Source organism: Pleuronectes platessa, chromosome 3, assembly GCF_947347685.1.
Source record: "Pleuronectes platessa chromosome 3, fPlePla1.1, whole genome shotgun sequence".
Lineage (NCBI taxonomy): Eukaryota > Metazoa > Chordata > Actinopteri > Pleuronectiformes > Pleuronectidae > Pleuronectes > Pleuronectes platessa.
The window spans coordinates 22,159,729-22,281,624 of NC_070628.1; the positions used below are offsets into that span (position 1 = coordinate 22,159,729).

General features: G+C 41.7%; 7 protein-coding genes across 11 annotated transcripts; 6 read left to right on the forward strand and 1 right to left on the reverse strand.

Moving 5' to 3' along the window:
* Positions 1–4,650: 4,650 nt before the first annotated feature.
* slc2a15b (solute carrier family 2 member 15b) lies at positions 4,651–19,054 on the forward strand. Its single transcript, XM_053418204.1, has 12 exons — positions 4,651–4,773; positions 6,719–6,817; positions 10,827–10,987; positions 11,252–11,376; positions 12,083–12,228; positions 12,830–12,962; positions 13,170–13,357; positions 15,107–15,217; positions 15,733–15,834; positions 16,439–16,514; positions 17,703–17,830; positions 18,767–19,054. The coding sequence occupies exons 1-12, from the start codon at positions 4,729–4,731 to the stop codon at positions 19,052–19,054; spliced, it is 1,602 nt and encodes a 533-aa protein (XP_053274179.1). The 5' UTR covers positions 4,651–4,728.
* A 25,573-nt stretch (positions 19,055–44,627) lies between these two features.
* fgf8b (fibroblast growth factor 8b) lies at positions 44,628–48,472 on the forward strand. The gene is made up of 5 exons (XM_053419194.1): positions 44,628–44,686; positions 44,788–44,824; positions 45,431–45,611; positions 47,923–48,029; positions 48,176–48,472. Exons 1-5 carry the CDS (start codon positions 44,628–44,630, stop codon positions 48,470–48,472), a joined length of 681 nt encoding a protein of 226 aa, XP_053275169.1.
* Positions 48,473–49,904: 1,432 nt separating this feature from the next.
* Positions 49,905–53,142, reverse strand: dpcd (deleted in primary ciliary dyskinesia homolog (mouse)). Its single transcript, XM_053419193.1, has 6 exons — positions 53,017–53,142; positions 52,413–52,493; positions 52,187–52,308; positions 51,927–52,060; positions 51,655–51,757; positions 49,905–51,149 (listed from the first exon to the last, which is right to left on the reverse strand). The coding sequence occupies exons 1-6, from the start codon at positions 53,078–53,080 to the stop codon at positions 51,045–51,047; spliced, it is 609 nt and encodes a 202-aa protein (XP_053275168.1). The 5' UTR covers positions 53,081–53,142; the 3' UTR covers positions 49,905–51,044.
* Positions 53,143–53,322: 180 nt separating this feature from the next.
* Positions 53,323–59,391, forward strand: poll (polymerase (DNA directed), lambda). The gene is made up of 9 exons (XM_053419192.1): positions 53,323–53,370; positions 54,361–54,504; positions 54,668–54,965; positions 55,140–55,251; positions 55,707–56,045; positions 56,219–56,392; positions 57,537–57,665; positions 58,304–58,472; positions 58,561–59,391. The coding sequence occupies exons 2-9, from the start codon at positions 54,390–54,392 to the stop codon at positions 58,920–58,922; spliced, it is 1,698 nt and encodes a 565-aa protein (XP_053275167.1). The 5' UTR covers positions 53,323–53,370; positions 54,361–54,389; the 3' UTR covers positions 58,923–59,391.
* A 750-nt stretch (positions 59,392–60,141) lies between these two features.
* On the forward strand, positions 60,142–76,590 carry wbp1lb (WW domain binding protein 1-like b). Of its 2 annotated transcripts, none has more exons than XM_053418233.1 (4): positions 60,142–60,516; positions 68,681–68,783; positions 71,213–71,374; positions 72,876–76,590. In XM_053418233.1, the coding sequence occupies exons 1-4, from the start codon at positions 60,430–60,432 to the stop codon at positions 73,712–73,714; spliced, it is 1,191 nt and encodes a 396-aa protein (XP_053274208.1). In that variant the 5' UTR covers positions 60,142–60,429; the 3' UTR covers positions 73,715–76,590. The 2 variants fall into 2 exon arrangements, with proteins under 2 accessions (XP_053274208.1, XP_053274209.1); XM_053418234.1 differs by lacking the exon at positions 60,142–60,516 and adding an exon at positions 67,015–67,153.
* A 1,214-nt stretch (positions 76,591–77,804) lies between these two features.
* Positions 77,805–84,037, forward strand: as3mt (arsenite methyltransferase). The gene is made up of 11 exons (XM_053419287.1): positions 77,805–77,915; positions 78,162–78,210; positions 79,734–79,861; positions 79,970–80,120; positions 80,669–80,805; positions 80,903–80,972; positions 81,087–81,168; positions 81,248–81,379; positions 82,381–82,520; positions 82,608–82,730; positions 83,696–84,037. Exons 1-11 carry the CDS (start codon positions 77,899–77,901, stop codon positions 83,801–83,803), a joined length of 1,137 nt encoding a protein of 378 aa, XP_053275262.1. The 5' UTR covers positions 77,805–77,898; the 3' UTR covers positions 83,804–84,037.
* A 923-nt stretch (positions 84,038–84,960) lies between these two features.
* cnnm2b (cyclin and CBS domain divalent metal cation transport mediator 2b) lies at positions 84,961–119,656 on the forward strand. Of its 4 annotated transcripts, none has more exons than XM_053419380.1 (9): positions 84,961–86,558; positions 108,412–108,555; positions 109,781–109,929; positions 110,844–111,005; positions 115,298–115,391; positions 116,383–116,445; positions 118,410–118,588; positions 119,375–119,489; positions 119,559–119,656. In XM_053419380.1, the coding sequence occupies exons 1-9, from the start codon at positions 85,082–85,084 to the stop codon at positions 119,654–119,656; spliced, it is 2,481 nt and encodes an 826-aa protein (XP_053275355.1). In that variant the 5' UTR covers positions 84,961–85,081. The 4 variants fall into 4 exon arrangements, with proteins under 4 accessions (XP_053275355.1, XP_053275354.1, XP_053275353.1 ...); XM_053419379.1 differs by having other exon boundaries at positions 109,781–109,918; positions 110,836–111,005; XM_053419378.1 differs by having other exon boundaries at positions 109,781–109,918; positions 110,836–111,005; positions 119,375–119,656.
* Positions 119,657–121,896: the final 2,240 nt, after the last annotated feature.

Here is a 121,896-nt window from a genome sequence, read left to right on the forward strand (position 1 = left end):
CACATACACAAACCAGCCATTATTTTTTATGGCTGTATTAACGGGTAAGTGAGTTCTACCCAAAGAAACATGTTATTAAAAACAAAACTCAAGGGGCAGGATTTTGTTTGCATAGTCAATTTCTAGTCCCACAAACTATTTTGCTGTGAAACAAAGAAAAGGACTTTGGGCACATTATGCAAAAGCTTTTATTACATTTCTATGAGGTAAGACTGAAGGAAAAGGCTAGAAATGAATAACAGGGAAAATAGACTATAATCTGAAAAACAGTATCATACTTTAAAATTAAAAAATGTATTGTTTAAAAAATGATAAGCATTATTTCTTTAAGAGCTCAATGTTCATTTCCTGTTGCTACAGTTTGCGAGGTTATTCAAACTCTGCTCATTTCTGAGGTCATGTGGTGTTGAGTGTCCATGTGTATTACAAACATGTAATTGTACCAGTGTGCATGTAAGCTGACAGACATTTTATAATTTATTTCACTCTTTGTCTTCAGGGTGTCTTGTGTTATTGTGTAACCGTGATAGTCCTCTTCTCTTCTTTTATGGTTGCAGCCCTGTGTGTTGTGTCCCTCTTTGCAGTCTAATTGATTTTTTCCACAAAAGCCGCATGATGCCAGAGACATTTCACAGTGATAGAAGTCATATGACCCAAGCCATTTGACTTGCATGATCGTCTCAACTTGCCGTGCTTCGTTAAAGTGACACGGGGACAAGACCGAGGCCTCATTGGTTTTGTATTGAGGGTGCTGTGTAAATATACAAAAAGTAGGGAGCACATCACTATTTTAATTTCATTAATTCAGTTTTCTTTCCGTTTATGATATACTACATCTCAGTTTAATTACACTTTATATATAAATCATCGACTTGAGATACATCCTCAGCCTTTTTGAAGATGGATTACAGGTCTGACATGACTCTTCATCCCACTATTCAGAAATGAAGCCCACATATCCTGGATACGAACACTACCATCTGGCGCATTTGGACCCAGAGTCTGCGCCGTAACGATCAGGTGGTAGAGCCGCGGTCACGAGGTTCCTTTGATACACACACTTTACCAAACGTGATCCAGTCTCCAGCTGTTCATTCATGATGTTTCACCCTGTTTGAATTCCCTCAAATAACGAAATATAACCACAGTTAACAGAAACATGAACAGTTGAACATGAATCACTGTGATGAGAACTACTGAAGAGGACAGACACCATCGTTGAGAAAGAATTGTTCACACGACCTGTGACTTTTAATTTGGTCTAAGTCCTATCCACTCAAATTCAGAAGGTGGGATTTATACCCTAGCCAGACACCAGGCGGCCATTGAGACTTTTTGGCTTCACTTTTGAACAGCAGTCATGTCATCCGTCTTAATGTACATTAGCAGATTGAGGTATCTGTCTATAAGAAACAGCTGTACATGTACACAGAGTACAGCGGTGTGACTTCAAAACTTCTGTCATTTCAAAACAAATGACAATATTATGTTAAATGAACTGTAATAATATGATACGATAATGATACAATTTATAATTATATTATGTACGTCAATGTTATAAGGGTTTTCTTTCTTCAACAGGATGGAGGAAATGAAAACTGAGATACTTTACAATCAATCAATCAAATTTTATTTGTATAGCCCATATTCACAAATTACAATTCGTCTCATAGGGCTTTAACATGGTGAGACATCCTCTGTCCTTAACCCTCAGCAAGAGTAAGGAAAAACTACTAAAGAACCCTGTTAACAGGGTAAAAATACGTAGAAACCTCAGTGAGATGGAGTTTATGCAAAAGTGAAGCAGGGGACACTACGACCAAAGCTCATTAAGAGGTGACCAAACATCCATGCATGCAAGACAGTCATGTGTGAACAAGTGATGCTTGAATTAGTTCACCTTATGCTTCCGTGGTTTCCATTAGTTACATTTGGGCTCTTTCCTTCTCGTATCCACATGTTTAAAACCCATTAGTTCAATTGGTCATAAAGAATATTTGAAAGCAAAGCCACAAAAGAAACTCTAGTAATGATAGAAAGTGCTGGAATAGGCAGCACGATAAATGTTTATACAAATAGAATCCAAGAGGAACTTAAACCTTGTAAAAGGCCTTTCTCGTCAACACAATAGCAAACAGCACAGAGAGAGAGAGAGAGAGAGAGAGAGAGAGAGAGAGAGAGAGAGAGAGAGAGAGAGAGAGAGAGAGAGAGAGAGAGAGAGAGAGAGAGAGAGAGAGAGCAATGGAAACTACACTACGACTCATATTTATTAGGTCAAGGGCATAATTTAATTGTAACCTATGTATTTCTGCTATGATTATAACAGCACCTATTCATGAAATAGCGTGTAAATTATTATGAATGAATTGTTAAATAGTAACAATAACTAAATTATTTAGAAATATTGTTTTCATTTTTGTTGGTCAATCCAAAATGTTACAAAAAATGTTGTAATCCTCCTCCCACTGAATTTATAACCAAAAGTTAACTTAAAAAGTTCCCGGCCTCAGGCTTTGTGTGAGGGTGGCATGGGTTATAGTTTAGTTATAGTTTCAGTCTGCTCCTGATGTCATCGCAGTGAGGTCGTTTTGTAATGCAATCAGTAATGATAGAAAATGGCAAAGTTCAGCTACATATTAAGGGAAAGAAATATTTTACTGTCAAAAAAACCTTTACGTGTAGACGCATAACAAAAAGACTGAATAAAGATCACAATCGATGATCAATCTCAAAGACCCTCAACTTTTCTTTTCAGCATGTAAAAGTAAACTGTGTCAAATGTCCCAATGTCTTGTGTCTTCTCGTAACCTTTATTTGTACAGATCAAGAAGATGATGAAAAATATGCGTGTTATTTTATAACCACATTGAGACACCGTGCTTACACGTGAGTCCTTCAAACAAATATTCTCGTGACCCTTGTCATATGTCTCTTACTAAAGCAGGTCAGTCCAAAGATCTATACAATATATACATACTATATGTTTATATCAAGCTTGAAAGAATAAACAGTAAACTATACTTTTAAGTTTCAAAATTCTGTTTAACTCTGATCTCATAGGCTATTATATCACTTTGACACGTCTTTTGGAACTTACAAGTACATAATCTTTTCGTTTCAGCTGGGTTAGCTAAGTGTTACACAAAAGGTGTTTTTTATCATTTGGAAGATGAAGTCAAATGAAACGCTCCTTTATATTGAGAAACAACACTATTAATAGAGCAACTAACAGTTATGTCATCCTCTTCATCTTGATTATTATTTTTTACTTGAATCTTATCTCAAACAGTTCAATCATTATACCCTCTTGGCGTTCCCCTCAGGCAACAAACTACTAAATTACACAATTTTAGATTGAAAGACATACAACAGACATGTCACTGTCCAATTAAATTAGGGTGTGAAGTGGGTTTGGCCTTTTGACTGGGAGTTGACCAGTCCTTTCAGTCTGGACACAGAGCCAGCAATCAGATAACATATGTGCATATTTTACTTTCTCTCAGTCAAGACAATAACACAAGACCTGTCTTGATGATATTGTGAAGTAGTGTGGGATCTAGGGAGTTGTATTCACCAATATCCCTTGTGCTGTAATCTTCTTGGTTAGCGTTTTTCCTGCACAGCAAACAGCAACGAATAATCATATCCATTAAAGTGAAGTGGAAGGAAATAACAGCCGAGTGGCTAACTGGCTAGCAGTTTGTTTTTGAACTTCTTTTGAGACATATGATGCAATCAAAAGTTGACTAGAGTGAAAACCTCCCTGACTTTAAATAAAATTGGGGATTTCTCTGGGTATGAACATATAATGTTGATAATGATAATGTAAGTACACCAGTCAACAAAATAGTGCCTGTAACGTAGGTAATATTACATCTTTGAGACCAATTTTTTCAGGCAATGTGCTAATGGGGTGTTGAGATTTGCTTGGATGCACAATAATGGTCATATTCAGTGTTTTAACTTCACCATCTCTATAACTAATGAGAGTCACTGCACGAATGAGAGCTCCAAGCCAGTCCAGCATACTTTTGTTTTTTTACTTTTCTACCTGACTTTAACTATTGCCCTGCTGAGCTGGCTGGCTTCCTCTTTCCAACACCTTTCATTGTATGTTGACTCTGTGCTAACTTACATATGAAAAATAAAAGTTGACACTTGTAACCTGAAACATGAATCATATCTATTGAAACGTACAGGAAATGGAATTAAGAAGATTGTTTAAGAAAAAGGAGAGAGCAGAAGACTCATTTTAGAATAGATATGATATCAGGGATACTCAATCTCTCGAAAAGTGGGTAGAAGGGTTTTCACAGAGGATTCGTTTTGATCGTAAAGTTAATTTTCAAAGTTTTAAGACCCCCACCCACCTCTGTGTGAAGGTGCCCCTGGGTCTGAGCCCCTGACGTATGCACATCCTACGAACAGCCCTGCACTCAGTCAGTCAAACTGACGTCGAGGGCACGAGACTGACCAGTTGTCTCATGTGACCACTGATGGCGGGGACGTCGACGCACGCGCTGGGACGGTCCCACTCCGGTGATTGGAGAGTGGCTGGTCTGATTCCTCCCATCAACACCGACACGCCTCCTCCTTGAGACCAGGAGCGTGTCTGACGGCTACATATGCGGGATTCTGGCTGGAGGAGTTGTGAAAAGTTTTGCAGACGCGCTGCTTCTCATCACCAACGAGCAGATCACACACGAGAGGGAATTATTGGTGATTCAAATGGCGGAGGAACTGTTACCGGAAAGCGATGCGAAAATGCACGGGGTGAGTGATCAGTGCGCGTGTTGGAAACGACAAGAGAGTTACTGAGGAGGCAGGAGGGACTGGTGTGGGATTCACTGATTTGATGATCAACCAACGGTTTTCATTAACATTTGAATCATATTAGAAAAAACCCTGATCAAAAACTGAAATATCAATACACACATTTTATTTGAACCATAATCCAAAAAGTATGGTTTAGGTTCAATGTTGCCTAGCAACCTTTGGCCTGGGAAGGTTTACCAGGATGTTCAAATTTCCAGCTTTCTTAGATTTAATGTATTTTTTTTTAAACAAACAAACAAACAGACAAAAATGACCAAAGACTTTAGTCAAAGTTTACAACATGGCTGCCCAGAGCCTTGACCCAAGTGATCTGGTCTCGCATGTGAAGAGCAGCGCATCTTACAGATAATCAGCCTAATGGGATGGTCACTGGGCAGCATTGTCTGCCATGAGCTATTTTCACGTGTAGCCGTATCACTCTCTCCATTAGGCTAAATTAAGTTTCTTTAAGGCCTCTGTGCTGTCCTTGTTTGGCCAGATCAGAACAGGAACTCTCTGCTCTGACCATTAACACACCAGCATCCTACATATTCACATAAACACACTCATTCGACCCGAATTATGCACAACGCTAATAAGGATCTGTGGGTTTTTCGTAAACCTTCATTCCATCACAGTGCGAGGGGCTCTTGCAGGTGGGGTTAGTTTGTGGCCATTTGTGCTTGCATGCCAGTTTCCTTCATGCACCGTTCAAACGTAAGAACATTCAAAAACACAATGTAATCCTGCTTTTCTTCCACCTTGGAGGTCAGTTTAGCACGGGGGTGTTGGAATCTAGGACGGCAGCCAAGAGGGTAGCTCCAGGCCAACGCTGATGAAACTACTGCAGACTGACCCCATTACACAGGGTGGGGGGCTCATGTGACTTTGGATAGTTACCCAAAGGTTGTTCACTGGTATGCAGCGGATGGATAACATTTGTGAGCCCCCCCCCTGCCATGTAGAAAACTTAAGTCATCTTTAGTCGTCAGTCGGGTTATTTTCTTGAAGTGCGACGAAAGCTCCAGTTGGGCCTCAGCAGTAAATCGGTATTTGGATTTAACTGACCATGAGCAGAGAACTGTTCAGCTCTTTCAATGCGCTATAAATGTGTTGTGATCAAACAGAGCAGGCTGATGGGATCTGTGTCCAGTTCTGGGTTTGTTTCTCTTTTTCTGATTCAGACACCTATTGCACAGTGCTCATACAGATCTGCTGCAAGGTCCAAATATCACAGACTCATATGCAGCTTATACCCTTAGTATGACACCGTTATATGCACATACAGTCAATAGAAAACAGTAGAAATGGACACAGGATTAAAGTTTAAATCATTAAACTCATCTTTTCAATTCGATTCAGAGTATTGAATTGAACTGAATCCTATTCAATTGACCAACTGGTCTGGTCAGGTAAAGCCAGACCAGGTAAAATATACTTAAAAACTTTTAGTTTACAGAATAAACAATACAGAAAATATTTGCATATATGTTTCGAACTTATGTAAAAAAATATTCAGGTTGTATGTATTTGGTTTCATTTTTTTCAATTTAAGTTATTTACCATATATCTGTTATAGGGGTTTTTCTAATGATGAGTTTGGATTTATTGTCAATGTTTCTTTTGAATCATTTTCTATATTTGTATGTTTTTCATGTTAATCATATTATATCGTCATTAGTCCCTACCCAAAAATCCGTAGCCATCAAGCTCTAGTATTTTGAATTAAGCAATCCAATGACAACATTTTATAAACTCACAATTTAACTTAATACTCAAGTCATCTAGTTTGATCTCATTTTACAATAGATCTCATCAGATTATTCTTGCTTTGCTTTAATAAATTGGCCTCAGGACAGTTTTGTCTCTTTCTCACTGGTCTCTCTCCTCCTCTTTTCCCCAGTCTCTCACCAAGTCACTGCTGGCAGTGGCTCTCCTGTCCTCGCTCGGCAGCTCCTTGCTCTATGGCTACAACCTAGCTGTGGTCAACTCTCCTGCACAGGTTTGTGTAATTACAACATCAACAGAGCTTCATCTCTTTAAGTAGGCCTATGAACACTGGGGGTAGTAGTGGATGGTGTTTGATCCCACAAAGCTTAAAATGAATTTTTCGAAGGTAATGGACACAGAGCTTCCTAAGCGCTGATTGCTGGCCAAACAGTCGACTACTGGATTACGCACTTCAGTTCAGTTGACTACTTTCTTAATTTGACCTACTGTCTATTGATCTGGAATATGTCCGTACAGAGGAGAAGGAAAAGAAAAGATACGGCTCAAGAGGAAGCTAGAATGAAACATATAAGATTGAATTATTCTTAATTACAAAAATTCTGATTGGCAGACATGAGCTAGAATGCACGAGAAGCCTAATTCACTACATCTTTCCAAAGAGGTCAGTATATATGATAGTCGTGATGTTAGACTCCAGGCCGGTAATGTTTTACTGGGGACGGGTCTCTGGACCCCCCCTAGCCGGCTACGTTTTCCAACTGCTACTCCGTATCTCCTCTGTGGCTATCCCCAGAGGACCGACTACAAATCAGATATTTTTTATATCATTGTCATGTGGAGGCATGTGGCCTTGTGTATCAAATTTAGAAGCCACTGTACACCGAACTGTGTCATCGATGTTCTGTCGTTTCTATGATGCACTCTGTTCTGATCCTTCTATGTTGGATTTGTTGCGGTGCGGTGACTAAGCTGTGAACCATTCCTGTTTGGCTATGGACGCCCTCACATTGAAGCATGGGAGGATGAGTGCCACATGTTATGTTCTGAGGAGGCACTAATATGAAAAGAGCTGCATCTGCTGCTTCGCTCGTGATTCCTCACTTTCAAGCTTTCCTCCTCCCGCACCCTTTTTCTTCACTTTCACTAGAGGAGAAAAACGTGTCCAGTTGAGAGATAGACTTCCACCGACAAAACTGGGATGACAATGAAAATGATTATTTGATAATAAAGTAGAAGTAAATCAAATTAGTTTTTATGTCATTTTGAGAATAAAGTTGCTGTTCAATGTTGCACACAAACTAGAACTGTGCTAGAACTATGCCCCATGACACAGCTATAGCTCTTTCCACCTGCCTCTAATTCAAGCTAACCTCTCCCACTGTGTATTTAACACACAGATGTACAGTAAGAGGGGTTTCAAGCTTCTCAGAAAACTCTCTGTAAGAAAGCAAAGCAGCGTATTTCCCAGGGGGTCAAACCATTCCTAAAGCTAGAAGCTAAGCACATAGGACAAGCAGCAGCTTTCATGTGGTTCTACCTCTTCCCCCTCTCACGTGCACCATGCAGATTTCTACAACCTGAGAAATGTGTTCCTTTCCGAATAAAAAGCTGCGACTGAGAAGAGCTTTTCTTCATTCATTCCAAAGCTACTGCTGGTACAGTGAGGTGAAACCTTTAACCATGGTCCATGTGACTTCAGTCCCTTTGCTGGAGTCACCACTGTGTGTCATCTGATAGTAGTTACGCTGGTGGCCTCCAAATTTACATTAGGTTTGGCTCACGGTTTTTGATCACGGGAGAGGTGAGACTTTAAAAAACGTGATTGTCTGACTTTGTGCGTCGGGGTAATCGATTGCATCTTTCGGTAACATTTGACAAAAAGCCAATGGAAAATCAGCCTCTGTGACAAAAAGGTTCAGGATACTTACACAGTTTGTTCAGGGGGATAATATTCGCAAATGAACAGCAGCAAAAAACTAATGTGAGGCGATAAACAAACCACGCCGCCGTCACATGACTCCAACATCGCCCCTGCTCAACTTCTAACTTGTAATTTGATTTGACGGTTGCCTCTTCGCCAAAAGCCTGTCCTCTTAGGAGGTTACTCTGAGTTTGGAAGCGACAGTCGGTTCTAACCTGAATTCTTTCTTACTGCACTCTTTTGTTCCAACAGTTCAATTGATAATTCAAGGGTTAAACCGGAGGAGCTTGTTGATAGCATTCAGGGGGAGTCAGATGATCGAATGTGAATTTCCCCTCGTGTTGGTTATGAACCCTTCCCCTGCTTTAAATATCACATGAGTTAGGTCGCTACTGCAGGAACAGTTAGTTACATCAGAGACGAGCCACTTTTAATGAGTTTTTCCCCGACTGGTGCATCATTTCCACTTCCTCAATGACTTATCATGTGCCTTGAGGACAGGGAATCCAAAATGTAACTGAACTGTACCTATGAGATACTATTTCTACACCGACATCAAGTGACACCACAGTGAGTGAACAGAGCAGAACAGGAAAATGATGTGCCTCCTGCTGTGAGACATCGTGTTAGTATGAGGAAACGGCAACTGTTGATGAATGATTTGTCTTTTTCAGCAGGTATAGGTGGGCAATCCACTCCTTTCCCATTGCCAGTAGAGGAGATTGCATTTCACTTTTCTTTCCCCGATGAGTCATGTTCGACATCATGAATGTGTTATAAACGCTGTTATACGTAGTTTCCAAGATGCTCAAACGTTCATGACACAAAGTTTATATTTTACATTTTTCCGTTTCTATCCCTGAGTATGAATTAATTGCGTCTCTCGAGATGAATTAGATTCTTACCGTAGAGGATTCTCCAGGACAGTCTGATCTCAGCGGACACCTCACTGTCAGATGAACCTGAATGAAATTTTATGGATATTGCTGCTGTAAGGCCTCACACCACGAGGATAACAACATGCAGTGTATGAACTATTTTACAGTGAACGGGAGAAATCGCTGAACTTCCTGTCCGCTGAAAAATTAAAAAATAGGTTCATATAGCACATGAAGATTCCTTCATAATCCCAGAGTGCACACACAAAGCTGTGGGCATGCTCAGCCTGATGTTTTTGCAGGCTGCAGGTTTTTTGATTAAGGTGTTGAATATTATTACCTGTATGCTGATTGTTTTTTTGTACAGGTAAAAAAATTTGGTTTTCTTTTTGAAAAACAAATAGATGCTAGGCAGAGAGCATGACATCTTGCAGTTACATATGGGCTCTGTATATTTACAGTACCTACCAATTCCACATCTGTCTGTCTGTCTGTCTGTCTGTCTGTCTGTCTTTGCATATCTCTCAAACCGTTCATCTATTTGGCTTCACATCTGGCATGTCTATTGTAAATTGCCAGACAAAGTACAGTGCTGATTATGGTTTGCTCTGGACATGTGACACGATCTATATTAATAACAATTTAATAAACAAGCAACCAGCGGTCTGTAGTAATTAGCTGGGGCGGGGCAGTGTGCCCTCAGTCTGTGGACTGAGTTGAACATGTCTTCCTCTGGGTCCTCAGATGGACTGCAGCAGTGGTCCATAACTGGGTCAAACCACATGCAGCATTGTTTTGATCATTTGATCATTTTTTTACCACCACATCAGACAAAGACGGACTAAACCCAGATGGGTGCTAACCTCCGTCATGGCAACAACATTCACAGGATGACTTGCAATTTGTCTTCAAAGTAAAAGAACAACAGAGGTTTTGTTGCTGCAATGTTTTATAATGAGTGAGATTACAGATCTATTATTTTCAAAAAGTTGTGAATTTGGGTCTGAAGATTGTGTCGGTTGCCTAACAGACCTCAGAAATAGCCGACATGTAAGGCATTAAAAACTACAGCAGTAAAGTAAATCATTTAAAACTTACAAATAATCCACACCCCTGAACAGTAATTAAGCAAATTTAGTTTCTTTTAATGAAATACATTGACTATGAAATCTTCACCGTAGATAAACCTGGTAGGATGAACACAAAGTTTTCTTACTTCACTCTGCACCATAGACTTTTAATACAAATCACTGTACACAATGTCCAGCAAACAAACCATAACAAGTGACAGTATGTTGTAGAACTGTTTGAGGAAGACTCACTAACAAATAATTCTGAAGTATTTACACAGGTCAAGAGAACTGAACATTTCAGGCAGGTTGAGAACGGACTCTGCACTCGTTGTAATGAATACATGTATCTATTCTCCCGATGGGAAATGTTAAGATGAACTTAATGAATTTTTCTGTTTTTTCCACCAGTACATCAAAGCCTTCTACAATGAGTCAATCATCGATACCTACGACTGGATTCCAGATGAACAGTTCCTCACTGTACTATACTCCATCACTGTGTCCATCTTCGCTATTGGAGGGATGACGGGGGCCCTGCTTGTGGGCAAACTAGTCACAAAATATGGAAGGTTAGTGTGTGTGTGTGTGTGTGTGTGTGTGTGTGTGTGTGTGTGTGTGTGTGTGTGTGTGTGTGTGTGTGTGTGTGTGTGTGTGTGTGTGTGTGTGTGTGTGTGTGTGTGTATGTGTGTGTGGGGATGATTTTTGGTACTATTGCTAGTTCTCAATGTGTGTCTTTATTTCTGAAATGCCATCATCCTCGTGCATCTGGCAGTTACAAACATCTGATTCATTAAGTTCATTGAGTAAAGAGGGATGACTGTGTGCCCAAACAGGAAAGGGACGCTGGTGAAATCCAGTGTGCTGGTGTTTATAGCAGGAGCTATGATGGGCTTCAGCAGATGGTGCCGGATGCCAGCGATGGTCATCTTTGGACGCTTCATCATGGGAATACACTCAGGTAGGCCCGTCGGTCATCCTCACAATAAAACAAACTAGAAGCGGTTTAAGCAAATAAAAAAAAGTTACTTTTTCTTATGTGAGTAGACGCAAAGCCACAATAAGCACATTACTAAAGCTGCTTTAGGAGATGCACTGAATATATTGACATTCTCTGGAGGGGCTGAATGAAGGAATCGCAAATGTCCTGGAGAGAACCTCCGGACCCCCAACAAGACCCCTTACTAAAAATCCGATCAAATAGAATGAGCCGATGTGAGAACACAGCAATGAACCCATATATTCTATCCCTTTGTCAGAGCAGAGTTGATAACATCCTGGACTTATTTGCATATATTTTTCATTGTGTTTTAGCAGGGATAGGGTTAGACAGGAATTACAACAAAAAACTATAATCAATATATCTTCTTATTCATAATGCACAAACACAGTATACATCCTCATTTGATTGTCTTGTGTCACTACACATCACTGAAGTACTATTCACTTCAAATACTATTTTCTTCTATAGTGAAAGGTGTATATATTGTACAAAATCTTTGAATTTTTTTAATTAGTTAGACTTGTATTCTATTTTATTCTATTTCATACTTACTTATTCATACACAAGTTCTCATCTTATCAATTATCGTAAGTTAAAAGTGTTACAGTCGCTCAAAGAAGAAATCACAGCATGAGCTTGTGTGTAATCACACATTTGTCAACAGGAATCTCTCTCAGTGTGGTGCCGATGTACCTCGGTGAGATCGCCCCCAAGAACCTGCGAGGCTTCCTGGGCCTCGTTCCCAGCATCCACATCTGTCTCGGCGTCTTCATCGCTCAGGTGCTGGGGCTCCACGAACTGCTGGGAGAGGTAGGAAAGTCCTCCGAGGCCTTTGACCTCTGCTGGTGTTTTCAGGCAGTGACATTAGCTCAGGCAGCTCGTCCCACTGTGTCTTCAGTGTAGACTTGGTACTTCTGCAACCTATGAGATTGTGTTCCAGAAGCACATGGGACTTTAAAACCCAGAGAAACATCTGATGTGCATTTCTGATGCTTGAATCTTCTCACAGAAGTGAGGCTGAAACTATTGACATTAATGCAACCTTCTCTTATCACATACTAGCTCAACAATGTTGTATTATACAATATAACAAGAAGTTGTTCTGTAGTTAAATACAAAAATTGTTTGTGTAACAAGTCAAGCTATGTTACAGGCTTTCCTCACCTGTCATTTAGTTTTTTCTGATTTATGCTGTAGAACATCTGCTTCATCTGCCCATCTATAGTATGTCTGATTAACAGCAGTGCCAATGTGTGGAACAGCTCAAATATGACGAGGACTTAAAAAAATGCTGCCTCTGAATAACTTTCCTGACTTTGTGAAGTTTTTTTTAATATGATGATTATAAGTGGCATAGTCTGAGCTGCTGAATGTTACTTGCAGTAATGTGTCGTGCTTTCTCTCCCTACAGGAACAGCACTGGCCTCTGCTCCTGTCCCTGGTGGTGCTTCCCACCCTAGTCCAGGTGATGCTGTTGCCATGGTTTCCAGAGAGTCCACGGTACCTGTTGATAGAGAAGGGAAATGTGCACGCCACCATTGCAGGTCAGAAGGCGGATTGTCTTCTTTCTTTTTTTTTATGTTTGATCACATGAAGAAAAGGCTTTCAGAATTTGTCTTAACAATGTACGTTTCTTTCTCATTGTTCTTTATTATTAAAGAATTTAATCTAATTTATTCAAAGATCAGAAAGTTACATCTTGTTGTTATTTTTATTGTCACATCTTAAAAGCTTTCTTTTCCTTTCTCCAGCACTAAAGTGGTTCCGTACTAAAGGAAACATCCAGGCCGAGGTTGAGGAGATGCAGGAGGAGCAACGCTCTCTATCGTCCATCCGGACCATCTCTGTCTGGGGCCTGCTCAGGGACCGCTGTGTCCGCTGGCAGGTCATCACCATTATGGTGGTCAACGTCGGCATGCAGCTGTCAGGCATCGACGCGGTGCGTGGAAGAAGCATTGTTGTCTTTTCTGTCTTGGTGTGTCTGCATGTGTGTGTGTGTGCTGTGGATGTGCAGAGACTGTGGAGTTATTATAAGAAAGTGAGGGCTCCTGGAGTCCCCAGCTGTGCTCCTCCCATTTGCATCTCTTCCTGTTCACACATTACAGTCCCACATGCAGCCACTGAGTGACTGAGCAGGGGGGCACAGGACCACGGCTCATTATCTCCTGGTCCTCTCTCTCCAGTGTTACCCCACATAAGAAGGTCCAGCCGCACTCACTCACACACAAAGTCAAACACATCTTTGTACTCATTGCTCCATGTGGATGGAAGCTGTAGGCATGCTGCTCACATGCTAGCATCATTTCCCAGCAGGGCTACACCCTGCCGAGCCCCGCGGTTCCACATGTTACGCTCAGGAACACGGTACGGCTCCATTCATTAGGTAGGGGCCCATGAGTCCAGGCGCTTTGTACAATAGATCTTTTATGATATTTCAACAAAACCTAAAAGTCTGCATGTTTTTTGCTCAAAACTTTTGGGTATCTATAACTGAACATAATCCAAACCAGCTATCCTGCCAAGGGAGATAAGACAACTCTGTCACAAGATAGTGTTGGGGGAAAAACATGTGGAACAGGGCTTATGGCAGAAAATAGGTGAACATGCAAAGGCCAAAATCAGGAATTGTAATTATCATAAGTGATGCTGTGAGTCTTCATTCTGACGCTTACTTACAAGATCAAACAAAGAATTCACAGCTCAGCCTTGGATGGATGGATGGATGGATGGATGGGTGGATGGATGGATGGATGGATGGATGGATGCATGGATGGATGGATGGATGGATAAGTTGGTTCAGACGACAGGCGCATGGTGCCTCAAGGTGCCTCCCTCTTGATGTGTAATTGGGAGCCACATGTTGATGTAGACCCACAAGGGGACTAGTCAGTCAGCTGGTCTACAAACAGATTATGTTTGGCCCGGGAGAGAATGAATATTATCAGAGAAACCTGGAAGGATGCTTGAAGAGGCTAACTCCCAATCTCGCCATGTTAGAATAAGAGAACCTCCTTGGCAGAGGTAAAAAAGATTCATATTTTATTTTATAGAGGTTTACGTTTTCAAACAGCAATCGTGTGAGTTCCTGTTTTGAGCAGCATCTAATGCCTTTGTGATAGAACTGCTCAAAAGTGTGTACAAATGCAAAATTTCCAGTTGGACAGAAACTCAGGATTTCAATTTAGTAATTATTAACTATTAACATATGCTTATACTCTTGACCACTCGTGTGTTAAAACTGATACCAACTCATAACTTTTTCTAATTGTCTGTGTATGCATACTCCAGTGCTGCAATGGTGATGAAAAGCTCCATGTGTGGTTACTAAATCAACGAGACAGCGTTTAACCACACCGATCACGATCTTGTCCACACCTCATCAATGATGGATGTTGCATCAGCAAAGTGTGATTAATGAGCGTACACAAATTAATTTCTACGGGAGCACTTGTCAGGAGTCCATACTGATGAAGCGCCCGTACCTCAAACGCAAAAGTGATGGTCGGCCTGATGATCGTGATCACTCACGATAAGAGACACTTTTTGGTTCTTTAAGAAAAGACCAAAAAAGACAAAGCGTTGATCTCACTGTGTGTGTGTGTGTGTGTGTGTGTGTGTGTGTGTGTGTGTGTGTGTGAGAGAGTATGTGTGTCCGTCATTTTAATAAACGTATCTTTTTCAATTTCAGATCTGGTTCTACACAAATGAAATATTCAGTAATGCTGGGATCCCAGAGCCTCATATTCAGTACACAACAGTGGGAACTGGAGCCATTGAGGTCATCTCTGGGGTGCTGGGGGTGAGTGGATACTATGACACTGTAAAAACATTAAGATGACATTAACATCATCCATAGATATATTTCATATTCTGCTTAAAAAGCCATTAGTCAATTTACAGAAAATGTCCAACTATTTTAATAGTTTAAAGTGATTAGCAGTTTTCTCAAATGTGATTCTTTTCATTGTTATTTTTTCTCTTCTCAGTTTTTATTACATTGCGAATTGAATATTTACCTTTAGGTTTTATGGTTGTAGAGTTTTTAAAGTCAAAACAAACAAGTAGACTATGTTGAAAATGTTGAAATAGTTTACAAGATGAATTTGTCGTGCAGTCGTGAATGATCATATACTTTGGATTTAGTTTTTATTTGGTTATCTATCATTGTTTGTCTTATGAAATTAATGTTTTACATCCCTGTATTATCCCGGTAAACATGAAACTTCAACTTTCCCACTGCGTCTAGATTTTTTGATGATGTGTAACGTCGCCAGCCAATCACAGCAGCTCCTGCCCCTCTGTCCTTTCTTTCAGTGTTTCACCATCGATCGTGTGGGCAGGAGACCTCTGATGATTGGCGGCTTCCTCTTCATGGGAGTGTGCTGTGCAGGAATCACTGTGTCTGTCCTCCTCCAGGTACAATGTCCCCTCATGTCCTGCTACTGTGGGAATATATTATATTAGTCTGCACATTGTCACACAGGGTTAACAGTTCAGTGTTGATTTATGCGGCTAAGGACATTATCGAATTAACAAAATTTACATAAACTAAAACATCTTCTTCTTCATCTTCTTTTTTTCTTCTTCTTCTTCTTCTTCTTCTTCTTCTTCTTCTTCTTCTTCTTCTTCTTCTTCTTCTTCTTCTTCTTCTTCTTCTTCTTCTTCTTACTAAAATTAATAATATATACTATCATTATTCACATACATTTTTTGTTTACTTATTAATTAATTAATGTATATTTAATAAAAACAACTTTAGGAATAGCCTAATGGCTTAAAAGAAAAATGCATTCACATATATTCAGTTCAGGAAACAACATGAAACCAAACAACACAGTAATTACTATACTTGTGTAATTATGTGTAATTATGAAGTAAATGTCAGGAGCCTCACATGCTACTAATCACGTCTCTCATGCTATGTGTAATCAGAATGATTAAATATAGTAAAATTAATAACTATGAAAAACTCAGTTGAACACATGACTTCAACTCGTGACCTCTGTTTGACCAATCACAGACGCAGCTGCCCTTCATGCGCTACATCAGTGTGGGCTGCGTTGTTGGGATAATCGCAGGCTTCTGCATAGGTCCAGGTAAACACTCCCTCTCTCTTCCCACTTGAAAAAAGTTTCAAACACTCACATTCAACTTTTCCAGCTCCTCACACGAGATCTATGCTGTCCTCTGTGCGAGGTAGCACTGCTCTCTGCTGGATGCTCGCACAACAGCAGGCGCCCTCCCTCCCTCCCCCCCTCCCTTCTCCTCCTCCATTGACTGTGAAGAGATATTGTATTTCATTAGTCTTGTAAATGAGGAAATTAGACCTGCCACACCACATCCATTCCCACCACCATTTGTACTCCGGATAAGTTGAGTGAAGTGAATTAACAGGCAGTAGTTTACAATGTTGGTGCCACGTTGAGCGGACCTGTGAGGATGATGAATTGGGACGAATGCGGTTTACATAGCATCATCCGTCACGTCGGCAAAATCCATACTTTCGGCACGCGTACAAGTTTCTCGCGCTGCAATTAGACCTTTAATGGCTCATTGTTCATAAGTTAGCTATGATGAATATGATTGGCTTTGCACAAAGTCCTCCCCCCCCCCATACATACCACAGATGTTGACAAATTACGGCCTAGTTATTGGTTTGCTGATATTAAACCTTCCTCCATGCAATTATCATGCACAGATAATGAGGACGTCATTGGAAAGGCTCATCATTAGAGCTTTTACTAATGTATATTTCTCCGTCGTAGCTTTCACTCCTAACCATGAGGGATTGTGTGTTTAAAGACAAAACTCCAACATATTACACAAGTCCGGATGAAGCTTTTCTTTTCCTGGTGGCTCAGAGATGGAGTTTGGCCAACTTGAAAAAAAATCTTCCTCTCTTGTCAATCTTTGGTCGCTGAGGAATAATGATCACATAATCAAGTACATGCAGAATAAAGGGAGAGTAATATAATAGCACAGTGGCGCTTGAGGAATGTCTATCATTTCCGTTCATGTTTGGTTTGGTTTGAATGACTGCCAAAGAACAGTCCTGAGTGGGAATATTGATAAACTAATTGATGAAGGAAGACGTTGAAGTTAATTTCACAACACCCAATAGATTCACACAAGTGCACTGAGTGATTAAATGTGATTTGTATTGTGACGGCTTGATGGGATGCCTTGTTAGATCTAACCAACCGACTGTGGAGTGAACCATGATTAGCTCAGATTGTTGCTGTTGTCAAAATGTGAAATGAAATGACTTTGTCTCCCCTGCGAAGCTGGCGTGCCGTTCCTGATCACGGCGGAGCTGTTTAAGCAGTCGCACAGACCCGCTGCCTACACTGTCGCTGGTTGCCTCAACTGGCTTTCCAACTTCACCATCGGCTTCGTCTTCCCCTTCCTAGAGGTCAGAGCAAACTTCTTTCTTTTTGCGTCAAAGCGTATGAGTGTTGACGTATGATTCGGAAATCCAAGGTTTTATTTGTTTGGCATCGTGAGGCGGTGAGTTCAGTGTCAGACACACGGCATACGGGCTGTCTGGTTCAGTCGAATAGAGGTGACTCCCAAAACACCAATAAAATTACCAATTAAAATCCCAGCTTTGCTCTCCCTCATTATCCTCAGCATTATGGGCAAACAGATCCGGAGAACAAGAGCCTGAGCTGTGGGAATAGACAATACAAACCCACATACATTCTGGACACAGAGCTTAAAGATATGAGTTTGCTATGAGGCCATGTGGTCTTTAATCTTTCTGTTTTAATTTCACAGACAAAATGTAAAAAAAAGCTTCAGAGCAGTCAGTTGGAGCTATGCTTGCAGTTCTCCTTGTGCTAAGCTAGGATAAACATCCTGTCCAGAACCATCTCTGCACTGAAAATGATCAACATTTTCTCATCAGACAGTGCTGACTGGTGAACATAGCAGAGCATTCAGGAGCTAAAGAGACAGATATTTTCTCAAGAGGTGTACGAGACCAAAACAAAGCAAAAAGAAACGTCAATACTGACTCAAATCTTTTTTTTACTTTAATTTTTTTCTGCATTCCTTTGAAGATCATCCATTAATATAATCTGAAGTTGTTTGTAGAAATCCAAGAGTATAGCCTGCTTTTCAAGATCTGTTGTCATATTTGGATCAGCTTTTATTCACTGTAATGTCACTGTCGATGGATTCTTTCTTTGCCCACATTTCATGTCTCCTTGCAGTAAGCAGGAGGTGTTTTGAGGTGGAAAGTGTCAGTTTACTATGACAGAATTGTTCATATTTGTCTCATTTTAATTCCCTTGGACATTTCCCACTTTTTTTTAAAGTTGTTGTTCTTCGTGTCCTCCCTCTTCAGGAGGCTACAGGTCCTTACTGTTACCTGATCTTCTGCGTGATCTGCGTGGGCGTGGCCCTCTACACCATCTTCATCATTCCTGAGACCAAGAACAAAACCTTTATGGAGATCAGTCAGATGTTCGCTGCAAGGAACAAGATAGATGAAGAGGAGCTGACAGCCAACGGTCATTTGAAAATGGCTATGATGAATGGCTACGGAACCCTCGGCCACCGGGACGAAAAAAAAGAGCCCATGGAGAAGGAACGTGGAGGTGGACCTTTCAACAAAGGTTTCTTTGATCAGTAAGGTCCAGACAAACATGGAACTGTGGCCACAAGGGGATCTGCTGCTAAATGTGAAACAACAACCAGTTCACACAAATGGAAGCATCATACACAACATCACAACAGCGCTTTGATTAGTGTGATGAGGAAGCATTCCTCGTTTCCCGCAGTGGTTAAAAGGTCACACATTTGCTTTTTGTTGCATTTTTACACTGTTAAGTTCAAAGTGAATGCCTTACCAAAAACTTGAGCTCATGTTTGTTTTGTATTTCTTTTCGTCCCTCTGTGATTTTGTCTCTTTTTTACATAAGAGAGCTGAAAATTGTGACTACTGTAGTAGTCATCTCATATTTCCTGTCCAGACATCGGCATAATGTTGTAAGGCTTTTTAACGAGTTATAATGAATCAATATATCACAACAAATCAGCTTTACAAGTTTGAGCCATGTACTGTTGTTTTTTTCTTTATCTGTTGCATGTTTCACAAGACCTCTTTGTATAAAATATGGTGGATTGACAATGAGATATATAATTTTAAATTAAGACTATTAAAAATGTACGGATGTTTGAACATGAAAATCTCTATCGTCTTTATTATTCTGCAGAGTTTGGCTGCAAACTGTTTTTCTGACTAACACACAAAATACCAGCGCACAGCTTTTCTGAGCTACCACAACAATTTAGTTTCTTCTGGGGCCAATGTTTACTCCACATTCAATTGGCTGTGGTGATGCCAATAACTGGATGTTGCCTCCACACACACAGAAGCTAAAAATCACAGTCTGGCTTTATTGCCTCTCACCAAAAACAACCATAAACATAACAAAATTGCACACTTGCAATTACAGCACACATACCCATACATCATGAAGCAAATACCCAAGTAAAACATTTCCCAGCACTGACATTACCGAAGAAAAATAGAGAGGAAACACTGAGCGCCTGAATAAACCCTCCATTCAAGCTGAAGCAAAAAAACAAATAAACGGTTTAATAAAGCACGCTTTACTCTATAAAGGGTTTTAACATGATCACTAACAGCTATCTTATTTGTTAACAAATAATATACTTGTAAAGTGCAAAGTTTATTTTACCAGGAAACAGCAGGTTAGGAAACAGGTCTCACCACAAGGTCCATTTAGTTGCTTTTATGAGTCCTATTCCATGACCTTCATCAGTAGATGGAGTTAACGCATTTCTTGATTGTCGACAACAACAAAAAGAGACACATTAAGCCCCCTCAGGTGAAAATCAAATTTGGAATATTTTAGCTTTTATATGACAAAAGATATATTTTGAAAAGAGGAGTCAGAACCATGGCTAACTATCCCAACTTTAACACTGCAGTAGAAAAATGCGAGAGCTAAAAACAACGGATTTAGACATCCAGGGTTGTGATGTCACAAACCTAAGAAACCAATCCTGTCAACTTGTGGGTGAGGTTCAGTAGCTGGAAAACGTCTCCTCAGCTGCAGGTGGCGCTGTGAGGGTGGGTTGACTTTGAACATAGTAGCATATGCATAGATACAATAAGAGGAAGGAATGTTGAATAGCTACTAAGTGCACCTTTAGGTAGAGAGGGTTTGCTCAAGATTTACATGTGTTTTATGGAGCTGGTGTAATAATGTAAAAAAAACAGTATGTTTATATCAAGTATTTATCTATTTTATCCATTTAGTGATGGGCTTATCACTTTTTAATAAGTCAGCAGTGGTCCAGAGATCTGTGGCACTTGATTTGACTCTAGGTCAGTGATTAAATTGTCTTCTTAAGACTTCTCCAGCCTTCATGCAGACTGTTTCATTCTGGGAGTGACTGATTGCAAACAGACAACATGTGACCTTTTGAAAGAGAAGAAAACAACTTTAAATGGCTTGCACCTCACTTGTAAGAGACAGGAAACCAATCAACATGCTTGCCGCTCTTCAATGTATCGATCTGTTTTTAATTAAACATAATCTTGTTTTTTGTCTAGGGTTGTAAATGCTTACGGAAGAGCTGCATTTCAGTGAAGTGAAGCTTTCTTTGGCCTCGAAGTCTTCCTCAGAGGGTGTTTTTCAACCGTGTGATCACAATGTGAAGGGTATCACATGAAGCACTGTTCTCTTAGTTGCTGACGATGCCACCGTCTCATGGCTGCACTTCTCTGCCAAGGTTGCATATTTGCCACACCATGTGATGTTTTCTGGCAAATTTGGGAGTCATACAGTATGTTGAAGGATGGGTGGTGAGCGGCGCCCCGCTCTCTCTCATGCCTTCCCACTGCCTTTGGGCTGGCTGATGCATCTGTCAGCCCCTGCAGAGGGGCCCCGGCAAACCCCCGGCTGAGGCAGAATGGATAAATGTTGTCACATCCCAGCTTGTCCTGACACCACAGAGACGAGAGGAGAGGAGGGTCGACTGGGCCTGTGTTAGAAACATCAGCATATCACTTGTGAATTGTATTCGGGGTGTGCCGCAGTAAATCTGGGAGTCGCTGCACTTTCGGGCGAAGGTGGTCGATGGAAGGTCAACCTCTGGTGCTGGTGATTTGCTGCTGAATGACAAATGGACATAGGAGAGTGTGAGTCCTGCAAGGGGGGGGGGGGGGGGGGGTGCACAAACAGGGACTGTGTGGCTGTTCATATGTAACATCACTCCCAAACAAAGGGCTCCTTGTCACCGAGACTACAGTATATTTCGGTGGATAATGCCACAGTATTGTGCACATGTGAAAACACACATACACACACAGGCAGGCTCACCCCGCCTCAGGCAGGCAGAAGCTATAAATCAAACAAATAGCATCACAGTCTGGAGAAGGAAGCATTCCAACAGATAAAATGCTCTCCCACATAACAAAGCCACACTCACCGCGTAATTAATTGCAACAAATTACCTCCTCCTCTCCCTGTCGGCCCCCACCTCGACAAGCGCACTACACGCTCCTGGAGTGTGCGTGAGTCTTTGCAAGGATGCGTATGGGCACGCACGCGGCGCACAGTGCCAAGCGCGCACCGGTGCACGCACGCAGATGCACACACACACAGACGCGCGCACTTGCGTGCCCGCACCCTTCATAAGTGCTTTAATGTGGCTTATTGCAGTGTGCGGTCCCCTTAGCCGTGGAAATATTCGCTTGACGGATGTGCTTTGTCGCCGGCGCTCCCCGGCGGAGGGCGGCTGTCAGGGAGGAGATGATAACATTAACAGGGAGGCAAGGCGATGACAAATGCCTGTTATCAGCGAACGAGGCCGGTGACAAATCGAACGGCAGCGCCCAGGCAGCCCCGGCGCGGCGTAATAAAAAAGAAGATGGATGGCACACCCAGGCAGGGCCCGCGTTAATGCGATTTCCACTGCTCTCCCTGACTCCCAATTAAGGCTGGGAGAGGGAGGGCGGGAGGGAGGGAGGGAGGGCTGCGGAGTGCAGGAGGGAGAGACAGAGGAAGAGACAGAGAGAGAGAGAGAGGGGGGGGTGAGAGGAGCAGAGATGGAGATGAGGAGAAGATAGAATTTGTGGGAGCCGCGAGGAAAATGAGGTAGATGCATATAAGAGGAGGATGGATGTCACCGGGATGAGGCCGACTGACAGGAACAAAGTAGAGGAGCCAGGATAGACACATGCAGCTTTAATTGTCTGCAAAGACTCATCTGCCCCCCCCCCCTCTCCTGCTCTCTCTTACTCACATCTCAATCAGGGCCACGTCTCAGAGGTATAGGGTTGTTATGTGTCTCTGCGGCCAGGTGGAACATCATTAGACTCTTTATAACAGAGACGGTGGTGGATTAAAACACACACACACACATCCCCCCCCCCCCCCCCCCCCCCTCCACACACACACACACACACACACTTTGGAGCTCCTTGTTTAGCCGTATCAGGTGCGTCAGTGCTGGATCAGACCTGCATGCTCCTGTAGTTTTCTATTGGAGCAGGATTCAAGGGCTGCTCCCTAAATCAGCTCTTATAAAAACAGAGCTGACAGACAGCCTATGGCTCATGGGCAGACAGAGCTATAGAGATGAGCTACGACTCTGTCTAGGATGACTGTTCCAACTCCTCCTGTCCAAGGACCCAGATGTTATCTCTTTGCTAAAAGGATCAGCGCAGGATATTGAGAAATTGCCTTGGGATGAGGGGGCATCTGTGCCCGAATACCCAAGGGCTGCTGTTTTGTCACTCTGACAGTGTTTTATAAAAGGCTGAGGAAGCTCAGAGGGCCGCAGAAGCAGGGGCCCATATATCTTTCGCTATTACATCCAGGCTAGGAAGAGAGGGTTGAAATGACAATGAAATATAGCTGTGGCTCAAAGGGAGAAAAAGAACAGGGTCTAAAGAGGGACGCCTGAGACTCCTCAGGAGCCTGCAGGGGCTGTGCTCCAAATCGGAGACAGATGCACAGCAGTCCCAGACACTAACCCTGTGCTATACTGCAAACACGCAGAGGTGAAAAGGAGAGGATGTGTGGTTCAAAGTGGGAAGGCCTTAGAGAGAACAGCCTCTCTGTGCCTGTGCTGATATTAGTCTGGGAGAACAAGGTGAAATTAGAGCCCTGCAGGGGAAGGAGCAGTAGGAAAAGAGAGGGGGAGGAGGTGGAGGGGGTGGTAAAAGTCCAAACTCGGCAAGGACCCCTGCATCATTAAGTTGTCAAGCGGACGGGAGGCCCCGAAATATGACTTGGAGTTATTGCCGGGGCCGGGGCTGATGATATAAGAATTACAGTACATGGATCATAGCCGGATCGATAGGTAGACAAAGTCATTATGGAGGGGCTAGAGTTCAATGCCTCCCTGGGGCTGCGAGCGGGGACAGGGGGCTTATATTTATCACCATGGCAATGTGTAACACACACAACACACAGGTGGGTAGCTATATTTTGCTTGTTGCTCTTACTTCCAAAGCCATCTGTTCCGGCTGTATTGATTGTTGAAGTCATCTGTGGCAGCGGACAAAAAGGATCTCGGCCTATGCTTCTTAACCCGGCCTTTTCCTCTATCTGTCACCATCTTTGTGGCCTGTGAAGGATGTCCGCACACGTGTGTTTACAGGTAAGCTAAATGTCTCGGTGCGTGCACATCAGTCAGCAGCGAGCATTTGTCCTTCTTTGCTCTCTGTCTTTGCAGCAGAGGGAAGCAGAGGGATCGGGAGCACAAGCAGGGCAGCATCGATCCTCTCTGTGCCGAGAGAAATTAGGCATGAAATTAAAGCCCCCATCAAAGGCCAGGGCTGGCACTGTCACCTGATCCAGCACTATTTATACTCCCAGGAGGCGATGATGATGTCTCCATCACACTGATGATAACAGGACAGAGAGGAGAGAGGGAGAGAGAGGCGGAGGTGGGGGAACAGAGTCTCTCCCCTCCATCCACAGTGGCACTGACCTGCCATCATTTATACTGCCAGGGCCCAAGTGCAAGGTTAGCGCCAGCCTGAGCTCCCATAAATCACAGCTCTGCTGGACGGAGAGAGACCAGGGTCGACGCCTCTCGCAGCCAACCACTGCTGATGAGAGAGTATTTATAGATCAGGATGGAGAGAAGGAGAAAAGTGGGAGGACGCCGGTGGCAGGATGTGTGTCCCAGTGGCGTGTGAAGAATTCTGTGCGTGTGCACAGAAATACAGATGTGATAGAACATATTTATCTATATGTCTTCATATCGTCTTGTAAATTGTAAATGTATCTTTAACACGTGAGCTGAGCTGATCCTCTGCAGGCACATGAAGCCATTTAATGCAGAGCCGTCACAGAGTGGCGAGGAGCTCAGGAGACAGCAGGGGGAGCCAATTAACCACACATCCGACCCCTTACTCTCAGTCTACACTCACATCTTGGCTGGCTTGAAAGGGCTGTGCTGCCTTTCACACAACCAAGAGGTGGAGACAGACGTCTTTCAATGAGCAGTTCATCAGGATGATCAGACGCTTAGAACTTCCATACAAAAGCCACAATTTGAAACCGTCCACTCACACTCGGTTACACGCAGTCCCTGTGTTTTGACAGTGGTGCAGCATGGTGCTGTGATGACCAGTGGCCCAACATTGTCCAGGGTAAACACTGGTTATGGTCAACCGCAAGATGACTGGGTGTCCCTGTGTCTCACTTTTCTTCTTTCTGTCTCTCTCTTCAGCTCTTTGCATGCTGCCGGTTTCACCAGCGTCCACCTCTCCAGCCAAAATAAACTGTGGCACTGCACCAGATCTGAAGAAAGTAGGGTTAATAAAAAAAAATCAGGATCACCTACAGTGCTCATAGTGTATAGTGTGTGTGTGTGTGTGCGGAGGTGGAGGTCAGAGAAGCAGCCTTGGGATTGGTCAAAAGGACTAGGTTTGAAGAAATAGATGAAGAGTAATTTAGCACATTTGCTAAGATACTGAATATTTACAATATTGAAATATTTTACAGATGTATTTACATAGTTTGCAGAGGGAGCTGTTTATTGACTCCACTAAATTTATTCAACAGCTGTAGTGACTTTTCAGAGTAAGTTATAGGCTTAACAAATAAAATGTACCATAAGCTCATATATGATTCATTGCTAGGGTTAAACATGTCAGAAAAATAGGAATGTGCTGGCTCAATTATTTAACAAGCACAAACCATTTTCTCACAAAGTTGGTAATCAGTGATCTCTTTGTTGGGATTGAAGCTGAAACTTAAAATTAATTTAAAACGCTTGGTGTTTTTAGCTTCTCAGTGGGAAGATTTGCATTTATCTTTCATATTGTAATTTTTTTTAAAGTTTTAGATTGAAGAAAAACTATTTGAACACGCGGGGCACAGATAAATTGATTATCTGATTAACTGTAGGAAAAAAAAAGATTGGGAGAAATTAATCAATAATTGTTGAGTAGTTGGGACCATTTTATTATAGATTGTTAATGTAATTTAAAGTTACAGTAGTAAGTATAGTAATAAGTGGTAATATCTTAGATTGTTTGTGTTTAATTAAAGCAGATATACTGTAGCATTAGAGCTTTAAACCTTACAGCCTATAAAGCTGCAACAGTATATGTAATAATTTGAATTGTCAAAAGAAACGTAATATATAAATTAAGTTTTCTGTACTTCAGTACACTTTACCATAAATCTTACTTGTGCGCAGACCTTTTAACATTTAATTGAAGTCTTAATACATTATACTTTAATAATACATAAGTGAGGAAATTCGTTTTGTTTTTATATATATATTTACTTAACTAAAAAAGTAATAAGTTGCTTAATAAGATGTCAATATGCGTTTTTTTTCCGGATATATAAGTTTAAAAGAGCACATACAGTAATTTCGAAATGTTTGAGTAGCAACACATTCACACAAACACATTAACAAATGATTGTGCACATAAGCTCTGATGTTGTAATGAATATACTTTCACAATCACAAGACGACACCCAACCGTGTCAACCATTAAAGCCTCCCAACCCAAACAGCCCTCCTCAGGACGCGAAGGTCACCAAGCAGATAGGAGGGGTGTTTGATCGATAAGCACCACCCACCCCTCGGCTTACTGACAGCTTCTGTCAAGTATTCAGCAGGACTCGTATCAGATGGATCAACCATTTACCCCCGACATCAGCACCACCGCCACTGCCCCCACTTTAAAGGGGAACTGTCACTAACTGCCACTGTCACATCCCAGACAGGTGCTTTCAACGCACTGATAATGTGCCAAGGAATCTCACCAGGACTGTTATCCCAACTGTACGGGGGAGGATGTGTGTGTGTGTGTGTGTGTTGGTGTGTGTGTTGGTGTGTGTTCCAGTTGCGACACAATTTTCTGCTCATCATTCCAGATCAAGCTACAGAAATAAATATCAGCTGCATACTTGGATTGATTTTGCAATATTTAGTATCGTCTCTAAGGATTAAAGCGCCAGAAGGTTAAGTGTCTGGAACCAAACCCACATGAAATCATCATGCGTGGAAAAAACCACATTGACAAGTTATGGGGCTGGAAACCTATAGTTTCAGTTTTCTCTCTCAGAGACTCTTTGTTAAAAGCGACCTGCTACTCTGCTGCGTATGTCACCAGAGGAGAGGTGCTCCTCAGTGACCCACATCACAGATGTTGGAGGTGGAAGAGTCCTTTGTGTGAAGTCTGAGAAAACTATGTTTGTGTGTCCTACACCCGCCATAAGGCCTGCATTCTTAGGTTCTTAACACATCGATGACTGCGTCCTCAAACCGAGACGCAGCAAAGCGGGCTGCAGGCTCAAAGAGTCGGTGTTTGTGTGTCTTAGGGCGGGGGGGTTTTAAAGGGGTGACAAGGAGATAGCGTCGCTGATTGACACGTGAAGAGCAACTAAAAAACGCTCCCCTTTGGAATGCGACAATCTCCCAGAGTCCCGTGTTGCTCCGCGTCCGACAGTGAATTGTTAAAAGCATTCCTGACAGTTGGGGTGAGGGTGAAAAGAGGGTGAAAGGAGACGGTCTGGTGCTAAAAGAGGAGTTTGTTTACTGCTGAAGAGGATGAACCATATCCTAACTTGCCCCGCAACCTCTGGTAGCCTAGAAAAGATAAGGATGGAGCGAGTTGATGAAAAGTTTACAGCCTATTACACAGTATCTCATGTTACTGACGGTTCAAAAATCAACCCTGGCCTCAACGAGCTGTCATCTTTTCTCTTTTAAAACAAGTCAAGCCCTGGACAGTGGATCAAGAGAGGCCTGGTGGTCCCTGAGCGCCTACGGTCACATAGCTACACCCCCCTCCCCCAACCCCACTGTCCCAAACCCACCCACTGAGGCAGGCAAGGTGGTGGTGGTCGCGCTACCATGCGAGGTCCTTTTGGAGCACCAGGTTAAACCGACCACACGACAGGGGCAAAAGGCCCCTGCTTACAAGCTCTAATTGGTTCCACAGGCTGCAGAGTAGAGAGGAAAGAAGGGAACAGGGGAGGGGGAGAATAACAGCAGGGAGCGAGAGACAGATAAATGGTCGGAGAAGAAAGAGAAAGGGAGAGAGGAGGGTACAGGAAGGAGGGATCGAGCAGTGGGGGGGGGGGGGGGGGGGGACATAGGAGACAGCGATAGAAAATGAGATCAGAGATGGAAAAGACAGGAGAGAGGAAGAGAGGGAAAGATGGAGTGAAATCGGAAGAGAAGGAGAGGAGTGGAGGGGTCCTGTTTCCACGATACAACCACTTGTCAGTGACTTTTACTGCAGTTTTGAGACAGATTTTGTCAAAAAGAGCTGGTGGGATTAGACAGCAGCTTCCAGCCCTACGTACCATAATAGAATGTCATAGATAGATCGAGGGAAGTTTAAAGAAAATGTGTGGGGACAATTTGACATGGAAACTTCATGTGCTTATGACCCTCCAGTCTGAAAGCAATGACAAGAGAGTCTATATAGTCATGCAAGGAGCTACATGAGGCTGTACTTAGACATATTGATGGTTTTAACGAAATCCTAATATCATAGCGTTTCCAAAATAATTCATTCAACCTATTGGGTCCACGAAGGTAACTCTCACGAGCTACAGCGTCCGAATGACAGGTTAACAGACCAAAGAGTGAAAACGAGAGAGAAAGAACTGAATTGCATTTCCACTACTGCAGCTAAAAGTATAAGGCCTGACTGTCTGCGCGGACGATAAAAACTTTATGGAACACAGTGGCAGCAGACGGTAGCTCACAGTAGCATGAGCATCTGATAGTGGGAGGGTTAGGGTTAGGGCTAGGGTTGCAAGATGTCACTTGTCAGTCTCCAGTGCTGTGCTGTATTATTAAGAACGGAGAAACAACAAAAAGACAAACCTGTCCAAAAATCCAAGAGGATTCTCCCTACCCTGTCTAGTGCCCCTGAGCAAGGCACCTTACTCCCCCAACATCTGCTCCCTGTGCGCCGTACATGGCTGCTCACTGCTCTGTGTCCTGCACCAGATGGGTTAAAAGCAGAGGTTAAATTTCCCTACAATTGCATGAGTGTGCCTGTGCATGTCTGTGCATGTGTTTGGGACAAATAAATGTATCTTATTCTTAATCTTAATCTTAATCTTAATGTAACATTAAGACACATAAATTCACTTCAGAGAACAGGCAGGTGAAGCTGTTTCACTTTGTAAATATGTTTCTACAAGCAGAGGAAAACTCTTGTTTGCTGCAGCCAGTGCGTAATTAGCTTATTTTTGTCGAAACTGTTTTTTTTATCATTATTATTTGATGAACAAAAAGCAATGCAGCAAAAGTGACATATACCTGATTTCATCTATGTTTGCAATGTTCATAATCTCGGTTCAATGTGTTAGCTTGCAAGCTTTAGCTTATTTGGACTGAGCAAGGTAAAGCTGATGGGAATAATTTCGCCATACACCTGATTAATTTGGACAAATTAAAACCGTGACCTGATGGTGGAGCGATGTGGAAAGTTAAAGTCTCACTACTGTTTAGTGCAGACTGGCATACAGCATATAGGCTACGATGTATTGGTACTAAATGGCAACACATCTTTTCACTCCAACCCACATTTCAACAAAATGGTTGGGCTAAAAGAAAAGTTGGCTGCTATATGGCATCAGGAGTCATCCATTGAATTCCTGGTCAAAATTTCATAGCAATTCATCCAGTAGTTAATTAGATATGTCAGACTTAAATATTGGACCCACTGAGTGATGGACTGATATTGCCATAATGTTGTTATTTACGAGAAAATAATTACCTTTACAATTTGTCGATGATACTATATTCAGAGGAGTCTGTGTTTGTATTTACCATGGTGCTCCCTGTCCAACAGAAACCTGTGTGCTGTCTATCAGAGGTGGTGAAGTGAGGATTTTCTTTTCCGATTTTTTTTTTCTTCTGATAGCATGTCAATCCCTGAAGAGGAAATTGTTGAGAGAGCAGGGTCAGGAACCGAGCAGCCTCCCCGGAGCTGGAAGACCTTGATCAGAGTTGCTGGGATTCAGGAGAGCTCAAACATGGACCTCAGGTTAAATGTAAAACTGTCTGTAAATTCATTTTGGCTAATTGGACCTGGACTTTTGACATCTGTGGGGTTTTGCTTAAATGTTCTGATATACTTTTGTTAAAAACATAGCTGAAAAAGGCTTTATAACTATAAGAAGTCACTATGAGCTAATGAAATTCCCATGCGCTGTGGAGAGAATGTTTTGCTATCAATCGTAATTTAAAGACATTACATGAAGGAGTTAATTCGCTTTTAAGAGAAAACAATAAAATGTGAGGCACGTAAGAGAGCTTCTTCTTTGTTGTGACTGCTTTCTCTGATTGGTTTACATTATTTGTTTGTACAGTCAATGGGACAAGGAACAAGCTCAGCACAATGGCCAGTAAAGCCTCAAAGCTGTGATGCCATTGAGAAGTAAAATCTGGAACTGTTCAGCAGATGAAGGAGTGACTTTGCGAGTCCCCAGAGTATTTATTTCTTTTTAAACCCCGATGAGCTGTAGTCTGTATTATTGGTAGTTATGAAGCAGAAAATGGTATTCCCAGAAAAATCACCCTGGGTGCTGTCACACCGCAGGAAATCTTACAAGTCATTTAATCTAGTAAGGACTCTTAAAATATTAGTTTTTAAGAAAAAAGAAAGTGGAGTTAAACCTGTCAGTTGGGAGAAGTGTTTTCACCATTAAACTGTTGCAAAACCAGATAGAAAATGCTTACAATTTCTTGAAAGGTTTCCTAAAATAAATGTAGTCGTTTGATAATACTGGAGCAAAGCGCCTTGAGTTATACTTAAATAGTGCTTCTTATTACAGCCGAGGTTCACAGACAGGGATACTACACAGGGAATAAGCGAAATCACCCGACACTCAATTTCAGTTTTTGAGAAAAAGAGGATTTTCTTGTTAACATACACATTTTTCACTTTTAGATACCTTCACCATGCTGCATTGTTCAATCTTTAATGGACAAGGTCCAATTTTACATCTCCATGACATCTGTCCTAGACTGTCTAGACCACAGCAATAATATATATATAAATTCCTAAAGTGAGTGGCATTCCCATTTGATGTAAAGTGATCTGCTGTGTGCTTGCCAGGACTGAGTGAACAAGATCACTGACACTATTCCTGTTATACAATTTATTTGAAGCAGTCTCTCAGTCTTTTGTGTGTGACACCGCTGCTGTAAAAATGGAGTGAAAAGTAGCCATGCAATTTAAACATAAAAGCCAGAAAACAAATTAGGGCATTTTTAAATCATTTTTTAAATATCAAAATGGGCTGTTTCAGCTAAGTTACAGTACAGCTGCAGTCACGTCTAAACTATTATGGTCCAGATGTACTGACACATAATACTGAGGATGTATTACAGATTTTAAATGGTGAGTTCATAGATGTGCTATGAATGTGTCACATATCTAGTAAGTGTAAGCCTTTACCATATCTTTTAAATTAAAGAGAACTGGTAAAATCTGGTTCCTTAATTATGTGTCCAGATTGAAATGTTTATTGGACTCTGTTCCGACATATTTATAGAGCCCAAACCCATCCAGTGGGTTGACAATGTAACGATAGCATCACAGCTAGCAGGACAGCTGGCTAACCACTGGGACTGTTAACGTTAGAAGCAAAGTCAAGTGACCACAGATTTGGACAGTGAGTTGGCTGCTATTTGTGTGTGTGTGTGTGTGTGTGTGTGTGTGTGTGTGTGTGTGTGTGTGTGTGTGTGTGTGCTTGTGCGCACTGTGGTATAAAGGAATAATTGCAAAGTGAAAAGATACCACCAAAATACCATGTTGGAGCCATACTCAGCAGTTAGCTTAGCATTAATGTTGGAAACAGAAAGAAACGGCTAGAATGGCTATGGTCAAGTAAAAAAATCCACCTGACGACACCTCAAAGGAAAGTTAAATACCAGGTGTGAAAGGTGCCTCGGACCATGGCCCTGGCCAACAAACAGTTGGATAGTTCAGACCTTTGGACCAACCACAGGAAGTTGAGACAGCATTAAACAATAGACGAGAAAAAGAAGAGAAAGCTTTACTTGTCTCTCCATAAACACAGTTGCTCAGTCTGGAAGAGGTCCTTACCATATTCGACTCCAAGGATATAATGATTGACCCGAGAGCTACTTCATTTGATGCATTCAAACTCGTGTTAAGTTCTGCACTGGAAGTCTGTGAAGCTGGTAGCACTACCTTAATTATATTACATGAACTGGTTAATTAATATTCTCCATTCAAAGACCCCACACAATGCAAATGATGACTACAGGATGTGTGTGTGTGTGTTATGTTGCCTAAATTACAATGTCAAACAAAACCTAACCCGATTAAATATGATGTAACAGACATGAGCCTTGGTTCAGACCAGGATACAGAACTCTAATAGTATACATCTTCTTAATATTTAAAATATACTCCACTAACTCACAAATTAACAATTTAGTGTGTTTATTATAAAACAACTGAAGTTTTTGCGCAAGATGAAGGAGTACTTTGCTCGACAAGAACTTCGGCTCTTGTACAATATCAACAAAATATATTGTGTAAGTGAACTGTAGAGGTGATGCTAGGCATATTGTTACCTGTGGACAGAGCCTGGCTGTTCCCCTCCTGTTTCCTGTCTTTATGACATAAGTTACTTGTTCATGGCTCCAGCTTTATATTTGATGTACAAGACTAAGAGTGCTATATCAATCTCCTCACCTAACTCTTGGCAAGAGAAGCAAATTACTGCATTTCCTAAAATGTCAAACTGTTCCTTTAATGTCTAGATTGCCTTTTTATGAGTAGTTTACACTTTAACATACTGTGACACAGTTACTGACTTATTTATTACACACATTTGTTGCTCCCACTGTTAAAAAGCAAGCTGTTTTGCAGGCGGCAAGCATCAGTCCAGCCTTAGACAGTGCACAGTCATCAGCTCGCTCTCTGTGTGTGATGGGATGAGACATTTTTATTAATCACAACTCTGCCAGAGGTGGAAAACTTACAAAAATGACAAAAAAGTGATAATCGATGGTGTATTTCAACATTATCTGCATTGACCAGGCAAATTATTTAAACCTTGATGTCCTCTTGAATGTGAACGTTTGTAGTGTTTTGTGGGAGACAAAGGGTTAAGTGCTCGGTTGGTTGGAAGAGATAGGGGCTGAGAGCAGCCCATGAATCCTGCGGTCTCTGCAGGCACAGCATGGTAAAATAATTAAGCCTGCCTTTGAAGGGGACTAAACAAACACAACAGCACTCAACACCAGCCCCGTCCACTCTCTTGACTCCTTCCCTCCCTCCTTTAAAGTGGACTTTCCTTCTCTGCTTTCTCACTCTCACTGTTATCTGCCACGCTCAGCCCCTTGTGTTAACCAGCCACCCCCACCGCACCTATATTCCTCATCCCTTCATCTTCCCCTTTTGCGTTTCACATTTTGCGGCCTCGCTCTCTGTGCGGAGCCTCCTGGGAAGGAAGGGTGGGGGAGTAGGAATGAGAGAGGGAGAGAGAGAGAGAGAGAAGGACCAGGTGATTCACAGGTCAGTTTTTTACATCTTCTAAAGTTGGCTTTAAAGTGAGGGAGGAAACAGTGCTGCTGGAATACTTAACTATTAATCCATAAGTGTTATGATACTATTAAAGTCCCCTCTGTTAAGTGGCCTTTAAAACACTTGACAGTATGGGAATGGAAAATGTATGCTTTGATTTTTCTTGGTATTTTAATTTCTGTTGATGTTGTTTTAATAAGAAAAATTACTTGTGATCACATTCCTGCAAAACATTGAAGACATGGTATGCTGTCTAACTCAATAGATGAAAAGTGAAGCTCCAGCGATGTTCAAAGGTTTACAAAAATCATCTCACCAGTTCCTTTAAAGCCAAAACAATTTACAGAAACCAATTAATCAATCAAAAATGTGAAATAAAGAAGTCTCCACTGGTTGGTTTTCGTACAGATTAAACAAATATGATAACACATGTTAGCTAGCTCTTTGGAAGAGGCTTTCACTTCTCTTGCTCCTCAGAGTTTCTTCCTCGTCCCTTCTTCCTTCCTTCACTTGACTAATTATCCTCACAAACTGACAATAAAGATGGACGACTTGCCTTCTCCCCAAAAGTGGAGCCAGAACATCTTGACTGCTGGCTGTCAGCGGTAAATAAACCCCGCCTCCTCTATGTTAGTGGATGGGACACGGGTATTGTGTTTATTAAGTCTCAAAATTCACGCACGTAAAAACCATAGATGGGAAGAACATCCGAGTGACCAATGGAAGGCCACTATCCCCACCTCCAACCACGTCTTCAAATTTAACTTGACAATTGCTCGACTGTCTTTACATGTGCAAATTTTGAGACTAAATAAAATCTAATAATTGACTGAGAAATCATGATTGACAGTCAACACTGACTTACTATAGGCGACGCATGTGAATTCAAACCTTGATATCGCATCTCCAGTCCGCGATTAATATTGTGCAGATTATTACTGAATAGATATCACCATTCATTTTTTTGCAGCGGGAGAAAAGTGGAGATGCGTTGTCCATGTTTATATATATTCAATGGTTTTTCCCTGTTTCTAGTATTTATGCTAACTCAAGCTAAATGCTCAACAAGTGATTTATTAACAGTTAACATCTAGCAAGTAGGAAAACACTCATGGGTCACACATGATATTAATAGGAAGAAATGTCCATCAACACCCACACACACCTGTTAGCTGGGACGTACAACACAATAAGGATGTTAATTACATAAGATTCAGTGTATGACCAACCCTTATTTCCACACACACACACCAATAAAAGATACATATAGGACTTTAGAAATTCCATAACTGCACACTTGGCAATCTAAAGCATCCTGACCAACATGACCAATACATCCCAACAAGCATAACACGGTCCCACACAGAACAAATCATCTGATACAAGCTGTGCATGGTGGGGCTGGTATATGTACGGGGGGGCAACAATAGGATTGCCTAACACTAAGCAGTTATAAAACAGAGAAGATATTCGAACAGCACCCATGGGGTATAGATTCTCACCAATTGCTCTTTTTATATATTTTATCCCACCTCTTGGAGAAGTGTGAGGAATTTTAAAACCAGGAGTGAGCTCAATGATGATGATGATGATGCATGAGGGACATTACGTTCAGCTCCAAAACTCCAGTCCCTCTTTCTTGCATTTTAGAAACAGCTTTTATTGATAGAGGCCAGCCAAGGTTAGCATTGTGTCAGTGTTGCCACACGAACACGATTTACATAAACAATCATCCAGCATGTCCAGGGTGTCCCCCCTCTCTTGCCCAATGTGAGCTGGGATTGGCTCCAGCCCACCCAGGACTCTCAAAGTGATATGTGGTCAAATTAACAATCCTTAAGCCTGTATTAAAATTTGTGATTTACTGAATCAAATGTGGCACTTCTGTATGTTGGTTAGCACTCACAGCAAGAAGGTTACCAGTTCGAATCCCAATTCGGATCCCAGTTCAGCTGGAGTCTTTCTGTGTGGAGTTTGCATGTTCTCTGCATGGGTTTTCTCCGGCTTCCTCCCACAATCTAAACACATGCATATCGGGTTAATTGGAGAAGTCTAAAATTAACCGTAGGTGTGATGCTGAGTGTGGATGGTTGTTTGTCTCCTTGTGTCAGTCCTGCAATAAACTGGTGACCTGTACAATATCAACTGGGATTGGCTCCAGTGGTTGAGATAATAAATGGATGGAAGAATCAAATATGTTTTTGATAAGTGTTGTGTGTAGTGCTGACCTCTGCAGATCTACTCAACTTGAGCTTCCTCACTTCAATGTTTGTTTGTTGTTTGTTTTTTTCCCCCAAATACAGACTGTGAGCCATTGGGCGATGAAGGAAATCAAGAAACTAGAAATTGCTAGAGACCAAAACAGAACTAACAATTGATATTACACTCAATAGTTAACATTATTAGCATCAAATAACTAATCAAAACCAAACTTGTCCAAATGTGAACACTTCAACAACCATCAGTGTGATGAGACCTACATATATACCTACAATGACAGAAACCCTCTTTGGGAAAAATTTATTTAATGTGTACTTTGACTTTTTGGTTTCAGGAGGCGGGGTTTATGACCTGTACTGCAGCCAACCACCAGGGGATGATCCAGATGTTTTGGCTTCACTTTTGAGGGCTGTCATGTTGTCCATTTTTATTTACAGCCTAAGTTTAAAACCTATGAATGACATGAATTATAACAGCATAATGTAGATAAGAATATATATGAAATATATTAACAGTGTTTAAGATGAAAACATTGCCATCTTATTATGAGACAATAATTTATCCGTCAGTTTTATTTTCATGCAATTTGATGATTCAATGATGAAAAACAGCGTCTGGGAAAGAAGAATGTGAATCTGAACCTGGGTTGTTTCAAGTTTGAGAGAGACAAGTTGTAACTGTGAGAAAAGTTTTTTTTAATTTTTATCTGAGAAGCGTGAGCAACAGACTGAGATGAGGAAGAACGGTTAAAAAGATATTTCTTCAAAATAGGAAAACTTTCTTGTGCGCGAGATAAAGGAGAGGAAGACATACAGAGAGAGAGGGGGAGAAAAAGAGCAAGAGAGAGGCAAGGGGAGGTACAATTCCCAGAGGACCATTGAATTTCCTTTTCTTTCTTCTCTGCGTTTTTCATGGTCCTCTCACTCCCAGGTCCACACAGCTGTTTCAGGGCCGGGGGCTTCTTTCTCCAGAGCCCAGATGAAAGAGCCGCCCTAAGCAGCCCTGCAGGTAGGTCTGTTAAAGCCATTGCTCTGGCTGTCCTCTGCCCAACGCATGAAATAAAAAAGGCAGAAACAGCGAGGGAGTTTGGAGGAGGCAGGCTGGAGGAGGGAAACGGGAGGATGATATGAAAACAGGGATAAAGAGAAACATAAAGAGGAGAGAGAGAAGGAACAGAGGACACAGATGACAGACAGGGAGAAGAGATGAAGATGGAGGGATGGATGTGCAAGGGAGGGGGGGGGGGGTGTTGTGTAGAAATGGGGGATGATACCTGCCCTCAGCCACCCCAGACTCCCCCTCACCACCCCCTGATACCAGGAATGATGTCTGCTTTTATTGACTTTGTTAAACCATTTTCAATGCTACTTCCTATGTGTTTACAAGACAGTAAATCACACTCCATTCGGGGTGGGGGGCTACGGGTTGAAATACGGGGGGAACATCCAAGACACTGGGAAACGAAGACCGCTCCGGCTGAGCCAACAACAACTTTGCAGCTTTCTACCTCACTGCCAGCGCTTCACGCCACACACACACCTATTCTCACGGGGAATTGACGGGGATGCCACTGTGGGGCCCTCTGTCTCCATCACACTCACTTTCATCTGCTCTGACAAGGGCGAATGAGTAATTTAAGACCCACTGAATGATACAATTATAGCCGAGATACTTAAAAACAGGCCGACCAAGAGAAATAGCAAAACAGAAGTGCTACGCTCAGCCGTTGTAAAAAGCTTCACCAGAGAGCTTTACACTACTTAATATCACTCGGAACACCACTCAAAGTCATTATGAAAACACATTTGGATTATGGCAAAATTGGGTCCCCTTAATCACTTCTACACACTGGGGTCATTCCCAGACAGTCGTTTGATCCAGTTAAAAAGTAATTCAAGCTCTGCGCGCCGCCGAACACGAGTAAGTACTTCCAACGTCATCCAGTGGCAACAACTTGGACCTGATTTTCCAAATTTTCTCACCGTAACAATTTTCTCAGGCGCTGGCATTGGGACACAACCACATATACACACACACGCGCGCGCTCAGCAAATAATCACCGTGTGACTGAGCAGCACCGATTCACTGAAAGGTAGACAGACACCCCAGCCCCGCCCCGATGACCTAATTTGAAAGGACCGTTGCTGTCCCTCTCACGCTGTCTTTCCATCAGACTAAATTAATTTCTAAGATGACAGCTAGAATAGAAACATGTCACAGACAGCTCTGCGTGTGACATATAACACTAAGTTAAATTCACTGAGTCAGGACCATGACTACAAAACTCCCCATTCAGAGAAAAATGGTTCCAATAATAGTCTGTGATGAATAAACTGTATATGAGGGTTTATACATAACTGACGGCTTTATTTTATACACTTTATCACTTATGAGTATAAAAAGATACATCTTATTGTTGAATATCAATTAAGTCAAGCCATAGTTTCTCACTTTTGAATGAACCATCAAGTCAATACTGATAAATGTTAATAAGACATAAGTTAACAATTGTTAATAAGTGTTTCACAATAAAGTGGTCTGATATAAATATGAGTAAGTCATTAATAAACTGTAATAAACCATCAGGTTTGATATTCTAAATGTCAGCCAGTGAGGTTATTTTATCAACCAGTGATTGAAAGCAGAGCCCCATCACCGGAGGGGCCACAAAAGGCCTAGTCTCTGCATGTCAGCTGGTTTTAATTCTCTGTTTATCTTTATATTATATATTGACCATGCATCATTGAAATCCGCATCAACTGCAGTGAGCAACACTGATCTTAGCCGTCCTCTATGGCCCTAGAGTTAATAGGAATCTCGAGGTAACATGGTACCCACATGTTGCACAGAGGGTGCTAGGTGGAGGTTCAATCGGGGCCCAACAGCAAATGTTTGCCCTAGGACCTCATAACAGTTTAATCCAGCCATGTAATAAGTCATTAATAAATGGGAATAAGAATGTTATTAATAAATCAAAAGCCTACAGCAATACAGGTTTACGTAAATGGTAATACATGGATGAAGGGTTTCCTGCAAACATCCAACTCTATAATGCTAACTTTGTTGACACATACTGGTATCGACCACCTATAGTCGATGTCAAAGGTCAGGGGTCAAATGTGACCTGTTAAGGATGGTTCCCATTTGAATATGTGTCATTTTTGTCGTTTTCTGTTGAAATTCTTTTTTCTGTGAGAAATGTCAGCATATAATATGAGTGTTTGTCTTCCATCAGAAGAATCTATATGTGATTAATCCTGCGTGTCAAACACACCAGAAACAAATTGTGTCTTCCAGTGATGTAGCCGTGAGGCAGCGCACCCTCGAGGCCGTTCAAGGTAAGTCAGCGGTGTGGGGATGTGGTAACAGGCACATTATGTGGTCCACCTTGTTGCAACAAAGCAGCAGTGCGTAATTACAACAGGTGGTTGAAGAGTTTTTCTTCCAAATAAACCACTGAGGTTTGGGCGACGAGCGACACCGCTACCAGATGACACCTAGAACCACAACATCCCACATTTTCTTTCCATCCAAACACACACACACTCACTCACTCACATACAGTCTCATATTCTGCCCGTCTTCCTCTCTGGCTCTGTGTTTTCTCTTCCTCCATGGTGTCTACCTTTCCATTGGCTCTGCCTTATGCAAGAGTGTGTATTTTTATGTCTCGCATTAGCTAGGGGGAATAATACCTCGCACTGAATGGTAGTCTGCTCTGGGGCCCTTTCAGACATTCAGTCACTTCTCTTCTAAGAATAACCAACGAGTATATTAGCCAGAAAGGTTCCTCTCTCACCAATTTTATTTTGTTTTGTTTTTCACGGTGTCCTGCGATTGCTGTTTTTCGTACGTCACTCCGATACCAAAGCTTTTGTACGAGCACACTGTGATCCAAATGAGAAAAGCAGCACTGGGAGTCCAGGAGAAAAGGCACAGAGCGGGGATCTGGGGCACAACTTGGAACTGCGTCAACTCTTCTCAAACTCATTAGGAGGCCAGAAACGCCGGTCACCAGAGAATCTCAGGGGTGAGGCAGCAGACAGTTCGGTATGTGAAAAACTAGAATAAAAAATGATAGCTTTTGATCGTGTTTCAGAAGGAACCTTTCATGTACAGTCTGGAGAATTTAAGCCCAACCTGGCTGACAGGTCACCTTAACCAAATGCCATTTTGGGTTTGCAGAGATGAAATTGTTTCTAAATTGTAAGTGGCTGCTGTGGAGTGTAATGAAGTCAAAGAGATGTATCGACTCTGTAATACTAAAACAAATGTTCCCTGTCACGTTTTCTACAGCAGTAAATGACTGCGGGGCACGGACGGCATGTGAGAAGATGTTGTGTGCAACAGAGTCGTTCAGAATTTAGTGAGACTATAGTGCAGTTCCCATTGTAAAAGTGTCTGATTGGAAGGGGCTGTTAGCTTGTGGAGCTAGCGGAGCTACTTCAGAGTTACTCCTTGTCACTAGTGAGTCCTCCTCAAACAGTTCTACAATATACTATCACTTTTTTATTGTTTGTGTGCTGGACGTTGTGTAGAGAGCTCTTTATAAACAGTGTGTGGTGCAGAGTGAGGTTAGAAAACCTTAAATTCATCCAACCTGTTTTATCTGCAATGACAATTACATTGCATGTCGACTATCTCTTTTAACCAATCGACATAATGTTCAGGCCTCTTTTCAATATAAAAGTTTATACAAGTATAAAGTGTTACAGGAGCAAAACTAATACTGTGCTTCACTCAGCATCTGGTACATCCGTGAATGTCTATGTCAGTCTGATTTGATAAATAGAGTTGATGATAAAAATCTAAAATCTAAATCATCTTGAAGTTTGACCCAGATGTCGTATCGTATTGTAAACGTATAATTTGGACTCTCTCTGCAATTTACAATAGAAATGCTAAATGTGAAGCTGATTAGATGAACGGTTTGTTTGCTATGCATTCTATATACAGACAGACATTTCTGAGAGTTAGGTGAGAGTACAGCTGGTTAGCAGCCGGTTAGCTTAGTTTAGGACTGGAAACAAGGGAAAACCACTGACCTAGTTTTGTCCTATTGTGTAAAAAATGCCCAAGAGCACCTTAAATGTTCAACAATCATTATTTAATATCAAAAGGAAACTTAAAATCCACGTGTAGTGGGGCCTACCAGTAGCTCACCTGGTTCAGTGCATATCATTTATCAGAGCTGAAGCATTATCTGGGTTCATCTCTGGTCCAGGGCTGTTTGCTGCTCGTCATCCCCTCCCTCCCTCTCTTTCCTCCTCATCTACACTGTAGCTGTCAAAAATAGAACGAGCCAGAAACAGATATGTTGTGGTTTTACGGAGGGTCATGTTTGGGATTATCAATTGGCTGTTTGCAGTGATTTCCTACAGTCATGACGCCCCCATGATGTTGCCAGGCCACCAGCATAGATTTACACATACGTCAATGGGCTGAATCTCCTCATCTAACCCTGATCTAAGCCCTTTTTTCCAAAACCGCCGCACTACTCTTTTGAAAATAAAGGTCAGTGAAGGTACCAGGGGATTTTCAGTATCAGTATAATGGCATCTTTTCAACTAAATCAATGCTTGGATCAGGAACATCTCTTTTTCCATTGGAACTTTTATTCGAACTAGTCAATCTCGTCACATTGACTGTCATGCAAATACGCATAATAATAATTATGATTCTGCAGAATTACCTAGCCATAAACTTTTGCCATAAAACTACTTTGTGCCAATTTCGCCTTCAAAATAGGAACTAAAACTGCTTCATATGTCGTTTGCTTTGGTTCATCATCACCATTTACAAGTTACAGCAACTCTTCTTTACAAGTTGTTTGAATTCTTCTGAAATTCATCCCCCTACAGCCATTTGCCACTGAAGATGTGGGGAATACTGTAGGCAGCTTTCCGAACAATAAAAAACACACGACCTCTGACACAGTGTGATCTTGGCTGACCTGACCCCAAGGCCACGACAAGGACACAAGCTGGCAAGTACGTTAGGGAGAAAGAAAGAAAAACAGCATCTTGCAATAAAACAGTGTTGTGCTTACCAAAATAAGAGACTGTTTTGCAGAGGGGATGTCAGCGGATGACCAGGTTTGTTTCATTTATCTGCATCATCTGTTTTGAATCAAGCAGTGATACAAGTGGGCAGTTAACATTTCTGTCAAACTCCTGTACTGACATGAGTCACGGGAACGTCATTCATCCGTTTCTAAGCTGACAGGACCAAAATAAACATTTCTGCTCACTTACGTGTGAATTGAACTCCCAAACCTAAAGGAGATTGAAATGGGAGTTATGTTCAGCAGATCATCACAGCAGGTTTAAATATACAGAGACTATTTGACTCCACGTTTCCCCTGCGTCTTAAACAAATGTCATTGAAATGGCTGGTAAGTGAACTAATCAGGAGGTTAAACAGCCACTTTTAATGATCCATTGTGTTGACTTCAGGAAAAAAAGGGAAAAAGAAACACTCATAAGCTTTAATTATCATCCATGTGGATTTCATATCAGCCTGTGTGATCGGTGCTTCACAGGGGTCAAAATATGAAAGAACAAAGTGCTGAATTGTTCCAGGTGGCAAAATCACTTGTTGCCGTGTCCCACTGGAACTAATAAGGCAGGTCCATTTTCACCCCCTAAATCCCCTGCATTGGCTAAAATGACTGATTTACAGCTTAGACATTAAAACATGGACCAAACTCACATTATGCACATGCACTCTCACACATACACACACAGCACAAAGGTTTCTGATACTGTTCACACAGAGAACATGGGCCTGCGTCTCGGTGGCCTCACAGGTAAACGAGTCCAAGGCCAATAATTGGTTTTGGCTCGTTGGAACGATAATCAGATTTGAGGTTTGGAGTCAGGAAACCTACACTGTAGATTGGAGTTTCTATTCTGATTTAAAGTGCATGTATCAAGGCACTGGTGACGCCTAAAAGGAGTTTCACTTGTGGTGTCAGGGGGACGGAGGAGATTTAGACAGCAGAGCCTGATTTTCTTTTTTTACACCATCTTGTGTGTTCAGTTTTAGCCGAATAAGTCATGACCGTTTGTCAACATGTGAATGACACTTTTAATGCTCATTTCCAAGTATACCTTATTTCACTTTTATTCTTTTATAGGGGAGAGTAGCATTCGGTTCACTTTTCCATTAGTATCTCCTCACTCATTAAAGATGCTGTAACTAAATTGTATTCGAGAATCCGGTGCAAACTTCTTACAAAGTTACAAAACTACACAGAAAGACACAGGTGAGGTAAATGTTACACATCATATTATTATTTGAGAAACTTATATTATGAGCTGTGAGCATGCGTAGATGATTTACAGTTCAGATTATGAAAAGTCTAAATGAAATGCTACTACGCAATCTTTCCTCACAGCCACCGTCTCCACATGGATTAAAACAGGCATCAACTGGTGAAGTCTGGAGTTTTCAGACCTGATTCCCACAACCACCCACCCTCCTCCCTATCAGACAAACGAGTGTGTAACAAGTCATGTTCCCCTGAAGGAAACCCCGCCGCTGTGTTGTCGCAAAGAATAATTACAATATAATTGCATGATGTAGTGTTCGAAGCCATGCTGTGAAAGCAGCGCACCAGGCCCGGGACACAGTCTTCAAAAAGATTCAGACCAAGGAAAGTCATGGAAGAGTGATTGTGAGCGGGAGAGCATTTGTATCCAAGGCAAAGGGCTTTAGATGTTATGTGAAAACCATTTTGTGTCATGTGTTCACATGGAATACATATTACTTACACATGTAGGATGAAAAAGTACATCAAGGTCCGTCCCGGGAGACCACCAAACAATCTCTAACCTGCATTTAGGGAGTAAGTTAATGTAACTGTAGATTTGCTTAAGTACATGCCAGGGAGTTTTTCCATGTGGATGTCTGTGGTTATAGAAAAAACAAGTGCACCGACATTTCACGTGTATGAAGATACTGTAATATGACCTAATGGCATCTGATGAATAGGATTAAGGTGTTTGATTGTGATTAAATGCTTAGTAAAAGCTTAGTAACATTTTGGAAGACATTAGATGTTTTTTTAGTAAGTAAGGAATTAACCTGATTATTAACTTACAAATAAATTCTTGTTTCCTTCTATATGTTGTTAAATGATACACAGTTAATGATCAATGTTGTGTTTGTGGGGTTGCAAGCAAATAGGTGAAGGCAAAATGTTTTAACAAGTATTCAGTTTCAAATTGGCTCCAGCCTGGACGCTCCGCCTGCTCTCGTCGAGGATATTGACTTTCCCGCAAGTTAAAGTATTTAAATGTGGAGGGAGACAGATGCTGTGTGTGGACTGGTGGCGACCACAAGAAACACACGTGTGGGCGGAAAGGTTGATGCTGGGAGTTTTACTATCTGCGCATCTTATAGAGAGACATCAGCTGTGCCACCACCGCTTTAACTGCACAGAAAACAAATCATTCCGCGCTGTCACTCATGGAGTCCATTCAACTTTTTATTTTTGTTTTTTTTATCACTTATTTTTAGGGCATGCCCAGTGCGCATTTTGCCGCTGATGCGTAAAGACCCGTGCGTAAAACTCCAAAAAACGCACCGCTCTGCCGCGTCAGAGAAAGTCAAAGGGGGTTTATTCCTCTAATCCAGACTTTCGTTTTCAGTGAGTGATTGACACGAAGGGATTTAGCGGAGCCGCGTTGGTGACAGCGACACTTTCTCCGGACTCTCGGTGAGGATTGGCACCGCAGCGCCTTTTAAATCTCCAGGACCAGCGAAGTGGAGAGTGGATCCTTTTTTTTCGCCCGCATGGGACCCTGTCAGTTTTGGATCTCTTAATTGTCCCCGCTATCGCCTTCCATGTGTAACATGAGGGACATAACGCTGGGCTGAGATCCCCGTCAGGAGGAACTGTATTTCCGAGAGCTTCTAGCAGGGAATCAGTGGAGTATTCATGAAGCAATATTTGAACTATTACAAGATGAGGCTGAGAACATCGAGGTTAGGTTATCTGTAAGTAAAGAGGTGTCACTGTCATATAGTTGGTTATATTGTAACTCAATGAATTCCAGCTACAGGTTGTAAATTTTTTCCACATTTTCTCTCCCCTGCAGGTTACTCCAGTTCACGGCGCTTTGCTTTTACGCACAGGTAACTCACATTCTCACCTCAATAAAAAGCACTGCACTAATGTTGCGTAAAGTTCTGCAGTTAACAAAGTAAACGTGCACAGGTATTCAGGCGCCGTCCACCGTCTCTACATCTGCGACAGGCTGCAATAACAATGAAAACATTTTATTATGAGCGCTATGGCAATTGGCAACAATTCAAACATCTTGAAAAGAGGTAAGCTCCAGCCTTTAAAAAAAAAAAAAAAAAAAAGGTAATTGTTAAAACACATGTGGATGGAGAAACGCTGCAATGAGGGGAAAAAAAAGAGAAATCAAGAAAGGGCGAAAGATCATCGGTGCTGCAATGTTTTTTAGAAATAAATTAACCGGTTGGATGAATTGACAAATGAACGAAATCGAAGGCAAAATCCCTAGAATCTCCACAATGTCCTATAAACGACGGTGGGTGGAAATAAGAAGCGGGCTGAATTGTTTAAATATGACGAATGACTTGATGAACTGTGGGACAGCGGGGCCCTGGCTCTTTGACTGGCAAGCTCGCGTCTCCTCACGGCTAATATTCCTATTTCCGCAGTGCAATTCCATGCGACCGCTCCTGACATGTGTTTCCCATATCGTCCGACAGAGCTCCGTGCAGTCACCCCCTAATTTCAAGCACCATGTCACCGAGCAGAGCCGCCTGTCGGACCGCATGAGCCGCCGGCTGACCCGCACCTACCAGCTGTACAGCCGCACCAGCGGAAAGCACGTCCAGGTCCTGGCCAACAAGAGGGTCAACGCCAACGGGGACGACGGAGCGATGCACGGTAAGATGGAGCAAGAGGGGATCCACTGCTTTCAGAGGAAACAGCCACATGTCCATGAAACTGTGAAGAGCGGGAAGGGAAACACGTCAAATATCGCGAGAAACATGTTCTTGTTTTTAAACAGTAGCCAAGGTTAATCATCCCAGAAGGTGGTTTCTTTATTTAGACAATTTAAATGTGATTATCAAGTTTATTATGCATCTGTCAATTTAACACCAGAAGAACAGTAAGTTCAACATAATATTTTGAAGCTAGCTTACGCCAGTGTAACACTGCAGTTTGTGTATTTAAATACATATTTAAAAACATGCTAGTGATGTAAATAGATGTAGCATGTTGCAGAATCGAACAGTTCAAGTTAATCACTTTGAGAAACTGCGGGAGGCCGGCAGTGAAACACGCAAAAAATTTGCGAGACTATATATACTTTTAACAAGTAGCCTAGCTTAACCCTCCCTGCAGTTCATGTATTTTACGACATATTCATTACCAAAATCGAGTGAGAATTTAGCTCAACAAAAGGTCCACATATGTGAATTAAAACACTTAGAGATGCGGCCGGAAGTGGAATTTAACATTTTAATAGCCTAGCGTAACATCCCCTGCAGGTGGCATATGTAATTACATTATTCAAATATAAATATTATTTACAATTATAAAAGGTGGCTGAATTAAGGACCACTTACGCTAATCCAAAATGTCTCTTAAAACATTTCGGGATCACGCAAAATATTGCATGTAAGATATGAGTCGAATTAAAAAAAGATCTACATTTGACAGCTAGGCTACTTGTTAAAAAGTATCTGCTACATGCTCATTCCATTTAGTTTTTTATATCTAAATATCAGATAGAATGAGAATAAAGATGCACGTATGTGAATCCTTAATTTCAGTTCAAACACAACGAGAAACCGTGGGAGACAGGAAGTGACATATGCAAAATATCGTGAGAATATGTCATGTAATTAACTTTTAAACTTTTTGAGCAAGGCTAATTTTTTATGCAGGTGCAGTATTCAATTACGTAATTTAAATATAGTATCAAATAAATGTGCATGTAGCTGAATAAATGTCCACATATGTGAATTCATTCAGGAAAAAAACTTATTTTTTATATCATCTCTGAAACAACAAAGCAACTTTACCTCTTGAAGCCCCAGTGTGCCGTGTCCAGGTCCATGAAAAGGCGATGACAGCTAAAGGCCGTCACGTCTTGCGTTTCAATGCTTTTATTCCTCAGGAAAACAGTAAAAAATACTTAAGATGTTCACCTTACAAACACAGGAGCAGTTTAAACTCAATGGTGCACGGTGCGGTGTTGAAAAGCAGTATAAATTATGTCGTCTTTCTGGCAGCCTGTAGGAAAAATAGCTGGAGCCAGGAGAAACAGAGGTGGAAACTGTAAACAGAGTTAGTGGCATCAGTGTTGCCATCTTTTATGGACTTATGAAGGTAATTTATTTCTTTCGTGTGTTGGTGGTCCAGAAAGTCATTGACACCTGTTGGGATGAACTTCTCACAGGAAAATTGTCTTTAACTTAGAGGGAGCAGTATTCCTGTCACTAAAGGATTTTTGGTGTGTCTAGCCATCTTTCCACCGCAGCCACCATCCATCCATCCATCCGCTCCTCTGTGCCGGCTGCCCGCCTGCTTTTCTGGAGGCGGCTTTTATGAGGAATTTTCATTGCTTTACAACTCAATGTATGACTCAATTTATAAGGAGCTGCGGTGAAGTCAGCATCTTCACTTTATACCTTTTCCTCTCCTGTGTGCTCTTTTGTCTTTTAAATTTCCCTGCCCACGCACACTCACACATACGCACACACACACACACACACACACACACACACACACACACACAGAGTCCAGCCTGCACACACTGGCTGCACATCCTAAGTGGGTGTCACTCTTGTAACCGGCCCAAATCTGACCGCTGCTCTGTGCTTGTGGCTGTGTCCCCGACCGCAGTATTCTCACTCTCCTTTATCCCCGAGTCTGAAGTGCATCGCAGCACAGCATTTACCGACATCCAACAACAATCACGCCGTGAGAAAATCACTATCATTTGCTGCTATTTTGGACGGCTCGCATGCTTTGTTGAAAGGTGGCTGCCGGTTCATGAAGTTGAAAAGTTTATGTCTGGATTCTGGTTCCCTGGTCACGATCTTGTCCAAACGATTTCATGCCGTTTAGTGATGACTTGATGTAAATCCAGTTCACTGCAGCTTCCTCCGCAACGTGATAATCTGAACGCCTGCACCGTGTCACAACTGTGTCATCTCATTATGTCTGATCTCTTTTGTCCGTGCAGCTAAACTGGAGGTGGAGACGGACTCTTTTGGAAGTCGTGTTCGTATTAGAGGGGTGAAGACAGGATACTATATATGCATGAACAAGCGGGGGAAGCTGATTGGCAAGGTAATCTTCAATTCATATTTTTGTGGCTGCAGAAAACAACACTTATCTGTTGCTTGGAAATGTAAATAGCAACAATGTGTCTGCTTCCTGGAATTTGTCTAAATTATCTTTATTGTCTCACTATCACCCCTCTTTTTCTTTTGCAGCGGAAAGGCCGAGGTAAAGACTGCATCTTCACCGAGATTGTTCTGGAAAACAACTACACAGCCCTCCAGAACGCCAAGTACGAGGGCTGGTTTATGGCTTTCACACGCAAGGGCCGCCCAAGGAAGGCCTCCAAGACCAAGCAGCATCAGAGGGAGGCCCACTTCATGAAGCGTCTACCCAGGGGGCATTTGCTGAGTGAGAGGAGGCCGTTTGATGTCCTTCCTCTCCCTGTCCCCGTGCACCCTTTGAGCAGGCGGACTAAACATTCCCATCACCAGCGCTCAGGGGACCGCTGAGGACTGAAACCACTGAGGGAGAACTGTGGAGGAACCAGCGCGAGAACCACTACAAGAAAAAAACACATGTGCTCCCAGCAAAGTCAACTTTTACCATCAAGGGCCCATACACTTTTTGCCTCATTTTGTGGACTTATTATATAATACTTTGTACTGGATTGTGTGTAAACAATCTAATATCTAATCTGCTAGTTATTTCCAATTCGGTCAGACTTTAGGAACGTTTTTTTTCTCTTATTAAATCAGGGGGCATTTAAAGGACTGAAGAGCTCAACTACATTGACATGAATGAAAACCTTTGGTTAGAAGTTCACCAGCTCAGCAACAAAGAATGTTTGAAAAGAGAAATGAGTACAATGCAGCTAGACACGGCAGCTATCTGTGGATTTTCTTGTGGTCCCAGCATCTGAGTCTCAGTTGACATGCTATCTTGCCTTTATGAGGAGTTTGGAGAATTTTAACCTGTTTTTTTTTTTTTTTCTACACATATAAATATATTTTTACTGTAAAAATGTAAATTGCGTCAAATGATGGAAATATTTATTGTAGAGTGTATATTAAAACCACTAAAGAATCAGTTCACATGCGGCGTGGCTTCTCTCTTGTGTAGTTGTTTTCGGGTGAGGCGTACAATGCTGCTAGCCCTAAACAAAGAACAAAAAACACTGTTGCTTTTTTTTTCTTCTCCTTCTCCTTCTTCTTCTTCTTCTTCTTCTTCCTCTTCTTCCCCAAGCTGGAGACCCAGATAACTGAGGGGCAATATCTGTGACAGGCTACTGAATTCAGTGTGCTCAGCAAGTGAGACTTGGGCCTGAATGGCCCGAGCTATGCATTAAAAGCGATGAGGTCAGCCCACCATTTTGGCCCAAACAAAGGTTACCACCATGTAGTTGCATTTCTCACGATCGCACACCGTAACTCTCTGATCAAATGGGCCCTTTGTGTAACCTCATATAAAAGGGCATGTTATACAATAGTGGGTTCGAATAATAACACGAGAAGGGGTCAGTTATCAAAAAGAAGCCAGTCACACAGGGAGGGGTGGGTGGTGGGGGTTGCGCGGAGGGGCTGCAGAAAAAGCACCAGGGCCTGTGTGGCGAAATGTGGCATCGGCTGAAAGAGGGGGAATGGCTGGGAAGAGGCATTCGCGAATGAAAGGGAGGCAGAAAAGAAACCCTCTTCCCAGAGGCAGTTGAGCATGACCAGCAGAGGCCAAACGACAGGGGAGGAAGAAGACCCTGAACAGAGGAATTTGGCTGCTCTCACAATGCATGAGCTGGACAACCAATTTGTTAGTTGGTGTTTGCTGCCACAGGAATTTGTTTTGACAGCAGCCCCGAGTGCTAAAGACAGCAGAGCATTACAGAAAATGAGCAAAAATGAAGACCTCAGAATCATTGCTCGGTATTCGATGTAATCACTAAACATCAACTTTGTTTTTACATTTTATATTTATTTAGAATCAACAGAAACAAGTATTGTAAAAACAGGTAGAAAAACACTTCCCTGACGAGTGTATGTCAGTGACTTTCTTCAAGTCTCTCTCAAGAATTTGCTAAACAACAGGACAGGCAACCTATGAAATGCTTTCTTGTATTCCTGTTCTTTCCATCTGGAATAAGACAAAGCACAATGGTGAGAGAGACCTGTGGTTTTGTCTCTGCTTCTTGCACTTGCTCTCTGGGTTTGGACAAGTGGTAAAAAAAAAATGCAAGGAATCACACGGCTGAGACGATCTATATTTAAATACCATTGTCTCCCTTTTGTATCCACTGTCTAAGTATTTCGGACAGCAGTTCTTAAAATGAACTTATCAAACATCGCAGTGAAGCAAGGATCTATACAATCATTAATTTCTGTACATGTCAGGTATTCACTCAGAATCTCAGACTTTATATTCGTCAACATTAGGCCCTTTTGTAAAACAACTCTGGAACAGTTGCCCTCATTTCTAACCTGTGTCGGTGGAGTTTTAGCTGCAGACCACTGCGTCAGAGTGACCCTCTGCTCTAATGGGAAATGGTAACACTAGTTTCAGTAATGGCTTTCAGGGTGGCCCACTACATGCAAGGAACATAAGGATATTCAGTTAACACAAATGGGTTGTGCTCGTAACAGTGACCCCGGAACGAACAGGGATGAGGCATTGTGTGTTTTGAGTGTTTTACAAGGACATCAACGAAAAGGAGGGTTGTGGGTTATGTGACCCGGCCGTCTAAATGTCCCCCAGGTAGCTTTGGTGACAAGGAGTACAAAATACATGTTGTTGCAATATTTGAAAACAAATGAAGTTATTTTTTTGTGACAGAACTTATTTGGAGAAAAAACCCTCATGGACAAATGGCAAAGTTAATAACTCTGACTGTGAGGCTGAGAAACACATTGACCACTATTAAATGGACAATTGAGAAACGTAATGCAAGAAACTAACCTATGAATAAGGCACTGAGAGAAGGGATTCTGAGAGAAGGGATTCTCACTATAGTAAGTCAAAGTGAGGCTCACATGTGACGCTGTGTGTTTCTGCTTTAAATGCAATGCAGAACGTTTCTCTCGCTCCCACCGTCACAATTCACTGAGTTTTGCAGTCGGCGTTCCCATCTCCAGTTCCCTTCAGCTTCTTCAGCTCCTTCAGTAGCTCCTGCTCAAGGGTTAAGATCTCTTTGGGCTTCTTGTACTGGATAAGGAGAGAAGAAAGAATAATTACTTCAACATTCTCCCCATCTGCCTCCTGCATATCCTCCACAGCAGCCATATCGAAAGAACATACAAAATGCAAAGCTAATAAAACAACAAAAAGGAGCAATTACTGTGGGCATAAAAAATATACAACTTTAAATCCACATCTTGTCCTCATGATTCACATAAAAATACTTAAATAAACAAAGTGATGCTTTTATGAACATGACCGTGGTTTATATAAAATGGAAGTGATTTATGCAAGTTAGGATTATAGTTTCCAGTAGATTTTATTTGGATTTTTATAAATGTAAAAAAATTCCAGATTGTTTTTAAATAACTCATAATGCTCAGATCATAATGTTCAGGACCCTACATTCATCAATTTAAGTCTGAAAACAGATCTAAGAATCAAACGTTAATGTTTGCAACTTTACAATTAAAGCAAACAGTTTTACAACTGGTTTAAGTTCATTTGTATTGCATTGCAGCGTCGCACTTACGCTGACAATCAAAGTGTTGTTGGCGTGAGTGAAGCTGAGGGCAGAGCAGTCGAATGGCAGCTCGCTGCGCTCCATGTCAGGAACACTGAACTTCTTATAATACCTGCGAAGACATGCAGTCAAATGTCACAGGTCGGTCTGGAGACTCTGAAGACGAAAGTGTTGTGCACACTGCCATCTATAGGGAGACTGTGAGGATTACATGCAGCCAGTGTTATGCATGGGAATGAAAGGATGGCGAGGAAAACCCAGTGTTCTTAGGTGTAAATTACTTTTTGTTTGAGGTCTTTATGATGATACATTTCTCCGACGGCTCCACAAAAACACTGAAGACATCTTTAGGATAGGGAAGGTTACGGATTCGCCACTGAAAGCTGCTCTTTGTGTCCGTCCGCATGAACACAGGCTGCGGAGACAGAAAGACTGTTAGTTTAAAGAGTTCTCTCATAGGAGCCAAGGTGGAGATGAGAATCTGGGGCGGTTTGGCGATAATTCTAGGATGAAAGTGAGAGAAAATAGGGAGAAAACTCACATTGGAGTTGTTCTCCTTTATCACATCGTCCGAAGATGCAACTGGGCTGGCAGCTGGCTCCCCAACCTCCACCTGCCATGGGCCCTGAGCTCCAAGTGTGCTTTCATTACGCCACTTTCTTACTGAAATGAACCAAAGGTTGTGAAAGACAGATACACACATGCACTCCATGCAATGTTAGATATTTAAACATGAGTTGCCCCATGAAGCTGTGTAAAACTCTTACCAATGAGCTCATCTGTTTTCAAGTCATACTCCTCAGCCATTTCTTTTCCATCTGAGAAGAGGAAGTGGATCTTCCTTTTTCCTGGAGGTGGTATTCAGAAACATATTAACACACAAACAACAACAACAAAAACAATACTTGCACGTGTTTCTAGTGGAGCTCAAACAAGCTGAGCAATCGCAGTACTAACCCAGATCATGTCAATCTTAGGACAGTCATTGACATACAACTTTTTGTCATTCCTTTAACATATGATATTTAAACGTGGGTCCAATGAAATAAGATGTAAATGCTGGATTATAATAATGTAATGTAATAATGGCAGAAAGAGACATGGACGAACAAAAGTTAGTGTTTCAAAGATTAGCTTCAAGTGAGTGGAGATGTTCATCAGGACTCTTATTCATGTCACAACCCTTTTCAGACATCGTTCTGCAGATGGTGAAATCGCCACCTGCTTGTTGACACCGATGCTGTTAGCTTACAGTGGCTAACGTTAGCTCTTGAGAATGACGAGCTCTTTAAGCAAAGGTTTCCTTCCATTTGGGACAAGTTTAGTTTAAAGGGAGGAAGACGAGTCCCTGTTATCGGTTGTTGTTCTCACCGTCCTGTATCAGAGCTGTTTTCCTCGATGCCTGTAAACTCTGAGTCCAGCTCTGCACAGACATGTCTCCACTGATGTCTCTGTCTCACGGGACCACTTCCGTAACCATAGCAACCCATGTCAACACGTAACCCGACAAGTGAGATCATATGTATATAAAAACATCTGTATACATGGATAATTACTGAAATTTTTTCTGAAGATTACCATCTACAAATGGTAATTTTTACACTCTCAAATGATTGATTTATAATAGCTAGAAAATATGAAACCAAACAGTGACCCGGAAGTGAACCATTTGAATTGATGTCCGTCTGTCGTCGTGTCCGTTTGCATGGTTCCAGCTGAGCAGGGGTAAGAGTCCAAATATCACATTGTTATGAGTTAAAGGTTCAAATATGGAAATGTATTTTGGGACCTGCCGGTATGAGGATAACATGTTATATATATATATATATGTTGGCTGAAGAGAATAACTGAAAGAGTCTAAAGCCTGTGTTGTTTACTGTTTCTGTTAGCATAAGCTAAAGTTGGCTAGCTAGGATTATACAGAGCACAGTTTGATTTCTGAGAGATCAGCTTTAGTGTGTGGAGCAGGATCAGCTGTCCTGCCACACAGAGCTGGTCCCTACAGCTCCCACGTGTTTCTTTAACTGGGAAAATCTGTAACTGTATGTGCTGTGGGCTGCTCCATTCAGAGGAGCAGACAGAAACCAGTTTGCAGTTGAGCATTTCACGAATTCCTTCTACTCAAGCACTGTAGGACATGTTGTACCATTGCCCTACAATCGGATGAATGTTGTGCTACATTTAATTTACTATATAGTAGTCCTTACACTTTGATCTATGTGACTAGTTTCTGATTACTACTAAATAATACCGTACTTTTAAAAATAGTGAAGTTCTTATAAAAAATATGTTCTGTATATGAGTGGCAGTAGTAATAATTAGCATAATTATAATATTTGATGATAAAACGATCTGTTGGTATGATTCACATGTTTACTCTTGACATTTAATACATTTGATTGATATAACTTTCAGTTTACTTCCCCGTTATAGATGACTTTTGCAGTGATAAATCTCATATGGCACAGATTGAACGCCTGCAACTTTGATTTTCTTCTCTTTTAATTTGGCACATGTAATGTTCAATATCGGATCATATGGATGCTGGAGGTTCTGGGCTACAGCTGCATGATAACATAGGGGATATTCACTCTGAAATTGTGAACTTTAAAGCATATTTGGTGCTACATACACAGCTAATGTTTCAGGTATGTGGGTTTTTTTTTTTTACTTTTCTGACTAATAATTACATCATTATTCTGCTTTGTGCCACAGGCCACTGGTGCCCCCCTGTGATACACAAGATGGAGGCTCGTCATGGGATCATGAAGGCCTTCCCCAGAGTTAAAAGGGCCAAAGTACTACAGGGAAAGGATGCACCACCAGTGAAGAAGAAACCAGATGAATGTGATGCCTCAGGTTGTTATTGTGTTTGCATTTGTGTTTTATGAATAACGAAACAAATGGAATGTTGATGGATTTATTTCTAAACGTTACACTGTTATAACAGTTAACACCAAAGTAGAAGCCAGGCAATGCAACACATGTGCTCACAGTAACCTGCTTCTCTCCTCCTCCACAGGAGACACTTTTAATGGAGTCACAGTGCACATCCTCCCTGCTGGAATAGGAAGTGCTCGATGTCAGATTTTTCAAAGACAAATTCAGCAGAATGGAGGACAGACAGAGAGTTCACTGTGTCCCGCTGTCACTCATGTTGTTGTAGATGACAAAATGGACAGCGACAGGGCTCTGCGCCTCCTGAAAGTGGATTGTATGCCCTCTGGAGTCCAACTTGTGAAATGCACTTGGTTGAGCATGTGCATCAGTGAGAAAGAACTCCTGGATGTAGCCAACTACACTCTTCTTTTACCCAAGAGGTAAATGGGCCATTTGTTCTTTTGTTCTAGAATTCTTATGTTTATATATCTGTGTCCTTAGATTTTTCCAGTTTATGAGGTAGACTTAAACTTAGACTAGACAGAGACAGTGGATATACACTTGCAATCTAGTGTGACTTAAATCTTGTATCTTTTTATTCTTTGTCTATTTAGGGATCCTGAAACACAACATGAAAATATTAAAGAAGAGTTGCCGATTGTCAAACCTGCAGAATTTGTTGAACCAATGTCTCATCCAACCAAGCAAGAGGAGACTTTAGACAAGGTAGGTTCTAAGGTCATAAGATGCTTTTCTGATATTGGTAAAATCTTTCTTCATAGCAGAGTATTTCACCCTCTCCTGAATCCTCTCTCACAAACTCTCTTGCGGCAACACAGAGTGACAAACACTCAGATTGTCATTGGATGCATCTGTAAACTCTGACTGGGTTAAAACAACATCATTTAGTTTCTTCTAACTGAAATGATGGGTTTATTTGCATATATAACAGGGAAGTGAGATCCCATCACAAGTGGTTAGAGGAGACACATTCAACCCGGCTTGTAATGCCAGGTGTGAACAGAAGAACTCAGAGGTTACCACTTTTGATTGGATCTCTCAGGATGGATGTTAATACCAAGTCTGAACAGGGCCTTATAGAGTTAACCAGACTTTCAGTAAGTTATCATGTCTCTGTGAGTTGGATTGTTATTTAGTTTAATTTAAATTCCTGCTATTAGACTGGACCAGAAGCCAAAGATGAATTGCGAGCAGAAGAAGACGTCGTCTCTCATAGTGACCTGAAAGCGCTCCTCACTGGCCAGCACCCCAAAGAGGAGCTGCCTGGCCCCAGCCTCGACCCCGGTCCGGACTCTGCGGCTCAGAAGGCGGCCTCAGGAAAGTGGGTCTGTGCCCAGTCCTCTCAATCCAAAAGTAATAACTTCAACAAGCACATCACAGACAAACTAGAAGTGCTGGCCAAGGCCTACACGCACCAGGGGGACAAGTGGAGGGCGCTGGGCTACTCCAAGGCTGTCAACGCACTGAAGAGTTACCACAAGCCTATTACGTCCTATCAGGTACTGCAGTGCAGATGCTTTTATTATTATGTCGTTGGTGCTGTCAGTAATTTGTGTGGTTGTAAATATACTGGAGCATGTACTTTTTGGTGCATGACAGTTAAGTTCAGTTTTTATTGCAAGGTGTTGGAATAATTTTTTTAAATGAAAATTTTTTTCCCCACTTCTTTCAGGAGGCTTGTCAGATTCCCGGAATCGGAAAAAAAATGGCTGACAAAATCGATGAGATTATGGAGAGTGGACATCTCCGGAAGATTGATCACATCGGGGAGGCTGTGCCAGTACTGGAGCTCTTCACTAACATTTGGGGCGCGGGAGCTAAAACCGCACAACTGTGGTACCAAAAGGTAAGACATACAAGCTTGTATGCGCATATATATATATATATTGGCATGTTTATGAAATTTGTGCTTACACATATAAAGGTAAGTAAATTTACAAAAAAGTCTGTATTTTTACAGATATCACTAAATGATGTGTCAGATAACTGAAATGTTGCGTAGATTAAAACTGGATCAAAACCCTCTCTGATAAATCGGCTGAATCTATAACCATTACATACAAAAAGTGTTCAGATCCCTTCACTTTTCACATTTTGATAAAAATGTTTCCCTCATCAGCTTACTTTAAAAAATGACAAAGTGAAAAGCAAAATTTTTGAAATTGTATATTTGACAGTACTTAGTACTTGGGTTCTTGGGTATTACACAACAAGCTTTGTACACCCATTCCACTCCTGCTCCATCTTGGTGGTGTGTTAATGGTCATTGCCCTGTTGTAAGAGGAACCTTTGACCCACTGTGAAGTCCAGAACATTCTGGAAGAGGATTTCATTAAGGATATCTCTGTACTTTGCTCTGTTCAGATTTGTCCTCCTGTCACTGCTGCAGCTTTTGCTCTAATATGAATAATCGGCTATGAGAGCCTATGTTGACAGCTGTGTCTGTGTCATGTCCAATCAACCGAATGTGCCATTGGTTTATTATCATCAAAGATGATAATAAGAACTAGTTTCAACCATAAACTTTCCATGCTCAGTACTTACCTCATCACCGCTCTTTAAAATCCAAATGTTAGAAATTGTTATCTTAAAGATTTGTTCCTTTCAGGTGTTAAAAGTATTTCTGCTTATATGGTTGTTATCAGGTTTTCCTAAGTCTCAAATATTAATATAAATATCAGCTTCAAAATTAATTTGAGAAAACCTTAGGATTTTTTTGATTTGGAGCTTCATCAGCGGATACTTTTGCTATCTTGAAATACGTATTACAAAAATATGACTGTACAAAAAGCTGGAAAGTGTGATTTTTAGTAGATATAGTTTTGTGAAATACACCTTAAATTCCAAAGGGGTAATATTTAAGCTGGGCTAAACATTTTCATTGTGATTTAATGAATGAATGAAACCTTGGCCAAAAAAAGACAGGAAGCAAATGTCTAATATATAATGTGGATTTTTTTTAAATGTATTGTTTGATTTGTTGTTATCAGGGATTTCGCACTTTGGAGGACATCAGCACAAAAGCCCACCTGACCAACACTCAGAAAATAGGACTCAAGCACTACGATGACTTTCTGGACCGCATGCCCCGAGAAGAAGCCGGAGACATAGAGAAAGTGGTAATGCATCTTCATTTGTCACAAAACGTACAACGTACAACGATGATGACTGAAATGTGTTTGATTTCATTCTCATCATTTTAGCCGTGTACATAGAGATGAGATATCTCTAAAAAAGATTCCACCTTCAATCCACAGAAATTTGGAGGAGTTAAAGTAGGAAAAACTTTGAAGCGGTTTTCCTTGACCGCTTGATAATGAGAAAACCAGACCATGTTCTCACAAAGTGAAGTGAGCTTCCCAAAGGGGAAAAGTAACTCTTAAACTTGCTGCATCTTAAGGTAGCCAGATACCTGCTCGCTCTACAGCACTGAGCACAATGCTAGTTGTTTTTAGATAGTATTACTGGATTTTCTTTTTCCTTCAGAGCTGCCAGATTGAAAGCGCACGCGAGGCAGATGACTAAAGCATGTGTCCTCCCTCAGCCTTGTCAAAATTATATGTGATGCTACCTCCCAGTATTTGGCTGGGAACAGGTAAAAACATTGCTGTTCGCCAGCGGGAGGGACTCTATAAAAAAATAGAGAACATACAAATGAAACACTGGTTGTATGTGATTGATCCGAGGATTTCGAAAAGCTCCTTCAGCCTAGGTTAAGTGATGGGCTCTATTTTGTGTCTCTTTTTGGTATGTGCAGGTGAGGGATGCCACCCATGCTATAGACCCAGAACTGGTGGCGATGGCCTGTGGCTCCTACCGTCGAGGAAAAGCCACATGTGGAGATGTAGACGTACTCATAACTCACCCTGATGGCAAGTCACACAAGGGCATTTTCAGCAAAGTACTACAGAGCCTCCATGACAGTGGTAAGCCCCATTCTTTTTGGTGGAAGGGATTTTCTCTTATTCGTAGGTTGGATTTCCTTCAGAGAAACTAAAACGTCCTTTCTCTCAGGGTTCTTGACAGACGACCTGGTGAGCCATGAGGACAATGGAGAGCAGAAGAAATACATGGGTGTGTGCCGTCTGCCAGGACCCGGCCACCGCCATCGCAGGCTGGACATCATCGTCGTGCCCTACGGAGAGTTCGCCTGTGCGCTGATGTATTTCACCGGGTCGGCACACTTCAACCGCTCAATGAGAGCCATGGCAAAGACTAAAAACATGAGCTTATGTGAGCACTCGCTGAACAACGCTGTGGTGCGTCAGGGGACTGTAAAGTTGTATGGCGGCACTCCGCTTCTTACACTGACAGAGAAGGATGTTTTCAGCCTTTTAGGCATACCGTACAGGGAGCCCAATGAAAGGGACTGGTGATCATTTATCAACCGCAATGCCATTTTGGATTTTAGAGAAAAAATAATCATGAATCAATGAGAAAAACTCAATCATGGTGAAACAACCAATTTTAAGGATATTTTTTTGCTGCTCCACAGATTAAATTAGAGCCCTGTTTGCCTTGAATTGCAATTTTACTCACTATTATTCTCCTTTTATTATAAAAGGGTTCAAGCTTAAACTCATATTTACTGACTTAACTGCATCTCTCAGGTCTGTCATGTCCAGTCCTAACACTACTGTGAGTCCAATATATAAGTGAAGGGAAATTTGTTGAGGATTCCATAGCCTTTAAAAGTTATTTTTTTAATTATAGTATGTATATAGTTAGTAAGTAAATTAGTTAGTAGGTAATTTAAGTTAGTATTTTTTTGGTGGGTGTGGCGTATAGCTCACCTAGCAGGTCGATCTCCAATACGGGTGATGTGGAGTTGTGCCCCCCCCCCCCCCCCCCCCCCCCCAAGAAAAAAATAATTGATGAATGGTTAAATATTGATGAAATTCCATCAATGTCAGTGAAATCAATATCACTTGAAAATTGTAACTTTCAGACAAACAAATTTATAAATAAATCCTGGATCCTCCACTTTGCCCTGGTCTACTGCAAAATGAAATGTTTTCTTGCTTGGTCCATTTCTCATTCTTCAAAGTTTTGTGGAAATCTGTCTGGTAATTTTTTTTCCCCTCATCACAATCCTGCTGAAAAACAAAGCACCAAACAAGCAGGAGCGAAAGCAACCTCCTTGGCTGAGATCATTATCAGCATGTACAACTAGAGCAAAGTGGAATAATATGTGGTTTTACAAGTTGAGTGAACTGGCTCCACAACAACATTTTAACATAGGAAGGTATCGATGGTGTATTTTTATTCTGAGTGGTGATAATAAAACACACTGAAAGGGAACAGTCGATCCCCCTGTACCTTCCTTCTCTTTTTTCATCACTTACATCTTTACAAACTCCAGTCTGAATTCTAAAGACAGTTTGAATTTATACATCCGATCACGAGGATGGATCTGGCAGCGTTTTAAAGTTAAAAGAAGAGCAAACCAGGAAGTTAACAGGGCTGCGCACTTAAAGACGCACCGACCCCTGATTGGTCAGCCTGTCCCCAATAGCGGCCCAGTCCACCAAACCAGTGTAGGTCCACGCAACAGCACGCCCGTCACGTTTCGCACATGGATCGGGGATGAGGTGACCACGCCACACCCTGTGTACAGACGGAATCAGGGCGGCTGTGCTGCCGGGTGGGGGGGGGGAGCGGCTTGTGTAACAGCTGTACGAGCCAGTGGCACCGACAGCAACCAGTTGCGCCAGTACCGCGCGCCCCGCTGAAATGTCTCGTACGCAGAGGAGGCGGCGCATGCAGCGGCCTCTCAGCGCGACGAGCACCGACAACTAGTGGGGGATTACGCGGACGCAGTTTGTGTACGCCAGCGGTTACATGTTCGTGTCGCCGCCGCCGCTGTAGTCACTTGTCGGAGGAATGAGAGGCCTGTGCGGGGCTCTGAAAATGGGACTGTTCCTGCACGCTGTGGGCTCTGTCACCCCCACCGAGTCTGCGGTGGACCGGGTAAGGCTGAGCTCTTCAAAACAACTCTCCTTCGCAGAGCTGCTAGCCTAGCCGCTCCCGACTTCAGGGGGGCTAAGTTAGCAAACTATCCCCCTAGAAATGTATCCGCTTATTCAGCGGCACACACGGCCCCCAGCACAGCACCTGGTCCGGGCTGTCGTGAAACATGAGCCTCAACTCGCCCCGTGCTGTCAGGGAAGATGTTAGCACGCCTGCTAAGCTGCTATGGCTAATGCAGCTAGCTGAAGTGCAAGCACAGTGAGTCAGGGCCTGGCTCTGCTGTGTTTACGGTGGAGCTCTGACATTTTACACAGTAGAGAGTTGCATAAACAACAGAAGCAGTCCTTCAGGTATGAAGGCAGCCACACAAGTCGACTTCCCCACAGTTGAATAGCGAGCCGAGCCTTGTGATTACCTTTTGCTAGCACAACAGAAAAGAGCTCCTCTTGTATTTGTCAGTCAAGTTATTAGTTGTTATTGTTGCTGTGTCTTGACTGATCTCCTCAGAATCTCCTGGCCACTAGCAGTTCTGGTCTTTAGAGAGAAGACTGTATCAATGTGAGCATTCTGACTGAGTTGAGACGTCAGAAAACTTTGTACAGTCCAAACAAAACACAAACATTCAACTCCACAGACAATGACATTGTTTTATACGTGACTTCAATATCATTTATGATGATTCACAGGTGGTTAGTATAACAACTTTACATTCAAAATTAATAAGACAAGTCAGCGACATTTTCTTTTGTCAAATGTTATCAAAGGATATTTTTTAAATGTATGTAATAACCTATATAACTTTCAATCGCATTTATACATCGTTGTGGAGACCGGAAGGGGTTCCCATATGAAGTATCAGTCACCTTAATAGCGTAAAAAAAAATTGCTTTGAGAAATCAATCAAGAATTTGAGAAATGTCCTATCCCAAAAGGTTAAAGACAGTGAAAAACAATTAACTGCATCGGCCACAAGGATCCAGACCAGCTCCAAAATGTAATGGATTCCTCCTTGACCCATATCTCATCTTCAATCAAGTTTTCACCAAATGGAAATCTTTACAGTTTTTATTTGGCGTGAGCTCACTAACAAACAAACATACAAACTAACCAACAAACAAACGGACAGGAGAGAAAAACATAACCTCCCTGATATTGTTTGTTTTGTTTCGTATGGTCACTCGTACGTCATTTGAGTGGGTGGATTAATGTCACCAGTCAGCATACGGTACTCTTTCTTATCAGCGTGTGACATTCATGTCAGGAATTGTCCTTGATTATTTGACTGGTAAGTGTAAAAATAGTAATGGACAATCCTTGTACATAAAAATTCAGTCATATCATTTATTATTGATGTGCTGTACTGTAAAAAAGAAAATCCAGTACCAACCGGAAAACATACTTTAATTGGTAACACATAAATTATTATAATATAATAACATACATTTTTTTTCTAATTAAAGTTATATATTTTATCAATGTTACTTTTAGCTGACCAGACTTTATTCGTTTGTCTGTTACAAATTGAAGTATTTTAAATTGGTCCAACAGTTTTCTTTTTCGGAGTCACAAACAAATAAAGAATCTATTTAGTAACTACACTAGTGTGATAAGAAAATGATGACTATGTAACCACAAAGCTGTAAACTACAAAGCAGGACATGTTTACAACTGCATGTTGAAGCCCAGTACATGTAGGTCTATGCTAATGTGCAGTCAGAGTGGCACGTGTTAAGAGAAGCAGTAACAACAGACACTTCAAAGACTCCTGGATGCATCAGACAAAAAAAGACTTCTTTATGAGCTTGACTAATCACAATCTATCAACAATTACATAGTTCAAAAGATTATATTAATAATCTACATTTAAATCAGCATTGTCATCCCCTGCACTATCGTGTTCCTTTTGACCACAACGATGTTTAAATGCAAATTTGTATGTCAAAAGCATATCAACTATTGCTTTGCAGGGTGTTGGCTTGCCAGTTGCCATTACTATAAATATAAGCTTTATGTTACTGTGTTTGTCCTGAGAAAGCATATATGTATGCCCATATCACAACCTGACCAATTCCTCTATTCAAGATAGATTTGTCTTTGTTTTATCAGCAGATAATGAGTTAAAATATCTCTGTAGGTTCTTGTAAGTGCTGAGGTTTAAAGTTCAACTACCATTAAAGAAGCAAAAATACAAATCCAGTTAATATTGTTATCACGTGCAGTATCATGTTCTATTTGTTATCAGTGGACGCCAGCATGTGCATAAACCATTGAGTAACAAACAACACTTTTATTTTAAGAAGAGCTCATGTAGCAAATTTACGACGGGACAGAAGTGAGTCCTGGCTGAGACAAAGGTAATATCGCATGGGCCTGTGTAATATATAATATTTAATTAATCCCTATAAATCTCCACACAACACAGAGTCAGCATTATGGTAACCAGTGATAACTTTTCTCTGTCAGACATTTTGAATAGTATTATCCTAAGCAGTTTACAGGATGAAAACTGCATCATACAGATAATTATTTGAGAGAGGTCACATTCAGGTTAAGGTGTTGTATAGTTATGTTGAATCTGTTTTTGAACTCTCACTATGATGCATTATCTTTGGTTAAGATGAAGGTTTAAGTTCATCTCATGAATATATGATCAATATTTACACTCTTTAATTTATGTTTCTCCCCCAAATCCTGAGGGAAATATCCAACTGTTAAAGGGATAATTCACAGAAAAATTCAAATTCACTAATTCTATTAGCCACCGTTCCGATGAAGGGGTGGGTGAAGTGCCTGAGATCACAAAACACTTCAGGAATTTCAAGGGTAAACAGCATTGCAGCAGAATCCAATGCAATTGAATTCAATAGTGACCTAAACTTCAGAAGTAATAAAACAGAAAAAATATGACATGCGTCCATACTGCTCCTGCGGTGTCACCCAAGTGTCTGCAAGCCCCGACATTTATATTCAACTCTAAACCAGGTCACTTACATCGTGTAATTAGCCTCAATTTTCTCTGATGGCTTCCTACGAGGTGCATTCACAGACCCTCGGACAAACCATCGTCTGGCTATGTCCGCTGTCCTGGCCACTTCCAGTGGACTTTAAGGCTTAAAAAGTTGTGTTACAGTTTTTTTCGATTGCATAAACACTAAAATCAAAAGTATAACACAATTATCAAACCTGTCACTCAAGGAGCAACACATTGGCCCAGATCTGCACCACTATAAGCACAATTTCAGCTTCACACTTTTTGCAAAACAATACACACAGTGATCTGCAAAACGGTAAACATACTTGTATACATTAAACACAGAAGTATATCAAGATGTCACTTCCTTGCAATTCCTAAGCACTGCCTGTCAAATGACCACCCCTATGGGCCAATTGGTTAAACAATTGGTTAAACGCCATCAGGTGTTCAAACACATGATTGCTTAATTGTAAACACACCAATCAAGTTTAAGCACTTTAAAAATGCATCAGCTGAGTTCACCTGTTGTCAACCAAAATGGAGCTTGTGCTCAAAAAAGAAGAAGAGTGAGTGAGAGAAGGCTGCGGCTGCAGCATTAGTAATGATGTTGTGTGTGATTTTGCATACTGCACACATAACTTTCAGAATGTAAATGTACTGTATTCCAGACCTATGCTGAACTACACAATCTTATCTTTCACTGTATTTTTCTGAGAGTTTTACAGATGGATGCTGAGGTAATCGCATGAATTCATATACATAGATGAGGCAGGGTTCATAGGACAAAATCAAAAAGGAGAGGCAGACATATCATTGGCCACGGGGCCATAATCCATGTCCCAGGGCAACGTGGGGGTAACATCACCTTTTTGTGCTGCCACTACACAGAATGGGGTCCTCCTCCGTCACACCAATATGATCCCTTACAACACACCTCACATTCTCAAATGTTTGGAACGATTACACAACATCGTCACAGCAGTAAACCACAGGCACCAGATGCAATCCATTGTCATCTGGGACAATGTGTCATTCCACCGCTCTGCTCTGGTCCAGAACTGGTTTCAACACCATCCACAGTTTACAGTACCATACCTTCCACCATACTCTCCGTCTCTAAACCCAATCAAAGACTTTTTCTCGGCATGGCGGTGGAGGGTTTGCGATCTCCAGCCCCAGGCTCAGGTACCCCTCATTGAAACTGTACTGGATACAGAATGTTCTGCTTGTCTGATATTTGTCGAGCTTACAGTGTTATGCACACTCCTGTTGTAGCATGAAAACTGGGACATGTTTTGTTGTGATTCTCCATGTTGACATGTTGACAGATTTGGGGATATGGAGAGAAATAAATTGAATTTTCATGGGAGTGCAGCATTGGTCTTGTGTAGTGTTTGGTGAATTTATTGTATATTTGCACTTTCTCAGAGTACTTCACTTATAGAACTCTAATCACTGAGAACTGGAATTGCTAAAAGTGTTTAAGGTTAGCAACAGCAGTCTGTAACTGGCTAAAGCAGAATTAAGTCATATGAAGCGTGTGTGTTTCATATGGCAAAAAAATAAGTGTATAGTTTTTACAAGAGTGTTTAGTTTTGCAAAGGATCTGAGGTGTTCTGCTGATTGGGTGTGTGGTTGTGCTGATTGTGTTTAGTGTTTGAAACACCGGGCCCTGTTTTGAAAATCGTGATTAAGCAATCGAAAAAAACTGTAATGACCTTGTTTCGAGTCGAATGTGAATGTCGGGGTGGCTGACACTTGGATGACACCACACGAGCAGTATGGAGGCATGTTATGTTGTATCTGTTTTATTACTTCTGAAGTTTAGGTCACCATTGACTTTGATTGTATTGGATTCTGCTGCAACAAAGTTTACCCCTGAGACTCCAGAAGGGTTGTGTGGACTCAACCACTTCACCAAACCCTCCATCGACATAGTGCTGAGTAGATTATGAGTGAATTGTCTGTAACCTATCCCTTTAAGCTGCTGAATGCTCCACTGTGTTCACTGGGGATTGTAGGACATGCAAAGTTCATGCAGCCAATGTTCTGCTTGACCTGCCTGAAGCCTCTTGTTTCAGCCTCACTGGTAACGTTAGTGATAAGATCGTAGTTATTCAATAGTTAGAGCTGGAGTTTGTCTTCGTCTTCGTCTTGAAGCTTTAGCCGCTGGCAAACGAACTGCATTTTCCTAACCATGAGATAACGTTTATCAGCTCACACAACCTTGTTCAACTCTACTTCTCAGCTGTTGCTTTGTGGGAATGTACAGTTTTGGTGACTGTGACAAATATGCCAGCAGTTGTTTTTTTTGTCCCAAACAACCTTGATGTCTATGAAAGAGCACCTTTCTTTGTCGCAGGACAGGATAATACAGAAGGGGTCAGCGGGTTCTCTTTGTGCATTGGCTAACTCGCCTGCTCCTACGGACTGCTGATAAGTGGATCAGCTCTCGTGTTGTGGTCAAGACTAAAAACTGTAGCCACTTATCTCCAGCAGCAGTATTCGATATTCACCAAGGGATTATTGAGCTGTTCTCACTGTCTGCACGTTTCAACAGCTTCTCATTATTGAGGCTGATTATTTTCTAATACAACAATGATTTCTGGGACAGTTACCAAACCCGCCTTTAATGTGGCGGTGCAGCATGAGAGAGGTGGATGGTTTGTTTAGTTTGAGCGCACATGCGCCAACTTTGTGTTCTGCGTGTTGCGGTTGCTCCTGTTCTTTCTCGTAAGCAATTTTCTGTGAGGTGAACATTGAAGTTGTTCTGATTGGTGGGGAGACAGAGGAATCTGGTTTGTCTAGATTCTTATCTTGGTCATGGTCTATCAGGAGACGTAAACACAAACGGATAGAAATGGTTTCAGATGACCTACACTTTTTCAGTAGCAGAGCTTCTTTTGAGTCCCATTTGAGTTAAAGATTTTTTGTGTCAAATCCAGACCTCTTTCAATTCTCTCTTACGCAGCACAGACTGAAAAACCAAACAAACTCTCAAAATCTCTATCAAATTGCAAAGGGGTCTATGCCAACCCAGTGGAGAGCATATGGTGCAGAATAGCTAGCGAGCCAATGAAAACAGTTATCAGAAAAGCTATCAGAAAACAAAAGGAGGAACAGAACATTACATGTTTATTACACGGAAAATTAAATCCCTCTGTGTCAGTCTGGGGTTTTGAAAAAAATCTTGTTGACAAAGCTGAAAACAGCTGATGAGAAATGATTCATCTGTCCGGAGTAGAGAGGTTGCAGCCCCTTGTCAGTAATCTTTCCTCTGTTAAGGCTCTGTGTTTGACTTTCTCACAGATTTTCTCCACGTTTCCCTCACTGCCAAACACTTTGCAAAAAACTGTCTCACCACTGCGTACGCCTTATTATCACTCGGCCCAGGCCCAGTTAGGAGCCCGCTCTCCACTGCTGGTTGGAAATTTCCGTAGAGCAATCCGCGTCGTCCACTGTTTTGGCCTGGGTGGGTGTGGGGTGAGGGGGTGTGTTTGTGTGTGGGTGTGGATGGGTATAGGGTGGACGGACGGAGAGGGAGGGAGAGAGCGAATGAGAGTGTTTGAGAGCTGTTTGACTTTTTTCTTCTATGGTACAATGAGCTGAGAGGTGGAGAGGACCTGGATCATCATCATGCCTCTCAATCTGGGACCTGCACTGGTAATCTATATAAATAATATAAATAAAATACATAGAAGGATCATGAAGAGAATCTAGAGGAAAAACGTGTAAAGGATATTGCAGGAAAAAACCACAAACATTTCTCAGGAGAGGATTTTCGTTACACACAGTTGTCTCTATGCTGATGTGTCTGATGTTATTCTCTTCTAGCCTGTGTGCTTCTTTTTACAGGTATTGCATTAGTGTGTAGGAGTGATAACGTTTGACCAGGCAGAGCTGCTATAGTTTGGTCTTGGACAGTTAAAACATACAGCGAACTGTTGGACCAGAGAAAAATGCCTTATTGAGTTTTGATGAAAGTGGACCGTTGTGCCAAACTTCTTCTGACTGTGTGTCCGATCTTTGGGAACATGCTGAGTAGTTTTGTGCTGGCTGCGATTCAAACATTTGCACTTGATATGGGCCCTGAACGTCGATGCAATTCTAGTAGCTTACAGGGACAAGTGGCCGGGACTTGTTTACTCCAGATTCATTGCTAAGTATAAATGTTTGCGACTAGATATCTGCAGTGTTATTATTCTAAATTGAAGACCAAGGGCAGAGTGTAAAAAAATAGATACAGTGTCCTACTTTTATGCTTCATATTAACTGTACACTAATGCAATATATGCTAATTTTCATAGGATACCCGTTATTTTGTATTTTGTGTTTAAGAAATCAACATACTTCACCTAAGAAAAGAGTTACCCCTTTTTTTATCCTTAGCTTGGAGTAATATTTCCGTTTCCATTATGCAACAGTTGTGTATATCAGCAGCACACTCTGGGAAAGAAAAGAATGCATACTGACTTTATTTGAGAATAACGTGCGTTAGTGTTATCTGTTTTGAAACTCTATATATGGAACTGGAACAAGGGACTGGGGCATGTTTCACAGGACTGAAGAACAACATAAATCATGAAGTAGCTCCATAACAAAGTAAAGGCTTCTTGCATAAAGGGGCATTTAAAATGTCAATGTAGGCAAAACACGGATAGAAATGATAAAATCCTCTGCCCTTAACCCTCGACGAGACTGAGGAAAAACCCCAATAAAACCCTTTTTAAAGCACAGAGAGAGAGAGAGAGCTGCACCTGAGGGGATCCCTCTCCCAGGATGGTTGGAGGTTCAATAGGTGTGTTGGGGAACAGAGCACATCAACAAAATAACAATATTAACAACATTCATGAAAGACGACAATGTTTACCATAAATGGAGAGGTGTATCAATATTTCTTTAACAGGTCCAGTCAATTAGTCTTTTATTCTCTTTTTAATTAGTTTGGAGAAATTTTGCACTTGCAATGCAAACACGTTCTGCAGCTAAGGACTATCCCAGTATCTTCCACACAGTGAGGCTCACAGCTGAGTCTTATTGGTTGTAAGAAACAATATGGATTCTCGCTATTGGCATGTTTTATGGCTCTGGTTTTATACCACTGCACATTGTGACCAAATCAATTTTCTGTGTAATTGCAGGTAATTTATTCCTTTTGAAGTGACAGTTTCTTTTCTGTCCATCTTGTAGAGTCTGCTGCACTGTGAAGGCGTTAATAACCAGAGCTACATCTGTGAGTCGGGACACTGCTGCGGAGAGTCTCAGTGCTGCAGCTACTACTATGAGCTCTGGTGTAAGTGTCTCATTCTTCTTTCGTTTAACTTCTTTCTTTATTAGGTCCTAATACACATAATTTGACAGAGTGAGTCTTTTTCATGTTAAACTACTATGATACAATGTTAGTAGTTCACCGTTGAGCAGGAAGAATAGACATTGTAATTGGACAGAGGGAGGAAATACAGAGTTGAATCTTTTTTATAGAGATTAAAAAAGGAACTGAGAGCAGATAATGCGACAGCCACTCAACCACAATGTTAAAGCCCATTTCTCATATCTTTCAACCTTTTCCTATTAATGTGGCTATTTTGCGACTATGAGCTATGCTTACTTTACAATCACCATCTCTGTTGCAGTGATCTTAGGACAAAAGGTCTCATGCAAAGCAGTGTGTATCAGGGCAGTCAGCATGAGCCTCATATCATTTCAAATGAACATGAATCTTTTCAATCTCTTGTCTCTGACGCTGCCCAGCAGTAAAGGGATTCCAGGTGAAGCCATGTTGAATGGTCACTATACTAACTTTAAGGGCTCTAAATCAGGTTGCAGGTGGACTTAACCTTGGAGCCTGCATACACCAGAAGCCAAACACTCACTCTTTTAGGCTGACTGAGGAATAGGTTGGCACCCATGAGGAAAAAGCTAAATGCACATGTTTTTGAAGGGCAAGTCATCTCACTGGTGGTGAATGGTATTTATCCAGAACGGAGTAAATCACATGGTCAAACTGATTTCCATGAGAGTTGCTGTTTTGAACAAGTCATTATCAACCTTAATGTATTCATAATGTATTATAATTATGACAATTGTTATACTGTCCGGTCCTGCCACAACTTCTCCTGCACATTACCCAACAATGGTTTGAGGTGTTCTATTTACAGTAACAATTAACAGACTGCAGAGAAAATAGTCTAACCCATACAGGATTAGTACCAGAGCTGAATTAATATATCAGGTATTCTGATCTTCCAGCCAAATATTTCAGCTGCATTGTGTCTGTGTTAATGTTGTGCAACAAAGAACAACATGTTGCAGTTTCGAAAAGCCAAAGAAAAACCATGTCATATGTATGCAATGTGTGATAGTATAACATGTGTTAAATCTTGTGGAATTGGTTGATCATGATGTGCAGTACTGAGCTCAACATTTTGTAGTTTACATTCTTATATCTCTGAGACACAGTCCTACTTGCAGCGTTGTCCTTGAAGAGGCGTTCTCCACATTTCAGTGTTGATGTAATGACGTGTGTATCTCAGACACACAGAAAACACAAACTGACTGGCTTTTTAAGCTTCACTCAGTTTTGGTTCCCTGCTGCTGTTTAGACATGACTCTAGACAGTACAGGTTCACAAATAATTATTTAGAAGAAATGTTTAACTTCATGCTACAATAAAAAACACAATGATCTTTAAGAGACACATTGTGCTCGCATGTGTTTTAATTATTATCGTCATAATTGTTACACATTTTCTCTGAATATATATATATATATATATAATATAAAATTCATTTTTTTTTATATATATATTTATTTCCCTGCTGGCTTTGGCAGAAATAATCATGAATCATGAGGTCATCATTAAGAGATGAAAGCTAATCACTGTGGCCTGACATTAACTATAGTCTGGACATTTTCCTGAAATTTTCCATATGTGACAAGTGACAACACAAATCCCAAATCAGTTGCCCCTGACATTTTCTGGAACTTTTCCTGCCAGCTCCCTAGCAAAATGTCCGGAAAATCAGCAATGTCTAGATGAGTTCACAGCGAGCGAGTGGGAGCCTGGATGAAGTTTAAAACACACGATGGACACAATTTTTTTTTACAAATAACTCAGAATAAAAAAGAGGAGCTACACGTTGAAGACAAAGATGTCAGCTTGGAAAGAAAACGACAGAGCGACGCCAGTGTCGCTGAACTGTGAACAAAAACACATTGAGTATACAGTGGAATTTATAAATCATGTCATGCCGGAACCAATTTTCTGGACATTTTGCAGAGTTAATGTCTGAAAACGGCTAAAAAATTCAAAACTGTTCTATGGTGCAATAGCTTATACACTACTCAAAATATAATAGTGAATATTATTCCATTTTTAAAATAGATCCAACTAAATCATATAAATAATAATAGGGAATAGCTTTAAATTCTTTCTTCAAATCCATAGTGCAGTACAGACAATATAAAGGCATGTGAAAGTTTCACAATGTGAGAACCAGATGTTGGCTGGGTTGGCTCGGCAGTGGTATGTTTGTGCTAACAGCAGGGACTATATGTTACATCACCACATGCTACAGGGAAACATGCATATTATCGAGCATAGTTTTTCCTGTGTTAAAGTTTTCTTCACCATGTGAGTTAAAAATATCAATGGATAACACAATCAACAATCTTTGTTCCACTTTAAATACAACATGTCTGTGTTTGTTCTTCTGACCGTAGGGTTTTGGTTGGTGTGGGCGATCATCTTCATTCTGAGCTGCTGCTGCGTGTGCCACCATCGCCGCACCAAGCACCGGCTGCAGCAGCAACAACGGCAGCACGAGATCAACCTCATCGCTTACCGTGAAGCACACAACTACCCCGCTGTGCCCTTCTACTTCAGTAAGAGCACTGGCACATGTTAGAACTTGAATGTGTTCATATTTGTATCTTGTACATATATATGTTAAGTCTCCTTATGATTGCTGTCAGCAACTACTCAGATTTGAGTATCTAAAGCTGCAGTTTCAAACAATGTGTGAAACAGGTTGCTTATGATGACAAGCCCACAGAGCATTGTTCAGCTTCTTTCAGCTTGAAGAGTATTTTATTTTCCTTCAGCTCAATGTTTTGTTTTAACTGCCTTCAACTTCAGAATTCTGGTTCAAACCCTTGTTTTGATTTTCTTTATATTTTACTTACTGTATGACATGGTGGCAAAGTTTTCGCCGTGGCAGGTTACTAGGTTTAAATGTCACCAGCAAAAACAATAGGTTCAGTCCAACAGATCTCATCTGCTTTATTTCTGACCATGTCAAATTGTGATCAGACCAGTCAAAAGCAGAGAAAAACTTAGAAGCTAGTCGGTGAACAAATCTGAGTATTTAGGTCCAAATATCTCAATCTGGAGATGGTGCTGATCAAAACATTGGGGAGAGTGAAACTCGACTCCAGAAGAATGCTGAGGTTTTTCCCTTTGGTGATGTGTAAAGAGCCGTCTCTTTGCTGTCTTAAAGGGATAGTTCACCGAAAAATAAAACTCACAACATTTGATGCATGAACTTTACGTGTTAATCCTAAATCTTCCAGTACCAATCCAAGATTTCTCACTTCATTCAGTGTTCAAGTCCGCTGGTCAGAATAATTTAACTATATATTGATGAATATAGTAAAATCAATACAATATTCATCTGTGGTCTATATGAGGGGATTTTAAGTACCCTTATAAGTAAATATAGAAAAAACAATAAGCCTCCCAATACAAGGGAGGTCATACAACACTACACCTCTGAGGCAAACATTTCAGCTAGGCTGAGTCAGCTGATTGCTTTACTGTAAACAAATGAATCAACACTGTGAACACACTATCCTGATGCAAACTTTCATTTCAGTCCAGTACATGTCTGCGGATAATGTGTGTATATAATGACTGGACCTCTGCTTCATTGTTTCTGTGTGAAGCTTCGTCAATATTTTTTCAGAGACATCGAACTGAGGAATATGACACTAGTGAGGAGCAAAGTCAGTGGCTCCTGACTCAAATGTAATGTTTGCACTGAGATCCATCCCTGGTTTCACACAGCGTCAGAACCTTCCCTGTTTGCATGCCCCAGTTTTCAGGAAGAGGCAAGCATTTCTCTCTTGGTACCTTGCCAGTGTTGCAACACCATCTCGCTTGGAGCTGAAACAGCCCTCGGCACAGAATGAACCAGATATTAACTGTTTTGTCACAAAGTGGTATAGAAACTTCAGTAAGGTCACATTGGAATTTGCACAAGTCAGACAGTGGTGTTTTTTTCAAGAAAGAGTGACTCATAATTCTTGCTCAACTGATATTGTTGTCAGTGCAGATGCAAATTAATGTTTTTCCTATTTAACACTGTTTTTTCCATCCTCCCTTTAGGGTTTCTGCCAAACTACCTCCTGCCTGACTATGAGGAGGTGGTCAATAGACCACCGACTCCTCCCCCTCCCTACAGTGCCTTACACACAGGGCCATCCTCAGTGGCTTCTTGTCCCCTGGCCTCTGAGCCGCAGGAGGGACACTGTCCAGCCATCCAGCCTACTCCACTGCCCCAGGTCTCTGAAAGTCTGTGTTGCAGACCCAGCACAGAGGAAGCACAACTTCCCATTTCAGACTTTAGGCCAAAGCCTGACAGCAAGCCCATGCAGACTCCACAAGATTCAGGCGTGATACTCCTCTCAGATGGGCTCAGTAGGGAGGCACTCACCAGCCAGGAGAAAAGAAGCGGAGATGTGGAAGAGTCTTGCAAGGACCCCCTGCTGAAGGACCTGTCAGAGGGTTGCGCTGAGGACAAAGATCGGCTCCCCAATGGAAGGAGGAGGCGATTCACAGGGGACTCTGGGATTGAGGTGTGTGTGTGCAGCACACGTGGGAGCGGCAGTTGCAGTGGAGTAGGAGGGACGGGCCAGGAAGGCAAAGAGTTGAGGGAGCTGGAGAGCCTTCTTGGGCGCGAGGGACATGGCGACAACGATGAGGAGGAGGGGGAAGATGCGGGTGATTTCTGTGACAGCTGCGGTCATCGGGCCTCCTTCAGCGTGGAGGAGGAGCAGGTGCTGGGTGGGCTGGAGAGGCCGGCTGCTCGTGGACCTTCAGGATGTCCTCAGGCGGCTCAGCAGATAGGCAGCGGCTCGCTCCACCCTCCTGTGTGCCTCCTCCTTCACACCATCAACGAGCAGGAGGGGCCACACCACAGCACCAGCACTGAGCCCCAGGGCTGAAACACAGCTGACACGGTGTTGTAGTGTTGTTAGGACAGGATATAGAGGCACGTGCTTTTGTATTTAAGTGTATTGTCTAAATGCTTTCTAAGTGAGTATTTTTATGAATGTGTGCATCTTAGATAAAATGGGTGTGGAGGAAGTGGAATCTCAACTGAAGCGAGTGAGATCCAAAGGTTCCACACTGGAACAGTGGCCTTAACCTGTGTATGTTGGGTTAGTGGGGCCGTAAAAGCCCTCTAACAGCCTGTGGCAATTGAGACTTCTCACACTGCTCACAAACACACACAGTCTGTCAGATGTCCGTCTCATACAATGGAGTCTACTGACAGTCAAAGACTTGATAGCTGAAGCTGTGATGTCAGAACAGGATGTTCACTGCCTAGGATGAACTGAGCTCCTCCTCAATGGGTGCTTGGAACAATTCTGCAAAGCCGCTCTTTCCGTTATAATAAAAAGAAAAAAAAACACACCCAGCAGGGACATTTTGAGGGAGTGGAATGTGGAAGTACCACAGTGTGTGTTTTTTATGCAATCCGATACTGTACAGGGACACCTGAACAAGACTGCGTGGGACGTCCTGTTATTCTCATGCTTCTAAAGTGCTTTGTTAGCGATTTAAAAACCGCTTTGCCTTGTTCTCATTTGTTGTTCCTTAACTTCCCTGCTAGCGATAGTGTAAGTGCATTAACAGATCTTTATGTGAGCAGTTCCTATTTTGCACAAAATGTATTTAGCTATATATATGAAAGAAAAAAAAAGTCAAGACAACTGTTTTTTTTTATAAACTAAAAGTCTTAAAGGACCGATATGAAAGTTTGTCGTTTGGCTACATCTCCAACATTAGCATTAACAGCTGTCTACTTAGCAGGCTTGAAGAAATATTTTAGGTTCAGACTTTATTCCTTTACTCACAGCGAAAAGTGGAAAGCAGAGCGAATGTTAACTCTTGGTTTGCCTCTATTTCTGTCACTTCATCTTCTGTTAGCGAGTCACCTTTAGTGTCCAGCCTGCTCTGAAAAAGTGGTGCTGCTCAGAGGGCATTGTACGGCCTTTTTTTTTCATGTAAATGCAACAATTGCTAAACCACCACCAAACCGGTGCAGAGAAAACGTACATATAGCACCTTTAAATTTGAGTTAGTTTCTTAAGGTTTTGTTGCCACATCTGTAAGAAATTGACTTCTGTAAATTGTTTGTATACAATCATTTTAAAACATGATTTAATGAATGTTTGTAGAATGTGCCTACCCCAAAACATGCAGAATGTTGATGAACGATTAGCCTCACTGAAAGTGAGAGATTGTCAGCAATCAGGTACTAAAACAGAGAAAAGAATGTTAAGCTTCAGAGATTATAACTGAGATGGGCAACATCATACCTCAAACTTTTGTGTCAGTCACTTCAATAGATTACCACCTTCACCAGCTTCACAGTATAAAAACAAAGATTCACACTCTTAATGTTTCATATCAGCTCAATCGCTACCATTCTCCACTCGTAGTATCCATTGATTGAACATATCTTATAGTTTCCAGTTAAAGAATTTTACCCAAAAGTGATTGATTCTCTAAGTCTTTTCTTTTTTGTATAAGACAGGAAATTCCTCATTTAAATTGTACACAAAACGTGCATTCAACCACACGTGGTAAAATACACATTTTCTTTCAACAGCTGCAGTCAGGTGTGTGGGGAAAGAAAATCCTCTGTGAGGCAAGACAACACCGAAAATGTATGTAGTTTAGATAAATTCATAAATAAGTGATTAGTGAACCATATAAGATAATACATCACCATATGAGGGCCAAAATTCATTTGAAACACAATCTAGTTAACAAGCAATATGTGTAATTCTTCATTGTGGATATAAAGCAAAGAACCTTTAGAAAAAGCATAAAAATAATCAAAAGTTGATTATAATGAAAGCATTTTCACTGGAAAACCAGTCGCTTGAATGTTTTAAAACGAACCTCCAAATCCAAACCACAAGATGATAATCGTTTGTCATCGATACACAAATTGTGTTTGATGACAAATATGCACATGAAACCTGAATTGCCCACAGAGGAGAAAGTGGATGTGATGGGTGAATCTTTCACAAAGTAACTTTTTGTTTGCCCACTCTCTGAAATGAACAGAATCTGGTGATTCTAAATGCTGTTGTGCTGCAGCCATGTCGTTTTCAAGACTTTCCGATATTGTGATTTCTGCAAAGCACAAATGTGTAGGTCTCTCAGATTTATACTAAATATACCATGAAACAATCAAACGCAAGGTGTCTGCCAAAGGCTCTGGGCACAAGATAAAAAAACTAACATCACTTTCTGTAATAATAGTGAGATGACTGAATTTTACTCATCGAAGCCTGAACACACTTTAAAGTGCTTTATCCGCTTTTTGTGACCTAGAAAATGCAATTGTAGTACATGTAGTACAAAGATGAGCTATTTTTCATATCGGCTGAATCCTTTAAAAAATATTCTAACTGTATAAAAATTTCAAAACCACTTTATATTTGCAAATTGAGGACAATATTCTGTAACATGTTTGTGAACCAAAATAGTTGCTTTCATCATTTTTATGGAATCAGTAGCTTTATGTTATGGACAGATTTTCTTTTGTCATTGTGGGTATTATTATTGTTATTAATATTCTTCTTCTGTTGAGAAAAGATGTGTGAAGGGTACATGTGACTAACAATACACTAGACGAGTCTTTGATAACAAGATCAGGGGCATCTCGCCAAAGACACTTTTTCTTTCTTTACCAGTGTGTAAGGTGGTTTTGCACATATTATTTGAATGTTCTGATCATAAGCCATTAATTACAAGTACCAAGATGGACATATGTTTAATAAACATACTCTTTTAAATTCAAGCTGGCAGTTGTGTCTTTGTGGCTCTTTTATCAGACATTTCAAACATTACAGAGTTGGGTTCTTGTTTCTCTAGTCAAGTCCAAGTCAATTTATATATAAAACATTAAAAATAACATAGCTAAAACAGGGTAGATGCAATATAAGATAGAACAAGCCGCCAATAAGACAACTGTAAGACATTGAATGAGGTATAATGTGAGTTAATACCTACAGTGAATTTATTACCCATTAACCGTTTATTATGGCACAGTGAACATTGCACAGTTGAGAAGTGTTAAAGTGACAGTCCATTATGGTGGTGCGTGTAGTTTTACTGGGAGCAGAGCTGGTTGTACAGTCTAACAGCCGCAGGAAGGAACGACCTGCGATACCTCTCCTTCCGACCCTTAGGGTGAATCAGTCTGTTGCTGAAGGAGCTGCCCAGTGATGTGATGGTGACCTGCAGGGGTGGGGGGGGGGACTTGTTGTCCTCCTCTGTCCCACCACCTCCACCGGGTCAAGGTGGTATCCCAGGGCCGAGCTGGTCCTCCTGTCCAGTATCTTCCTGTCAGCAGTAGAAAAGCCTCTGCTCCAGCAAACTACTCCAGAAAAGACAGCAGACGCCGCTACAGAATCATAAAGTCTTCAGGAGCGCCCCCTGGACTCCAGAAGGCGGTGATGTTGTAGATCAGTAACTAACTGTGGTTACACAACTTTTATATATTGCTTTTGATAAAAGTTATATTGCGATTAGTATTGATAATGTTCTCTTCCCTAATATATTTCAACCTTGGACTCGATTTAGCCTTTCCTCGTCTTGATGAGCACTCATAGCTCTTTTTGGCCCTTCACCCATTATAACTCATTCATACAGTTCATCCATATGCAGCACGTCCTCCTCCACACCTCACTCACACTGCCATCAGAGCAGCAACGTGGGGTTCAGAATCTTGTTCTTGGGAATGTGGGATTGAACCACCGATCCATCTGTTAAGTGGACGACCCGCCCTACAGACAGCCGCAGGAGTTCTCAAGGTTCATCCATTTAGATGATGGGTATTCTGTGTTGACATGGTGAACACGCTTTAAATAAATAAATCTAAAGTGAGACCATGTTTATTCATTCCAGGGGACACACGTGGATATCTTCCATCTTGTGGGGCTGCTCAGCTGAGAGGGAACTAACTGGGAACTTCTGCTGTACAACCTGTGGTTCCAGGCGGTGACAGCCAGAGGGCGCTGCTGAGCAGGAAGTGAACTGTAAACATGACTTCATAGCACAGACTGAATATAACTGCGCTGCTGCTGTGGACTTTACACTCGAGACAATGGCTGAAGACAAGAGGTAAGAAAAATAATCACACTGAAAACTTCACTTTGGCCTTTTTCATCCTCGCATATTATCTCTCAGCTGGGTCAGATTTGAATTTGCTGACAGTACGTTAGCGTCAGAGGCGAGTTACACATGTTTACATGCGATATTACAACTGTGAACTGGTGTTAGCAGGTTAGAGGAAAGTTAAGTAAACTCTGTATTGTACATGGAGCATTTGAAGTTCAGTATGTTTATTATGTATACTTATATTTGCAGTACTTGTGGAAAAGGCTTCCATGACAGCTCCGTTCACGTGGACGTGAAGGTAACACAAACCCATGTCACACTGGTCAACATAGATGTCTCGTCCGCGTTGCCGGCCAATGGAGTCGAACGTTCGCACATGGCGGCCATCTTGCCACAGGCAGCTCGCTCACCCATAACATTGTGTTAGTAGTGGAACATGTACTTTTTAATTAACTATAACTTGCTCAATTTTCAACCGATTTTTAAACGGTTTGGTTTGTTATAAACGCTGGAGATGTAGTTATGACACTGCATACTTATTAATAATTATGTTATGTTCTAAAAAATAGAATAATGTTCTTAAAAATAGGTACAAGATTTCCCTCTACAAATGAGATGTATACTTATGAATAATTATAACCATGGGTTTTCATATGAAAATAACATTAAACAGAACAGATGGGGCCATAAATACACACATGCATAAGATTTGTATGTTAAATCAATATACAGGCAACTAAAACTCAACATACAGAATGGCAACATGAGACATATGTATAAAAGTGACATTTCTTTGCAGTAAAAAAAAGGTGTAAGATTTCCATTTACAAATATATATATAAAGAAATGCTGCATGTTGAAAATTCCCACCCTCTAGAGAGAACTAGACTACTGTGGAGGTATACAGATGGAGGACCAACATAAAAAATTACCCAAAAAACAGTGAAATCAATATAAAAAAAAAAACAATAAGTACTACAAAAACACAATAAGGACTTCACATAAGAAAGAAATAACTACACATGAAACAAACAAAACAAAATTAATACAAGATGTAAATGCAAAACAGAACAGAATGAGGATGTGCAATATGCAATAAACTATAGTGTGTGTAAATGTAACACAGAATTGATGCGTGGGGATAAGAGTCAAAGACAGATGGGGTCAGTTGCAGCCGGGAAGAAGCTGGTCTTGTCCACTGGCAATAAAGTCAGCAATTTCCTGTATAAATCATAATGCAAGATGTGAAACCTCAGTTAAATCATGTGCAGCTTAAGTTATATTGAAAAGAAAGAACAATTCTGCCTCTCCCATAAATGTAAAATTACTCGGTACTAGCCTAGCCTAGCCTAGCCGTGGTACACAACTAAGCTGCACGATTAAGTCGTTTTTCGGAGAGAAAAGCTGCGATTTCAACATGTTCAAGCATCCAGAATTATAACCACATTAATAACGTTTGTAAGAAACCAAACCATTTGTAAATCCGTCAAGATTTCAGCGAGATAAGAGTATAAGTGTTTGAGCAGATCACTGACCCTACCTCAGGTTCCACAGATCCTTCCAGAAAGCCTGTCTGTGGCAAGATGGCCGCCAGTGATGACGTTCTAGACTCCGCCGGAAGACATCTAGTGCTGGTCAACCTAGCTTAAATGCTGCAATTAGCCTTAATTAGCTTTGATTAGCATGTTCAATCACTGCTGATGATTATTACCTCAGTAATGACTAAATAAAGCTCTGTAGTGGTCTGTAATATGTGTGTGTGTGTGTGTGTGTGTGTGTGTGTGTGTGTGTGTGTTTGTGTGTGTTTGTGTGTGAGAGCAGGAATATTATGGAAACAAGCTGAAGCAAACCTCTGACCTGAAGACCAATGCCTGTGTGACTCCAGCCAAGCCCATCCCTGCCTTCATCCGCCAGGCGCTGAAGAAAGTGCACCCTGAAGTCACTGCCAGGTGTGTTGTTGTTGTTGTTGGTGGTGGTGTTAGCGCTGCACCCTCCACTCTTGTCTTCTCCCTGCATCAAACTGACTCTGCCTGTGTGTTGTGTACTATCCTCTTCAGGTACTATGGCTGTGGCCTGGTTGTGCCGGAGGGTCTGGAGGAATGCATCATCCTGGACCTGGGCAGTGGCAGCGGGAGGGACTGCTACATGCTGAGTCAGCTGGTGGGCGAGAAGGGCCATGTCACTGGCATTGACATGACTGAGGACCAGGTACTGTGCGTCAGCATCACAGTGTGGCTCACTGATAGGCTGCGGAAGCCTCTTGAGACATTGCCAGCCCCCTGCATAGTTAAATGATGTATGGATTGTATTGATGGCTATAAATGGCTTGTATAATTTTCCAGTTTGGATTATAGAAGACAAAATTCTGCTCATCAGTCTGAACATACTGCTTTATAGTCATTGTGTGATCAAATACCTTTGTCCTATTACTGTACACTTGGGAAATAGCGTTAAATGCAACCAGACATGGGCTCCACAGAAGAAGCCTGACTTGATAAGTATTTTTACTGGCTGATGCCGATACCAATATTAGGGATTAAAAAACATTCCAATTGTTTAAATAAAATTGGCAAGATGTCGTTATCACCCCCACATGACAAAGAAAAGTAATTATGCTTTTCTAGAAATGATAGAAAAACAAGAAATTTGTATATGAAGCATTAAGTACTCAAAAGGCACTTCTGGCAAGAATGAGTGTTATAACTCCAAGAGTGTGTCCCCAACAGCAACACTTCAGAGTCTGTGTTCTCTTCCAGCTCAAAGTGGCCAGGACGTATGTGGACTACCACATGCAAGAGTTTGGATACAAGAAGCCCAATGTCAGTTTTGTCCAGGGCTACATCGAGGCCCTTACAGAGGCGGGTCTAAAGAAGAACTCATTTGATATCATCATGTAAGACATCGTTCAAGTTTCTCTTTGATTCACGTTTTAATGCCGTGCGTTACTCAAGAAATTGTGTTGAGATGTTGGTTTTCCTGCCGTCACACAGTTCCAACTGTGTGGTGAATCTCTCTCCAGACAAGAGGCAAGTCCTGGCTGAAGCCTACAGCATTCTAAAGGTACGCTATTTTCAACCAAGCTCACAAGTATGACACAATACCATAAGAAACAGTGCCATTAAATCTTTTAACTCTGATCCTACCTGGATACGCTATTCCTCTGTTGGTCATCAGGACGGTGGGGAGTTCTACTTCAGTGACATCTACAGCAGTGACAGACTGACGGAGGAAATAAAGAATCACAAAGTGCTGTGGGGTATGTCACATAAATATTTCGTTGCCACGCAAGACAACAGACACCTGCCGGAGTATCAGCGTGTGGATTGTGTTTGTAGGTGAGTGCCTCGGCGGAGCGCTCTGGTGGAAGGACCTGCTCAGATTGGCTGAAGAAGTTGGCTTCAGCCCCCCCCGGCTGGTCACAGCCAGCGTCATCACCGTCGACAACAAAGATCTGGAGGACATCCTGGGTTTGAAACCTTTTTCTTGTGTTTATTTATTTTTGTGTATTGCCTTAATTGCCTGTTTTTTTAACCCATATTTGCACTAATGAGAATTCATTTTTCCAACTGGTTTTGCATTTACGATATTATTTTATTTTTTAGATTATGTGAATATAGCTGAAGCATTTAAGTGTGCATTAGTTCATCTTTCCACCTATTCTTGGTAATTAGTCTTCTGCTTAGGTGGAAGAGGGTGCAGAACGACATGAGACTTCATGAGCCAATGTTGTATCAGAGCTAACAATTTGCCAGAGTTCACACAGTTCATGGAAGAAGTCTAATTAGCCTTAGTGAAGTAGCGACTGCTGCGTGAGTGCACCGTGGGTACGTAGTGCCCTCAAGATAAGGTGACCGGTCAAATTAGGTTATTAGTATTTACAATACTTAGTGTTACAACACAGCTACCATTCCCTTCACCCAAGCTGATTCTCACATGACAAACAAAGCAATGGATTTTTCATGTGGTAATGTTGACTGTTGACTGATCGGCTATTAGTGTACCTGATCAGAAATTATTTTACAGAACTGTTTTGTATTTAATAGGAAATCATCCAAGATTTCAATTGAACTGAGTTTGTAAAACTTCTAATATTGAAAACTTCATAAATGCCAGTACATTGTTTGTGTTTATGTTAGTCAAAGTTCGCATTTTTAAGAAGGCTTGATTTTGTTTTTTTGCTAGTATTTAGTTTTGACTTTAACCTTGTTTTTTGAGAGATTGATGATGTTTACATAATTTACATAATTTGATAATTGCACATAATTATTGAGTGAATTAGACTCATGGGGTTAAATGTCATTTCTCCAGCACAGCTCTGTTTCATGTTTTATTCAGGTTTACATATAAAGCAGTCTTTACTTAACGGACAAAATCCTAATTATGCTCTTGAATCACAGTCTAAAGGTGTATTTACATTATAGATTGTTGTACCTCATTTATTTATCTCTTTACTCTTCTTATAATACAGGTAACTTCAAGTTTGTCTCCGCCACATACCGACTGTTTAAGGTCCCTAAAGGCAACACCAAGCCCTGTCAGGTCATATATAACGGCGGCATTACTGGAGTAGAGGAGAGCTTCCAGTTTGACCACCAGTACACATTCAAGGTGAGAATATCCAGCAGTGTACCTGCAGTTAGGTCTATTGCACATGCACATGTATCAAATGGTACCAAATGTGGGCGTCTTTCACAGGTCGATGGAGTAGTGGATGTGGACGGAGAGGTGGCCAGTATCCTGACACATTCCAGATTTGCAGGAGATTTCACTATCCAGCCGTCTGGAGGCCCTGGCGGGTCATGTGGAGTCAAACCTACGGTCAGGGTCACAACTAAATTCTTAAAAAATATTAAAAGGTCCGTTCGGCCTGTGAGCGCTAGATGTCAGTGTGTTTGTATTATCTGTTTGAAATGTGCGACACACCCAGAGAGGCCAGAGTGAACAAAGTCACACACACACACACACACACACACAACAGGACGCATGCTGCAAGCTCTTATGCACACGCACACACACACACGCACACACTCACATACCCACTCAGACATACAGTACATCCACACACATCCACATGCACAAGGTCAAGCAGCTGTCTTGGAGTCATAACCAGACTCTGGAGTCATGCTGGGGAACCTTGAACAGGAAGGAATGTGTTCTCCTCTCAGCTAACGGAATGCCATCTTATCAGCCGTCATGGCCATTGTGTGTGCACATGCAAACACACACACAAGCACGCGAAAGCACGTCTTCAAACACAACAACATGTTTTTTAATGACTACTCAAATCCCTTAATCACTCGTAACACTTGCTTTCTGCTATTGAGGGATTTTCATTCTGTTTTGTGGAAAAAACACATGCATTTATAATCTCAGTTATTTATCAAAACCTGTGCCTTGGTTTAACCTTTGGACTGCCCCTCTGAGGCCAAATCAGACCCTACACACTTTATTCCAATCAACAACTCTAGTTGGTGATAATAGCCATAAAAAGTCTTTGATCTTGTTCTTAGAGCCGCAGCTACTGTGAAATGAACAACCAGTGTCTGATAACAGACACCAGGAGTATAGATTAATTTATATAGCTCGGTGAATAACAACTTTATTCCCAACATTTTGCAGAATGTCTGTCACATTTACCTGTTTGATACTGGGAAATATGAGAATGTTCTTCAAGCCTTACTCTTGTCTCAGATGAAACTAAATTTGTATGTAATGTTAAAAACAAACCTGAAATCAGGACATAAACTGATAACGATGTCTAACTCTTTTAACAATTGATACAGGCAAAAGTTGAGGACCCTTTCGAGTTGGTTCTTCAGCTGGAGAAGAAAGGACCAGGTTCAACCACAGGGGGGTGCTGCAGCACAAAGTCTGCAACCTGCTGCAAATGATGGGAAGAGCTCAGAGAAATGCAGGCCCGGCATCACACTGTGCATTACAGAAGTGACTGAACTAAATTCCTTTTTATAATACATTCTAAAATATGTGTAATTGACTTTGTAATTAACTCTACTGATCTTATGCTACTTACTTACTTGCATATAAACATATTCAGATAATGTATAATTAAACTTTTAATCAGAGAATAATGTGATGTGAATAAAACGACTATGACCAGGACAATATTCTTTGCCTTTTGCATAATTATTGTTCTTTATTAGCGTTCCACTTTCACCACTACAGTACTTCTGTTACAATACTTTTAATTTAACGAAATAATTTGACAGATTCACATTAATGTGTGCTTTGCAAATTTGTTCTTCTTCTTTTTATAATTATATTGGTAAATTTCTATGAAAGGATAACAAACATGTTAAATCAACTGAATGTATTTATGTTCATTGGACATATATTGTGGGTTTTTACGTCAAGAACAATTTTACCAATAGAAAATGGATATATTTGATTTGAAACAGGCCTGTATTATTCAAAGTATACAAAAATATGTAATAAATTGATAAACCTGAGGGATCAAATAAGGGAATAGGTACTAATTGTATTAGTTTACATGTTTTAATTCTAACCAGTTTTGGAAATAATTTTGCGTTTGTTGTGAAACATCAAATAATTGATTGTCTCCCGGTCACTTAAACTCTTTGATATCAAACCATCTGAGAACAAAACATTATTATTGAAAACATTTTCATGGGAAGTATTTCTTTATAAAAAGTTTGGAGTGTGAGCTACAGGTGCATCAGCATGTCCGTTCACCTTGTGATGCGATACACAAAATGTAAATCCCCATCTGACATCTCATTATCGATGCAATATCCTTCCCTTGCATTGAATGGCATGTCAGATCTGTGGGTCCGGATCTGCTGCAGCGGATTCGTGTTGGAAAAGTCACGAGCAGAGTCCTGTCTCTTAACATGAGGTGCACTTGTTTTGGAATTTGATTCGCCGACCACGCCGCGCACGCCCCGCCCCCGGGCCGACGGCGCCCCTTCATTGGCCGCGGCCGTCGCCTGTCTCGGGGACATCAGGGGAGGCACGAGCTGGCCCGTAAGCCTGCGCTCGCGAGGCATCAGTGTCGGACACGTAGTGGGAGCGCGCGGGTCCCGATGCACAAGTGGCGGCGACCCTCTGCGGAGATGAAGGCGGACTCCGACGGGCTCTGAGTTTCCACTGCCCTTTTCATTCAGGAGCTCGGTTCGCCACTGGTTATCAATATGGCAGAACCGTTATCCCAGGCACCCCCTGCTACAAAAATGGCGTCACTGAACCGGGTCCGAGCTCTGGCGATGATTTTCTTAACTGTCACGGGCTGTTGTGTGGCCCCGACAAGTGGCAAGGAAGGGTCCGAGGAGACCGTCATCATCGGCCTGAGGCTGGAGGACACGGACGACATTTCCTTCATGGACAGGGGCTACCTGCGGCTGAGTGAGCGCTCCCGGGTGAAGCTGAGGATCTACGGGCAGAACATCAACAACGAGACCTGGTCCAAGATCTCCTTCACGGAGCACGAGCGCAGCCGGAGCGTTGACAGCTCCTCGTGGGATAACCAGAGCCAGGAGGAACTGTCCAGCCCGCATCCCTGCGGCATCAGGACCTCGGATATAATCATATTGCCCCACATCATCCTGAGCCGAAAGACAACGGGAATAGTTGAAGTCGAGGTCAAACCTCTGCGGAAAACGGAGAGGAGTAAATCGTACTACCTTTGCATCGCCACCTCCACACCGGCCCTGATCGGGATGCACGACCCGTGGACGGAGACCACTTGGATCTACCACAACGGGGATGACACCAACGTGATCGTGGTGGAGGAGAAAAAGTTCCTGCTGCCCTTCTGGCTCCAGGTCATCTTCATCTCCATGCTGCTCTGCCTGTCGGGTATGTTCAGCGGGTTGAACCTGGGGCTCATGGCCCTGGACCCCATGGAGCTCCAGATCGTCCAGAACTGCGGCACGGAGCGGGAGAAGAATTACGCGAAGAAAATCGAGCCGGTCCGCAGCCAAGGGAATTACTTGCTTTGCTCGCTCCTGCTGGGGAACGTGCTGGTGAACACCACGCTGACCATCCTGCTGGACGACATCGCCGGCTCGGGCTTGATCGCGGTGGTCATGTCCACCATCGGGATAGTGATCTTTGGGGAGATCGTGCCCCAGGCCATCTGCTCCAGACACGGCCTCGCAGTCGGGGCCAACACCATTTTCCTCACCAAGTTCTTCATGCTGCTCACCTTCCCCGCCTCCTACCCGGTGAGCAAGCTGCTGGACTACCTGCTGGGACAGGAGATCGGAACCGTGTACAACCGGGAGAAGCTCCTGGAGATGCTGCGCGTCACGGACCCGTACAACGACCTGGTGAAGGAGGAGCTGAACATCATCCAGGGCGCGCTGGAGCTCAGGACTAAGACCGTGGAGGACGTGATGACGCCGCTGAGGGATTGCTTCATGATCCCGGGGGACGCCACCCTGGACTTCAACACCATGTCCGAGATCATGAAGAGCGGCTACACGCGCATCCCGGTGTTCGAGGGCGAGAGGTCCAACATCGTGGACCAGCTCTTCGTCAAGGACCTGGCCTTCGTGGACCCGGATGATTCCACGCCGCTCAAAACCATCACTAAGTTTTACAGCCACCCGTTGCACTATGTGTTCAATGACACCAAGCTGGACGCGATGCTGGAGGAGTTCAAAAAAGGTGAGGCAGCCCATCACACTATCTCCTTTATTATGAGTCAAACGGTCCCAGTTGACACCACCCTTGACACCTGTAATGCCAGGTGAAAGGGTCACTTTCTGACCGGTCAGAGAGATCTCTTGACCCTCAGGTGATAAAAGTTTATTGCACAAGCAGGTTGGCCTTCCACCTGTCCACCACCACCCCCCTGTGCAAGAGCCAGAGACGGACTGGTGAGTACTAGTGTGTCCCAGGTCCTGCAGCCTCTTACAGCTCTTCCCTTTCAGGATGCCACTGCTTTGTCCGTCTGAGTGCTGTGAGCCAATCCCCCCAAAATGTGCATAACCTGATTTGTTTGTTGTTGTAGGTTTTTTCTTTTTGGGGAGTAGCAGGATAAATTCTTGTCCCCTTCACGATTTAACAAGAACTCCCGGGTATAGCAGAGGACAGGTTGGAGGAGGATGGGGTTGTTGAGGCACCTTTTAGGCCTGCAGCACTAAAGTGGCCACATCAGGAGTGAGCTGAACTTGCCACAGCTTCACTGGTCACTTCCTGTGAAGAGGAGGAGGAGGAGGAGGAGGAGGAGGAGGAGGAGGAGGTTTCCTTATCTTTCTCCATCGCTTCCATTCAGCGTTAATGTTCACACACTCTCTCTCTCTCTCTCTCTCTCTCTCTCTCTCTCTCTCTCTCTCTCTCTCTCTCTCTTTCTCTCTCTGTCTTGCTTTCCTTGCCCTCCTCCCGTTCATTCACCCCCCCCCTCCATCTCTCACTCTCTCTCTCTCTCTCTCTGATTTGTGAATGCATTAGGACATGTGGGAATGGTGCAACGGCAGTGCTGAGGTTATCAGGTGGGGGCATCTTGTTTGAGAACCTGCTTAAATCCCCCCCCTCTTGCCTCTCCTATGCTTTGCCTCTTAGTGATGGTGGCGATAACTCCCTTTTGCCCAGCCCTGGAATGCAGTTGTGTGGATAATGAATAACAGCCTCTAACACCCTCGAGCCCCCCATGTGTTGTGTTTGTGTATGCGCATGGTGTTTGAGAAAAGATGTTTACCTCGCCCGTGGTTTACCTGGTGTTTTGCATAGCCACCCCCCCCTCCTCACTCTGCTGTGGCCTGTGACTGATTCCTGGCAGTGTGTGTAGATGTGAGCCTGTTCTCTCTTCCCGGCAGCCGTAGGAGTGATTCACAGACACACCTGTCGAGCAGCCGATTTCCCAACGTCCACAATGTGAGGGGGAAAAAGCACTGATAGATGCATCGCGTGCTCATTCCAATATTCACTTCCCTTTTAAGAGGATTAATTGGGGGGTTCAGAGCTACTCATTGAGCTCCATTACCAGAAATTAGGGGAGGTTCTCCATGCCAAATTAGCGTTACATAATATACTCACGGGGGGGGTTCATCACCGCTGACTATTTAAAGACGCGCGGTATTTCTGAGCAAAACAAACAATAAGGAGGAGTTACTGCCCCATGTTATATTATTACTATAGTCATGTTACAGAATATAATTCCTGCAGTATAACCTCCCTCTCTATAACGGATTATACCTTTTTATTATATTTTAGTTAATTTTGAAGTCTGGTCCGACGTAACAAGGACTGTGAAGGTGACACTTTGGACACCATGGGAAATCGTCCATCCATCCATCCATCCATCCATCCATCCATCCATCCATCCATCCATCCATTATTAACAGGGACTGGAGCTAATCCCAGCTGTCATTTGCTATACACTCTGCACAAGTCACCTGTGTATCTTTGGAAAATCATTAATTAAATAATAATATCTTATATCTAATATACATGGAAATATAATGGTATATATTATACTATTTTCTGGCATTTTATCAACAAAACAATTAGCAAATTAATTGAGGAAAACACCTGACCTAATTCACTGACAAACGGCTTGAAGTGTGAGTCATTAAAGATCCTGAGATGTGAGCGTGAAAGTAAAGTCTGCTCTGCTGCTGCAGGATCAGAGAGAATCCATAAATTGTTGCTGTACATATCATTTCATCAAGTCATCAGTGACATTTCAACGAGGTTCATATAAAACAAGTAACTTCAGGGCTTACTGGGTTTCAAATCAACTGGCAGTTCACTGGTGTTCTTAGATATCTGCGTTGGTCACTAAAAGACAAACACATTATGTTGCCAGTGTACTTGATGCTATAGCTTAAGCGAGAAATGGCCGAAGTAGGGTGTCTCTGCTGCTGGCCAGGAGCCAGAGGGAATTCGCCTTTCAGCTTCTCATGGAAGTCATAACCAACAGTTGCAGGGAAGGCGGGGGGTTCAAAGTTCCCTGTCAATCTGGCTCTGTTCGCGGCGCACACTCAGTTCAAAGTGCTTTGTATTGTAAGTCACTGTTAATTAATTTGATGCCGCTTGTGGAGCTGCACAGTCGTCTGAAGTCTGTAACAAAAAAATCCCCAACCCCACACCGCGTCGCTCGCGCTGGACACCGTGTCGGAGTGGCCAGCGCTGCTTTGTGTTGGATCTGAACTTTGTGACTGACTAGATTTCCTTTTTGCTCATGTTCTCAATTTAACAATTCGACAGAACCACTGTAATCCTATTCTCCAATTTCTAATGAACAGAGAAATTACACTAAATTAATGTTGCCCTAAAATGAAAAGCAAAAATGTGAAAAAGTCAGATTTAAACCCACCGTATGCCCGTGTTCATTTTCTAAGTGGCTCGACCTTGGGCCTAGGTCATGGGTTAAAGTAGGATTTATGTGGGAGCTTTTTAATGCAGGCGGACACCCTTCTGGAAACTTCTGACCTTGTCATTAATTGCTGTTTGTCTGTGATTGCAACAATTACTGTCATCCAGGGGCTGCTTGTCAAAGCTGCAGGTTTAGCGGTTAATGAGTAGGTCAGTGTGTGCCATTTGGGACCAGAGAAACAGGAATTCAACTTTCCCTCTCGACTTCAAAGAAATGGGCGATCTTACTGAAAGTGAAAGTTATTCACCAGCTCACACGCAGTGCAACCAGCCTTGTGAGAGGAGGGGAGGGGGCTGACTGTATGTATGGGTCTTTGGAGAGCTCAAATCAGGTTGTGCACAGGTATTCTTCTCCAGCACACGGTGCTCTCTGCCCCCCAGGGAAGGCACGCCACTTGCCTAACTTGTATTTGGGAGTTTTTTCCGAGGGGGGCTGAAAGGGGACCCAGCAGAGGCAAGGAAAAAGTTTCCCCCACAGTTTTCCTCAGGCCTTGCTAAGACTGGACACTTATAAACTCCCTCTTGTCATTTCTGACTCTGTGTGTGTACATTGATTTGGTTACTCCACTGTTTGTCCGCGACAAACATGGTTTTCATGTAGGTAATGCAGCCCTTCTTTTCAAGCTGTTACATTTACATTCATGTTAATAGTACTCCTCCCTCTTCTGATGAAGATCCTCTTGATAAATGATCAACATCATGTTCAGCTGTCGCTCCCCACCTCAGGTTTTTGGGCCTCAGTGTTTCAGAGTACCGTCCCCTGTGTAAAAGAGCCTACATGAGGCCTGGCACGTCTTGAACTAGTTCCCCCGATTGCTGCAATATAGGCCAATCTATGCTTAATTCAGATTCACCAGCCTTCACGGTCTCCCTGCTCAGGGCTTCGTCTTAAAGGGAAACTGATTTTTTTACTCTGTCGGCCTTATTGAAATCCTTGTTTTTAAAAGCAGTTTGGTGTTTTGCTTCAGATTTTCTTTTCTGGTGTTTGTTCGGAGCGTACTATAGCTAATGTCTAGGAAGCATGTTGGAGTGTTTGCCTGGTAACCCTTGGTGCTAACGCTGCAACAAGTGTTGGGATTAAATGGCATCATGTTGGTTGGAACACTTAATGTTTCCTGATGAGGGACACCCCTTTGAACTCAGCACGACGTCTGCTGCCAGCCGCTCACTTTATCAGAAGTAATTACCTCGAATCAAAGGTTGTCTGCTTTTCACTTTACTTTGTATTATTATGTCGTTATTAGTAGGATCTAATTTGGTTACAGAAGAACTTACCAATAGAAATAGCACAATGTGTGATTACATTAACACATATTAAAAAGAGAGCTCGTTTTTATGCTGTGTTTTTTTCACATTTCTTCATGCACCTGTTCTGTCGTTTGGCAATTAATCCTCACTGAAAGAAAATCTTGAGTCGTCTCTATGATTTATTCCATGTGTTTTGTTTAACTCTTTTGAGTGACTTTTGGGTGAAAGAAGCCCAAAAGTGCTGTTATAGCAACCCTGTATATAGTTACCTCTGTATTGTAGTCTGGACTTTGAATTTAAGGAACCACACTCAATGTTTTGCATGTTTGAGCCTGTTTACCACAACCATGAATAATTGATATCACTTCTAACGGTTCTTTTAAACCATAGTTTTAGAGTCGTGTAGAAATGAAAATGTGTGTTTTTTTTTACTTTTTTTACAGTTGGATTCACAATATGTGGTTATGTGCTCTCTTACAGGACAGTTTTTATGAAGATTCTTTCGTTTTTGTTCACGTTTACTTCTCTTTGCCACTTGGGGCAGCAGAACCAACAACATGGAAATTGTATCCCCCTTTTAGGTTGTTGTATTAGCAAAGAATGTCATATTTCAATTAGGCAGCTACATCAGACTATATTTGGAGTAATTTCTGGAGCCAGCGACTGGAGACATAAACATTTTTAATGAATTTTTCAGGATAAACTGATTCGATTCGGTGGTCAAATGTCAAAGGTCAAGGTCACTGTGACCTCACAAAGCAGTTTTTGCAGTTTTTGTGATATCTCTGGAATTTCTGTCATAGAGTCATTTTAACATTTGGCACAAACATTCACTTTGACTCAAGGATTAAATCACTTGATTTGGATAGCCAAAGCTCAGAGGTCAAGGTCTCAGTGGCTTCAAAAAGTATCTTTATGTTTTTCCTAAACGTCATATCTTAAGATCAGCTTGAGGGGATATCTTCAAATTTGCTACACAGATTCATATAGACTCAAAGATTAACTGAACCCACATTTTGGGGGTTGAAAGTGTAACCTTGCATATCTTTTAACACATTACATCTGGAATAACCAAACAACATATTGTTACATGAGGCCCAGACATTCACTTGGACTCAAGTATGACCTGAAGATAATTTGGTGGTACATTTATGACAAGGATTTGGACAGAAGAGCAGATCCAGGAATTTGGTTCTCTTCCTTTAACATTACAATAAATTTTCTCAAGTTTTCCAGAAAACCATCAATGGATCTCTCGATGAAAAAATCCGGTGCATTGACAGAACTGATATCTATAAGTGTGTACAGTTGGTGAGGCTTGATTGAATTTAATTAGAGTGTTGGGCCATGGCGGTGGTATGGGCTCTACTGAGAGCTTTTTCCGATTTGTAATAGAAATCTTTAAGAGGGTCAGAGACAGGCAGTTAGCCATATCCTCTGTTAAAGGTTATTGTTCGTGTCTATTCATTAGTATTCTTTGATTAAGACATTTTCAAGGCCTTGCTGGAAATTTTCATTCGATTTTTAATGTGATAATACTGATGCAGCTTTTAAGATGTTAAAACATTTCCACAACTTTTAACTCAAAAACTTACAGAACGGAAAAACAACCATATTGACATCATGTCTTCACTACAATTTGCATATTGTTCGGCTTTAGTGTCCTTGAATTCACCGCCAAGGAAATATTCCCAAATGATCCCCTCTAGCACATCAGTATCAGAGTAGCATATTGTAGTAGAGTAGGTTGCTAATTAACGAACTTCCACCTGTCATGTAATAAATATTAGAGTAATTGCCATACATAATGTCAATGAATGATTGACTTATGGTGACTTCCATATTGTCTGGATTGAACTCTTGTTTGTGTTTGTTGACTGGCTTTCGAATTGGCCTACATTCTTCAGATTCTGGTACAACATGGAGTAGGCTTTTAAGACCCGATTAGTACAACAGTTGAGGAGTGTGAATATGGGCGCAGTGCATTCCCCAAAGCCTGTCTGATCGGGCATTATGACTTTGCTTTACATCCCGGCACTCCATATGTATCTCAAGAGCACCAGAGAGGTCTGTCTGCAGTGGTCCCGATTGGCTGTTTAGTGGTGTGGTACTGCGCGTTGAGTATCCAGGGAGTTGCTGCTACTGTGCCACAACTCCAACCCTTACCGTTCACCATACCAACAACTGTTTCCTTGTCAGCTAGCTCACTGTATATTTACATTTAAAATCAGTGGGACTTCAAATTGGCCCTGCTTGGCAACCGACAAAAGGTGCCACAGAAAATGTAACATGCGTTGGCCTAAATTAAATCACGAGACATCAAAAAAGTCCCAGCAGCTTTGAAGATGTCATTTTATGAAGAGTCACTTTGAAGAGAAAACTCTGTGTATGTCGTTTGATCTAAACCTCTGTGATCCGGCCCTCTTGCCTCTGTCGAGCAGCGACAGTGGGCATTTATGGACGCCCACTTACATAAAGGTTGCACGAATCTTTTTGTGCAATCTATTGTTTGGATGGATTAATATATTTATATTTCAACACCTACTCTTTTGCTCAACACAGTTGTGAAATCATATGTCAGGTCACATCTTTTCCTCTTAACAACTTCTTGGATTCATTAGTGACTCGTTTCTTTTCTGGTAGCCTCTGACGACCGCCATTCCTGAGGAAAGGCTTTGGTAGTTTTGTGTTGTGGATGTAGTTAAGAAGCTGAGTCTGCTTCCAGCACATGTTGCCAGGGATCTGTAGTCATGCACTACTGAGCAAAATTTGTTATTACACAATTGAGAATGCAGCCACCCCCATGTTCCTTTTAATAAGCTGTTTCCCAAAACAGAGATCACACTGGGTATGAAGGATCAAGGTAGTAACAGTATTCGGGATTTATAATTGACACGAGACAAGCTGTATTACTATAACAACTGAAGAGTGATGTAGAGATGAGTGAGTACTTATTTGCTTGATTATGAAAAGGCCTGGATTTTACTGAGACACATGAGTAAGCAGAGTGTGCATACATTTTTTAGTGTATACTCTTTTTTTGAAGTGTTCAAAAAAGTTTTGTGGTCTCAGGATTTTTTGCAGACATGTTGATATTCAGTCAGTGTTAATTGGACGGTTCAAGTCAATTATTATACAGCTAAATGCAATGAGAGTTAATTCAGGACATTTTGTCAACATCGAGAACGCAAAGATCTCTCTCCCAAAGCAAAAAAACATAAACAAATAACGTAATTCATAACATTACAACTTAAAACTACAACTATTTCTCTGTCAAGCTTATCCAAAGCCAATTAGAACCCAGAGACAACACAAGAGCTCCAGTACAGAAGAATGCGCTGAAGTATCTTGTTCAATAAGACCAAGTGCAGGAGCGCCGGTAAAAAGTACACAGTAAGTGCTAGTCAGGCTTGTAAAGAAAGGAGATGAGCACTCAGAGGAGATACGTCTTTAAGAGGTTCTTGAAGATACAAACTCTGATGGAATTTTCTAACTCACTCGACTGCCAGGGACCCAATATGGAGAACAGTCCTGACTCTGGACTGTGGTTGCCTTTTGTGAAGGGGTGGTGATACCGGATGATATTTCTTGGAGGAATTCAGGGGACAAGAAGGACCATAAGCCCATTTGATTGAGTTCAGGTACTGCAAGTGACCCTGAAGTTACTCTGTAGGCTTTAGCAACTAGGATTTGAAGCTGGCAGCCAGTGGAAGTCGATGGACAACAGAGTGACATGAGCTCTTGTCTGCAGATTGAAGAAAACATCTGTAAGTGTTTCACTGAGCACTAAGGCCATTCATAAGAGCATTTCAGTGGATGAGGCGAGATAACCATGACCTGTACAAAGCTCTTACTGGCACTCTGAGTCAGGTAAGGCCCGCTTTCTATAAAATGGGTAGACAGATGCAACATGGTCTGAGAAGGAAAACGGGTCATCAATATGGCACCTAGCTTTTCATGACCTTGGTTGGTGAGAGATGAAGAGGTGGAGTTGATGTTAAGATTGATTGGTGGGGATGAGTATACGTTCAGTCTTAGAGAGGTTTAGCTCAAGGTGGCCTTTCCTTCACACATGACTGATAGACAAGTTGAGATGGACACTGTGACTGTGGGATCATCTGGCACGTATGACAGGAACAGTTGTTTCACATTTGCATATTGGTGATATGAGAAGCCATGCCAGTAGATAATTGGACCAAAGGAAGTTGTGAATATTGCAAAGAGGAGTGGTTCCAGCAACGAGCCGTGGGGAACCTCAGTTGGGAGGGGATGGTAGATGGACATTTGTCCATGCTATGTCACGGAACACACAATGAGATAGAATTCAAATCGAGAATGCACTGTGCCCTAGATGCCCATCAGAGAGTAATAAAAGTTCATTCTGATTTTTAAAATATCTGAAATTCATACTTTTGTGCAAAGGAATATACTTTGTTTCTCATGTGAAGGGAAAATGTTGTAGATATGTTTGTTTTCACTGTACTTATGTCTTTAAGATGCTATCAAGGTAATTTATGAAATGAAGGGAAATTGCTGCCATTAGTGTCCCCGTATGATCATTTTGAGAAGGAGCAGAATAATTATGATGATGATGATGATCCCTGTGTTGCAGTGATTATTGTGTCTTATTAGCCGAGGCTGAGATGTGTAAAATTCTACAAACCCTGAATTCAAGGTTTGCTGTAAAAATCAGGCCCAGTTTTCACACAGTAAAGTTTGTTGCACTGGTTATTGAGCTCCTGAGGTAGAGAATTATAATGAAGTAAGAAGTCCGTGTTACTGTTCTTTCTGAAAGTCAGAAATATTGATTAAGTGGCATCTCTTTGACATCTTTTGGTTCTCAGACGTACAGTAAAGCTGCTAATAGCTGCTAATAGCTGCTAATAAACATGTGCTGTGTGTATGGTTGGATATCCGTCTCTCTTACAGTTGGTTTACTTGCTTTTATATTGATATCACTATGTATGTTCAAATTATTATATCTTTATCTAGTTTATGTTTCACTCGGATTTGAACTAAAAAGAAAATAAGGCCCATTCAGCCTGTTCCTCACAGAGGGACAGAAAGCCCTCCAGCTTGGTCAGCCTGGTAACCAGGCTCTGTGCAGCACACTCTGGGAGGCAGAGCCACTTGCTTGTGCAGCAAGTCCCATCCCCCTCCTCCAACATTCCCTCTCTCCCTCTTCTCTCCATATTGTCCTCTTGCCCATTTCCCTCAGTGTTATAAATTACAAACGACACAAACCTTCCAGGCCTAATGCCCTGCCATGGACGCCTTCCAAGCTGCACTTTTTGGAGAGCCAAGAGGCTGGCTTCATTGATAACACCGGGCACACTGTCCGTCTCTCCATTTGCTGGCAGGAGGAAAAGCCTAAGACGGGCCCTTCACAGGCCCAAAAGACACCAGCGCCTTTTTACAATCAGCTGATGGAGCTCACTTTTCTGAGACTTCAGCAACGGTAGTGTTTCATTTCAGGCGGCCATTTGAAACGTATAAGTAATAAACAAAACAACGGAAAGACTGAGAATCACAACTTTATCCCAAAAGACCCCCTATGATTTAGATTTATGCATATAAGAAGAAGCAGTGTGATTTTGGGGGGACTTCAGACACTACTGTTTGGGTTTCTTTAAATGTAAACACCAGTTAAGACTTTTTAGAGAGTGGTCAATGGGCCATGATGTGTCATTCTCAAAAGTGCATGTGATAATTTCATGACCACACACTGCCACAGAAGTGATGCTAACTAAATCAATCTAAAATAGAACCCAGCTACACTACTGAAAAGATTTATGAAGAGAATAAATGCCCTTTCACTTAATTGTAAACAAAGGATTTATCAAGATCTCAAAAAGCCACTTAGTTCCACCAATCTGCCTTTTAGTGCTTCCTGATAAAATGAAACCAAAATCAGATTCTCTTCTCACATGTGACGTATGGTGAGGCATGTATGATGTAAGTGTAAAAAGCAGTTTGAATGCACATTTTTTTAGCCACATCCATATGCAGCAATAAGCAGTTTATCTATAAGCGTGGTTCTAAATACACAGATGCATTTTTGGGTCACTCAGTTCTCTTGGTATGCCTGCTCTTTTCCCCTCTCTGGTGTCTCCCATCAAACAGCAAGGGGGGAAACTGCTAGTAGAGCCCCACTATGGGCTGCAGGCCCCTGCCACTGCTCCAGCTGACCCTCCAGACCCAGATCCAGCCTCCAGGTCTTAACCCCATCTGCAGCTGACCCTCCAGCTTGAATTATTATTCCTGTCCTGTTTGCTTCCATTGCAGATGGCGACTTTGCTGTGCTCATACAGTATCTTTGAGTTGTTTTTAGTCAGCGATCTAGTCAGTTCATGTCTTTCTCTTCTGCCTCAGGAGACGGCTGTCAGTGGCCTTTAGTGTTTGAAATCCTCCAACTTGCTTTTATATTGTTGGGAGGATTTTCCCTCTGGAGAAAATGAGTGTAACAAGTGTAAAATTAAAGTGTCATTTCATGAGTTATGGTTAATTTGTGGCTATTTGTACATTATGTTCAAATATGTACTGAAGACTTTGACTGCAAGGTGGCAGTATTTGAACTCACACAAGCGCATATGATATAATTTTGTATTACTCATCACTATAATGTTAGTTGTTCTATATTTTACCTCTAACTTATGTTTCTCCTAAATTGTTAATATAATAACATGCTGATGAGCATGTCGTTGAGATATACAGTGAGTAAAGGTGAAAACAAAAATCAGCTTCACATCAGGGAATGCACAGCCAAAGATGGTCTATGAAATATCACAGTCATCACAGCGAGAGTCAATCTGCTGTTTACCTGGATGACATCAAGCAAATTAGTTCATATTTCTCTCAAAACAATGATAACCTATCTCATCAGAATGTTTAAAGTTTTATTTGAGAGTAAATAAATAAATAACAAGTCATTGTTGAGAGTAACTTGGTGAGAATAGTGTTGCAGGACATTCGTGCAGATCTCATGTTTTCCTCAACAACCCACATTCTCAAAGCCTGTTGCACAAAGCACAAGAGCTTTTTTTATTGAGTACTTAGCTCATTCTAGCTTTAAGGATTTTGCCCCCGGATAATTGTTTTGATTGAGGTATTAATTATTAGTTTCAAAGCTGCAAGTGCTCTGTGCCAGGTGTCGGACCTCCTTCCTCTGCTTGTGTCACAAGTGAAGTCGAATGATTCGGCAGCAGCAGCAACAATGCTGCGACATGCTGTTGTGGATATCGTTGCTTCCCAAAGTGTGTTGTTGCAGGTAATTGAAATTGCAGCAAAACTTCTTCTTAGTGGGTGAATCCATTTGACATATCCCAGCACTTTATTGCACCCCTGGATCAATATAGAATGACACCGTATGGAAACAAACTGGTTATGTCTCTGCATCTCAAATGCTCAAGTGTTTACTGCACACAGAATTTACTTCTGCTAAAACCCTGGCAGCAAAGCTTAATATTGTAGGTGTTTTATGTAAACATGCCATATATAAAATCAATTGTTGATTTTATTAATTCAAACATTTTATAATGAAATATTAAGTAGTTGTTTTTACCTCTGCTATAGCTGACTCCTCCCAGTTGACACATTTTTCTTAAGTTGCAGTAAAGTGACAGTTATAACATTAAATACTTTCATAATATATTTGTGATTTAAATATGTTCATCCATCCATTAACTGTACACCTTATCCTTTGAGGGTCGCAGGGGGGTGCTGGCGCTAATCCCAGCAGACATTAGGTGAGAGGGGGGGACACTCGGACAGGTCGTCAGTGTATGACAGGCCCGGGATTAGGTCCTTCACATGCGATTGGATTGGATGTGGTTCAGCGCATATTAAACTTTACATTGATGTGTTCACTCTTCTATGCTGTGAGATCAAAAGTCAGAGGATTATGAGGAAACTAGGAACATTTTAATCAAATCTTTCTTTTTCTTGCCTTGTTGTTTAATCTGTGGCAACAAAACTCTTGTACAGCGCATTGAATTTTCCATATGAGTTAGGTATACCAATAGAGAATTTAAGGGAAAAGATGTCACCCAATTGGATGATACTTAATTTGACTTTCTTAAATATGAGTGTATATTTTATATTTCTAGTACAACATGACATTTGCTATAAGTGTATGATATCTCGGTAAACCTACAGTGAAAGTATAAGGATAAATAAATAGGTTCTCATGATTTCTAATTGCAAAAGTTCAATCAGGAATGCGTTTTAAACATGAATAGCTATTAACAGATCTATGCACTGTAAAACACAAAGGATACATAATTCTCCTTAACAATAAACAACTGAACAACCAGGTAGACAAGACCAGGTAAGATCAGTGTATATAATGGAATCTGTGCTTCAGAATACTGCAGATTTCCATCAAATTAGAGCCTTTACAACTAAAGTCTTTCTTTATGAGGGCATGCATTAGAGAATAAGTGTATTTCCTAAATTGTTTGTCTTCTGGTGTTACTCGCAGAAGACTGGATTGTCCATTTGCCCAGCGACAGACAGGAAGTGAATAATGAATGAAAATGAAAGTTATCTCATTTTGTTGATGTGATGTGATCTGCAAGCACTAGACAGCACACTGTATCCAGAGTGTAGGCTGTGGTAATATTCTGTATGAGAGTTGCTGTCTGTTGACAAGCAAAATAAAGATGGCAAAGAATCAGAAGGGGTGAAATGTTCCCATCACATTTATTGCTAACATTAAAAGAATATTAAATTCTGTAATATTATGAAGTTCCTTGGGCTAGCTGTGCCGAAAGAGTTAACGATTATAAACACGTTTTCACAATGTAAAATTGCAAACTTAAAACAAACATAATCGTACTTTTTACATTTTTGCTTCTTCGAAACACCCCCGCTTGGCTCTTGTCATTGTAGTATGATGTGCTCACCATTCAGCAGTTACAACACTCACATAACAGAGCAGCACCTGACCACAGGCCCATTCATTTATCCCCTCTGGTTTCCCATTGATGCCTCTCCTTATGACTGAGGCCCAGAGGAATCTCCACCCAGGGGACCTTTCAACAACAAACGCAGCCAGCTACGACAGCAAGCTGCTTCTCTGAATGAACAACAATGTCATTCCAGCAGTGTGCGTGTGTGTGGCTGTACTGTATGATTGTGTGTGTGTGTGTAGCGAAACACCACTGGCTAGTAGCAGTAGAGTGATCTTGTGACCAAGCCTCTTAATGATGGTTAGGATCTGTGACCAGACTTAATGTCTCTGCAATACCCTGATTAGTCCATATCATGGTCGCTGTATTGTTTGACTCAAAGGCCATCAGAGGCGAAGGGAGCAAATCATCAGTGCCTGAGCACAAACACAAACAACTGGCTCACAGACTTATTTTTACACTGCAATAAATCTGCTTCAGGGGACACTGCTTCAGCTGCCCTGAATTAGAATAAAGATTATAAATATACATGATCAAAATAAGTGACCACAGAGACGTATGCTGTCTTCTTTTAGGCACAATGAGCTCGGTGGTTTCTGACTGAGCGGGTTGAGTTTGTGGCTTTGTGGGCACAGGACTGTGTTTGTGACAGGACCACCCTGTGTCACTACGCACAACCTCCGCTGACGTCACATGGGCAAGTTCAACATAAAATCCAATCTTACCTTTTGATTCTCAGCTCAAGTGATGTCAGTGCTTCTCTCAGTGAAGACGGATATTCATAATATAAGCTGTGGTCGTTATGCCTCCGTCTGCAGTAGTTAAAGTGCTCAGCTATGACCTGCAGATATTAGACTGCGATATCAGCGGATATTGGACAAGAGGCGGGAACAGGTTGCCAGCTCATCACATAGCCAACATACAGAAACAATATAATATTTCGTTTCTGTATGTTGCCCCGAGAGATTTGGTGCCCTTCAGCCTCAGCTTTGATCCTCGCGTCAACACTACACCTGGCATTCTATTGGTTGATGAATTTTGACTTGTCGCACAATAAAAGTCCCAAGTGCATAAGAAAAAAGACCATAGAGCAGAGGAGTAATCCAGGAGCAGGCGTTTCCCGTGCGCACACAGAAGCAGCATGAGCGCGAGTAGGAGAGCTGAAGCTGGAGCGAAGGAAATCTGTTCAAGCTGCAAAATATCTGAGTGCAAGTTCACAGTTAGAGCACAAGAGGAATAAATCGTAGGTCAAGCAGGGAAATTCCAGTGCAGGGTTTTTGAGTGAAAGCATTACAGGAACATGCTGTGAAGCAACGCTGTAATGTTTTATATATAACATTTCCAGGTGAGGCTGAGTCACAATATATAAAGTGGTGTTAGCTAGTATTAACATTAACATTAAGTAGATACCAGTGTATTGATTTGCACTTGGGGCAATTCTCAAATGTTGTTTTCAAACTTTAAGTCTCTACAGGAAACTATATTTCTCGTTCTTTTGCTTGCACATCATATTGTGTTTGAAGTGTTACATTACAATAGTGACTAAGGGGATTCTTGTGTAGCCACATGTTTGACGTCACTCGTAGGATTTCCTCAGAAGTTTAGAGTCTCTGTAGAGCAGCAGCAGCACTTCCCCTCTAAGTCAAAGGTCAAGGTTAATTTGCTCTTGTATTTATATTAACAAATTTATGGAGTTCAATTTTTCTGATTAATTTAAAATACTTGTAGAGGAAAATAGGACTTTATGTCTCCAGATAATATGGGCAAAGACAGAATGATGTTATTTCACTGTGTTTATTCAGACCAAATGTTTATGTAAATGAAGATGTTATAAATAGTCGACATGTTACCAGCATCAGGGTAATGGATTTGACCATGTTAATGGGAAAATGTGTCTGATTATTTGGAAACCGAGCTCGTTCTTTTTTTTTCTTCACTGGAGGTAAGATCATCAGATGGGTTCCCATCACCCTAACATTGCTCTATATTTGTCAGTGCTCAAATGTTTGGAAAAAAAGGAGGAGAACAAGAGAGAGTGGAAGGCCAATGATGAGTGAACAGGACAGATACTGACCCCTCATACTCCCACCCCAACTCTGCGAGCCTTTTGCGCCTATTTATAGGGGGGAAATTGCGCTATGGAAAAATATGACAAAGCTGCATTCCATAAATAAGCTGGGAATGGTGGAAAAGAGCACACGGCTAAGTCTCTGAAGGCCTGAGTGGTGGTTCTCAGGCTTGGCTTTGGAGCCTCCAATCACCACAGGAACAGGGCTGTAGCTACCATTAGCCAATCCAAATGAGGTGCAACATTTTCTGGACAATGCGGATATTATGAATTGGTTCGTCGGATCAGCTCGTGTTTAGTCAAGTGCAATTTAGGAGCAATGGTGGCAGTTTATCACCAGAGGAACCATAATGGAAATATACCATTTGTGCTAGTTTCATGTTTTATTTTGAGAAACATGACTCTATGGCTCCACATGTTTGGGATGTTTTTGTCTGTCCTATGTTTCTGTCTCTTTGGTTTTAACTTCAATGCCTACGTTTCAATTTCAGCAGAGTTTTTTTTCGCTGGTCTTTTGGTCAGTTCATCACTTTTTGACAAGTCTGGGCTGACATTTTTTAACAAACATCAGATGATTTACAAAACGCTGATGTACTTTGTTGATCCTTGGATCTTTCCTCCAGCACCATCATAGGCTGCTGAGGGAAACGTCTCAATAGTTTCTTAATCATTCTGGTGATCATAAGGTCAGTGTGCTCAATAAATTGGTTTATGACCAAATACCTTCAATGGTAGTATTGACAGCAGCATGTTAGCATCATCACACTGACAATTCAATTCAACTCAGTTTCATTTGTATTGCACCAAATCACAACAAACATAATCTCAAGTCATTTTACATGGTAAGGACCAAACCTTACAAAACCACATGTCAGCATGCCAACGTAAGCATTTACATTTTAATCCAGCATTACAAAGGCATGGTTAAAGACTCTTAATCTTGTTTATCATTATTTATTTTTTAATTCGATTAGTTGAATCACAAAAAAATGAACTAATAAATGAATATACAATTAGTGGCCATGGCCCTGGGTAGAGGATCTCTTGCTTTGCATATTCATCTTTTCCTAGCAACTGTTTAAACGTAACTCTGAGACACATTAACTAAACAATGTGTCGTGGTCCCCGACTGTCTCCTCAAGGGGATTAATCACTTCCTGGTACCTTAGTACCTTGCTGCCTTGTTGTTAAGGGAAACAAAATAATCCTCTCTGTGTGTGTGAGTGTGTGTGTGTGTGTGTTTGTGTGTGTGTATGTGCGTGTGTGTGTGTGTCTTGACTTCACTCAATTACAAATGTAAACTGAAACAGCCATTTACAGTGCTAATGACTCAACCGTTATTCTGAGAAATCTTTCAGAAATCACATTTAATGACTGTAGTGTTCCAGTTTTTGACCAAGAAAACATGCCTCTTTAATGTGAAAGTGAATTGACCCCCGACCCTGATGTGTGCAGTGTGCCTGTGTGCTGGACTACCCAGCATGCATTCAGTCTCGGCCCAGCTAGACAGCCCCAGATGTCAGGCAGCAGTGGTGGCTTATAGGACCCCAGACGACTGGTCTTTGCAAGGACACGCTCTCCCTGAGGCCCTCTGCCAAGTTCCAGGCTCCAGAGGGTCCAGAGGGTCAAACTCCCCACTCTACCTCCAGTCCCCCACACCCCCCACCCCCCAGCCACAAAATCCACCGCCATAACAACAGCTTAGGAGCTATGAATAAACAGGCTGTCATTGTCTAATAATATATTTATGGAAGACAGAAGCTGCATTTTTTTCAGTAGCCTGTTTGTGTTATTTTGTCTTTGTGGGAAACTGGAAGGTATGCATCTCATTTTGTGGGACAGCGAGACAAAACGATTTGGAGTGGAGCTTCTGTGCAAAATAACTTGTGTGTGTGTGTTTGTGTGTTTGTGTGTTTGTTTGTGTCTACCATTAAGCAAGACAGTCCTAGACTTTAGACACCAGAAGAGGAGTTTGTATGGATACAAGACTCATAAACTGGCAACTTTTATATCTTAATCTCTGCTAAATAGTCCTGCCTCATACTTGCACATTTTTAGAAGAAAGGTTAGGGTTGTCATTATAGCTAAGCTGTTGCTTGAGAGAAAGAAAATAGGAGTTTCATCGCACTTTTTGTAAGTTGTTTTAAGACAGAATAAAATGTATATAATGAGAGCAAGAAAGTCTCCAAATATATCGTCAAACCATCCCATCCCTGAACAAAAATTATATTTTACTTTTTGACTCTCAACTGCTGTCAACATTTCTCTTAATGAAGATTCATATTCACGATATACACTATAGTCGGTTATGCCGCAGTCCCTAGCTAATAGTTAATTTGCTCGGCTACTTACAGATATTTTTGACCAACATCCTGGTCAAAAACATGTGGGAAACCAAATAGGAAATGGAAAATGCAGTGCGTTTATCTGGCTGTATGCCTATCTGTCTGTTTGTATTTACATTCAGCCATCCTAGCAGCATGAAAACTCTCAGGGGATTGAAACATTGGTTGTTTTGCCATTTTTGGCTAAGCAGAAATATCTCAACATCTTTTTGATGGATTGTCACTCAGTTTTGTACGGACATTAATGGTCCCTAGGAGATGAAGCGTACTGATTCTTATCCATAACATAGACCAGACTATTAGTCTTCATCAACACTGGCTGCACTCTGAACCCAGCTTTGACATAAATGCTTATATCAGTGTGTTAACATGTGCTCTATGACAGGACATATTAACCTGGTCAAAGTCGTAATTTAGCAAATGATCACCAAACACAAAGTGCAACTGTGATGTGGATGTCATTGGCTTGGCCGGTCTTTAGTCATGAACAATAGAACTGATTATATTTGTGACCTGGTGATGATGCTCGATGAAACAGTTGGGGATCACCAATAGGAAGTGGAATGGTTGTAAATTTGATGGAAATACATCCTGTAGTTTGTTTTACCTTAGTCTAAAAACTTAAACCTCATGCATAGTGCCAGAGTCAAGTCAATGCACCTTTATCACTGGGATTATCCTCTTGAGGCCATGAATCTATGTACATAGTTTTACCAATTCAAAACAATGGTATTAAATCATTTCACAGGATAAACGACAACTTGGACCTCTTGGTGGTATGAGGGGAAAAGTAATGGAATCACCAAAGTCATTACAATTCTACCCAGTGGGTATCATTAATTAATCTTCTGATACTTCTAGTACCGCACGTTGTGCCAGCTCATACAGAAGTTATATTATATTTCACACGTCACATAAACAAATTTGACCTGCAGGTGGCACTAGATCGAAAGCCAGGGACTCTTCAAGGTCATTAGGATTCATCCTTTTGTTAGTCCAGTATGTACTTGGGATATTTCTCCTTGGAACAAGAGAAGACAATGTCTTCCTTGGATTCACAGATGAGAACAAATATTTTCTCAAAACAGACCTAATTACTTCCATATAAAAAATTCAGAATAATATGTAGAAGACATCTATTCCATGGAATTTGTGAAATTCCTGTCTCCTTACATTGCTTCCCAAGGGACAGGCCCTAGGATAAACAAAACTAACACTGCATAAACACATTTTTCTCAGTTATTTCTATAACTTCCCATTCATTTTTATCCTGTGTGTAATGCTTTTTCTTCTAACTAGCGACCTTTTTAACCTCTGTTAAAGCTCTTACCCTAGGTCATCTTCAATAGTGCCCAAGGTAACCTCGTCAGTAGAAGAAGGCGATAGTGTTGATGTGGACAAACATCCTGTTAGCTTAGCTTGTCGAACAAGTGACTATCGAAGATTGTGTTTGCTCTTTTCCACCTCTTATCAGTTGGCTTACATAAAGGTGGGAGTTCAGGCCTCGTTTTGTGTCAGAAAGGTGAGGTTCAGATTTGTTGTCCATTTTTTCTCAGATTAAATCCCCTTATATGGAGAGTAGAGCAGTTAAAGGACAGCAGTTTTAGAATAGAGCATATGCAATGTACAAATTATGTACAGGGAATGTTTCTGTTATGTTCTCCATTCTGTGGAGGCTAGACTGGAAAGATGACATTACTATTTTGTAAGGTGGCTTTAATTAAGATTATTTGGTAACATTTTGAATTGTTCCTTCTGAAAAGTCATATATTTTTATCACCACCAAGAGGGTTATGTTTTCATTTTCGTTGGTTTGTTAGTCAGCACGATTACGCAAACCATTCAAATGATTTCCATCAATTCTGTTGAGAAGTGGAACACGACCAAAGGAAAATCCAAGCCAATTTAGTTTTAACACCCAACATTTTAATACGGCGAGATCTGACATTTTTTTTATTTTCCTTGTCACTTTAACATCATCAATAGATGGAGCTTAATGTAAAAACTCAGGCATGTATAGGGGACTGATGTGGTTTTGTAAGGATACTGTTTGGTATGCAATCTACACTGAGTGCCAATCTACATAAATAAATTCTTAAAGAAGAAAGAAATTTAAAGGGGACATATTATGCCCATTTAACCACAAGTTGATATGGTTCCTTGGGGTCTTAATGAAATGTCTGTAACATATTTTGGTCAAAATACCACAAGGATCATTTAAAACAGCACCTTTTTACCCTGTCTAAAACAGCACTCCTCAGATTGACCTGTTTTGAGTGCCCCGCCCCCCTCAACCCGATGAGCCTGGCTGCGGGAGCCCCAGCTCCCCAGCGCAGCTCCGCAGTGGCAGCTTGAGCTGGCGCAGCAGCAGCATCTTTCCACACTGTTGAGTCAACGTTTAGAGGTGTCCCGGGGGTCCCTTGTATATTTTATTATCACTTAAATGTCTGACGGGTAGCAGCAGCGAGCTAACGCTAGCCGGGGAGCTGGGCTCCCCTAGCCAGGAGGAGCCCCTAGGGAGCTAGGGGAGCGTTAGCTCGCTCGTCCAAGGCCATGTAGCGAGACTCCCTACATGGGCATGGTGTGACTATGACGTTTATTTCGGTCGTAATCCCTTTCAACGCACTCTATCGTATTGTTTCTGAAATAGAGGAACCACAACAAATCGCGGGAGTTGTTTTTTTCCAGAGTTTTTGTAACGGTAGAAATGCAAGATACCCAAATTAACGTGTAGAAGCACTACAAAAGTGGAACTTTCATAATATGTCCCCTTTAAGGAAATATGTCAACATGCTTTCTTGCTGCAAGTTAGATAATAATACTCTCTTAAAGTCTGTTTTAAATATGAAGCTTGAGCTCTAGCAGCTTGTTAGCCTCCTATCTTAGCATAAATAATGAACAATGACAATAACAATGTACAAACATGAGAGGGGGTTGATGTTCTCATCTAAGTCTCGGAAACAATGAGAAAAGTGGATTACCAAAATATGGTAGTATTCTTTTAATGGGCCCGGAACAAATACATGAGACATATAACAAGTGTATTTGTGCTGAAAACAAAAGATTTTAAATGAGATTAAATCTTCACATATTTTCTGGATTTTCACCTTATTGTTTTTTTTTTTTTTTGTATCTCTTTAAGATAAGTCAAACCAACATTGGGGAGCTGTGTTTTTATTCCTGATGGGAGTGGATGCCATTAAAGTGGAGGAAGTGAACATTGATCTGTTTCACTGTGCTCTGCTGGCCACTCCATTTGCCTTTTCCCTCCCCGGGCAGTTTCGAGTAATTGCTTGCTCAAGGACTTCAGAGGCCTGATTGCTTTAACCCACCAAAGGCCCATTTGTGTTTTTTCTGGTTAAACACAAGTCCTCAATGATAAAGCAATATGCTGTAGATGTCATTGGCACCTTTATAGAAATAGTTAGACTCTCCTGCTGTGGTTGGACACTTTAAAAATAAGATATAAATACCGCCTGCCACTTTGTGTTGGAGGATTTTCTCCGTTTACATTATTTATACCTCTCTTTGGAGATCTACCCCGTTAGGTGTAACCTGAGTGAATTGGTTAAAGGCATCGCTTCCGTATCTAATACCTACAACATTCTCTCGCTCAGCCTCTGAGGCTCTGCACATGTGCTGTCATAGTGTTGTGAGGAGGCAGTGAGCTGCAGTGCTATAAAACATGTGTGGTGATCAGCCCTTTCAGCCTCTGCTATCCTGCACCAAAGCGTTAGCTGAAACAGCGCCTGACTCCGCTGTGATGTACCTGTGTTCTCCAGAATTAACCACACACATGTTCGCACACCCATGTGCCCATGCACTCGGACACAAGCACATGCACACGTACGCACACAGCCCGACTGATGTCCTCCATTATTTACACCCCGGTGTATCTGCATGCAAACGGCCCATTCCGAGACAATCTGATCACACAGCGGAGGCTTCGCCCAGTCTGTTCCTTCGCTCGGTGAGAATATCGCCGGGGCGGAATGGAAACTTCATTTTGCAGGGGCTAATATTAGCCTGGGCCTCTGGAAAATTCCTTTTAAATGATCACAAGCTGAGAAAAGGCAAAGAATTTGTTTAGTGTTTTGCCTGACAGTATTCTCTGCATACACGGCAGTTTGTTTCTTTTTTTCAGATGGTACAGCACACAGGAGGGTCCTGGGAACACAGATGTGGAGGGAGGGAGGGCTGAGGGAGGACACATGATGGCATTTAGGACAGTTTGACTGTCACTCTCTCTGTCTCAGTCTCTGCTGTCCCTGTTAACACTTGAACTACCATGTTGTGCATCCCTGCTCACTGAGGAGATCCCATCACTGCCTCCTGCTCTGTGTGTGATTCACACTGCAGCCTCAGTGTCATAACAGCAACACTATCTGACATGAGTGATTTCCTTTTCCTTTTTGTTAAGTATTTACTTTTAAAACATGTCTTGGTACATTATGAGAGGATCCTTGTCTGTACGTTCCTCTGTAACTCAACCACTGCCTGACCTATATTCAGCTCTGTTTATCATTATACGACCCTAACTTGATAACCTGTGTGTCTGTATGTTTTTCTAGGGAAGTCCCACCTGGCCATAGTTCAGAGGGTGAACAACGAAGGTGAGGGGGACCCTTTCTACGAGGTCCTGGGTATCGTCACCCTTGAGGACGTTATAGAAGAAATCATCAAGTCAGAGATCCTGGACGAGACTGACTTGTACAGTAGGTCTCGCTCTTAACGCTCATACCTTTTAGGCTTCAAGATTTCACTGGTCACTAGTCTTAATAGCACTCTTACATCACAGTGGCGGTTTAAAGCAAGTTAATTTAAGTCTAAATTAACATGTGCTCAGCACTAAACAGCAGACAGAGCAGGTGAAGGCAGTGGAGCCTCTAGCAGCTGAAAATCCAGATACTTCTCTCAACAGTTGGTGGATTAACAAAACAAAGTTAAAAGGAGAATGAATGGACTGATATTGATCAGGGGACCAGAAACACAACTCCAGATGAAAGACAATATTGTTCCATGTCTACTGTTTGTTAGATAATTGCAGACACAATGTTTTGAGGTTATGGAGACCCGGTGAAATGGTCCAGTAAACCCCCTATAATGTCACATACCTGTATGTCCAGTAAAATGTGAGCAAGGTTTTTTATTTAAGAAGTGGTGCTCAAGTTTGATAAAATATTATATAATATATATTTTTGTCCAGGGATCCAACAAACACAGCCTCACTACATTGTTTCTCAACTTCCTACTATTACTCACAAGTTAAGGGTCAGGAGTTTTTGTTGTTTGTTAGCGAGTCACCCAAATTGAATTTGACAGATGACCCCCTAGGTGCAGGATGAGCCCTCAGAACTGTGTCAGTGTTTTACTGGAAGAGAAATGGGAGGGAATTTATATAAACACTGAAAAGAGAAAACAGAATAGTTAAGACAGGGACACACAAAGTGTCTAAAGTTAAGTTCAAACAAATGAGGGGATCATTAGCTATTTTTATTATTAAATCCATTACAAAAGTCAGTTTATTGTGTTGTTTTTTCATGTGTATTTTCCACGAAACCTACAAACGTATGATTTTATATTCAAGGATCTTTTCCACTGCAAAGCTGTGCTGTTTCAGTAAATGGTATCAGAAAAGGTCTGCAGACATGGAGTTCATGCCAGTCTATTTGTTGCCGTAATACATATGGCTTTAAGCAATGCTAAGAATGTGCTAAGCTCACAACGTAGCCCCCTATAGCTCTCCTTTAGTTCTGAGAAGGACGCCACAGCTACGTTTCTGGAAAAAGCAATAAGCTTTTGGGTAACTCCAGTTTAGTCACCCTCTGACCGGGGACGACTCAGTATCTGTGGAGGGATATGGATTGACGCTTTTCCTGTTGCAGAGCAAAAAGTGAAAGTTTTGTGCCTCAACCCCGTCTTTTAATTTTCCCTCCTCAGCTGACAACAAGACGAAGAAGAAAATCACCCATCGGGATAGGAAGCAGGATTTCTCGGCCTTCAAGCCGAACGACAATGAAATGAAGGTTAAAATATCACCTCAGCTTCTGCTGGCTACCCTGCGTTTCCTAGCAACAGGCAAGTGGGCTGCGTTGCTGCTTGACTTCCCCCAGTGTGCCCTCAGCCCCTCACTGTGGGGAAAGTGTGTGTGTGTGTGTGTGTGTGTGTGTTTGTGTGTGCTGTTTGTGTGTGCATGTGCCCGTATGGGCTTTGAATTTTTGGGCAAGTGGACGTAGGGAGGAGTGAGTATGTGTGTAGAATGAGTATCTGTTGTGTGTCTGTGTGAGGGAATGAGTTGTGTGAGTTGTGTCACAGCAAGCGTGTTGGTATGCGTGTGTGTGTGTGTGTGTGTTTCTGAAGAGGTGGAAGGCCTTTCGGGAGCGCTGCACGGGATGTCTGTGCAAAAGAAGGCGTCTATTTGCTTGCATGTCATGCACTGAAGGTTACATGTTGAGATCTTTGCTCACAGCTTTAAAAACACCACCCTGTTTGCTTACACTCGTTCCTCGGTGACATCACGTCCAGCATTTTTGGCCTCTGATCTCTGTTCTCACACAAGTCGACATACTTTGTGTAAAATGTGAAATATTTCACCCGCTTTCCCTTGGGAAAAGGATTTCTGACCCGGCAGAAGAATATCCAAGTATCACTACAGCAGCAGCAGCAGCAGTTCACTATGTCTCTGTGCAGTTGGATTTGCTTCAGAACTTTGACCTAGCAGCTAAGCGTTGATTAAGTTCCTCTAAAGACTATTAGGGAGTTTAGTTCCTGGTGGTGGAGCCGGCAGCCAGCTGACACATATCACCGCCGCTGCGTTGAAGGAGCTGATTGGCCCATTGGGTGGTTGAGGCTGACCTGTCACGGTTAGGTTACGTCTTTCAAAGGTCCCGGGTACGAAATTACTGAAAGCGGGATTTTTGTAAACTCTCATACATTCGTCAGCAGCCTGTTCATGTTTGGTTTTCCTCACTTCACATTCCGCTCTCTCTCCTCAGAGGTGGAGCCTTTCTCACCGGTGCAGATGTCAGAAAAGATCCTGCTGCGCCTGTTGAAGCATCCGAACGTCATCCAGGAGCTGAAATACGATGAGAAGAACAAGCGGGCGGCAGAGCACTACCTCTTCCACAGGAACAAGCCCGTGGACTATTTCCTCCTCGTCCTGCAGGTGCGTTGGCATGACGACAGACTCAACTGCATATGAAACGATTTACAGCACAAGTAGTTCAAAATCTATTCATGTTCCTTTGGTGTGTACATGTGTGTGTGTGTATTTCTGCTCTAATGCAGAGGATTGTGTTTTCTGGAGTTAGACTTAATCACAAACATTTATCCAACGAGACAACAGACAACACAGACCCCTTCAAGGCTCTTTAATAACAGGTGTCGTGTGCACCCATCTAACCTACTGAGTCACTAACACTTGTGTGAATACTGTTATTAAAAAGTGGATATTTCCCCAATATATTGTAACAGCTAATAGCTCTGGTACATTTTCTACAAGAAGGATTTCATAATACTTTCATCAGTATTACTATTAATAATAATAGAAGCAGTGTAGTAGTTTTTTAATAAGTTATCTCCTAGGTAGGGGGACAGGGACAGGGACAGGGGCAGGGTAGAGATGGGAGGATTAAATGTTTTCATCTGTGTTTGTTTGTTTGTCCGGTTGTTTGGAGCATTACAGTGTGAATCAGGAATTTCTTATCATTCTCTTTATCATGGCAAGTTTTTGACGTTTTCACCAATTTCCCTGGGGAATAATTAATAGATCTTGCTGAGGGGGAAAAAAAGAATACATAAATATAAATAGCTTATAAATATATAAATGGTCCGTGTGAATATAGCAGCTTTTTTAGTCTTTATGGCCACTCAAAGTAGAGTTTTTCCATTCACACACACATTTAGACAGCTCATCATACATCAATCTGCCATCAGGGGCAACTTGGGGTGGAATGTGGGAGACGGGGATCAAACCATCAACCTCCTGGTTAGGAGTTATTTAGGCATGAGATTGGGTTGATGTAAGCTTGTGAGTCTATTTCAATCTGCCTGTTGTGACCTTCAGATGTGGATTCGTCAAATGATACCATGCTCCATGCGTGTTCATTTCTCACTTCAGTTTCACAAAAATAGATCACAGTATCTTTTGAAGCTCATGCAGTGTGGAATTTTGTAATAATCTCTCTCCTTTTTTGCTAAACTAAAGTCTGAGTTTTCACTGCAACTGCACAACTAAACTACTCTTAAATCAGGCATAGAGTGGCTTATATAGCCGGTGACATGTATTTTGAAGGCTTCTCAGTGAATCGTGATGCATTTTTCCAAACACTAACAGAATCAAAGAGGTGGTACACACATCCCTCTCCTCTCCCTGCCCCATGTCTGCAGACGTCTCAAAGAAATCCTGCTATAAAGTTACTATTATTTACTCAAAAAGCAGATGCAAAGCACATGTTTGCCGATCTTCATGTTTGAAAACTGCTCTTATAGGGATAGTTCGACCCAAAATGAAAAAGTCACTCATTATCTACTCTCCACTGCGCTGATGGTGTTGAATTGTTTGAGTCCAAATCCAATAAAATGTAAACTGATGCTGACTTCTTCAAAAGTAAAAACACATGCCTCCATTCTGCTCCTGTGGTGACATCCAAGTGTCCTTAAGCCCCAACATTCAAATTTGACTCTAAACGGAGTCATTGACACCATGTTATTAGCCGTTGCCTCTATGATCTCGCCCCAAGGAGCATATGGCATCATCAGTGATATGCAGCAGTGACTGCAGCTATGCAGCGATGCGACCGTGCACACACTTTACTTGACTCTCCCCATCACTCCACTAAGTCATCATCTGTATTAGTGAAACCCTCTTTTCTTGGTTGGTAGCGTGTTCCAGTTCTTCTGGGCTGTGGGTAATAAGCTACAACTGCACTGGTAAACACTGGGTTTATTAGTCTCCTGTCTTCATTGAATAAACGCCGGCATGGCAAAACAGTTCATAACTCTGCATTCACAACAGGCCTCTGGCACTAGTCTTATCCACCCATACAGTGCCTTGCATAAGTATTCACCCCCTTTGGACTTTTCTACATTTTGTCATGGTATAACCACAGATTAAAATTTATTTCATCGTGAGTTTATGTAATGGACCAACACAAAATAGTGCATCATTTGGAAGTGGGGGGAAATATTACATGGATTTCACAATTATTTACAAATAAAAATCTGAAAAGTGTTGAGTGCATATGTATTCACCCCCTTTACTGTGAAACCCCTAACAAAGATCTGGTGCGACCAATTGCATTCACAAGTCACATTTGCAAGTCACATAATTAGTAAATAGGGTCCACCTGTCTGCAATTTAATCTCAGTATAAATACACCGGTTCTGTGACGGACTCAGAGTTTGTTGGAGATCATTACTGAACAAACAGCATCATGAAGACCAAGGAGCTCACCAAACAGGTCAGGGATAAAGTTGTGGAGAAATATGAAGCAGGGTTAGGTTATAAAAAAATATCCAGAGCTTTGAACATCTCTCTGAGCACCATAAAATCCATCATAAGAAAATGGAAAGAATATGGCACAACCGCAAACCTACCAAGAGGAGGCCGTCCACCCAAACTGAAGAGTCGGACAAGGAGAAAATGAATCAGAGAAGCAACCAGGAGGCCCATGGTTACTCTGGAGGAGTTGCAGAGATCCACAGCTGAGGTGGGAGAATCTGTCCACAGGACAACTATTAGTCGTCTACTCCACAAATCTGGCCTTGATGGAAGAGTGGCAAGAAGAAAGCCATTGTTGAAAGGGATCCATAAAAAATCCCGTTTGGAGTTTGCCAGAAGCCATGTGGGAGACACAGCAAACATGTGGAAGAAGGTGCTCTGGTCAGATGAGACCAAAATTGAACTTTTTGGCCTCAATGCAAAACGCTATGTGTGGCGAAAACCCAACACTGCCCATCACCCTGAGCACACCATCCCAACAGTGAAACATGGTGGTGGTAGCATCATGCTGTGGGATGCTTCTCTTCAGCAGGTACAGGGAAACTGGTCAGAATAGAGGGAAAGATGGATGGAGCCAAATACAGGGAAATCCTTGAAGAAAATCTGATGCAGTCTGCAAAAGACTTGAGACTGGGGCGGAGGTTCATCTTCCAGCAGGACAATGACCCTAAACATACAGCCAGAGCTACAAAGGAATGGTTTGGATTAAAGAATGTTAATGTCTTAAAATGGCCCAGTCAAAGCCCAGCCCTCAATCCAATAGAGAATCTATGGCAAGACTTGAAGATTGCGGTTCACAGACGGTCTCCATCCAATCTGACTGAGCTTCATCTTTTTTGCCAAGAAGAATGGACAAACCTTTCCATCTCTAGATGTGCAAAGCTGGTAGAGACATACCCCAAAAGACTTGCAGCTGTAATTGCAGCGAAAGGGGGTTCTACCAAGTATTGACACAGGGGGGTGAATACTTATGCACCCAACAGATGTCAACTTTTTTGTTCTCATTATTGTTTGTGTCACAATAAAATGTATTTTGCACCTCCAAAGTACTATGCATGTTTTGTTGATCAAACGGGAAAAAGTTAATTTAAGTCTATTTGAATTCCAGTTAGTAACAGTACATAATGGGAAAAAGTCCAAGGGGGGTGAATACTTATGCAAGGCACTGTACCTGTCCTACCTATAAGAATGGCAGGTAGGGACCTCCTTGGTAAGAGGACGGGCAGTCACTACTTAAATGTTCCACAGGAAAATATATAAATTAAATAATAATTAAAGTGCTTTAAATGGTAGAAGAGCAATGCTAATTTTACAGAAAACTGCCCAAATTCCGCTGTGGAATTTTTCCAACTGAAAGTGAAAACTATAAAGCTCAACAGGAAACAATACAATTAGCATAATAACTGAAATGCTTAAAATATCCCATAATACAATGTGTACCAGAACTACAGTTACAGTGTCTCTGGATCAGGTGAGGTCCAGGTGGGAGAAGTGCGAGGTCACTGCCCTTGAGATCAGGCTTATAGGAAGACATTGGGAGCTATTAAACCGAGCACGGATTATCTACAAGTAGTAAAAAAGGAGAGAGAAGAGGGAGGGAGGGGTGGTGTGGGTGGATTTGTCCTAAACTCACGGGCAGGGTGAATAAATATATTTGAGCAGATTTTGTTGAGGGTGGAAGTAGGATTGCAAAGCACAAAGCTGTAGCTGAAATCCTAGTGAGGAAGGATGAAAGACTATACTGTAACTGACACAATGAAGCACTAATGCAGAACGTCCATTCTGGGTTGGTGAGAAGTTGGATATCCAAAGAAAACGTACAGTCTGAAAAAGGATGGATAAAGATGTGATGTGAACTCAAACAGCATGAAAGGCCGATGTAACCTTCTACAATGTTGGTTGGTTGGTTGTGTGTCTTTGTAATGTAGATAGTAACTTGTTTGTTGCCGTCACAGGGGAAAGTGGAGGTGGAGGCAGGAAAGGAGGGGATGAAGTTTGAAGCAGGACCGTTCTCCTTCTATGGGCTGATGGCCCTGACAGCGTCGCCAGGTAAGACCGACTGACCGATGTACATCCTGTCTTTGTCCTCCGTGTCATGATTGATCAGTTTCTTTTTTTAAAGGCTCTCGGGTAAAAATCTTTATTGGATTTTTGAGTAAAATATAACACTGCAGCTTTTTGGAGAAAAATAATTAAAAACAATAATTGAATGCTGGGATTAGCTCCAGCTGACCCCAGCAACCCTCAAAGGACACGCGGTATATGGATGAATGGGCGAACAAATGTAAAAGCAGGAATTGAATGTTTGTTTAGCTTTATCTTCTTTTTCACTCATTCTTTGATCAGAGAGCATCTAACATTCTCTTATTTTGTCAAATAATTTTTTTTTTGCTAGAAACACTTTAACATGTAAAAAATGGAAATATATAGTAAGTATTGTATGTGTGTCAATTGCAATAGTTAGGTATCATATCAGCACATACAAAAGTGTACATTCTTTTGAATTATTCAGTAAAATCAATTTTAAGTCATATGGAAAATGTGGAAATGGGCCTGTCCACAAATCACAACATACATCCTCTAACCACTTTGCAGGTTGAAACCTTACAATATTACAGAGAAACACAACCACTGTAGGACTGTAGGACTGTAGGACTGTCCTGCAGTGACATCATGAGAAAGTGTCACACAGTGATCCCCTCAGTTCATTCATAAACTGTAATACTATTCTCAGCATTTCTCAACTGCCATGATAACTGTGGGCGGTGAGATCTGAGAGACACCTACTGGTGAAACAGTAGAATAACCTTCCTCTGTATTTGTGTTCAGGTGCTCAGAATTTAAATGATTAATAGTGGAGCAATAGATGGTGATTTTTCTTTGATTACACATTCCAATTCAAAAATATACTGCTATAATATGTACGACACATATGTGATTTGGTCAGAGAAAATTCATAATATGCGCATTGATTTTATTTATTTATTTCATATCTTTTCTGCTCTTTCTTTCCCACTTTCTTTCTGTTTTCCTCCCCAAGTCCCTCTGTCCCTGTCTCGTACCTTTGTGGTCAGTAGAGCTGAGTCATTAGCAGGATCTCCAGGTACAGTGGCCTTTTCTCTATCTTCTCATCTCATACCACACATCCTGTCAACTGATAAATGAAATGAATGTGAAATTACAATGTTCCCTTGTAGATTGTCCGCCTGTATACTTTGTAAACGTACATGAGTGTGTTCTATCTTTTTCTTCCTCATTTTTGTCTGTTTGTACTTGAATGCAACACTCACTGTAAACTTGTGTGTACAAGTGAAGGAGAAAGAGGGCGAGAGGAAAACCGATTCAGCTTGAGACTTTAACACTTTCATCCCTTGAGCCATTAGTCAAGTGGCTGAATGGTGTTGGAGACTAGAGGCCCCCGAGTTGGACCCAGGCTCCGCCCCGCTCGCCCCTAACCTTTAACCCTTCAACTACATAAACAAGACCTACAGCTACAGGCCCCCTGCCGAGCACCACTGAGAGCACATACAAAAACACACACCACACTAACACATATGTTCACACGCACGGTTACGCACACATATAGAGTTATATGCTCGGTGCAGTAGAACAAAACACTCTCTCTTTCTGTCTTCTCAAGTATCCGGCAATGCACTTAACATGCTTTGTTTCCTCCAGTGTGGAGCCTATGCACACATTTGTGTGTGTGTATCTGCCTGTACGTTAACGCATTATGTGTGTATTCTTGACACAGACCGCCATTTTTTTCTGTACTGACCTGGCCCCTGTGGCCCTGAGAAAGTGGAGTACTAATTCGCAAGAGTTCACATGCCAGGTCTTTTACCCACTGCGCTCAGTCTCCACACACACACACACACACACACACACACACACACACACACACACACAGTGACACACACGCACTGTTAGTGCGTTGCGCTCCCTATCACGCACACACATATTCCAACATGGGATTACATACATTCCAGTCGGCATAGTAACATTAGCTCTGGCCAAGCAGTTTCCACTTTGTTGTGTGTGATTTTCACTAGGCTTCTTTAAGAAGTGGAAAACATAATCTGGCTTTAATTAAAAACTTACAAAAAAATGCACACACAAAAAACAGAAGAGGTTTTCTGTGAGGCAGCTCATAGGAGGAAGGATCATCAGAGACCACTGACTCAATACCTGCTGCATGAAACTCCCCTCACCCAAAGACTTATGTAGAAATGAGATTTCCATACAGCAGCACAGCAAGCATCTCGGTTATATCTAACACTTGACCTGGAAAAATGTCAGTGGTGCACAGGATCTTAAGTACTGACAAGACTGCAACTATTCAAATCTGAAAAAACTATGTCCAAATAGATTATGTACTGTTCTGATATCATAGTCATAATGATACATATTTATAGTAATAAACTTTTGTTGTAGATATGGTATCACTGATGCAACAGCACAGCCAATGGGAAGAACAATAAACCAAGACTATAGGATTTCCAAGTAATGACGCTGCATATTTTCAGAAATGTTCAATTTCATGCATTATCGGGCGACTGTGATTGGGTCGTCCACTAATCAGAGGGTCGGCGGTTCGAGCCCTGGCTCCCCCAGTGTCCTCGGGCAAGATACTGAACCCTCAAATTGCCCCTGACCTCTGTTCCATCTGGATATGGATTATGTGTGATAAAAATAGGGCTGTGTATAGAAGTGCTAAATGAATGTGTGTGAATCTGTGATTGTGACTTTTAGAGTAAAGTGCTCTGAGTGGTAGATACTATCTACCACTCAGTTCATTTACCATTTCCTATCTACTAGATAGGAAATGGTAAATGAACTGTGTATATGTTAATATACGTACGAATTTCTAAATACCCTAAACAAATTAATGACATCTCAACATTATAAGGCTTCACGTTGTTATTTTTTCCAATCTTCCCATTAAGAAACCCCTCAGTCTAGTAATGGTAGAACTGAGTTGCGTTAGACAAGTTTCACACCACAGTCATTAGAACTCTGATGTCTACGATTACTCAAACCTTGTAAACATCTTTCTCCTCCTGACAGAAAATAAATCTCCTCCACGGCCGTTTGGACTGAACCACTCGGACTCTCTGAACAGGAGCGATCGCATCGACGCCATCACCCCGACTCTGGGCAGCAGCAACAACCAGCTCAACTCCTTCCTGCAGATCTACGTTCCTGACTACTCAGTCAGAGCGCGCTCAGACCTGCAGTTTATAAAGGTGAGAGAGCACATGAGGCTGAGCAGCACACAGCTCACACTGAGGCTCATGGGAGTAGACGTGCTCGTTCAGTACCGATGAAGAGCTGCTTGTTACTGAGGTCTTGCAGAGGCTCTTAGTGAATAGATTTGTTGGACAGTAGAAACTGTAATGACCTAAGTTACATGTGTTTATTAATGAACTGATCAAATTGAATGCAATTCAGTTAGACAGCTGACGTTCAAATGTTTATTGCAACATAGAACATGTTAGTGTTTGGCATGTGGCCTCCGACTTAATCACTCCCCCAGATATGATTATAGAGCAAATACTTGTAACCCCCCCCCCCCCCCCCCTAGATTTTGATTTCTGTTCATTCATGGATTCTCTTTTTACTTTACTCACAGCTAATTCATTTTATGAATATCTTTTTTACTGTCCAATTAAATATCAGTTAATTTATTGCATCATGACCATTTGAAAATCTCCTGGTCCAAAGCTAATTTACATCTGACAATGAAAAGTCGTCTTACAGAACCTTTCATTACACAATAAAACTGGAAGAGAGTCAAGTCTGACTTCATTAAAAGATCATTACATTGATAAAAACATTATTACAATGTTTACAGAACATTTTACATAATTGTGTTCAAGAAGGATTAGTCATTGTTATGGACTGATGAAATTCATTCTTTCTCCGGTATTTTCTGCTGCTGTCACCTCATCACCTTTTTAGACCACGCCTACCAGCTCTTAGCCAATCACAATCAGTCACAGTCAGTTGACCCCATCTTCACTGTTTCCTAGATAACGCGCCAACAGTACCAGAACGCCGTGATGGCGTCGCGGATGGACAAAACCCCCCAATCCACAGACAACGAGTTCACCAAGATCGAGCTCACGTTGACGGAGCTCCACGACGGCGTGGAGACCTCAGCCGTGGTCACCACCACAACCAGCACAACCAGCACCACCCCCGCCGTGTCCATAGCTGTGTCCAATGAGACGTCCCATCTGCTCAGCCCCCAGCAGAACTGTGTGGGCCTCAGCAGGAGCAACCACAGCGCCCACAACGAGGCACCCATCTAGCCCCCGCCGAGCCTGGTGGAGACCCCAGACCCTCCACCCTGTCTCGTGGACACACACACACGGAGCGGTGGCGTAGATGGAGATGAGGGAAAGCGGGGGAATGGAGGCAGGTGGAAAGAGGGTTCTGCTCCGACCAGTAAGCCCCAGTAAGTCAGTCAGTCTGTCAGTCTGTCAGTGAGACCCTTTCATGGGAGGGGCAGTGGGGAGGAGGGGCGCTGCGTCGCCCTGTTTGCCCCCCCCCCACCACCACCTGAACGCTGTCAGGATCCCTGCTGTACCACTCTCCTTCCAGAGGCTGCACTCGGACAGTTCCTGTGACTGAGCTTCTTTTCTGGGACAATCTGACACTTTCATAGCGGTGACTTGGACTAGAGGACGACAGAGTGCATGCAAACCCCTTCCCCTTAGCCTACACACACACACACACACCACACCCACACAACCCCACACACATACAAACACACAAACACACACACACACACACACACACTAACAACACAACATTCTTTATACTTTCTCCTCAGGCCAAAGACTTTGGTCCCCCCCCCCTTCTTACACTGGACACAGACTGTCTTTTGCACATGTTTTAACATGCTCCCACTCCCACACACATTCAGACACACACACTCACACAACTACAGACACACACATGCAACTCCATCACCCGTGCATCTTTTCAGGGAGGCTCAGTCAACTGTTGATCCCATCAGCAAGGACTCAAACCCAAACACGCAGAGACCAACGGTTAGTCAAAGACTGCACCAAAAACCGCTTTGAAAGAAACCGTCGGAAAGAAAACATGAACCAAGAACGTTTTCCTGTATTTATTTATTTTATAATATTGTATGTATATATGTACGCGTGGAGACACGATGTGACATAAACTGGCATACGAACATGCTCGAGCATGTGCAGCGAGGCGCGTGTGGGGCACACGTGTCGTATCACAAAAGGACATGCTACAGATATGGAGATGAACATCCATTCGTGTAAATGAGGAGGTGAGGGTCTTTTACAGATACAGTATGTATATTACAGATCTTGTTATTTTTACTATTATCCTAAATCAGGCTTATGGTACACTATCTTTTTCACCTTAAAAAAAATCACACTATTGCCTTTAAGAGAAATCATATAATTAATTATTTTAACAAGTGCAATGAACAGCAATTTATTTAAGAGATGATTATGAATGGAAAAAAATCAGTGTATTATAAATTGACAGATATATTTGTATGTATGTACTGTATGTATATGTATATTTGTTTTTGAAAAAATGCTAAACTGCAGCCATCCACAAGCAAAAACTGTCTTTAGTCAGTTTCTGTTCTCACTTCGTCTCCATGTTTTTTGCATCGTTTGACCTCAAACACGTCTGCTGTAGTTTAACGTTCACATGGGAGCTGCGACGCCTGGACCTGTCACCACAGTGCAGCTCGACGGGGAGTCGGGGGGGAGAGGGGCGGAGTGAACTGGATGGCGGGGGGGGGTTGTTAAAGTGCCGACACAGCGTCTATGCATGTAGAGGTGATGTGTCTTATCTTTTTTTTTTTATATATATTTTTTGCCAATTTTACTCATAATCGAACTTGTTAATTGCACAGTATTAATGACCTCATCTAACATGTTGAGCATCATCAACGTCACAAAAAGCAACCTCGACATTAAACGTGTCCATGAATGATACGCAGCGATGCTTTGCCACTCTTTATGTGTTCCTTTTCTTTTTTTTAATGCATGTGTGTCACTTACATGTGCGTGACTTCAGAGCGAAGCCAGATTGTTCAGATACTACACTTGACTTGTGTAGATCATAACCGATGTTTAACGATTCCTGAGTTAATTTAGATTAGGATCTAAACTCTTATTTTGAAAGAACAGGTCCAGAACAAATCCTCCTCTAAAGCTACAACTCATTCTTTTTGCACATACATTCATTATCATTCGTTGTGTCTTGTTTGTTTGATACAAATCTATGCAAGAGTCAGGTTGTGATTTTTACGGTTGGTTATATGTTGGACTGTTTCTTGGCCAATTTCGTGATATAACTTGTGATGTGTATTGTATTTTTATATCCAGTCCTTATGCTAAGCTAAGCTAACTCTCCTTCGTGTTTAGAGTCTGGACGTGAGAGTGATATTGAGCTTACTCTCTCTCTGCTTATTTCCTATATTCACCCTTTGCTTTTATCAAATTTTTACATTAAAAAACACATGTATACATTGTGCAATGAAGCATTA

Bases quoted from the DNA above. Each gene is read 5' to 3' on its own strand.
- slc2a15b (XM_053418204.1), top strand. From the start codon at position 4,729: ATGGCGGAGGAACTGTTACCGGAAAGCGATGCGAAAATGCACGGG. The intron at 12,963-13,169 runs GTCAGAAGGCGG...TCCTTTCTCCAG, and splicing joins TGTGCACGCCACCATTGCAG to CACTAAAGTGGTTCCGTACT. The intron at 15,835-16,438 runs GTACAATGTCCC...GACCAATCACAG, and splicing joins CTGTGTCTGTCCTCCTCCAG to ACGCAGCTGCCCTTCATGCG.
- fgf8b (XM_053419194.1), top strand. From the start codon at position 44,628: ATGAAGCAATATTTGAACTATTACAAGATGAGGCTGAGAACATCGAGG. The intron at 44,825-45,430 runs GTAACTCACATT...ATCGTCCGACAG, and splicing joins CGCTTTGCTTTTACGCACAG to AGCTCCGTGCAGTCACCCCC. The intron at 45,612-47,922 runs GTAAGATGGAGC...TTGTCCGTGCAG, and splicing joins GGACGACGGAGCGATGCACG to CTAAACTGGAGGTGGAGACG.
- dpcd (XM_053419193.1), bottom strand. From the start codon at position 53,080: ATGTCTGTGCAGAGCTGGACTCAGAGTTTACAGGCATCGAGGAAAACA. The intron at 52,061-52,186 runs GTGAGTTTTCTC...CTGTCTCCGCAG, and splicing joins TAAAGGAGAACAACTCCAAT to CCTGTGTTCATGCGGACGGA. The intron at 51,150-51,654 runs GTAAGTGCGACG...CTCCTTATCCAG, and splicing joins ACAACACTTTGATTGTCAGC to TACAAGAAGCCCAAAGAGAT.
- poll (XM_053419192.1), top strand. From the start codon at position 54,390: ATGGAGGCTCGTCATGGGATCATGAAGGCCTTCCCCAGAGTTAAAAGG. The intron at 55,252-55,706 runs GTAGGTTCTAAG...TCCTGCTATTAG, and splicing joins AAGAGGAGACTTTAGACAAG to ACTGGACCAGAAGCCAAAGA. The intron at 57,666-58,303 runs GTAATGCATCTT...TGGTATGTGCAG, and splicing joins CCGGAGACATAGAGAAAGTG to GTGAGGGATGCCACCCATGC.
- wbp1lb (XM_053418233.1), top strand. From the start codon at position 60,430: ATGAGAGGCCTGTGCGGGGCTCTGAAAATGGGACTGTTCCTGCACGCT. The intron at 60,517-68,680 runs GTAAGGCTGAGC...TCCATCTTGTAG, and splicing joins CCGAGTCTGCGGTGGACCGG to AGTCTGCTGCACTGTGAAGG. The intron at 71,375-72,875 runs GTAAGAGCACTG...TCCTCCCTTTAG, and splicing joins CGCTGTGCCCTTCTACTTCA to GGTTTCTGCCAAACTACCTC.
- as3mt (XM_053419287.1), top strand. The intron at 80,806-80,902 runs GTAAGACATCGT...GCCGTCACACAG, and splicing joins AACTCATTTGATATCATCAT to TTCCAACTGTGTGGTGAATC. The intron at 81,380-82,380 runs GTTTGAAACCTT...CTTATAATACAG, and splicing joins AGATCTGGAGGACATCCTGG to GTAACTTCAAGTTTGTCTCC.
- cnnm2b (XM_053419378.1), top strand. From the start codon at position 85,082: ATGGCAGAACCGTTATCCCAGGCACCCCCTGCTACAAAAATGGCGTCA. The intron at 108,556-109,780 runs GTAGGTCTCGCT...TTCCCTCCTCAG, and splicing joins GGACGAGACTGACTTGTACA to CTGACAACAAGACGAAGAAG. The intron at 118,589-119,374 runs GTGAGAGAGCAC...ACTGTTTCCTAG, and splicing joins CAGACCTGCAGTTTATAAAG to ATAACGCGCCAACAGTACCA.